The 122,189-nt window shown below is 32.9% G+C and overlaps 14 protein-coding genes across 19 annotated transcripts; 4 read left to right on the top strand and 10 right to left on the bottom strand.

The window, feature by feature from the left end:
- Positions 1–18,327: 18,327 nt before the first annotated feature.
- LOC123225630 (receptor-like protein EIX2) lies at positions 18,328–22,403 on the bottom strand. The gene is made up of 6 exons (XM_044649726.1): positions 22,263–22,403; positions 22,115–22,192; positions 20,899–21,071; positions 20,094–20,774; positions 19,196–19,284; positions 18,328–18,674 (listed from the first exon to the last, which is right to left on the bottom strand). Exons 1-6 carry the CDS (start codon positions 22,401–22,403, stop codon positions 18,328–18,330), a joined length of 1,509 nt encoding a protein of 502 aa, XP_044505661.1.
- Positions 22,404–27,798: 5,395 nt separating this feature from the next.
- On the top strand, positions 27,799–30,657 carry LOC123225628 (receptor-like protein EIX2). The gene has a single exon (XM_044649725.1). It carries the CDS (start codon positions 27,799–27,801, stop codon positions 30,655–30,657), a length of 2,859 nt encoding a protein of 952 aa, XP_044505660.1.
- Positions 30,658–41,018: 10,361 nt separating this feature from the next.
- Positions 41,019–41,682, bottom strand: LOC123225627 (receptor-like protein EIX2). Its single transcript, XM_044649724.1, has 2 exons — positions 41,490–41,682; positions 41,019–41,350 (listed from the first exon to the last, which is right to left on the bottom strand). Exons 1-2 carry the CDS (start codon positions 41,680–41,682, stop codon positions 41,019–41,021), a joined length of 525 nt encoding a protein of 174 aa, XP_044505659.1.
- A 4,358-nt stretch (positions 41,683–46,040) lies between these two features.
- On the bottom strand, positions 46,041–51,290 carry LOC123225410 (receptor-like protein EIX2). Of its 2 annotated transcripts, XM_044649349.1 has the most exons (3): positions 51,015–51,290; positions 46,731–49,582; positions 46,041–46,332 (listed from the first exon to the last, which is right to left on the bottom strand). In XM_044649349.1, the coding sequence occupies exons 1-2, from the start codon at positions 51,043–51,045 to the stop codon at positions 46,734–46,736; spliced, it is 2,880 nt and encodes a 959-aa protein (XP_044505284.1). In that variant the 5' UTR covers positions 51,046–51,290; the 3' UTR covers positions 46,041–46,332; positions 46,731–46,733. The 2 variants fall into 2 exon arrangements, with proteins under 2 accessions (XP_044505284.1, XP_044505283.1); XM_044649348.1 differs by lacking the exon at positions 46,041–46,332 and having other exon boundaries at positions 46,463–49,582.
- Positions 51,291–52,602: 1,312 nt separating this feature from the next.
- Positions 52,603–63,406, bottom strand: LOC123224697 (protein timeless homolog). 2 transcript variants are annotated; one of them, XM_044648388.1, is made up of 22 exons: positions 63,142–63,406; positions 62,910–63,062; positions 62,655–62,814; positions 62,171–62,480; positions 61,553–61,693; positions 61,278–61,470; positions 61,054–61,184; positions 60,546–60,758; positions 59,290–59,456; positions 58,885–58,963; positions 57,975–58,511; positions 57,526–57,887; positions 57,198–57,281; positions 57,005–57,109; positions 56,498–56,752; positions 56,244–56,312; positions 55,681–55,911; positions 54,977–55,090; positions 54,601–54,714; positions 53,941–54,051; positions 53,457–53,732; positions 52,603–53,051 (listed from the first exon to the last, which is right to left on the bottom strand). In XM_044648388.1, exons 1-21 carry the CDS (start codon positions 63,242–63,244, stop codon positions 53,474–53,476), a joined length of 3,891 nt encoding a protein of 1,296 aa, XP_044504323.1. In that variant the 5' UTR covers positions 63,245–63,406; the 3' UTR covers positions 52,603–53,051; positions 53,457–53,473. The 2 variants fall into 2 exon arrangements, with proteins under 2 accessions (XP_044504323.1, XP_044504324.1); XM_044648389.1 differs by having other exon boundaries at positions 55,681–55,908; positions 63,142–63,405.
- A 2,427-nt stretch (positions 63,407–65,833) lies between these two features.
- LOC123225940 (plastidial pyruvate kinase 2-like) lies at positions 65,834–72,067 on the top strand. 2 transcript variants are annotated; one of them, XM_044650316.1, is made up of 13 exons: positions 65,834–66,297; positions 66,919–67,206; positions 67,472–67,637; positions 68,076–68,210; positions 68,337–68,447; positions 68,556–68,644; positions 69,309–69,371; positions 69,486–69,661; positions 70,122–70,224; positions 70,348–70,496; positions 70,863–70,971; positions 71,479–71,598; positions 71,845–72,067. In XM_044650316.1, the coding sequence occupies exons 1-12, from the start codon at positions 66,064–66,066 to the stop codon at positions 71,584–71,586; spliced, it is 1,731 nt and encodes a 576-aa protein (XP_044506251.1). In that variant the 5' UTR covers positions 65,834–66,063; the 3' UTR covers positions 71,587–71,598; positions 71,845–72,067. The 2 variants fall into 2 exon arrangements, with proteins under 2 accessions (XP_044506251.1, XP_044506250.1); XM_044650315.1 differs by having other exon boundaries at positions 71,808–72,067.
- Positions 72,068–73,876: 1,809 nt separating this feature from the next.
- Positions 73,877–74,961, bottom strand: LOC123225365 (hevamine-A-like). The gene has a single exon (XM_044649298.1). It carries the CDS (start codon positions 74,868–74,870, stop codon positions 73,968–73,970), a length of 903 nt encoding a protein of 300 aa, XP_044505233.1. The 5' UTR covers positions 74,871–74,961; the 3' UTR covers positions 73,877–73,967.
- A 6,183-nt stretch (positions 74,962–81,144) lies between these two features.
- On the bottom strand, positions 81,145–82,243 carry LOC123225349 (hevamine-A-like). Its single transcript, XM_044649285.1, has one exon. It carries the CDS (start codon positions 82,154–82,156, stop codon positions 81,254–81,256), a length of 903 nt encoding a protein of 300 aa, XP_044505220.1. The 5' UTR covers positions 82,157–82,243; the 3' UTR covers positions 81,145–81,253.
- A 6,355-nt stretch (positions 82,244–88,598) lies between these two features.
- LOC123226490 (hevamine-A-like) lies at positions 88,599–89,703 on the bottom strand. Its single transcript, XM_044651017.1, has one exon. The coding sequence runs from the start codon at positions 89,608–89,610 to the stop codon at positions 88,708–88,710; it is 903 nt and encodes a 300-aa protein (XP_044506952.1). The 5' UTR covers positions 89,611–89,703; the 3' UTR covers positions 88,599–88,707.
- A 2,465-nt stretch (positions 89,704–92,168) lies between these two features.
- LOC123226489 lies at positions 92,169–95,816 on the bottom strand. Its single transcript, XM_044651016.1, has 2 exons — positions 95,301–95,816; positions 92,169–92,417 (listed from the first exon to the last, which is right to left on the bottom strand). The coding sequence occupies exons 1-2, from the start codon at positions 95,795–95,797 to the stop codon at positions 92,312–92,314; spliced, it is 603 nt and encodes a 200-aa protein (XP_044506951.1). The 5' UTR covers positions 95,798–95,816; the 3' UTR covers positions 92,169–92,311.
- Positions 95,817–97,128: 1,312 nt separating this feature from the next.
- On the bottom strand, positions 97,129–99,574 carry LOC123225037. Its single transcript, XM_044648883.1, has 5 exons — positions 99,290–99,574; positions 99,138–99,190; positions 98,542–98,706; positions 98,334–98,435; positions 97,129–97,593 (listed from the first exon to the last, which is right to left on the bottom strand). The coding sequence occupies exons 1-5, from the start codon at positions 99,504–99,506 to the stop codon at positions 97,459–97,461; spliced, it is 672 nt and encodes a 223-aa protein (XP_044504818.1). The 5' UTR covers positions 99,507–99,574; the 3' UTR covers positions 97,129–97,458.
- A 1,874-nt stretch (positions 99,575–101,448) lies between these two features.
- Positions 101,449–104,403, top strand: LOC123225840 (probable inactive receptor kinase At4g23740). Its single transcript, XM_044650140.1, has 3 exons — positions 101,449–101,802; positions 102,067–103,379; positions 103,469–104,403. The coding sequence occupies exons 2-3, from the start codon at positions 102,152–102,154 to the stop codon at positions 104,047–104,049; spliced, it is 1,809 nt and encodes a 602-aa protein (XP_044506075.1). The 5' UTR covers positions 101,449–101,802; positions 102,067–102,151; the 3' UTR covers positions 104,050–104,403.
- An 835-nt stretch (positions 104,404–105,238) lies between these two features.
- Positions 105,239–108,037, bottom strand: LOC123225841 (myosin heavy chain IB-like). Of its 2 annotated transcripts, none has more exons than XM_044650141.1 (4): positions 107,776–108,037; positions 106,829–107,144; positions 106,373–106,431; positions 105,239–106,255 (listed from the first exon to the last, which is right to left on the bottom strand). In XM_044650141.1, the coding sequence occupies exons 1-4, from the start codon at positions 107,933–107,935 to the stop codon at positions 106,224–106,226; spliced, it is 567 nt and encodes a 188-aa protein (XP_044506076.1). In that variant the 5' UTR covers positions 107,936–108,037; the 3' UTR covers positions 105,239–106,223. The 2 variants fall into 2 exon arrangements, 1 of the variants encoding a protein (XP_044506076.1); XR_006504213.1 differs by having other exon boundaries at positions 106,102–106,255; positions 106,819–107,144.
- Positions 108,038–110,099: 2,062 nt separating this feature from the next.
- Positions 110,100–113,646, top strand: LOC123225959 (ubiquitin-conjugating enzyme E2 10). 2 transcript variants are annotated; one of them, XM_044650347.1, is made up of 5 exons: positions 110,100–110,270; positions 110,377–110,455; positions 112,225–112,352; positions 113,049–113,153; positions 113,260–113,646. In XM_044650347.1, exons 2-5 carry the CDS (start codon positions 110,386–110,388, stop codon positions 113,401–113,403), a joined length of 447 nt encoding a protein of 148 aa, XP_044506282.1. In that variant the 5' UTR covers positions 110,100–110,270; positions 110,377–110,385; the 3' UTR covers positions 113,404–113,646. The 2 variants fall into 2 exon arrangements, with proteins under 2 accessions (XP_044506282.1, XP_044506283.1); XM_044650348.1 differs by having other exon boundaries at positions 110,121–110,270; positions 110,383–110,455.
- The last annotated feature ends 8,543 nt before the right edge of the window (positions 113,647–122,189 follow it).

Raw genomic sequence — 122,189 nt, 5'->3', positions numbered from 1 at the left:
TGAAATCAAAGGAAAATATAGGGTTTTAAAAAGAAATAATAAAACTTAATTGGGAGGGTAATATAAAATTTGAAAGGTATATTTATATTTTACATATACTAAACTAAAAGAAATTTGAAGTTAAAAGAGGTTAGCTAACCCCTCAGGTTCCTCATTTAGTATTGTTTCATAAGTTGGAAACTAAATACTTTATTGTTATTCTAAGAGTATATATGACAGGACCCATCTCGACCCACTAATTTTATAACCTCTGAGAATACCGTTATAGGCTTAGAAAGGTGAGACGCATCCTGTATTTCTGTTTGAAAAACCTTTATGCACCATAACCTAGCACATAATATAGTATCATCTATAGGCCTCCAGCCTTTATATGAGTACATGTTAAAAATACATTCTGATTAAAGTCAAGAAATCATAAAATAAACTTGTAATCAGGCCTCCGGCCTTATCATATACATAACAAAATAATTTGCATCTTTACTCATTTCAAAAAAATCATGAGAATATTGTAATTAGATCTCCGACCTTTCCACACTTTATAAGTTTATCAAAAAACAACAAAAAGTCTATATGGATATGTGCAAATGAGAACATCCACTAAAGGTGCTACACCGTGGCACAACCCAACAAAACACTATCCAACACGATCTAGAGGATGTCCTAAATGGAAATATTTATAAAGGTGAACTAAAGGCTCAGTGAGTAGGAAATTTAAATCCTTGAGAATATTAATGCATGTCAAACAATAATATTATGCCATAATATGAGCCACACTATATGCTAATCATGCTTAAACCACATGCTTCTCATGTACATTAACTTGAAACGTTCATCACACAATGCCATCACATAAGTTGATTTTCACAAGAATGAAATTAACAATGCTACCTTTTTCTCATAGGAACATATCAATCATTAATAAATTTCCACTTCCAACTCAATAGCAATACTATCTTTATCTTATAGGTTTCCTTTCATATCAAGATTCTAAGATAATTACCCATAGATATCACACCATTTCACTATAAAGATATACATCAAAATATTATATAAAAGGAAATCTGTCATACCCAAGGGGTGTCCCCACCTAGGCAGAGCAAGAGGAAAAACAACTGTCATACCCGATATAATCTCTCACGGGCAGAGCACTCAAATCTATCATACTTGGCAAGAAATAATGCACAAGCAGAGCTATAAATTTTGTCGTACCTGTATAAATATCACATAGGCAGAGCATCTAAATCTGTTGTATCTGACATAAATATTGCACAGGCAGAGCACTAATCGCATAATAGGTAATAACCAGAAACATCTAAATAATAAAATTTATTATCACCATATCAACTTTTAGGACAATACTCATCGGCAAATGTCACAACCACCATAAGCACATGTAAATCAAACATGAAGCTCAAGTAAACACTTCCAACTCACATAAGCTCAACTAAACACTTCCAACTCAACCACAATACAAAACATCCATTTAATCAAGTTCCAAGATTTCACTTTATCACCAACTGAGTTTTAAACATAACTTAATTAAGCATTCTGAATCTACATAATAATATAACTTTTACTCTATAACCACTTATAACCTAAATCCATAACATGCATAAAGGAAACTATATATATATTTTTGAGAGATTTCCACCAACCTATGACACTATTTTTTTCAAGGATTCACAATAAATAACATAAAATTTCACAAGATTATAAATGAAATTTATGCCCAAAAATTGTAAAGAAGGAAAAATCTATTCCCACTCACTGATTTGGGTTGTCTCTAAGCTGGTGTTGAAATCTCTTGCTAATTCTCCTTCTTCTTCACCTAATCAAACCAATTTGAAACAACATGGTTAGAATTTTGGAAATCCCTAAATTGAACAATAATATCAAACCCTAAAATTTTTTGAACAAAAATTGAATATCCCAACCCCTTTTCCTATCAAATTCTTTTCTCTTCCTTTCCCTTTTCCTTCTCTTTTCTTCTTTTTCTTCTTCTTTCTTTCTTTTCTCCTTCTCTTCTCTCCTCTCTTTTTCTTTTCCTTCTTCTCTTTATCGGCGACTCCGGAGCTTTTCGTTTGAAGAAAAAAAAGAAACTAAGCCTAATGGCTTAATTAATATCTGAAAAATTTCCCTTAAGCCCATACTTATAAAAAAATTTCACATAGCCCTCTTAAGTTTCACCTATAACCAAGATTTGGGTATTTCAATATATGAAACATATATTCTTAAAAATTTTGTAAGGTATAACATTATTTGAAAAACAATACACACTTTTGGCTACTATGACTATCCATGCACTTTTGGTTGGATATTACTCTAATACCATTGGTAGAACAATTCCTTTTGGACCTTGCTTTAATATCATAGGTTAGGACAATTCACCCTCTTTAGGATCCAACATCTTTGTTATCATCATTTCATCTATTTAAGCTATTGTGACCATTCACACACTTATGGTTGGGTCTTGCTTAATAGCATTGATTGGAAAATTTACCCTTTTTAAGATCCTTTCAGGGTGCCAATGAGCATTCTTATTGACATCTTTTCATCCTTTGGATACTATAACCATCCACACACAATATGGTTGGGTCTAATGACCATCGGTTGGACAACTCACCCACCTTGCTTTGATTCCATAGGTTGAAAAGTTGACCTCCTTTTAGGATCCAACATCCTTGTTGACATCCCTTCAAAATCTAACTCTGATGTCATCGGTTGGTCAATTCACACGTGTTCATTCTAGTGGAAAATAGTTTATTAGCCTAGAAATGTGTTGTGGTTGTAGTCTTTATGTATCAACTTTGCTTTGTTTTCACCTTTGCTTTTGTTACTTGGGCTTACGGTATTTCTCTTCAGATTCTTTCCTGACCAAATATATTTGAGGCAACATTTTCTAACTTGCAATGCTATACAGTTTGTTTCCTTCCATAATTGTCTTCAGTGATGGTTTTTGTGAATTTAGAATATTGTTTTTTTTATTTTTTTCAGAGAGCAAAATGGTACAATATATATAATTACAGGAAAGATGTAGAAGGAAATAAATCAAATCAAATCCCTAAACTACATATTCTATCCTAATATGGTTTGATAGTCTTCCTAATATAATAGAATACAACTAAACATTAACAAAATACAACTCAACATTCCCCCTTAAGCTGGAGCATATAAATCATATGCACCAAGCTTGTTATAAATGAAACTAATTCGAGAAAGTTGAAGAGATTTAGTAAGTATATCAGCTAGCTGATCATTTGAACTAACATAACTTGTAGAGATATAGCCTAATAGAATCTTTTCTCGAACAAAATGATAATCAATTTCTATACGTTTTATTCTTCATGAAACACAGGGTTCGAGGAAATGTGAAGAGCAACATGATTATCACAAAATAATAAAATCTGTGATATTTCTGTAAAATTTAATTCTTGAATCAACTCTTTCAACCAAATAAGCTTACAAATGACAAAGGCCATAGCATGATATTCTACTTATGCGCTAGATCTGACAGTAACATCTTGCTTTTTACTTTTTTATGATACTAGATTTCCTCCAACTAATACACAATACCCAGAAGTAGAACATCTGTCTGATGGAGAACCTGCCCAATCAACATCTGAATACCCAATAATCTAAGTATGTCATTTATTCTCGTATAACAATCCTTTTTCAGGTGCCCTCTTAATGTACCTCAAAATCCAAATAACTGTATCATAATGACTGTCACATGGGGACTGAAAGAATTGACTTACAACACTAATAACAAAAGAAATGTTTGGTCGTGTGATAGTGAGATAATTGATTTTCCCAACTAGTCTTCGATATCTCCTAGGATCTGCAAGTGCCTCCCCCTACCTAGGTAAGAGCTTAATATTAGGATCCATGGGAGAGTCTATAGGTTTGCAATCTGACATTCTTATTTCCTTCATAATATCCAATACATACTTCCTTTAAGAGATAACAATTTTATATTTAGATTGAGTGACTTATATACCAAGAAAGTATATGAGTGGACTCAAATCTTTGGTTTGAAAATGAATAAACATATGCTTCTTTAATTGCTTAATACCCTCATGATCACTTTTTGTAATAACAATATCATCAACATAGACCATTAGATAAATACATTGTATCTGTGGAGTATATTTATAGAACACCGAATGATCAGATTCATTTCGTAGCATGCCAAATTCTTGAATAACAGTACTAAACTGACCAAACCAAGTGCGAGGAGATTGTTTTAAGACATATAGAGAATGATAGACTTTACAAACCAATCCAGACTTCCCCTGAGGAACAAAACCAAGAGGTTGCTCCATATAAATCTCTTCTTGTAGTTCACCATGAAGAAAAGCATTCTTGATGTCTAACTGATACAAAGACTAATGGCGAATGACAACCATAGATAAAAATAGACGAACATAGGACATTTTAGCAATAAGAGAGAAAGTTTCATAATAATGAAGATCATGTCTAAATATATCCTTTAGCAACCAACTGCACTTTCAATCTATCAACCTAACCATCAGGACCAACTTTAATAGTATAGATCCACCGACATCTAACTGTTGAGTGACTAGGAGGCAATGAAATTAGTTTCCAAGTATTATTAGCATGTAGAGTAAACATCTCATCCACCATTGCTTGTTGCCATCCGGGATCAGATAATGTCTCATGAACAATAGTAGGGATAGATACAGAGGATAAAATGGATACAAAAGCATAGTATAGTGAAGATAAATGATGATAACTAAGAAAATTATAGATAGGATAAAAATTACGAGTTGAGCACATACCTTTACGAATAGCTATACGAAATTGATCATCAGGAGATAAGACCGCAGTGACAGAGGATTCTAAAGTAGGAAGAGGATGCACCAGGGTCTGGAGAGACTGACTCACCTAAAGGAAAAGCAAGGCCATCACCTACATAAGGATTAGTAGGGAACAGAAAGAATTTTTGTGATAAAAGACTTGTCTAGTTAAAAAGAAGATGAAAAATAAAGAAAAGACTCAAAAAAATGTAATGTCTGTAGAAAGGTAGTAGCGACGTGTGTCAAAAGAATAACATCGATAACCCTTTTGAAGACGCGACTATCTAAGAAAGACACATTTAACAGAATAAGCAAACAGTTTATCTCAACTAAGAGATAAATCATGAACAAAATAGTACATCTGAAGACATGTGGTTGAAGAGGAAACAACAACTGATCAGGATATAAAATATAGTGAGGTACCTGATCCTCACTATATATGAGTAAGGTATGGGTAGTTTCGATAAGATGTCGATTTTTATATTTAGCAATCTCATTTTGCTGCGAAGTGTAAGCACAGGAGGATTGATGTAAAATGCCCTTAGATGCCATAAATTTAGTAAATGGAGCAGAAAAGTATTCACTTGCATTATCATTACGTAATGTATGAATAGTAATAGAGAATTGTGTTTCAAGTTCAACATAAAAAGATTAAAAATAGAGAATAATTCAGATCTATTTTCTATTAAAAATAACCAAGTGCAATGCGAATAATCATTAATAAATGTAACAAAATATTAAAAACCCAAAACAGACACGACTCAACTAAGACCCTATAGATCGGAATGGACTAACTCAAAGAGTGATGTAGCATGTTTATTAACACATTTTGGAAATGATATACGAGTATGTTTTTCAAGCTGACAAGACTCGCAATTAAAGGACAATAAATGTGACAAACTAAGAACCATCTTTTGTAGTTTTGATAAACTAGGGTGTCTCAAATGATTGTGAAGGAGTGTCAGAGACTCAGTGATGGCACATGCTACAGAATCAGGTGGACTTGGTTAATAGAGGCCCTGTAACTCATGTCATGTGCTAATCATCTGGTTTGTATTACAGTCTTGTATAAGAACAGAGTTATTAGTAAAGGTAATTGTACAATTTGGGAATGAGTAAGTTTGCTAACAAAAATAAGATTAAATGGATAGTCAGAGAGATGAAAGATAGATTCCAAAGGCAAAAGTAGGAGAGGATGGGCACAACCTACTGCCTTTGTAGTAACAATAGATTTATTAACTAATATTACAATAGGTAATGAAGTAGACTTAGTAAAGTGAAAAAATAAACAAGGGTTACCAGAGATGTGATCAAAGGCACTGGAATCAATGACCCATGGCTCGGAAGAGGAAAAGTGAGTAAGACACATAGCTAAATTACCTGGATGAGCAATCGAAGCAACAGAAGATGAAGATTGTTTTACTATTTGATATCAGAGATAGTCTTCAAGATCAACATTTGTGAGAGTCAAAGACGGTAGAGACTGTACTTTAGAAGAGTTAATAGTATAATCAAATGTACTAGTTTGAACAATATTAGCAGTTCGAAGAGGATGACTATGAAGCTTATAACATTTGTCTCTGATATGACCTCATCTATTATAATAACTACACTTTGGTTGAGTTCCTAGACCACCACGCTCGTATAGTTATTGATTCTGGGAGACAAGGACAGATGAGTCAAAATTAGAGGTACCGGAAGATCTAATCATAACTCTTAGAGAAGACACATGGAGTAGACGAGTAAAGACTTCATCATGGGTGGGAACGACAATACTAGTAAGAATTTGATCTCAAACAATAGTAAGATCAAGATTAATGGCAGTCAATATGAGAACCATAAAGAATTTGTCTCATTGGGCTAAGTCTTCTATTGCAGTTTTACCAATAGGTAACAGCAGATTGAATTCAGTCTTCAGAGATGTCATTTGACCTAGAAATTTAGACATACTCATGTCTTGTTGTTTTAAGGTAACCAAAGTTGATATAACAGAGAACAACTATTGAATATCATTGGTGTATGAGAGTTTGACTTGAGTCCGTATGTCATTACATGTGTGATAAGCTTTAAAGATAGAATGAAGTTGAGGATCAATGGTATTTCATAACATACTACATAACAAAGCATCAATCCTAGTCCATATAATTTTATTAGATGTAATATCTTCAGCTCTCTTAGTGAGATGGTTTTCAAGACCTTATCTCATACACTATAATTCAACAGATGTAGCCCATCAAGTATAGTTATTACTCCCTATTAATTTTTCTGTAGTAATTACTGGAACAAAATTAAAAGGAAAGAGAGAACCTAGTTTGGAGCTTTCAATGGACATGTTGAATCACAAATCAAAGAACGAAAGAAGCTTTCTAGAGAATAGTAAAGATTTAGAGCAATTAAGGCTCACAAAACTGGTCAGTAGACTATTAAATAGTAAAAAATAGCTTTTGGATGTGTGAACATTGAAGGAACTTTTCAGTGATGTCACCAATGACGTGTTCAACAACCAATGGAAGTGGGTCTTCAATAGAAATTATCACCGACTTCTACTTAATCGATTGACAATAGCAGTGTAGTCCCACGTGCGTTGGAATAGTGGATTGGAGATCATGTTCCACGCAAAAAAATGGTTGATGCATGTAGCAAATTCTGGCATCCAATGATGGCAAGCTTACCACAAATTGACTCGTCGATGTTGTCTGAGTTCAAAGGAAGAGGCGGTGTCATCGTACAATCATTGAAACAGGAGATCGATTTTGAAAAATATCGAGAGAACAAGCCGGGCATGCAAGAGCATGGAGTGACAAACAGTGATGCTTCTTTGATAGATATGTCGATGAGTTCCCCTTGGTCACACTAGTATAAGCATAATCACTGGAAAATGACAGAGGCTCAATGATCGAAGAAACAGTTGAGAAAGGACTTAGATTCATCGAAAACTCAGTTGAGAATGCTAGAAAAACTTTTAAATGCTTAATCTAGGCTTTGATACCATGTGAATTTAAAATATTGTTTTCTTATTTTATTCAGAGAGTAAAATTGTACAATATATACAATTACAAGGAGGATGTAAAAGGAAATAAATCAAATCAAATCTCTAAACTACATATTCTATCCTAATATAGTTTGATAGTCTTCCTAATATAACATAATACATCTAAAGGCCTTAAGTAGTGATGCCTAACACTCGTTCAGTTTTCAACCCAGTTTCTTTTAAAGTTCTTTCCTTTTATCTAGTTAATGGGTTTTGTTTTCTCCGTTTTTACCAATAGGTGATAGTGCAGATGAGCCATGTTCATACCTCTTGCTAGTTTCAGCTTAAATGGTGTGTTTATATTTTAATCACAAATATTGTATGATGTTGAGTTGATTGTATTGTATGTTTGTAGAAAGAGATTATACATGCTAGGAGTTTGAATGTTCTATGTTATATAACTGCTTTCTTTCTTGTTCATCCAGGAATATCTTATTAATTCTAGTACAAGTTTTGTTAATTTGCATTTTGAGATTCTATAACTAATGAAATAAATAGATATAACAGCCCTACTAGACCCACTTTTTTGTCTTCTTTTATTGAGTGTTCAAATATTTGGAACTTCCTTTGAAGTCTCCTAGAAAGTTTAAAATTTTCGTGGAGAAAGGAATGATTGTGATTTTGAGTCCAAATTCAAGATAGTTTGAGTTTGGTGTGAATAAAAAATGATTCGGTTCGAATTGATGGCTTAAATAATGACTTAGATTTGTGTGACTTAATAACAAAAAGATGTTTTATACAATAATAAACACAGTGATGTCATTTTGATAATTGTTTGACATAATCTGAATCAAGTCACGAGTTGAGTTAGGGAATCGAATCATTCCCTAACTCATGAGTCGAGTCTAGGCTAGTTAAACTCCTTTTAGCTCGAATTCAGTTTGATATTAAAAAAGAGCCATAAAGATGTGTCAACTTAACTGGGAGAGCTTTAGAGCTCAATCTAAAGTTTTGAAGGTGTGTTTTGTGCTCACCTCGATTAAATATCTTTTAGGCCAATAATCTATCTCATATAGGCCTCACGAGCTATCTAAAACTTTGAGAAGATCATAATGGATTCAATCCAAATTGAGTTATTTGAAACTGAATCAAGTTTAGATTGAATCCATAATACTCAATTTCAGTTCAAACTCATTTGAATTGATGCACAATGTTGTTAAAAAGGCTGATGAGGGGTGAAAATCTAACTAACTCTAAAATGTTATATTTTGGTCATTTCTTTATAGAAGCAACTATCATTTTTAAACTTATTGAAGGGTGTATTGAAATTTTGAAATTTTCAAAGACACTCATGAACTTTTTTCAATTTTCAAAAAAATCCTCTAAAAGTTTTCATTATAACCTCTAATATTTTAAAAAATTATAGTTTGCCCCCAAACTTTTGAAAAGGAAAATAGAAAAATAAAAGAACAAGGAAGAAAAGAGAAAATAGATGGATAAAAGGAAAATGTGAAAATGAAAAAATTTATATAAAATGATCTTCTTATCTTTTCACTTAACAAAATTCACTAAATGAAGTGAATACCAGATAGAAATGTAAGTTTTTGAAACTTAAAGAGTGAAAATTTGTCATTTCAACGAACATTAAGAGGTCATTTGGTTCCAAGATTTAAAAATTACCTCAGTAATATATCTTTTATTACCTTATTTGATTTGTCAGTAATAAAATATTATGGTAATATTTATTACCAATGCTTACATGACAGGTAATATAAGTGATAATCTGATTACTACATTCACCTTAGGTAGTAAAAGATCACTAAGGTAATCTTAATTTTATTATAATTATAATATTATTTATTAATTTTTTGAGATAAAAATAAATTTATTTTTAATTAATATAACAAATAATATTAAAAATATTTAAAAATAATTATATTCAAAGACATTTAAGTAAAATAATTTACTAGTATTCTTTTATTACCTTTAACCAAATACAATAATTATTTATACTTACTAAATTTTATCAAACATAGTAATTATTTATATCCAATAATCTTCTAAGTAATCTATCTTTAAGGTAATCTCTCTATTTTGGTAATAAAATATTATCCAAACTAAACGCTTCCTAAGCAGGAAATAGTCTTTTGAACTATAAAATATTTAATTGTATTTTATCCGAAGTGTTTACAAATTATAGTATATTAAATTAAGGCTAAAGGACTTATTCCCACACAAAGTTTACTCTTTTCTCAAATTTCCATTTTTTATCTTTTGAAAATTCAAATACTTACCCATGGATTGTTAAAGTTACCAAATTGGTTAGTTTTAAATTTTTATCTCATTTTCCTCCTTAAACCCTAAAAACTAACAATTTCTCCCTTAGCCTAAGTTTTAAAATGTAACATTTTCCCCCTAGGGGTTATTTTTCATTCTCTAACTACTGCTCCCTCTTGACGCTTTCTCTTTCTCCGACGGTCTCTCTCTCCCTATCTTTTCCTCTAATTAGCCATCTAAGTGGGGAAGACAAAATATCGTCTTCCCAAATGAAGATGAGAGATCTCATCTTCGTCTAAAAAGATGATCATCTTCCCAAGAAAAATAGGGAGAGAGAGATTGTCAGAAGAAAATAAAATGTCGAGAGAGAGAGGTTGCCTAAGAATGAAAAATAAACCCTATTAGGGGAAATGTTACTTTTTAAAACTTGACATAAGGGAGAAATTGTTAGTTTTTAGGGTTTACAGAGAAAATAAAACAAAATTTTAGTTTATTTTAATATTATTAGTAAAATGATAAATTTATCCTTAAAACTAATTGACTTAACATCGTACAGATAAAGAGTGGGAACTTGAAAAAATAGTAAACTTTAGGTGGGAATAAGTCCTTTAGCCTTAATTTAAGCATAAAGCTTATAAGAATATTTTATTGAATCATACCAATTATGCTAATGTTTTGAAAAAGAAAACTAACCAATATGTAGGAGATTTTTGTACATGCAATAACCCAAATAATCACATTGAAACGTCCCCTAAAATCGTAACTAATTAAATGTATTAAAGAAGAAAGAAGAGATGCCATGTGCCTCCGATATGGGAGTCTTCAGTCAGGTCTTTAAAATGAAATTGTATTATTATCATATAAATAAATATACTGTTTAGCTTCACTTATTTTCTAAGAAGTCGTCTTATGCAATGCACGTAGACCATGATTCACGGTAAAAAAAAAAGACACCTATCTTTTTTACCAGAGTCTAAAACCTTTATGGATGGCTGGCTGGCATGATTTTTGTTACTTTTGGAACGATGAAAAAGGAAATAAGAGATGATTCATGTGGAAATAATGAATTTTTAATTAGTCTTTTTTTTTTTTTTTGGGGGGGGGGGGGGGTGGGTGGGCGCGCGCGTCAATATAGTCAGCGCAACACAGGAGCCACACAAACCACAAAAATGAGAGTTGTGCACCCACAGGCCATGCCTTCTTCCGACGGGCAGGGCCGTGTCGTGACGCAAATAATTTTTAAAAAATTTTTGGTATCATGATATTGTCAAATCATTTAACGGATCATGTATAAAAACATAATTTTTTTTCGTATTGTGTATTATTTATCTTATGTATTGTCAGATTTGTCTTTAAAATAAAATTTTTAATTATTACATCATTACCTTAAAAATGTATTATAAACATTTTGAAAATTTTGAAATCTATTAATTACATTTCTACTACAAAATCACTTCTCCATATCAATAAAATTAATTACTAATAAGGTTGATATATATCACACTTGTCTTATATTATACTAATTTTTTATATATCATAAGATTTATATAATTTCTTAATAATAATAAATTAAAAATAAAATAATATTTAATCACATGATGATATATCATCTATGTAACTAATTAAAAAAATTTTAAATATTCTTGTTAAAGAGTATAAACTTTCATTATTTTTTATTAAATTAATTCAACTAATTACTTTAATTCCAACCAATAACTACAATTTATGCATTAAACAGTGCTTACCATAATCATGAGACCTGTAAACAAATGCTAAAGGAAGCTAAGAGGTTGCATGATTGAGAGACGTGGTGGTAGAGAGAAGTCATGCCACATAAGCTTCGGTGGGCCGTGAAAATGGCATTCTTAGATGTTTCAAAACCCGATGCTAATAATTGATAAATGATTTATGTGATTAAATATTATTTTATTTTTAATTTAAAATTATTTAATCATATAATATCATATCATGTAATACTCATTTAAATACTCAAAATTTTGTATATATCGTTTTATTGAATAGGAAATCAATGGAAAAGGAGAATGGTAATTTGTTGTTTGTCCAAACTAGAGACAAAGAGAAAGTTAATTGAGTAGTCAGTTTCCTCAAATCTAGTTGTCGTGAGAACGTTGCTCGAATGTCAAAGAATAAACAAGATGATGCATTTTGAGTTGATTGTTGTAGGAGATGAAAGTCACCTACCCCCTTCCCCCCTTTTCACACTTCTGTTTTATTCTATCCACATAGTTTCGCTTTAACAAATTTAAGATATCAATAAAATTATATTTTAATATTTTTTATTATTATCAACTAAACATAATAATTATCTCTATATTTTAATTTTATTAAATATAATAATAATTTATTAAATATATTTTTGTGTCTTGTCATACCAAGCACACCATCTTGACTCAACAAAAGAATTGGATCAGAAAACATGAACCCAAACAAATCCTTTGGTAAATAATTTATTGTTAGCTAACATACATGATAACAATCCTCATGCACTCTCGCTTACTTGATACAAGGGCTGCAAATGATACAAGTCATTTGTGAGCTACAAGTAGTTCGTCTTGATTATTATCAAGTTGAGCTCAAATGGATCAATTATTATATCAAGTTTGTCATTTCTTGGCTTGATGTGCTCACAAGTTTGCACCTTAATAAAAGTGTAATATCTATAAACCCTTAAAACTTAAAATTTTAGATTAACTTTTATACTTTAGTATGATAAATTCTATCTAGTTCACTCAGCATATGAATGATGCATATACAACTCAACACTAAACTTTGAATATAAAAGAACAATTGATAAATATATAAATTATGAAGTTTAATTGTAATATCTTAAACTGAGTTAGAGTCAATAACTCTTATCACGACCTTCAGCTCAAGTCACAAACTCCCAAACTTGACGAGCTCAAGCTCAAGTTTTACATAAACTTAATCGAGTCAAGTTCGAGCTAATAATACTCAACTCAGCTCAATTTGATTGCAGACTTGCTTGACACATAGTTTTTTTTTCATTTTTTGTTCTTATTATTATTGGAGATTAAAATATTTTGAACTTCCCAATACACAAATTTCATAAAAAGGTGACAAAATTTTTTGTCCTAGATACTCAAAAATTCGTTCTAAAAAGTCAATCATGATAAAAGATCAAATCATAAAAAAATATGCATTACCAAAGAATAATACTCACGAAAAAGGAAATCATCCTTAATAACCAATCATTAAGGGCGAAATGATGTTTTATCATAAAAGAATACACATTTTGGGATAAAAATTTTTTGTTCATAAATGAATTAAATTTCATCCCAAATAACTCTATTTCGTCCCATAAAACACACATTTAGAGACAAAATTTTTTATCTTTGATTGTACAATGAATTGAATACAAATTTGTTCATCCTTGAATGTATAATGACTTGGGACAAAATTTTTCATCTATGATTAGATAATGAATTAGAAACAATTTTTTTTGTCCTTGAATATGCAATGACTTAGAGACAAAATTTGTCATCTTTAATTTTATATTGAATTGGGGAAAAATTTTTTCATTCTTGAATGTGTAATAAATTAAAGACAAAAGTTTTTGTCTTTGATTGTATGTTGAATTTCAGACAAAATTTGTTGTTTTTGATTATACGTTGAATTTAAGACAAAATTTTTTATCCTAAATTGTGTAAGAAATTAAGGATAATTTTTTTGTTCTCAATTGTATAATGAATTAATGACAAATTTTGTCCTTGATAAATGCTCAATTAGGGTACAATTTTTTATGTTTTTGATTGTGCTATAAATTAAAGACAAAAAAATTTCAGTTTTGATTGTATTATAAATTAAGGACAAAAATTTCTATTCTTATCTGTACAGTGAATTTGATACGAAAATTTAATCATAAATTAAAATTAATAGTTATATTAATCTTCGAAATCCAACCACACATATAAAACATTTTTTCAACTAAATAAACATCTTTTCATCAATTCAACACGATTTAAACACATCAAATTCAAGATATAAACAACATCTGTTCTTATGATATAACTTTACATGAACCCAAAAAAAAGGCAAAAATCGCAGTATTTCAACTACGCCTTAGTTACTTTGTATCTAGTAACAGTAAATCATGCTGCAAAATCCCCGCCTAGCCACCCTCACACTCACTTTTTTTCTTTGTTCTTGTTCTATCTGTTTTCCTATCTCCCCCTCTATGTTCCAAATCGAGGATGAAAGTGTCACGTCAAACATGAGTAATCAATCGGAATATTTTACTCTCCCTGACGGTAAACAATCATGTTTCAAAAATATGTCTGTGAACAGGGGCATCAAATGTTTTAACTACTTCCATCCATGGTTTGTCAAGGATTAAAAGAGTGCCTTTTGAAGGGTGGTGGATAAAGAAAACAAGATCTGAAAGCAAAAAATTCAAAATTCTTTCTACCGTGAAGTTTAGCCTCGGTTTGACAGTCTCTAAATTTCCGTTTCAGTTTTCCACTAATGGGAGAATTAGCTAATTTTCTAAAAGCAGACCCCGGACAATTTACCAGGTTATTGTCATCATCTTGAATATCGGGTGTCCCAACGTCGATCAATCACATTGCCCTGCACCATAAACAACATTTTAAAATATTAGAAGACTGTTAATAACAGAACCACAGAATGTTGGAAAATTGGCTAAATATTATACCAAACCCCACAGGCCTCTTAGCCTGACAGCACACCCTTGCATTTTGCATGGAGATGACTAAGACCAAGGTTCAAAACCAAGACCCTAATGGATCAACCAAAGGTGTATAGTAAACAACCAAAAGATTGGGTAAATATCATACAGAAAGCAAACATAACTAAGGAACAACTGCATAAATGATAATCTCAATTCCATAACACATTCTTCTGCTAAACCCAACATTGCATATCGACTAATAAATAGACCTGAGAACACCTAACTACCAATATAAAGCGGACCTTTCCTTAAGACTTCAGGGGACACATGTCTTAATTTATGAAACATCATTCTAACCTCACTAAAATGAAAAAAGAGGGAGTAGCACCTGGCACCGTAAATGATAACAGAGGATGAACTAGGGGAGGGTGGGAAAGAGAGCCCAATAACCTCCCCAGGGCATTCTCAATATCTCTTTGGCAGGACACAAGCACATATATTTTTTGCTGTAAAATTAAGTGAAGAAAACTATCAGGCATGTCCAACAATATAAATAACATCACAATAAAGACCTAATACTAGTTCAAAATTTTTCTCTTCATTATAGAAGTCATCTATGCCAATTATCAATCATAAACGATCAAGCTGAAGTGACCCAACATTTCATTAAACATTCCTGGTTACAAGAATATGTTTTTTAATCAGAAACATTTAGTTGTAACTTTCTTTCATGTCTCAGAATAAGCACAAAGATATATTTTTGTAATTAGGCTAGACGTCTACGCAGGATATCACTACTACAATGGTACATCAAATCACTATAAAAGTTGAAAGGAACACAACGTAAGTAAAAACACTCTTGAAGAAACCTTTGTGTCTTGAGATTGAATATATACACATCCCCAAAACAGTCAACAGCAGCTAGCCAGTGCCCATCATAACTAGAAAACATCTTTTTTATAGGAGGCTCCTTTGGTCGTACTGTATCATCATTCTGATTGGATAGCAGGCATGACCCTTACCTCTCAACACATTAAAAAACCGAACCATCAGTCGAATTATCTAATTATCTGTTATATATACACATAAGGAGATCTAAGTTACACATATTTAGAACTAGTGAGTATGCATTTTATAATCAACTCAAAGAGACGGACAGCTTTGTAACCAAATGTCTTTCACCTGTCAATAAGTGATGATGGTCCCATTTATAGCATTAACAGCATCTGTATCATCAAGATGAACAGATTTTATAGTAAAATCATGACATGTGAACAACAGTTAAGAAATCTTCAATTAATTCTTGCGGAAGACGCTGTAAACAATTTATCTTTTAACCTTGAAGATGAAACAGAAATTTATGTGTACAATCAGTTAATAAGAACTTAAACATTCAAGTTAACACACACACACACACACACAAAAGCTTACAAGTTTGTACCTCGAATTTAGAAACAACTGAAGATTATTTAGAAATAAAAACGATTCAAAATTTTCACATATAAGTGGAAAAACACGAAGTTTATAAAAGTAAAGAGAACTTTATTGAAAGAAATTAAACAGAAGAAAATAGAATTTCGAAACAGATTTTTAAATATTCATTATTTCTCCTAAAATTCTATTCTAGGACAAATTGACAAAATTTTAATTTTGTCCCAAAAAGTGAATCCTAATTTGGCTCTCTTAAAATAACCATTCCAAGACAGAAATTTTAATTTTGTCCCTACAACTAACATTCTAGGATGGAATTAAAATTTCATCCCTGAAAGTGACATTCTAGGACAAAAATCAGATTTCATCTCCTAAAATAATCATTTCAGGATGAAATTTTAATTTTGTCTTTAAAATTATCATTCTAGCTAAAAAGGTATCTTAAGTTTTAGGGAACAAAATTAAAATTTCGTTTCTTAAAATAATCATTCTATCATGAAATTAAAATTTTGACTCGAAAATTATCATTTAAGAACAAAATTAAAACTTTCTTTAAAAATGAATCCTAACTTTTAAAGGATAAAATTAAAATTTCATCTCTAAAAATAATATTAAAAGTAATATTCTAGGACAAAAATCAAAATTTGTCTTTAAAAATGAATCCTAAGTTTTAGGGGGATAAAATTAAAATTTCGTCAATTAAAAGAATCACTCTAGGACAAAATAAAAACTTCATCTCTAAAAGTAACATTATGTGACAAAATTAAAATTGCATTTCTAAAATTATTATTCAGAGATGAAATTATAGTTGTCTCTAAAAATGAATCCTAACTTTTAAGGGACGAAATTAAAATTTCGTCCTTAAAAGTAATAATATGGGATGAAAGTCAAATTTCATCCCTAAAAATGAATCCTAAGTTTGGGTGAAGAAATTAAAATCTTGTTTCTTAAAATATTCATTCTAGGACGAAATTATAATTTTGTTTATAAAAGTAATATTTTGTGACGAAATTAAAATCATCCTTAACTTATATATTTGTTGTAGTTTCTAGCAGTTCAAAATTCCCGCGAAGAAAGGAATAATTGTCACTTGATATTTTAATTGATTTGTGGAAAGAGCACAAGAGTTTCAAACACTTCAAAGAGAGATTTGAAATTGGGTCATTTATTCTGTCACTTGATAGTCATCATTTTCATGAATTATTAATTATGTCACCATTCATTGTTAATTGATTTGTGGAAAGAGCACAAGAGTTTCAAACACTTCAAAGAGAGATTTGAAATTGGGTCATTTATTCTGTCACTTGATAGTCATCATTTTCATGAATTATTAATTATGTCACCATTCATTGTTAATTCATATCCATGTTCACTGCATTTCTTTTTATGCGAGCAGAGGTTTCTTTAGTCAAATTCACAAAAACAGTATCAAAGGGGGGAGGAGCTATCATGTTACGATTAGATGTACGAATTGTACACAATGACTAGCCAAGTTATCTATACACAGGTCAACACAAATTTCCACATTAAAAAGAATCAAGCCGTTCATTCTTTAGCTGTTAATTCTATTTATTTCATCAAGTAATAGAATCTCAGACTGCAAATTAACAAAACTTGACCTGGAATTAATTAGATATTCCTTGATGAACAAGAAATAAAGCATTTATATAAAATTAAACATTCAAACGCCCAGCATGTATCTGCTCCTACAGATACAAACCTGCTCAGCATCATATAGTCTGTGATTATATATAAACACAACTTTAAGCTGAAACCAGCAAAAGGTATGAACGTGGCCCATCTGCACCATCACCTTCTGGAAAAATCGGAGAAAACAAGACCCATTAGCAAAATAAAAAGAAACATGAAGGTGAAAACACAGCAAAGCTGATACCTAATTAAAGACCGCAACGACAACACAATTCCAGGCTAATAAAATATTTTCCACCAGAATGAGAGTGGGTGAATTGTCCAACCAATGGTATCAGAATTTATTTGATGGTCCTCTTAAGGTTGATGTTAAAAACATTCTCCAAAGCAAAAACAGAAAATCGACTTCCATGAATTCCATGACAAATCAACAAGTTTAAAAGCAAATTACAGATAAAAGTTACCGAATAATAACTTGCACACCTTGCAACTATTAAACCAAGTATTATCATTTAGTTATCGAAACTTAGCTTCAGTTTGGCAAAATTTATTGCTGCTGTCACGTAGATCCTGTCTTTCATATCACCCAAGAACTTCAAATAGGCATGTCTGCATGACTGACTATGCACTAGACTGCCACAAACTCCCCAGAACCCTACAATGAAACCAAGGCTTAAACTTACATAGAACCCAAAGCTTATAAACTCGTCTTCCGGAATTTCGCCTGTTGTAGTAGATGGAGCTTGGGCTGGTTCTTCTCCTGGACATTTTTTTGGGAGTGGGAGGCCACACTGTCCAGGATTCCCTTCATAGATGGAGGCATTGAAACTCTGAAGTTGAGTGCCAGTTGGAATTTTCCCTGAAAAATTATTGTATGACAAATCCATAACACCGAGGCCACTTATTTAAGAAAGGCTTGATGGAATTTCACCAGAAAATCGATTTCTCGATAGATCAAGGAAATTAAATGATTTTAATTGACCAATTTTGGGACTAATTAGTCCACTGAAATCGTTCCTGGAAAGATTCAAGGCAATCAATCCTATTAGATTCATAATCTCGTCAGGAATTGCTCCACTCATTTTATTGCAGGAAAGGTCAAGGCTCTTGACCAACCCCAGAGTATATTTGTACTCATTTTTTATTCCTTTCCATGTCAACCATTGGTTGATATACTTATGTACACCTCCATAATAGTGCGTATCATATTCATAGGTTATGGCAACGTGGGAACTCCTTGCCTCAAACAATGCCGTGAAATTGTTGAAAAAGTTGGGTATACTTCGGAAATATTGTTCAAGGAAATGTCTAGGATTTGAATATTTGCTAAATGGCACAACTGCAAAGGTATTTTCCCATTGAATCTGTTAGATCCCAGACTGAGAACTAGCAAGATTAGAAGACTCTCCCCTATCCATTCGGGCATCTTTCCAGATAATGCTTTGTCCTGAAGATCTAAAGTTCTCAACCTGCTCAATCTCAATGTTAGAAGATTATGCAGGGAGCACATCGAAGGTGGAATTTTTCTAGAGAGACTATTATTTGCAAAATTAAGAACAAGCAACTTCCCAAATTTTGCCCAACAATTCGGAAGCATTCTTGATAGTTGGTTAGTAGAGAGGTCAAGCTAGGTCAAATATTCTACCTCAGCAGAACATGTGAAAGAAACTGGTCCTGAAAACTTATTTCCAGAAAGATTAATGTAAGATGCAAGCCATGGAAGCGACAAAATTGGTCCCTTAAGATGAATTGAGCTCATATCTATCTAGGCATCCGTCATCGTCCACATTAAAGACAAATCTGGAAGATCATCTCTTGAAATGGTTGTATGAGATGTTGAAATAGTATATGCTATCCAACATATTCGAAGTCCAATCAGGTATTGTATCTGAGATGCCAGCACTGGAGATATCAAGTAGATAAACAAGACCACCAGAGGCTTCCAAATTTCTGATCCATTTTGGAAAATGAGGCCCCATTTTGCAGGAGGAAAGAGATATAAAAGAAATTAGTTGAAAGGGAGGAACCCAATCATCGCTCAATTCCAAAACAAGAGAATTATTAGTTAAGTCTAAATTCATTAATTTGGAGAAATTTCGGAAAAATTCTTCATAAATGACACCTTTCAAGGAGTTGTCACCAATATCTATAGATTCAAGATTGAACATCTGTCCGATGCTTTTGGAAATGGTTCCGTTTAACCAATTTTGTCCAAGTCCTAATTCTATTAAGGATGAAAATCTTGTAAAATCAGACGCTGATCAGGTTGTTTTGTTACCCCATAAATACAAAGACTCCAGCGTCTTCTCTGTGCATCCACCAGATAGATTTTGAAAGAAACCCAGAGTGTTGTCCTCTCAAATTATTGGAAGACAAGTCTACTGCAAGCAAGCAACTCATATTTCCGATTGACTTTGGAAACCCACCATCTAGTTCATTGGACTTAAGAAAGAGACCAGTAAGAGAAACCATGTAATGTCCCAATGCTTCTGGAATCTCACCTTGTAAAAGATTAAAATTGAGATTAAATTCGTGAAGATTGCTACTGACATTGAACAACCATGGATAAATTGAATTAGTTACATGGTTTCCAGTTAGATCAAGGGTCAGAAATGATGCAGTAGCATTGACTTTCAGGGGATTCCAAGACATAATCTGTGGAAGATTACACAAAACTAGGCGAAGTTCATTGAGCAATGGGAGCTTGTTAATGACTTGAAACCGATCATTTTCTCCAGGAAGAACGCAGCCACTTAAGTCAAGATATCTTAAAGAAGAAAGATGAGAACTCCATTCAATGTTCCCAATGTTATATAAACCGTTATTACCACTGAGATCAAGAAGTTGCAGTCTGGAAAGGTTTCCATGCCGGTCGGGAATTGGTCCTTCAAAACCAGCGTGGAAGAGACTAAGGGTCTCCAAGTTTTTGACAGAATCATGGAACTCAGGAATTGGGCACCTACTAAAATTATTGTAAAAGGTCTAAAAAGCGGAAATGATCCACTTTATGAAGTAAAGAAGCATTAACGGTACCTATCAATGGTTCTCCACTAAGTATGCGAAAGTTGAGCTGGAGTACATACACATGGCCTGTCTGAAGACATAGGACTCGTGTCCATTCACAGCAATCTATTCTATCTTTACTTCCCCAAGAAGAGAGAGTGCCAAATCTATCTATCAGGCCTCGTCTGAATACGAGTAGTGCTTCTTTTTCCTCTTCTCTGCAAAGTATAGCGTCAGAATCCGCAGCTCTTTGCTGGAAAAGGAACAGAATCAAGGCAGCTCGAAGTAGATGTTGAAGGAGCCTTCTACCTGACATAGCCATCAATATTGTCGAACAACACTGCCTATCAATCAGCTATTATCTTTGAAAATTTGCTGAGAAGTTCAGAACCCATACATACTCCCTTGATGTCAAATATATTGAATCATATCGAACGTGTTAATGTTTTGGGAAAAATTCCTAACCAATATATAAGAGATTTTCAAAGATGCAATAACACAAATAATCACACTGAACCGTCCAACAAAACCATAACGCATGGAATTTATTGAAATATCCTTATTGATCACATTTAAACTATTTAATTGTCTAATTTTATTAAATCAAATTATAATTACATTAATCTGCTTTAGTAAATTTACTAACAACCTAGTTTCTGACTATTGTCAACCTTCTTCTCCCCTCATTGGCAAGCGCATAAAGAGACCGATATTGGGGTCTCTTAGTCGCATGACGAAGAGACATGACAAAGAGATCTCAATCTCTTTATCATGCCATCACGCGATGAAGAGATCTCAGTCTCTTCAAGACAAACACAAAATTCTTTATTGAGACAAAGTTCTCATATTATTAGAGTATGAAATTAATTAATTGATTAAATTATTTTTTAATTATTATTTTATTGATAATATATTTTTTTTTAAATATTTTTTATATAACTTATTATCTTAATTTAAAATGATGACATTTTTATCTAAAAAATTAATAAACACAAAATTATAATAAAATTATGATTAACTTACTAATATTTTAATAATTAATATGAAAATAATATCTATAATATCACACTTGTTAATAGAATATTATCAAAAAATTTTATTTTTTAACAAAACAAACAAAATAATGTTAATAATAAAAAATAAACTAACGGAATAATCAAAGATTAAACCAAACCAAACGCCATTTTAGACTAATGTCTTAACAAAGAGACTTCTTATAGTGAATTTTAGGTTAAAGTTTCAAACTGTTACAATTTAGGTTAGAGAATCGATTAGATATTTAAGAACTTTGATTACCTGTGAGATCTGGCTGACCAATGGAACAGGTGCAGGGAGATGAACAGGTAACAATTCAGCTTGACCTGTGAGATCTGGCTGACCAATGGAACAGGTGTAGGGAGATGAACAGGTAACAATTCAGCTTGACCCGTGAGATCTGGCTGACCAATGGAAATGTAAGGCAGCCCAAAGTGACATCAAACTTCCACTTTCCATTAAGGCTAAATCTGAACCAATCAGGTGGAAGGGGATGAAACCTTGAGAGACAAGGGCGAAGGATTACAATCCCAATGAGAGCTTCAACCATATCAATCAAGAGGCTGTACAAGGCTTGCCCTCTTTATGTGAGGGACTTCTTTCCAAAACACCCTGAAGTGTGAGCAATAAGTGCAATTACCCAATATTCTACTAACCAGAGTCAGGCAATCCAGAGGAGCAAAAGCTGTGACACCACAAAATCTAACATTGCTATTTTTTTCCTGAATTTCTCGAAAATTAAGTTCAAAGTTCTACAACATGGTTAAGCCTGTTATGGTTCATTCAAACACTAAAGACATGATTTCATCAGGTATATTATCAAAATTTGAACATGAAGGATGAAGACTTTATAAAATATTTGGCAAAGAAAGACTACACCCTAAAAGAGACCATTAGATCCCTTTAAACAACAATACCCTTCAGATTAATTTTCATGAAAACTCATTCAACGAAAAAGAAATAAAAAAGAAGAAGAAGAAAAACCAATAGCACCATGTTACAGCTAGCAACACTACCATAATCATTGCGATTTAGAAATTTTTTGATACCCTGTACATCTGTAAAATTCAATTAAACATAATTAATTAACCTATCTCCAGCATTATCAACAGCAATTAACAAAATAATAACTCCTACATCATGTTTATGTGTTTCCACTTTCTTGTGGTTGTGATTCCCCTTAATGCTCTAATTTCTACATCATGTTCATGAGGAAACTCATCTGGGTTCATTCAAATATAAATTCGTAGCTAAAAAATAACTACCATTAGGTTATTTGTTAAATCTCCAAAAGAAATATTAAATCTTTATGTATCATAAGTTTTTTTTTTTTTTTTACGGGTTTAGATCACAATTAATATAACAATAATGGTGTATACCTTAATGCTATCATATAATGATGGGTTTTAAGTGAAACGAGCCACATAAGATGTCATGATAATCAACAACACTCATTTAAAATGGTGGTATAGGGCTGACTCAAAGTTCCATCCACCAGAAAGACTTGTTTAATGTTATCAAAATTTTCAAGTTAAACATTAAATATTTTTTGTTACCATTAAAATGCAACATAAATATTTTCATTATAAAATAAAACTTATTTATGATTGTTTTTTTTATGCATTTAATAAAATTATAACATTTTCAAATGTGGGTGATAATGACCACCATAAATAGGTGGGATAATGCACCAGAAGCAAAATCATCTCTATTCTTTCGTTTCGTAGTGAATAGACGATAGTGAGTGAAAGTCAACAGCAGCCGCAAGTGAAACTGTTGCTGTCTTTTCTCAAAACTGTTGAATGACCGAAGTCAGCTTACCGAATTCTTCCTCCAACTATTTTCAACAAGCTCGGACTCGGAAGAAACCAAAAACCACGAGTCTCGTTTTCTACATGAAATTCATAATTTTTTCAGGTTTACATCTATTTTTTAAGGTCTGCTCGGGGATAAAAGACTGTGCGTATTAGAATCATAAGACTTGCAAACAAATGTGAGAGGAGAGGAAGCACCCGTGCACACCCATGCGCATCCACACGCACACACCCACATGTACTCTTGCACACCCACATGCACCCACTTACATTTTACCATTTTTTACACTTATGTTCATCTTTTCATTCTAATCTATATTAGAGTTAAAATTGATTAATTTTTGAATAAATTTTTAATTCTTCGAATCATAATTTATCAAACATGATATGTTCAAAGGTTGTTAAAAAAATTATACCAAATTGACATAATTAACCGAGAGGGTAACGTAATTAGCTAAGAAAAGTATTATTGAAAACAAAAGTAACATCATTATAAATTTGTCTAAAAAAGTTTACACAAAAAAATTAGTACCTATGTTAATTAATATTCTCGAATCTATATCTCAATATGATATATTTTATTAGGTTTACTCGGCTTTACAAATTTGCATATACAGCCCTCTGCTAAACTTTGAATATAAAAGAATCTTACAGAATTTAATTATAACATCTTAAATATTTTAATTGATATGTGGAAAGGGCACAAGAGTTTCAAACACGTCAAGGAGAGAATCCATAATTACCAATTTCATCAATCATTAATTATGTCACTATTTATTGTTAATTCGTATCCAAAGTCACTGCATTTTCTTTTGTACAGTAAAACTGTACTTCAGAAAAGAGGTCACTAAGCTTTTCTTTAGTCAAAAGTTTAGGCGGCTTGACTAAGAACGGGAGGTGTCTCTTTGCCTTTTGTATAAGGCCAAAACAGTGATCCCCACCCAAGGTATACTGCAATTTAAAATCACACATGCCAAATTTCAAAATCTAAAATCTCGCTTATAAAACAATTTTTATTAAAATATTTAGGTAAAATTAATAATAAAATCATAATTTTAACAATAGTATTAAAAATATATATAATTCATTATATTTTTTTTCTGAGTTTTAAAAATTAACAATTTTACTATTTTCTAAACTTTTACAATTTTAAAAAGTCATATTCTCCCCTTTCCCAATCTAGAGTTTCCCTCTTTTTTCCATTTTACCATCTCCCAAAAACTTTTAAAAACTTTAGTTTCACCCCCTCTTGAACTTTAGTGTCTAGCGTCTTCTCTGTCCATCTCCAATGTCTTCCTTTGCCTAAGCCAAGTCAATGTCAACCTTGTCTCGCCTAAGCATCCTCCGGTAATGTTGACAAGTGGAAACTATGATGTGATGAAGAGAAGGGGATCTCTTTCCCTCTTCGTCACACAAAGAGTTGGTCAATCAAATGAAGGAGAAAGGAGAAAGTCATCGGAGAGGGGAGAAAAAAAATCTATGTGGGGAGAAATAGTCACTAAAAATGGATTTTGATACTATAGTCGACACCAAAGGGGTTAATAGATCTCGGGCTCAATTATAAAATAATGAAAAATCGAGAGATTGAGAGTGAGTATGAGTGTATATGAAATTCGGAAAGGGAGGGGTGTTTACTAACCCTTCGACGTCAATTATAGTATTAAAATCCGCTTTTAATACAAGTGGATGCATATTAGATGATAAGTGATCCAATTTATACTCAAACATGATTGAGGCAATCATGCGTATGAAAGATTAGGTCAACGAAGATTTCAAATTATAAAATTTGCCCACAAAAGATATTTTCAAATAATTTAAGAATTTGAACATTGAGAATGAATAGATAGATAATATATATACCATATTTATATTTATAATTGTATATTATATAAATTAATTTATTTTTAATATGTATAATATTTTTTATTAGATATCTATAGTATTTATCCACCATAAATGAAAAATTATTAATAAAATAATAAAAATACTATTTTTTGTTTTAATAATTAAAAAATAATTTATCTTTAAATTTTTTATTAAAAAATGAAAATTTTGTTTAAAAAACCTAGTCTCGCCTGCAACCTGCAAATATGCAGGCTTAGACCCAACATAGCCCCTATACCCGATAGGCTGTGCTGAAACCGATTCGATATGGCCCACTAACGTCTCTAATTATGATGATAATTTAGAATATTATTTCAAAGACCTGACCGAAGACTCCTTTAATGGAAAACGCAAGCCGATTACAATTTAAATTTCAATAAAATTATGTTCAGCGTTTAGGTTTTATAATGTAGTACATATTAGACTTCCATGAATACTGCCATTTCTTAGAAAAATAAGTCTTTGACGACCTGACCGAAGACTCTTATAATGGAAACGCATGACAATTAAAATTAAGATTAACGTTAGGTTAAATGACCTTTCCTACCCAAAACTTTGACGAAATCACAATTTTTTGCACTTTAAATTTGAAAAGTTAATTTTTTCACCCATCTATCAAATTTAGTTGGCCAAAACATATTTCCCACCCAAGGTTTAGTGAAAGGACAAATTTTCACTATTAACTTTAAAAAACTCAAATATCTACCCATTATTAGAGTGAAAAGTAAAAATATTATTTAGTAAAAAATAAAAAAATACAAATTTTCATATTTTTTCTTCAAGTTTAAAAACTAATAATTTCCCCCCGAGGGTTTACATTTTTTCCATTGTTGCCCCTCCAATGACTCGAGCTAGTGAACCTTCATACCGGTGCTCTTCCCAACTCCCCAAGGACAATGATTCATCAATCCATGATTCATTGGCACAGCTTTGTATGACATGTAGATCTATACATCGCATAAATTGCATCGACCGATTTGTGTATCAGCCTACACACTGATCGGTCGGACAAACAATACCCAATCAATCTTGCGTTGATCAATGCAGAGATAGACTAACGTGATCTATGTGATGCATAGATCTATGTGTCACATAGAGTTGTGCTGATGAATCGTTAATCAACCTCCGGTTGGTAGATGATTCATCATCCTCTGGGTGTTGGCAAGAGTACTGATATGAAGGTTAGTTAGCTTCAACTACTGGAGAAGCAGCAAGGTAAAAATGCAAACCCTAAAGGGGAAATGATTACTTTTCAAACTTTGAGTACTGCGAAAATTATTAGATTTTTAAACCTAGAGAAAAAATATGATAAATTTTTAGTTTTTTAAATATTTTTTGTTAAATAACATTTTTATTCTAATTCCTAACAATAAATTCTAACAGAAAGGTGGGTGTTTAGGTTTTTAAAAGTTAACGAGTAAGGTGAAAATTTGGAATTTCAACAAACCTTGGGTGGGAATAAGTCTTTTCGCCAATTTAGTTTTAACAATCAAATTATAGTTTTTTTCACTTTGTATGATATATAATAAAGTTAATACCGCCTGTATTTTTAGTAGTAGTATAAACAAATGTCAGTTCATGTTTTTTCCTTCCAATCTTTTTTTTTTTTTTTTTTTTGCCCTTTTCCTTCTTTCTCATGTCTTGTCAATTTAAAAACACATTGAGGGGATCCAACGGATTTAGACAAGGTTGGTGCTCATGCCAAAGACGGGCATCTCAAAGTTGGTGAAAATAGAATATTCAACCAACGGAGCTTGTTAGCAACAAATCTGAGCAAGGGTAGTAACTAAAGGTGATGATGCCAGGAAGTTGTACACGGATGAAAACACGGTGGCAACAAGAGGGCCCAATTGCACAATCATAGAAAATTGAAAGATCGGTTAGTGGTGACACAAAAGTGGCAACAGCAGAAGAGGAATAGTACTGCTAACAACTTCGTAGAATTTTAAGTTTTTATAATTTTTAACCATAGTAGATACAAAATTATAATAAACGCGGCAGACTGTCATTTAGCTTTGCTAAAGACAAATGATATCGTCTTTTCACTGAGTTTATAAAGTAAAATTAATAGATTTCATTGACAAATTACACAAATAACTGGAAAATTGTTGTTTCCTAGAAAATAGGTGGAAAATAGACAATCAGACTTTAGATTATTATACATGAAGCAGCATCCACGGGTCTGAGCTAATTTTTCAGAGATAACTACTCATTGATAAGCAGTGTTGTTTCTACTTGATCATTATGATGGCTTTGTCAGGTAGAAGGCTCCTTCAACATCTACTTCAAGCACTTTTGATTCTGTACCTTTTCCAGGAAAAAGTTGCGGATTCCGACGTTATTCGTTGCAAAGAAGAGGAAAAAGAAGTGCTACTCGAATTTAGAGGAGGCCTGATAGATAGTTTTGGCACTTTCTCTTCTTGGGGAAGTAAAGATAAAAAAGATTGCTGTGAATGGGAAGGAGTCCTGTGTCTTCAAACCGGCCATGTGTACGGACTCAAGCTTGCTGAAAAGCAATTGAAAGGTACCATTAATGCTTCTTTACTACATAAAATGCATCATTTCCGCTTTCTAGACCTCAGTTACAATAATTTTAGTGGAAGCCCAATTCCTGAGTTCCTTGATTCTGTCAAAAGCTTGAAGACCCTTCGTCTCTCTTATGCTGGTTTTAAAGGACCAATTCCCCACCGGCTTGGAAACCTTTCCAGGCTGCAACTTCTTGATCTCAGTGGCAATGATGGTTTATATAATATTGGAAACATTGAGTGGCTTTCTCATCTTTCTTCTTTAAGATATCTTGACCTAAGTGGCTGCGATCTTTCTGGAGCAGATTATTGGTTTCAAGTCATTAACAAGCTCCCACTTCTCAGTGAACTTCGGCTAGCTTGGTGTCATCTTCCACAGATTACGTCTGGGACTCCCCTGAATGTCAATGCTACTGCATCTCTTCTGAACCTCCATCTTGCTGGGAACAACGTAACTAATTCAATATATCCATGGTTGTTCAATGTCAGTGGAAATCTTAATGAACTTAATCTCAGTTATAACCTTTTACAAGGTCAGATTCCTGAAGGTTTGGGACATTATATGGTTTCTCTTACCCGTCTCTTTCTCGACTCCAACGAACTAGAAGGTGGGATTCCAAAGTCCATCGGAAATATGAGTTGCTTGCTTGCACTAGACTTGTCTTACAATAATCTTATAGGACAACTCTCTGGGTTTATTCAAAATCTATCTGGTGGATGCACACAGAAGAAGCTGGAATCTTTGTATTTATCAGGTAACAAAATCACTGGATCAGTGCCTGATTTTACAAGATTTTCATCCTTAAAAAAATTAGGACTTGGACAAAATCTGTTAAACGGAACCGTTTCCAAAAGCATCGGACAAATGTTCAATCTCGAAATTATAGATCTTGGTGACAACTCCTTGAAAGGCATCATTTCTGAAGAATTTTTCTTAAACCTTTCCAAATTAGAGATTTTGGACTTATCTCATAATTCTCTTGTTTTGGAATTGAGCGATGATTGGGTTCCTCCTTTTCAAGAAATTCACTCTCTATCTCTTGCCTCCTGCAACATGGGGCCTCATTTTCCAAAATGGATCAGAAATTTAAAAGAGTCTGGTGTGTTTTTACTTCGACTTGATATCTCCAATGCTGGCATCTCAGATACAATACCTGATTGGATTTGGCCTATGTTCAATTACTTAGGCTATTTCAACATCTCATACAATCATCTCAAGGGAAACCTCCCAGACTTTTCTTTACTATATCCAGTTCCACATCCAGATCAAGCTCTCCATATATATATGAGCTCAATCGATGTTGAGGGACCCATTTTGTCACTTCCACCGCGTGCAGCTTGCATTAATCTTTCTGGAAATAAGTTTTCAGGACCAACTTCTTTCATATGTTCTGCTTCTGCTAAATATCTGAAATATCTTGACCTCTCTAATAACCTACTATCAGGAATGCTTCCGGATTGCTGGGCAAAATTTGAAAAGTTGCTGGTTCTTAATTTGGGAAATAATGGCCTTTCCGGAAAAATTCCTCCGTCGCTGGGCTCGCTGCATAATATTCTTACATTGAAATTGAGCAGTAATAACTTCTCTGGGGAGGTACCAAATTTCAGCAACTTCACCGGGTTGAGAATTTTGGATCTTCAGGCCAATGCATTATCTGGAAAGCTACCTGAATGGATAGGGGAGAGTCTTCCAAGTTTACTAGTTCTTAGCTTGGGATCTAACAGATTCAATGGGAATATACCTTTGCAGTTGTGCCATTTAGCAAATATTCAACTCCTAGACCTTTCCTTGAATGATATCTCCGGAAGTATACCCAAGTGTTTCAACAATTTCACGGCTTTGTCTGAAACAACAAGCTCCCGTGTTGCCATAACCTATGTATACGAGTCGCCTTTTGAGAGAGGAGCACATAAGTATATCGACAGCAACTGGTTGACATGGAAAGGAACTAAATATGAGTACAGCTATACTCTGGGGTTAGTCAAGATCCTTGACCTTTCCTGCAATAAAATGATTGGAGCAATTCCGGAAGAGATTATGAATCTGGTCGGATTGATTGCCTTGAATCTTTCCAGAAACAATTTTAGTGGACCAATCAGTCCCAAGATTGGTCAGTTGAAATCTTTGGATTTCCTCGATCTCTCGAGAAATAGATTTTCTGGTGAAATTCCGTCAAGCCTTTCTCTAATAAATGACCTCGGTGTTATGGATTTGTCATACAACAATTTCTCAGGGAAAATTCCAACAGGCACTCAACTTCAGAGTTTCAATGCCACAGTGTATGAAGGGAATCCTGGATTGTGTGGCCTCCCACTCCCAAAAGAATGTCCTGGAGAAGAACCAGCGCAAGCTCCATCTACTATGAAAGGCAAAATTCCGGAGGATGAGTTTTTAAGCCTTGGGTTCTATGTAAGTTTGAGCCTTGGTTTCATTGTAGGGTTTTGGGGAGTTTGTGGCACTCTAGTGCTGAGTCGGTCATGGAGACGTGCCTATTTCAAGTTCTTGGGTGATATGAAAGATAGGATCTACGTGACGGCAGTAATAAATCTTGCCAAACTGAAGCAAAGGTTCAATAACTAAATGGTAATACTTGGTTTAATGGTTGCTATGTGTGCAAGTTATTATGTTTTAATTTTATCTTTAATTTCCTGTAAACTTGTTGGTTTGTCAAGGAATTCTTGGATGGAAGTCAATTTTTGTCTTTGCTTTAGAGAGTGTTTTTAACATCAATTTTAAGAGCACTTTCAAATATCCATGTTAAACATCTTTGGTATTATATCTGCTTGTCATAGTCAGTCACGAAACTATAAATAAAACGTAGAGGTGTCAATATTAAATAAAAGAAAAATATAAGGGTTTATAAAGAAATAATAAAACTTAATTGGGAGGTTAATATAAATTTTGAAAGGTATGTTTATATTTTACATATACTAAACTAAAAAAATTTTGAAGTTAAAGCGGTTAGTTAACCCCTCGAGTTGATCACTCAATTTTGTTTCATAAGTTGAAAACTAAATACTGAGTTACTTTTTAGCAATTCTAAGAGTATATATGAAATATATGTTCTCGAGAAATTTTGTAGGGTACAATATAATTTGAAAAGCAGTACTCACTTTTGGTTACTATGACTATCCACACTTTTGGTTGGATTTTGCTCTAATACCATCTGTAGAACAATTCCTTCTGCACCTTACTTTGATACCACAATTTAGGACTTAGGACCTTGCTTTAATGCCATAGGTTAGGACAATTCACCCTCTTTAGGATCCAACATCTTTGTTACCATCCCTCCATCTGTTTAAACTATTGTGACCATTCACACACTTATGGCTAGGTCTTGCCTGATAACAATGATTGGACAATTTACCCCCTTAAGGATCCCTTCAGGGTGCCAATGAACATGCTTGTTGACATCCTTTCATCCCTTTGGATACTATAACCATCCACACATAGTCTGTTTGGGTCTAATAACCAACGATTGGACAACTCACCCACCTTGCTTTGATACCATAGGTTGGAAAATTGACCTCCCTTTAGGATCTATCATCCTCGTTGACATCCCTTCAAAATCTAACTCTGATGCCATCGGTTGGACAATTCACACATGCTCATTCTAGTGGAAAATACTTTACTAGCTTAGAAATGTGTTGTGGTCGCAGTCTTTAGGTATCAGCTTTGCTGTGTTTTCACCTTTGCTTTTGTTATTTGGGCTTACTGTATTTCTCTTCATATTCTTTCCTGACCAAATATATTTGAGGCAACCTTTTCTAATTGGCAATGCTATACAATTTGTTTCCTTTCATAATTGTCTTCAGTGATGGTTTTATGGTCTTAAGTAGTGATGCCAAACACTTGTTCAGTTTTCGACCCCGTTTCTTTTAAAGTTCTTTCTTTTTATCTGACTAATGGGTTTTGTTTTCTCCATTTTTACCAGTAGGAGATGGTGCAGATGAGCCATGTTCATACCTCTTGCTGGTTTCAGCTTAAATGGTGTGTTTATATTTTAATCACAGATATTGTATGATGCTGAGCGGATTGTATTGTATGTTTGTAGAAGGAGATTATATATGTTGGGAGTTTGAATGTTCTATGTTATATAACTGCTTTCTTTCTTGTTCATCGAGGAATATCTTATTAATTCTAGTACAAGTGTTGTTAATTTTCATTCTAAGATTCTATTACCTGATGAAATAATTAGAACTTAACAGCCCTGCTAGACCCACTTGTTTGTCTTCTTTTATTGGGTGTTCAAATATTTGGAACTTCCTTTAAAGTCTCCCAGAAAGTTTAAAATTTCCATGGAGAAAGGAATGATTGTGATTTTGAGTTCAAACTAAGGATAGTCTGAGTTTAGTATGAATAAAAAATAATTTAATTTGAGTTGATGACTCAAATAATGACTTAGATTCGTGATTCAATGATAAAAAGATGTTTTATTCAATAATGAACACAACAATGTCATTTTAATAATTATTTGATATAATCTGAGTCAATTCACGAGTCAAGTTCTAATCGAATTGAATCATTCTCCAACTCATGAGTCTAGACTAGTCAAACTCCTTTTAACTCGAATTCGGTTTTGTTTTAAAAATGAGTCTTAGAAAACATGTTAACTCAATTAGGAGAGCTTCATAGTTCAATCTAAAGTACTAAAGGTGTGTTTTGTGCTCACCTCGATCAAATATCTTTTGAGCCAATGATTTGTCTTAGATTTCCTTAAATATCTCCATTGAGAAGATGAGGGTAGATTCAATTCAAATTGAGTCATCTAAAGCTGAATCAAGTTTAGATTGAATCCACTCAATTTCAGTTAAAACTCATTTGAGTTGATGCACAATGTCGTTGAAAGGATAATAGGGGTGAAAACTAACTAAGTTTACAAACGCAACTATCATTTTTAAACTTATCGAAGGGTATATTGTTTTTGAAATTTTCAAAGACACCCATTGACTTTTTTGGATTTTCAAAAAAAAAATCTCTAAAAGTTTTCATTAACACCTCTAATATTTTAAAAAATTATAGTTTGCCCCTAAACTTTTGAAATGGAAAATAAAAAAATAAAAAAACAAGGAAGAAAAGAGAAAACATAATGGATAAAAGGAAAAAGTGAAAATAGAAAAATGTATGTGAAATGATTTTTTTTTTATACTTTCACTTAATGAAATTCACTAATTAAAGTAAATGATAGATAGAAATTTGAGTTTTTTAAACTTAAAGGGTAAAAATTTTTCTTTTTTGCAAACATTAAGTGGGAAATAGTCCTTTGACCTATAAAATATGTAATTATATTTTTTTCGAAGTGTTTACAAATTATAGTATATTAAATTAGGGACAAAGGACTTATTCCCAACCAAAGTTTATTCTTTTCTCAAGTTTCTACTTTTTTTTCTTTCAAAAACTCAAATACTTACTCATGAGTTGTTAAAATTAATCAATTCTGTTAGTTTTAAAATTTTATCTCATTTTCCTCTTTAAACCTTAAAAACTAACAATTTCACCTTTAGGCTAACTTTTAAAATGTAACATTTTCCCCTTATGGGTTATTTTTCATTCTCTGACAACCTCTCTCTCTCAACGCTTTCTCTTCCTCTGATAGTCTCTCTCTCCCCGTCTCTTTCTCTGGTCAATTGTCCAAGTAGGGAAGACGAAGCATTGACTTCCCAAGAGAGATGGGGAGAGAAAGAGACCGCCAAAGAAGAGAAAGTATTGGAAGAGAGAGATCACTAGAGAATAAAAAATAAAGGCTAGGAGGGAAAATGTTATTTTTTAAAACTTACCCTAGGGGAGAAATTGTTAGTTTTTAATGTTTAAGAGAAAAATAAGATAAAATTTTAGTTTAATTAACGGTCTATGGATGAAGGGTGAGAACTTGGGAAACAAGTAAACTTTAAGTGGGAATAAGTCCTTTGGCCTTAAATTAAATATAAAAGTTTATAAGAATATCTTATTGAATCATACCAATTATGTTAATGTTTTGAAAAGGAGACTTAATCAATATATAAGAGATTTTTGAACATACAATAACCCAAATAATCACATTGAACCGTCCACTATAATCATAAAAAATAAAATGTATTAAACAAGAAACAAGAGATGCCATGTGCTTCCGATATGGGAGTCTTTGGTCAGGTCTTCAAAATGAAATTGTATTATTATCATATAAATAAATATATTGTTTAGCTTCACTTATTTTCTAAGAAATCGTCTTATGCAATGCACGTAGACCATGATTGACGGTAAAAAATAAAAGAGATTCCTATCTTTTTCACCAGAGTCTAAAACCTTTACGAATGGCTGGCATGACTTTTGCTACTTTTGGAAAGATGAAAAAGAAAATAAGAGATGATTCATTTAGAAACAATGAATCGATCCACTTAAGTCAAAATATCTTAAGAAGAATAATATATTTATTTTGTAATTTTTAATTAGTCTAGTTAAGCCAAATCCTAAAGCCCTCAATATAGTCTGCGCAACACAGCCGCCACACGCAAACCACAAAATTGTGAGTTGTGCCCCCACAGACCATGCCTTCTTCCGACGGGCAGGGCCGTGTCGTGACACAAATAATTTTTTTAAAATGTTTGGCATCATGAAATAGTCAAATCATTTATAAAAAGCATAATTTTTTCGTATTGTTTATTGCTTATCCTGTGTATGGTAAGATTTGTCTTTAAAATAAAATTTTTTAATTATTACACCGTTATCTTAAAAATATATCACAAATATTCTCAAAATTTTAATATCTATTAATTACATCTCTATCACAACATCACTTCTCTATATTAATAAAATTAATTACTGATACAGGTTTTTATATATTATATCGTACAATACATGTTTTATATCATGCTAATTTTTAATATCTCATAAGATACATATAATTTTTAATAATAATAAATGATTTTAAATTAAAAATAAAATAACATACAGTAACATAATGACACATCATTTGTATAAGCAATTATATATTCAAAAATTTATACATATAGTATTACTAATTAAAAAAACAAAACTTTTAGATATTCTTGTCGAAAAAATTAAACTTTCATTATTTTTTATTAAATTAATTAAACTAATTACTTTAATTCCAACAAATAACTACAATTTATGCATTAAACTTGCGTATTATAATCATGAGACCTGAAAACAAATGTGAAAGGAAACATAAGAGCTTACATGATTGAGAAACGTTGGTAGAGAGAAGTTGTGCCACATAAGCATCGGTTGGCCGTGAAAATGCCGTTCTTAGCGGCTTCAAAGCCCAATGCTGATAATTGGTAGACAGCAAGCATCGGATTGCTTGATATGTTTTTATGTGATTGCATATTATTTTATTTTTAATTCAAAATCATTCAAATATATGATGATACAATATTTTGTACTCAATTGGACATTATTTTACTAAATAAGAAATCAATGGAGAAGGAGAATGGTAAGTTGTCTTTTGACCGTACTGGAGACAAAGAGAAAGTTAATCGAGTTGTGAGTTTCCTCAAATCTAGCTGCCACAAGAAGCTCACTCAAATGTCAAGAAATAAATGAAACGATGGCATTTTGAGTTGAATGTTGTAGGAGACAAAAGGTGATGGAGTAAGACAGGAGGAGATGAAAGTCGGCAAAGTTTTCCAATGCAATCACTAGATTTTTTTTAAATGCAGTTCTATCTTTTTCATTTATGGAGGTTCCCTACGCTTTATCACACCCAACCTTCTTCACACTTCTATTTTATTAACTAAGATATCAATAAAATCATAATTCAATACTCTTTTATTACTATCAATCAAATATAATAATTATATCGATATTTTAATTTTATTAAATACAATAATAATTTATTTAATCTATTTTTATATCCTACCATACCACACACACCATCTTGACTCGATGAAAAAATTGAATTTGAAAACATGAACCCAAACAATCCTTAGGTAAATAATTCATCGTTAGCTAACATACATAATAACAATCCTCACACACTCACTTACCTGATACTGGGCTGCAAACAATACGTGTCGTTTGTGAGCTACAAGTAGTTCGTCTTGATTATTATCTAGTCGAGCTCAAGTGGCTCTATTATTATATTAAGCTTGTCATTTCTTGGCTTGATGAGCTCACAAGTTTGCATCTCAATTCAAGTGTAATATTAATAAGCTCTTAAAATTTAAAATTTTACATTAACCTGTATATCTGAGTATTACAAATTTTATCTAGCTCTCTCCACATTAAATTTTGCACATACAACTCAACACTAAACTTTAAATATAAAAAAGTAATTAATAAGTATATAAGTGACGAGGTTTAATTGCAATATCTTGAGTTGAGTTAGATTCATCAACTTCTATCATAACCTTGAGCTCAAGCCACAAACTCCCAAACTGTTGAGCTTAAGCACGCATTTTACATAAACTTAATCAAGTCAAACTCAAGCCAATAAAACTTAGCTCAACTCAGCTTGATTGCAGGCTTGCTTGACACACCGGCTTTTTTTTTTTTTTGGTCTCTTTATTATTGAAGATTAAAATATTTTGAACTTCCAGAAGTTCAAAATTCCCGTGGAGAAAGGAATAACTGTCACTTGATATTTTGATTGATTTGTGGAAAGAGCACAACAGTTTCAAACACTTCAAAGAGAGATTTGAAATTGGATCATTTATTCTATAGTCACCATTTTCATGAATTATTAATTACGTCACTATTCATTGTTAATTCATATCCAAGTTCACTGCATTTCCTGTTATGCAGTCAAGTTTTTCTTTAGTCAAACTCACAAAAGCAATATCAAAGAGGGGAGTAGCCATCATGTAAGGACTAGCCAAGTTATCTACAGGCAGATCAACACAATTTTCCACATTGAAAAGACACATTTTATCTTGAAATAATGAAAAGAATGAAATTTGACAGATTGAACTGTTTATATATTGAAAAGACACATTTTAACAATATAATTCCTATAGTCCCACGTCTACTTAGATGAATTTCAACCACTCTTCTTCTCATTATAAATGAGTTTAATCTTTTCATTTATAATTACATTTCAACTTATTTTCATGTTTTCCTTTTATTAAAAAAAACAAATATTTAATAAGTTTAAAATTAATATTGAGTATTGAGCCAGCTCAAGTTTGGTTCTTTGTATTGAGCTCAAGTGTAACTTTGTCAAAACTCATTGAGCTTGACTCCCTTAAACCTAACTAAACTTGAGTAAATCCAAGCATAAGTTTGAGTCAGCTCAAATCCACCCTACTATGGAGAGGTGTTACATGTGGTCATGAACACCGAAGGGTTTGTAAGCTTGATCTAATGTAATATTAAATTAGATACATTTATATAATAGTATATCAAATCTAGATGTTCAAGGAAATCTAAGAATGAGGTGTTTATAGGACGATAGGAAATGATATTAATGTAATATTAAATTAGACACACTTAGATCATAGTACATCAAATCTAAATATCTAAGGTACTTTGAAGATTATATTATCCCGTTACAATATTAGACAATTAAGCTATCTCATGATGATAGGATATAAAGATAGAATATGATTCCATAATAATTAGATATGAAAATGAAACATTACAAAAATTTTGAAAACGGTTAAAACTACCAAGTCTTAATAGATAGAAAGACTTGTATCCACACTTGACGTAGACTTTTTCTTAGGGCTATGTCAAGAATCGTATCAAGGTTATGGAGGATCGGCATGGGATTCATCAACTCCAATCTTAGCATTAACAGAGTATATTCTGGAGAACGATGTGTATGCATATGCTTTACACAGTGGTATTGGAACAATTCTATGCAATGACAACTACCCTAGCCTCCCAACAAGGATTGAATGCCACTGATGTCATAAATTTGATCCGAGAGTTGTTGAGAGAGTAGGGCAGCACTGCAGTCAATGTTAGTGAGTCAGTAGAGGCAGCACCGACACAAATTTCAAAAGAAGGGAGGGTTAATCTGCGTATAAATATTTAATCTTTATCTTCCTAATAATAAGTTGATATAGTTTTACTAAGCCTCAAACCACTTTTTTTCCGCAATAAATGACAATTCATTCTTTCTAAATAAATCATCTCTTCTTTCCTTTTTCCACATCTTGCCAAAAGGAACAAAAATTAGGCCTGCCAGCCCAAAATGCTTCTGTCTATAGTCAGAAAACTAATATTCTTTTGAATAATCTTTTAAGGCATAATTTGAATAATGCACTGTGAATCATGCTCAAAGTGCATAATAAGTGAAGTTAAAGGATAGATTAATATGATATTATGAATGAACAGTTACAGAGGGACCGTTTCTTTTTTGTAGGTTGTCCGGCCTGTTGCGCTTTCCTTGTGCCTGTTTCGCTTTAGGGGGCTGGTTCACAGGGACAACATTTGTAACTTTATGGAATACTAATGGATTAGCCAGTTCCTATTTGGATTGGAAGGCTGCAAATTCGTAACCGCTGCAGTTTCGACTCCCGTTAATAGTTTTTCGTTATTGTTACTATGAGTAATTGAAGCAAAAGGAGATCATACCCGTTGGTGTCAATTACGCGGTTCTTAGACATTTGTAGCTCTACACAGTGCTTTCGGACTTATAGCTTTTATCTTACGTCAACTTGAACTTGCTCGATCTAGCCTACTGGGGCCTTACCATGCAATAGCATTTTTAGGTACAATCGCCATCTCTCATATATTGGATAGGTCTCCTATTCGAAACCTTAACATAAATGGTTATTCAGGGAGGTTTGAGGAAGGAGAAGATACTCCTTGATGAACAAGAAAGAAAGCAGTTATATAACATAAAACATTCAAACTCCCAGCATGTATCTTCTCCATCTACAAACATACACTACAATCTGCTCAGCATCATACAGTATCTGTGATTAAAATATAAACACACCATTTAAGCTGAAACCAGCAAGAGGTATGATCATGGCTCATCTGCACCATCACCTACTAGTAAAATCGGAGAAAGCAAAACCCATTAGCCAGATAAAAAGAAACAGGGTCAAAAACTAAACAAGTGCTTGGCATGGCTACTTAAGACCATAAAACCTTCACTGAGGACAATTCTGGAAGGAAACAGATTGTATAGCATTGCAAGTTAGAAAAGGTGGTCTAAAAAATATTTGTTCAGGAAAAAATCTAAAGAGAATTACTGTAAGCCCAAACAACAAACACAAAGGTGAAAACACAGCAAAGCTGATATAACTAGCATGGAAACGAAGATGCGGAAACGGAAATATTAAAATACTTTAATAAAAAAATATAAGAAACAGAAACATAAAAAACATGTAAATATAAAAAATATAAAAGTTTTATTTTAAATACCAAAGTTTTATTTTAAAAGTACAACTTTTAGGAGGCGTTTGGTTTGGGTAATATTTTATTACCAAAATAAAAAGATTACCTTGAAGATATATTACTTAGAAGACGACTGGGTATAAATGATTACTATGTTTGAAAAAATTTGGTAGATATAAATAATTATTGTGTTTGGTTAAAGGTAATAAAATATTATTAGTAAATTATTTTACTTAAATGCCCCTTGAATATAATTATTTTTAAATATTTTTTATATTATTTATCATATTAATTAAAAATAAATTTATTTTTATCTCAAAAAATTAATAAATAATAATATAATTATAATAAACTCAAGATTACCTCAGTAATATTTAAATACCTAAGGTGAATGTGATAATCAGATTACCACCTATATTACCTGTCACGTCAGCATTGATAATAGAAGATTACTGTAATCTTTTATTACTGACAAACCAAACAAGAGAATAAAAAATAGATTACCAAGGTAATCTTAAAAACCGTCAATCAAACACCCCCTTAGTATTTCTTTAAAAGTGTACAAAATTTATTTCATAGTATAAAAACAATTAACTTTTATTTTTTTTTTTCCTTTTATTTAGTGTGTAAACTTCTTATTTTTTGAATTATTTAAAAGTGTGCATAAAAAAAATGCAAATTAAACTTTTACTGCAGTAAATTTGTAAATATGAACTGGTTCGGCCTATCTAATCTAAATTCTCCATATAAAATGTAAACTAAAGATTAATGAAATTGTTTCTATCGCTGTAAGCCTTAAAGCCGGCAAATATAAATTATAACTCAAGCCTTTGATCAGAACAAAAAAAGAAAACTCCCAAAACCCAACAGTCAATAACCATGTTATGTACTTCACTCTCTGTAATTTATTTTTTTTCTTAAAACACAGGTGGAGGGATTTAGTGGATGCAACATATTAATAGGACACATGATCACTTACTGTAAAGGTCTTTAATGTTTCTCAGACTTCGAATAGATTTTTGCAGACAACGAATAAATAATGAGGGAATCAACAATGAGAAGAATGGCTAAATAGATAGTAGGAAGGGAACTGATACTGGGAAGAAAGACGGAACAGATAGTTGGAGGGAGGCAACAGATAGCGGGAAGAAGGAAAACAGAGGAGAGATGAGTTTCCCCGGAGAGAAGAAGAAGTTCAGATGTCGGAATATTGAGAAGACAAAAATAGAATAAGAGGTTGGGTTAGAAATGTTTACAAATGTGGAAATGAAACAGATTTATACAAATTGAAATGCATTTTGAATCTTCCTAAAATTTTTGAAACGACTGAGAAACGTTTTGTACCAGCTTCGGGGCATTTTGGAAACGCAGAAATGCACCCCTTAGAGAGTTTTTGTGCTTCATACTTAATTAAAGACTGCAACCACAAAACAATTCCAGGCTAATAAAATATTTTCCACTAGAATGAGCGCGGGTGCATTAGAATTTATTTGAAAGCGATCTTAAAATTGATGTTAAAATCATTCTCCAAAGCAAAAACTGAAAATTGACTTCCATGGATTGCATGACAAATCAACAAGTTTAAAATTACAGATAAAAGTTAACGAATAATAACTTGCACACCTTTCAACTATTAAACCAAGTATTACCATTTAGTTATTGAACCTTTGCTTCAGTTTGGCCAAATTTATTGCTGCTGTCACGTTGATCCTATCTTTCATATCACCCAAGAACTTGAAATAGGCATGTCTCCATGACTGACTCAGCACTAGACTGCCACAAACTCCCCAGAAATCTACAATGAAACCAAGGCTCAAACTTACATGGAACCCAAGGTTTATAAACTCATCTTCTGGAATTTTGCCTTTCATAGTAGATGGAGCTTGTGCTGGTTCTTCTCCAGGACAATTTTTTGGGAGCGGGAGGCCACACAGTCCAGGATTCCCTTCATACACGGAGGCATTGAAACTCTGAAGTTGAATGCCTGTTGGAATTTTCCCCGAAAAATTGTTGTATGACAAATCCATTACACTGAGGCCACTTGATAGTGAAAGGCTTGATTGAATTTCACCAAAAAATCGATTTCTCGATAGATCGAGAAAAATCCAATGATTTTAACTGACCAATCTTGGGAGTGATTGGTCCACTGAAATTGTTTCTGGAAAGATTCAAGGCAATCAATCCTACTAGATTCATAATCTCTTCAGGAATTGCTCCAGTCATATAATTGCAGGAAAGGTCAAGGCTCTTGACTAACCCCAGAGTATATTTGTACTCATATTTACTTCCTTTCCATGTCAACCATTCGCTGTCCATGTACTTATATAACCCTCCATAATAGTACGTATCATATTCATAGGTTATGGCAACATGGGAACTACTTGCCTCAGACAAGGTTGTCAAATTGTTATAACACTTGGGTATACTTCCGGAAATTTTGTTCAAGGAAATGTCTAGGATTTAAATTTTTGCTAAATGGCAAAACTGCAAAGGTATGTTCCCACTGAATCTGTTAGATCCCAGACTGAGAACTAGCAAGCTTGGAAGACTCTACCCTATCTGACAGGACCCATCTTGACCTGCTAAACTCGTAATATCCGAACACTCTTATAAGACTTAGGAGGCTGAGACGTATCCTGTAAAGCTGCTCAAATATTCTAACAAACACACACACACATATATAAATACATCTTAATTTCCATTCAAACATGAGAATAAGTTTTTGTTAGGCCTCTAGCCATTAAATTTTTGCATAAGTTCACAAGATCCACATACCCAACAAATACGACACCTACGGAAGATGTTCTATTGTGGCACAACCTTGAGCGGATTCACAGCTTAGCATGACCCTAGAGATGTCCTGAAGGGGAAATTTCTATAAGGGTGAGCTAAAAGCTCAGTGAGTGAACAATTATAAAACAATTCTAAAATAACTGAATACATATATATAAAGGAACATATAACAATTTCATAATATATTAGCCAACCAAGATGTTAGATTTCTAAGAAGTATTTGAATCATCACCACTAAAATAAAATCATTTATTGTTGATAATTAAGTTTTATTAGGAAACACCGTCTTTGAATTACTGCTGGAGTTCTTGTCAAAAATTTCAAATAACATTTTCCCAAATAAAATTTTCAAGCTACAATTACAACTAAACCAAATTGTAGCCACTTCTAGATTTTTCTTTTCTTCTTTTGCCTTTGGCAACATATTCATGACACAAGATTTGTCAATGGTTCTATACATATTAAAATTTCGTGAAAACGTCACACTAATGATAAAAATGCTTGAGGAAGGTCATATTTAAATAGAAAAATTATTAGTAACAACTCATATTTATTTCTTTCTTAATATGAACCTCTCCCTAAAACAATAACTTGAGCTATACACCATCACTTATATTTTCAAGAAGAAATTTGTCATGCCTGGTGAGTATCCCCTACACAGGTAGAGCGAGGAAAACTGTCATACCCGACATCTTGTAATCTTGCTCGGGCAAAGCACTAAAATCTATCATGTATGACATAAATACACAGACAAAACAACTAAAATCTGTCATGCCTGACATAAAACACTGTACAGACAGAGCAATTGAAATCTGTCATATCTGACATAAAACATTACACAGACAGAGCAATTGGAATCTGTCATACCTGACATAAAACACTGCACAGGCAGAGCAACTTCTCACATGATATGCATTTGCCGAGAATATTTGAGGGATACCATCTTTTAATGTCATCTTCATTACACAATACTCACTAATAGATTTAAAATAATCATTATCAAGTAGTCACGTTTTCACCATACTAAATAAACTACATTAACTCTACATCCAGCTACAACACTAATTTGATAACATTCAACAATATAACCATTCCATCACTGAGTTAGGCCAACCACCTAATCACATTCATTATTGAATTAAGATTCTTCAGCTCTACAGCTACGCATAATATTAATAATAATTTATTCAGCAATTCAATCATCTATGAAATTGAGTAATACAACCTTCAGTTGTACAGCCTCACACAAAATATCAAACCAAAATAATATTAGCAAATTTCAGTTTCTCATAAAACAAAACTAAATATCTAACTCTACAACCACAAGCAATATCAATAAACAATTTATTCAGAAATTTCAATCCTTCATAGAACTGAATCATAAAACCTTTAACTATAAAATCTAATAATATATATATTCAAATAACATTTAGCAATTTCAATCGTATAAAACTGGACTAAACCTCTTTTAACTCTACAACTATACATGACACCAAATCAATCAACTCTTAACGATTTCCTTCACCCGTCAAACTGAACTAAATACTTTCTAGCTTTATAGCTACACAAAATATTAATACATTAAATATCCATATTTCAGTTAAGTCATAACTAAATTAAACAGCTTTGGCTCTCCAACCACACATACAACATTAATTAAATTAACCTTCAGAATTTATAATAATACACAACATTGGATTAAGTGGCCTTTCACTCTATGGTTACCCACAATCAAAATCAACAATATGCATAATTATTCTATTCTTTATAAGAGATTCCATGAAATCAATAATATCATTTATCAGAGATTTAAAATAAAAATATAAAATTTGCATAAAATAAAATTTCAATTCAAAGTTTGTTTTCCACTCACAGATTTGAGTAGACCCAAAGCTGGTGTTGAAATTCTCTACGAATCCCTCCTTATTTCTTACCTTTTCGCATTAATTTGAAGCAACATGTTAGAATTTTGAAAATCCCCAATTTAAACAGTAATTTAAAAACCGTGGGTATATTGAATCAGTAACATGGTTTCCAGTAAGATAAAGGTTCAGAACAGATGCAGTAGCATTGACTTTGAGGGGATTCCAAGATGTAATCTGTGGAAGATTACACCAAGCTAGCTGAAGTTCGTTGAGCAATGGGAGCTTGTTAATGACTTGAAACAAATCATTTGCTCCACGAAGATCACAGCCACCTAAGTCAAGATATCTTAAAGGAGAAAGATGGGAAAGCCACTCAATGTTTCCAATGTTATATAAACCATTATTACCACTGAGATCAAGAAGTTGCAGCCTGGAAAGGTGTCCAAGCCGGTGGGGAATTGGTCCTTCGAAACCAGCGTGGGAGAGACTATAGGGTCTCGAAGTTTTTGACAGAATCAAGGAACTCAGGAATTGGGCACCCACTAAAATTATTGACACATCGCCCGTTTGAAGAAGTCGACTCCTCTCCATTCACGGCAATCTTTTTCATCTACGCTTCCCCAAGAAGAGAGAAGGCCGAATCTATCTATCAGGCCCTTTTTAAATTCGAGCAGCGCTTCTCTTTCCTCTTCTCTGCGACGCATAACGTTAGAATCCGCAACTCTTTGTTGGAAAAGGAACAAAATCAAAGCAGCTTGAAGTAGTGTTGAAGGAGCCTTCTACCTGGCATAGCCATCATAATGGTCAAGTAGAAACAACGCTGCCTATCTGTGAGCTATTATCTCTGAAATTTAGCTCAGAAGTTCAGAACTCATGCATACTCCATTAATATAATATATTGAGTTAATGTTTCGGAGAAGAGACCTAACCTTGAGAATACATTGGGTTGGAACCACCCACATTGAGTAGAACAAATTTTGGGTCAAATCTCTTATTGATTTTGATTTTGATATATCATCAGAAAAGGCTTAAACTCATATTCTCTTAGATATAGAACCACATTTTTGCCACCCTGTCTTGGGGTTTAGAATACATAGTATTGATCCTAATCTAAATTGTAATTGCCATGCATTGTCCGCGATTGGAGTCTTCGGTCAGGTGACTCGGGTCTTCAAAATGATACTCTATTATTGTCCTTATATATTATTAAAATATTGTTTAACTTCATTTATTTTCAAAGAAATCGTCTCGTGCAATTCACGTAAACCATGATTCACGGCTAAAATATCTTAAAGACTGAAACCTTTGAGGCTGGCAGGCATGATTTTCGCTCCTTCTGGAAAGAAAGATGTTAATAATATATAAATAACGTTCATCTTCTACCTGATCAAAAATTCAATTTTCTAACATATTCTCATTGATTAGAATATATAAATAACGTTCATCGTGCGGGCATGTCTCCGGTGTCTCTTTCTTACCTCTCTGACCATCTTTGGCTGGAGACAAAGACAAATTTGTCTTCATCTCAGATGAAAACCGTTCATTTTTGTCTGAGTCGTCTTCGTCTCTAATCGAAGAGAGAAGCAAGAGAGACCATAGGAGAGATAAGAGGGGAGAGAGGACGGCCTATGGTCGCAGAAGAGGAAATCAGCGTCGGAGGAAGAGAAACAAACCCTAAAGGGGTTTTTGTCACTTTCAAACTTTGGGTTGGGGGAAAATGTAAGTTTTTAAATATGGAAGAGAAAAATATGATAAATTTTTTTTAATAAATGACGGTTTTACACCTAATCCTAACTGAGATTTTTAACAAAAATTTGGTTATGAGTGGGTGTTTGTGTTTTTGAAAATTACAGGGTGGGAGTTTGGGATTTCAGTATACCTTGGGTGGGATTAGGTATTTTGGCCTAAAAAGTTATATAAAATGGTTTAGGCAAATAAAAAAATAAGTAACAGAATTTCAAACTGGCAATTAACAAAACTTGTACCGGAATTGATTAGATACTCCTTGATGAACAAGAAAGAAAGCAGTTATGTAGCATTAAACATTCAAACGCCCAGCATGTAACTGCTCTTTCTACAAACATACAATGCAATCCTCCCAGCATCATACAATATCTGTGTTTAAATATTACACACAATTTATGCTGAAACCAGCAAAAGGTATTAACATGGCACATCTGCACCATCACCAACTGGTAAAATCGGAGAAAACAAGACCCATTAGCCGGATAAAAAGAAACGGGGTCGAAAACTGAACAAGTGTTTGGCATCACTACTTAGGACCATAAAACCTTCACTGAAGGCAATTCTGTAAGGAAGCAAATTTCATAGCATGGCAAGTTAGAAAAGGTCACCCCAAATATATTTGTTCAGGAAAAAATCTAAAGAGAATTACTGTAAGCCCGAATAACAAAAACAAAAGTGAAAACACAGCAAAGTTGATACCTCAAGACTGCAACCACAATACAATTCCAGGCTAATAAAATATTTTCCACCAGAATGAGCATCGGTGAATTGTCCAGGCGATGGTGTCAGAATTTATTTGAAAGTGCTCTTAACATTGATGTTAAAAACATTCTCCAAAGCAAAAACAGAAAATTGACTTCCACGAATTCCGTGACAAATCAACAAGTTTAAAAGCAAATTACAGATAAAAGTCAACGAATAATAACTTGCACACCTTTCAACTATTAGTCCAAGTATTACCATTTAGTTATTGAACCTTTGCTTCAGTTTGGCCAAATTTATTGCTGCTGTCACGTACATCCTATCTTTCATATCACCCAAGAACTTGAAATAGGCACGTCTCCATGACTGACAAAGCACTAGACTGCCACAGACTCCCCAGAACCCTGCAATGAAACCAAGGCTTAAACTTACATAAAACCCAAGCCTTATAAACTCATCTTCTGGAATTTTGCCTTTCTTAGTAGATGGAGCTTGGGCTGGTTCTTCTCCAGGACATTCTTTTGGGAGTGGGAGGCCACACAATCCAGGATTCCCTTCATACACTGAGGCATTGAAACTCTGAAGTTGAGTGCCCGTTGGAATTTTCCCTGAAAAATTATTGTATGACAAATCCATTACACCGAGGCCACTTATTTGAGAAAGGCTTGATGGAATTTCACCAAAAAATTGATTTCTCGATAGATCAAGGAAATCCAATGATTTTAACTGACCAATCTTGGGACTAATTGGTCCACTGAAATTGTTCCTAGAAAGATTCAAGGCAATCAATCCCACTAGTTTCATAATCTCTTCGGGAACTGCTCCACTCATTTTATTGGAGGAAAGGTCAAGGCTCTTAACTAACCCCAGAGTATATGTGTACTCATATTTACTTCCTTTCCATGTCAACCATAAGCTGTCGATATATTTATGAACACCTCCATACCAGTAGTTATCATATTCATAAGTTATGGCAACATGGGAACTCCTTTCCTCAGACAAAGTTGTGAAATTGTTGAAACAATTGGGTATACTTCCGGAAATATTGTTCAAGGAAATGTCTAAAATTTGAATATTTGCTAAATGGCACAACTGCAAAGGTATATTCCCATTGAGTCTGTTAGATCCCAGACTAAGAATTAGCAAACTTGGAAGACTCTCCCCTATCCATCCAGGTATCTTTCCGGACAATACATTACCCTGAAGATCTAAAATTCTCAACCTGGTGAAGTTGCTGAAAGTTGGTATGTCTCCAGAGAAATTATTATTGCTCAATCGTAATGTTAGAAGATCATGCAGCAAGCCCATCGACGGTGGAATTTTTCCAGAGAGGCCATTATGTGCCATGTTGAGAACAAGCAACCTTTCGAATTTTGCCCAACAATGCGGAAGCACTCCTGATAGTTGGTTATTAGAGAGGTCAAGATAGGTCAAATTTTCTACGTCAGCAGAACATATGAAAGAGACTGGTCCTGAAAAATTATTTCCCGAAAGATTAATGTAAGATGCACCCGATGGAAGTGACAAAAGTGGTCCGCCAAGACGGTTTGAGCTCATATCTATCTGGGCATACGGCAATTTATCAAGTAAAGAAAAATCTGGAAGATTTCCCTTGAAATGGTTGTTTGAGATGTTGAAATAGCCTATGGTTTCGAATATATCCCAAATCCAATCAGGAATTGTATCTGAGATACCAGTATTGGAGATATCAAGTAGAGCAACAAACTGACCAGAGACTTCCAAATTTCTGATCCATTTTGGAAATTGAGGCCCCATTTTGCAAGAGGCGAGAGATAGAGAAAGAATTAATTTAAAAGGAGGAACCCAGTCATCGCTCAGTTCCAAAACAAGAGAGTTATGAGATAAGTCTAAATTATCTAATTTGGAGAGATTTAAGAAAAAATCTTCAGAAATGACACCATTCAAGGAGTTGTCACCAAGATCTAAGGATTCAAGATTGACCATCTGTCCGATGCTTTTGGAAATGGTTCCGTTTAACCCATTTTGTCCAAGTCCTAGTTCTTTTAAAGATGAAAATCTTGTAAAATCAGGCACTGATCCAGTGATTTTGTTACCCCATAAATACAAAAACTCCAGCTTCTTCTCTGTGCATCCACCAGATATATTTTGAAAGAATCCAGAGAGTTGTCCGATCATATTATTGGAAGACAAGTCTATGGCATGCAAGCAACTCGTATTTCCAATAGACTTTGGAAACCCACCTTCTAGTTCATTGGACTTAAGAAAGAGACCAGTAAGAGAAACCATGTAATGTCCCAATTCTTCAGGAATCTCACCTTTTAAAAGGTTAAAATTGAGATTAAATTCGTGAAGATTCCTACTGACATTGAACAACCATGGATAAATTGAATTAGTTACATGGTTTCCAGTTAGATCAAGGGTCAAAAATGATGCCGTAGCATTGACTTTCAGGGGATTCCAAGACGTAATCAGTGGAAGATTACACCAAACTAGCCGAAGTTCATTCAGCAATGGGAGCTTGTTAATGACCTGAAACCAATCATTTGCTCCTGGCAGATCGCAGCCACTTAAGTCAAGATATCTTAAAGAAGAAAGATGAGAAATCCATTCAATGTTCCCAATGTTATATAAACCATTATTACCACTGAGATCAAGAAGTTGCAGCCTGGAAAGGTTTCCAAGCCGGTGGGGAATTGGTCCTTCAAAACCAGCGTGGGAGAGACTGAGGGTCTCCAAGTTTTTGACAGAATCAAGGAACTCAGGAATTGGGCACCCACTAAAATTATTGTAACTGAGGTCTAAAAAGCGGAAATGATGCACTTTATGAAGTAAAGAAGCATTAATGGTACCTATCAATGGCGCTCCACCAAGTATGCGAAAGTTGAGCTGGAGTCCATACACATGGCCTGTTTGAAGACATAGGACTCCTGTCCATTCACAGCAATCTATTTTATCTTTACTTCCCCAAGAAGAGAGAGTGCCAAATCTATCAATCAGGCCTCGTCTGAATACGAGTAGCGCTTCTTTTTCCTCTTCTCCGCAACGAATAACGTCAGAATCGGCAGCTCTTTGCTGGAAAAGGAACAGAATCAGAACAGCTTGAAGTAGATGTTGAAGGAGCCTTCTACCTGACACAGCCATCATAATTACCATGTAGAAACAACACTGCCTATCAATGAACTATTGTCTTTGTTTTAAAAATAGCTCAGAGCCCATGCATTCCCTTGTTCGATAAAACTACAAATTGTGTGTATCAATGTATTATTATAAAATTGAGTGATTTTATTTTTAAAATAAAATAACATATAATCACATTATAATATATTATTTAAATATTCAATTAAATATTTAAAATTATATGTAAATACATATCATATGATAATGACACATTACTTAGATATTAAATATATATATATATATATATATATATATATATATATATATATATATATAAGAGTAATGTTATGTGTATTTATTTTTTGTATACATAAATACGTATATATGTGATATATCGTTATATAATTGAATGTTATTTTATCTTTAATTTAAAATTAATTAATCATTTGATGATATATATTAAATATATATGTACTCAAAATGAATAGGCATAATTTTGTTGATATATTAATATATTGTTTGGCTTCACTTGTTTTCAAACAAATCGTCTAATTAGCATGATTCACGGTAAAAATAAAATGAAGTCGTATCTGCTTTAGGGCCGGCAGGCATGATTTTCGCTCCTTTTGGAAAGATGAAAAAGGAAAGAAGAATGAATGATTCACTCAAGTCAATTATCTTAAAGAATAATACATTTAAAAGGACTAGAGTTTTGTCAACTCATTAATTTCAACTGCAACACAAAACAAAACAAATAATTTTAAATGTGTTTACCATGGAAGTTTAACCAACCCATTTTTTCAGAAAAAAAAAACTGTAAGTTAAAAGTTTTGTTCCTTCAACCATTTTAATGAAATAACACAAAGGAAAATGATAGTTCATTCTTTTTTATCTCTAGACATGGCAATGAGTAATACCGATCCGTTAAGTCCTGCGACACAGCCTAAAACCATCAAGTAGTGTCTTGATGGACCTTTAACATGCTAACTTGAGTGCTTTGATGGGTCAATCAACAAAATTATATATATTTTATATTTTTCTAATTTTTTTATTATACCTGTATGGCTCATAAACCTAGCACGACCAACAATTTTGTGAATTGTGTCCTCGCAAGCCATGCCAATATCAAGGGGTCTGGCTCAAATACAGGCCAACCCAACCCATCCTACCATGTCTACTTATCTCCCATGCATGATAAGTAAAAGTAGACATAGTCATAGGTCATGTTAGGTCAAATTCAATGAGGTTCATTGAACCCACAAGTCATACTATGCTAAGATCCGCCAACAGACTATGCCAACCCACAACATGGCAAAGTCCTAAGCACAACCTGAGGGGGCCATATTTTACATATACATGTTGTCGGAGAACCAAATTAGAATTCAAAAAGAATAACAGAAGTGAAATAAATTTAAGTCTGATTATTATCCCAAGATTTCTTACCATTAGTGAGACCCGGAAACACAAGAAGCATTGTCCATCAAGAGCTCGATCGGTAGCGACTGCAACTCTCAACGTGCTGTTTAAAAGACCTCTATTTCCTTCTGATTTTGTTTTGTGTTTTTGTTGCATTTCTTGTTGCCAACCCATTTCCACTCAGTACAAGTATTTCCTTACCAAAACACATATATTTGCGGTCAGAAGGTGAGTGATTATCATTTACGAGACGGATTACACAACAATTTGTTTTATGAAAACGTTTTGAATGTTTCAAGATAGATCAGCCATGTGAAATTTCAGTGAACCAGGACGAGTAGACAAGCCGTTTCAATAGCCATTCTTCCATCTTTTCTCAGCCTTTTTGCTATTTTATTTTTTTTAATATAATTAAATAATATTTATACTCTTATAATTAATAAATTTTTTTATCTCTTTTTAAAATAATTAAATAATATTTATATTCCTATAATTAATAAATTTTTGTATCGATAATAATTCATAAATGGACTCCAAAACTAACGGGTATGATTTTGCCAATGAATTAAACTTAGGAGAAAGAGGGATTAAAACATTAGAACTTCTTAAAAAATAGTCCTGAGTTCGAACTTTTATCATGATGTGAAACCACCTAATAAATTATCTATCAAAAAAGAACTAAACTTTGGATGGGATTGTCTGTTGACCTTAACTGATCAGACTTGGCACAACCACAAAATTGTGGGTCGTGCCCATTTCCAGCAGGCCGACCACGTCGTAGGCCAGCTTAACACCTTTGACATGTCAAATCACAAGTTGAGATTGCAAATTAATAAAACTTTTACTGGAATCCATTAGACATTCCTTTATGCACAAGAAAGAAAACACTTGTATAACATTAAACTTTCAACCGCCCTCATGTATCCGCTTCCTGTACAAACATACAATACCTGTGTATACATAAAAGCACAACATTTAAGCTTTCCCAAAATATAATGCAAGCTGAAACCAGCAAAAGAAATGATCATGGCTCCTCTGCACCATCACCTACTGATCAAATAGGAGAAACAGGACATTAGTCAAGTTTTAAAAACTTTAAAAAAATGCAGTTGAAAACTGAACAAATGTTTGGCATTGTGATATTCAAATCATGTATCAAATCATAAATAGAAAACTTAACTTTTTACCGTATATTGTATATTATATGTGTTATTCGTATAAATAAAATTACTGATATTCAAATAGATATGTATTGTATCATATGATATATTCATCATATCATACTAATTTTCAATATACCCTAAGACATAATTTTTCACTTATTATATCATCGCCTCCAGCTCAACTCAACTGTATCTATACAAAGCTCAAGCTCAATGAGTTGCAATGTTGTAAACTCAAGCTAAGTTCGGGACAAATACGACTTACTCAAGCTACACTTGAAAATATAGTCAAACCTCATAACTTAAATAATTATCATCTGATACGTACCTGAGCAATGCTTCAGAACCAAAACAACTCCAGGCAGAACCTCTCCCAATAACTCAATCACCAATCTGATGGCAATGCAGAAGTAAAGTAATTTTCAGCCAAAAACAGAACATGTGTTTGTAAATTGAGCAGAAAATTCGTATTGTATTGATTGATTCATCAATTTAATTACAATATTCTTTCATCAATACAATGACTATTTCCCAACTAATACAATTGATAATTACAGAAGTACAGAACTGGAACAGGTTCCCACAATAACACAAGCACAAATACAGTCAGACTGGGTTTCCAAAATTCACAAAAAGACACAAAATGCAGTAAACCAGCATCCCCCTTGCTCAGCTTCCGAGAGGCTGGCACTCTCCCTCCAGCATTCCTAATTTTTCTTCCCTCCCCTCTGCACTCCCACCTGCTCCGTTTTTCTCCCTTTCTTCAACTAATCTTTTCTTCTTTTCCTCTAATGTTGTGTCACGTATCCCTTTCTCCTGTTGCTGACTTGTTAGTAGAGTTGAGGCCATCCTGTCTTCCTGTTTGCTGGCAACTGCCCTCCTCTCTTTATTTTCTCTTTTCCTAAACATTAGTCCTAACATCATCTCTCATATTCAAAGTTCAAAAGAGTAAGATATTAAGAGTGTAAATGCAATATATTAAATTTTTGGAGGTAATCAATATTATACTCAAACCGAGCTAGATGTCACCAAGCCAAACAATAACAAGTTTGAGCTCAACTCAACAATTATCAAGCCAAGCCCGTACTTGCAACCCTAGGAGAGACTAATATTTCAAATTTCAGGATTTAACTTCATCAGATGCAAATCCATCAGGACTTTTGAGGACCAAATAATTCAAAGGTTGCAATTGCCAGAAACTGACCAGAGTGAGAGTGAGTAAAGAAAATATTTATTGGAAGGTAACAGCTACTTAAGATTTGCCAAATCAAATTCGATATTTAAAAGCATTCTGACAGAGAAAAACCTGATCATGTCTCCATCTTAGTCATCATCCTCAAGATCAATTACCATCCTCAGCTTCCTTCTACTTACAGCATTACTCTGCATTTCACTGGCAGCAACATCATCGTCTGAATCTGCCAACTCATCATCAGCATTACTTACAGTGACAGGTGAAAAACTTGAAATATGAGAGCCATTCGTTTCAGAAACTGAAGTCCCTTCCTGGTTGGCATGCTTAATAGAGATATCTTGATTGGTTTCCACAAAATCTATTTCACCAGACTGATTACAACCATCCCTACGAAAGAGAGAATCAAGGTCAACGTCAACCTAATAATATCACCCACACAAATATTGAAGATCTCATGTGAAGTTATTTGTTTTTCTTCAAACAACTATTGCTTTATTCAGACCAAGAAATATGAAAAGAATAATAATTTTTAGATTAGGGAAATTGCTTTTCCTGTTTCTTAGTTTACAAGCTAGATCAAATTTGGATCACATACCTTCTTGTGTCACCTTTTCTACCACTATTTCTGACATCTTCATTTGTCCTCTCGGTCTGTGTTGTTTCCAGCCTGTCATCCTTTGGCTTTGAATGGAGCTTCCTAGATTTCCTGTGTCCAACAAGCTACCACAATGATGATCTAATGGAAAAATTCATAACGTACCAATAATGATGTAATAATGTTCAAATGTGGAAACTACAGGTAACTCTGGTTCTGCATATTAGTAGCAGCAACATAGCAGAAGAAATATTTATGAATTTACTAAAAATTCAACATAATCCACTGCCGTACCATGCATCTTAAGAAGAATTGCAATTTCGGACTAGCACAATTCATTATCATCGGCAATACAAACAAACTGTAACCTAGAATACAATGATTTAAAAAAAAAAAAAATCTGCTTATGTCCATTGAAAATAGTACATAAATCAATTAAAAAATGAACTAAGAGAAGTAGTAACCGCAGTTAATTTTGCTTGATGTTGAGTCATGTTTATCAACAAAACAGTAAATAATTATATACCAATTAATGGCTAAAGTTTTGTGGAAATAGACAACAAAACAAAACAGAAAAAAGATAACAGAATACTTACATATATAGCTCCACTAATTTAATAATAGTTTTAGTGAGAGAGAGAGAAAGAGAGAACAACTAACTTGAAAACAAAGCCTAAGGTTTCATCATCAGAATCATCTGACAAAATTCCTTGCATGTCTTTTTCTTGTGATCCCTCACCAAACAACCTGCTACCGCCATCATTGCTTTTGCGCCTAAAATTTAAAAGATTATTTATATAATGAGTTTCAGGCATCCTATGGTTTGCAACATTAGAAACTCTACCACCATGTGAAAGCAAATTTCATACATAAACTAAAAATGCCTTAGATACTTGAAAATATGAACAAACATGTAAAAAGCATTACTTGCATTATGGATTTTAGATTACATATGAAAAATTAACACAATAGTTACATATATAACTCCATTAGTCAAAAAATAGATGGAGTAAAACAGAGAGAGAGAACAACTTACTTGAATACAGAGCTTAAGGTTTCATCATCAGAAGCATCTGATGGTTTTCCTTGCACATCTTTTCCTTGCGGTCCCTTACCAAACAACCTGCTGCCACCATCATTGCTTTTGTGCCTAAAAGTACAAAGATTAACTGGATAAATGAACCAAGTCTCCTATGCTTTGCAATATCAGAAACACTACCATTACTTGGAAGTAAATTTCATACAATTGATAAAATATGTTTTAAATACCTGCAAATATAAATAAATAAATAAACACTTGTATGAATTTTACTAAACATATGCCTACTAAATTTCAAAAATTCTACCAGGCCATACACCTCATTTTAAACACAATGCCAGATCAAAAACGGATATTGAATTGAGGTAGAGGCAACTAGGAGACAAGAAACTAATGAAGTTTCAGGCTAAAAAAAGACCTGAATCCAAATGGATCAAATGGAAAGAAGCTCGAAGCCAATCTACAATATGATGAGGCTCGGACAGGACCAGGTAAGAACACATGAAAGTGGTCACTAGTAAGTCTACCATTTATGTCAAAATTCCACACTTGTGTATCAGCATCTACCAATTACCTAAAAGCAAATGCTTGCTTGAATCTATGACTATGGAAAACCAATGCAAAAGAACAAATGGTTACTAAAGATCAAAAGTGAATAGTCAAAAACACCTTGATATTCAGAAATATGAAATTCTAACTACCTATTTTTCAGTGATAGCAATGTTTCTTCATCAGAATCGTGTGCTTCAACTAAAGAAGAGTCATTAAGTTCTTCATCTCTCAAGTGCATTTGAGCTTCAGACCTCTTCTGTTGAGGAGGAAGCAAACCAAGTTGCTTGAGTTTACGGGAGACCTGTGCAGTGGTGAACCTTTTCTCACCATCCAATGCATTTGCAATCATGTAGCTACACCTCTTATGATCTTTATATCTGCTGAATGAAAGGGCCCAAATTAATTATTTCTTTCAACATATAAAGAAGTTAACCTCCAAGCTGACAGTGATTCTTTTGAGGTATGTTGACATAAACAAGGATGGTCGTAGCGCCACCCTACCTAATTGTTTAATGATTACCCTTTAAGCTGTTTATAAAATGTAAATAAGTGAATAAACACACTCAATTCCAAAATTGTACTTCTGAAGAAATTAGTTTATGTGGATGCTAACTAGTTAAGTCAGTCAGATCTCAAACAGTTGTACACAAGATTTTGGGACTCAAGCAGGGATAGGACTGGTATGAGTAAAAGATATTTAGTTTATCCTCACCGTTCAAATAAAACTTTAATCATAGCCTCTTGATCACTGTTGAAGGCACGTATTCTTTTTCTGTTGCTCCTGTCACAAAAATTAAAGCATTAATTAAATGCAAATCCATTATTCAAGATTTCACTATGAAACATGTACTTCCAAATTCAGAGCTTCAGTTCAAGTGTCTAATTGTTGCACCGAGAGAGCAGTCTCAAGGCAACTCATAAAAGAGTACATAAACTGTAACATCAACAAATTAGAAAAGCACTTACAAAGATTGCCTCGTAAGACTTCCTTCTAATTCATTTGAGTTGTGAACATCATTTTCAGTTTCAATAGCATTTTGCCCTTCTTGAGGTTCATCAGGACCAGCAGCAAAAGGTTCACCAGTATGGCGCACCCTTTTCTTTGATGGAACTTTGAAGCCTAGTTGCTTAAGCTTGTTGGAAATTTGAGCAGCTGAAACTTTACCATCAGCATTTAGGGATTCCGCAATAAGATGACTACAGTTCTGATCATCTTTAAATCTACAACCATAATTATCAAAACCAATGAAAACAGGTGATTGTGAAATTACTAAACTAATATTAAAGTAAGAATATGACACCATATAAGCATATCTTAACCTTCAGGATGAGATAAAGAACAATTACAGTCAGCTCATTAATGTAAAATATGACCACTTGTGCTTTTTTAAATATACTAGTTTATATACTACTGAGATCATTTTTGGGAAAATGCTTTGCTATAGTAAAAGATAGACAGCAAGCAAGACCTACTTTTCATAGAGTTCTGTGAATTTCGTGTCCCACTCATCACTGAGAGAAAGACTTCTCTTTTTTTTAGAAACCTTTCCCGACTGCTCTTGCATGAAAATTTCAGAACTGCACAAGCCAAATACAAAGAGATTTCAAAATTGAAGTACCCTACATGAGAGTATTAATATATCAAGGATTGTCATAAATATCATACTTTTCAGAATTTCCTTTCTTGTCAACCTCACTGACTATAAAAGAAGCCATGCCTTCCTCGCCTTCAACAAAATTCCCTCCGTTTCTGCACAAAAAATGGTATTATTATTATGTATTGTTCTGAGATTATTAAAAGTATTAATATCTATTTATGCACCAAGAAACAAAATTCATGAAATAGGCAGGAGGATAATCATCTTCAACAGAGTGCCTACTAATCTGATGCTCATCCAACTCAATGTTTGGAAGCTTTCATTATTGAACCAAATAGTTAATACATAAACTAAAAAAGATTGTTAGCATTATAAGCCCAGTGTTACTTCTGATACCCTAGTTCATGGGAAATCACAACATCAGCTTCATCATCACCCAATGCATCTGCTATGCTTCTGCGAACCATTCCATTAGCCTGTGTTGAACCGTTATATCCAACTTCTAAGCCATTTTGCCATTTTCCAATTTTCTTCTTTATATTGCCAAGCTCATCCAATAAATAATCGGCATCAATGCAATGGCAGTCTTTGCGAGTCTTCCAGAAAAGAATTTCCACAAACAAAAGGGGCTGCTTTTTCATTCGTTTAAGCATTTTTCGGATCAATCTGGTCAAAAAATCAACAATATTTGCATGATCTTTGTCTGGGGATGCCCTCTGCTCAGCCAAGATGTCATAGAATATAGTGAGGAATGATAACTGCAATAGTTTGTCCAAAAAAACATATGTGAGAGTTACATTCATGTGACTGTTAATAGCCTTAAAGATAGAACTCCAAATATTAACCTGATAAAGCATTGGAGAGAGTGCCAAATCATCGGTGATGCGCCGCATCATGCAGATTATGTAATGGTTTGTACGGTTGGAATTGCTCTTATAAAACTTTAGCAGCCAGCAAAGTTTTTGAATGATGTTGCAATTTACAAATGCTGAAAGGAAAGTAGAAATCTTAAAATCAACTTCATTAGTTTCTACTGGCTGCTCACCATCAGAAGAATCACCAGTGCTGCAACAAAGGTAATCATCAGTGTGATCAGACCCTCTGTTATTTTTCTGCAACAGACCAACTTCAGGATTCTGAATGTCTGACATCAACATTTCAGGCCGATCAATCTTAGCAGGGAAGCGCATGTCTTCTTTTGCAGCAGAAGTTGCATTTGTTGAGTTTTCCTTCTCTGACATGCAACAATCTGCCAGAGTTTCACCATTTGAGATGCAGTCCTCATTCTGAATGGTACCATGATCTTCAGTTGATTTATTTCCAGATTCCTTATTGCCCTTGGCAATCTCCTTTTTTCTCCCTTTCCTTGATTTTCTAGAGACCTAAATCATAAAACAATTTGTTGTTGCATAATTGCAGCAGAAAAGAAAGGTATGTTGCACTACATACCAAAATCAAATAAAAAATTATGAAAATACTCAAAAAAGGAGGGCAACACAAATAAAAAGGTCAGAAGATTCAACTGGCAAAAAAAATTGCAAAATATACATATACAGAGGGCTTCACACAGCAAAACATTCAGAACTTTAGACTATCAATTGATCAAAAACCTCTTTTTTTAGCTATGTAGGAGCCATATGTCAGGTATTACCATATCATATAATTATTAAGACGTTGGATGAGATGATACCCAACCTAAGATAACCTCGGTTAACCAGTTTTCCATCCTAATCACTCTGCAAATAGGAAACATACCCTTAACACACCACGTGATTGAAGATTCTCCATGAGCCGTACAAGTACATATATCATTTCTACTAAATCTGCAAGATCACTGAAAGAAGAATAACAGAAATAGTGTCAAAAGCATTATATTTGATTTTGAAAAAGTTCCCATACATGTGTCTCCAAGTATATGGTTTTTTGCACACAACACAGTTGTACTTGCACACCATTACAAGAGATTTTTAATAAGTGCCTAACTGAAATGTTTAGAATCAATATCAAAAAGGAAAATAGAAAAGAAAACAGGGTGGAAGATTTGTTCAACATAATCATGTATCCCATTCTAATTTTGTAATACCGATTCACATTAAATAATAATTTCATATTAAAAGACAAAAAGTCAGCAAAAAGACTTTCAAGGCTCAAAGGGAAAACCTTTTGGGTTGTTTGTGAATGTCAAACACCCTGATTAGGTTCAAGAGAAAATGAGTCATCCCTTGGTCAGTCTGATCATAAAATAACTTGTAAAGAAGGATGCGGGCTGTTTGTGCCTCCTTAGAATCTTTTGGCAATGCCTTAAGCACCAAATCTAACATGTTAATCTACATGAAACAGAGCGCCAAAAGTGCAACTTGTGTAAGAATTTGACAGTTAATATAGAAGTCAATCAACATGAGCAAAATAAATTCATGTTAAGCAAGTAACATTGCAATTGAAACTTCAAGTTACAGATTTGAGAATCCACTAGCAAATCCACCTAATTTTCAAAAGGATTGTGTTCTGGTGACCGTGAAAAGTGCCTAATTGCGTAAAATCTCTTCAATGTTAAACTTGATGTCTTTCTTCCACAGACACACAAATTGAAACAAAGAAATATTTACATTGAACATTCTGCATCCACAAGCACAAACAACAAACTGTATTTAGATTTAAAAAAGCATTATAAGGTGAACAATGTTATCTACAGAAGAATGATTGATGCTCCAACTACACAAGGTTTTTCCCGAAACCTGCTAGGCTAGTTAAAAGGAAGATGTGCATTCATAGCAAGGCTTTCTGTTTGTAAGTAATACACTTTCCACGTATTAATAGCTTGACTAAACAATTACATAAATGCAATCATGATTCATCTAATATACATTAAAGATGAGGTAACAATGATAACTACCATATGCCTGCTCAAGAATTTACTTTCTAGAAATTTCATGCATCGAGTGATGAATGGTAGACCAGAAAACTATAGAACAATGAAACTTCAACAAATCATTTCTTAATAAATGAGATATAAGCAAAGAACATCATTATTTTATCCAGAACAGTGAAACTTCTCTTACACAAGCTCTGAGTGTATTCCAAAATCTGTGGAAATGTTTCAAAAATAGAGGAAATAAACAATAAAATTTTCATTCTATACAAAATCCTTTGTTAAACCAACAACTATCAATAGGAAAAAACCATACAAAAGAATTCAAACAGTTAAAATGAAAGGTTTATTTCAAGAAACAGTTAAATTGGAATGGGAAAATCATGGAAGAATTTTATATACTTTTATCATACATCCAGAGTCAAAGTTAAGGTATCTATGGGAGCCTAAGTGACATCAAGAATTATTTTGTAAAAGTAAAGCATGGACAAGGAACTGAGAGATGCAAAGATTAATAACATTTAGTCAACCAAGAAGTACATATTACCATGCTTTTCATAAGAGAACCCGCAGCAGATAGAAACTTATAGTTTTTTGTCTCTTTCAAGGCATCAAATGCATTACGCCATCTTGAAATGACCAACTGAAACATAGATTCGTCCATTGAAGATGCAATAGGTCCACAGATGTTGTCTCTGAACATAGTGCTCTTGGAACATTCTGTAGCAGAAGCTTCAAATGTGTCTCTTCCTACATTGAGCTGTTTAAAAGAAAAATTCACACCAACAATGTTGAATGAACACTAACCATAATTACAAATCCCACAAAACTTTTCGAAGATGGTTAGTCAGATAAAGAAAAAAATGTGAGCAGATCAAGTGATCAAGGTAACAGATTCATTTTCAACTTTCACTAATATTCAAATGTAAGTCAACATCATATTGATAAAGTTTAACCAAAAAAATTGTTGTGAGCTTGCAACTCCTAAAGGACAGTGAATCAGCCTCAGCTTAGAAGACTCAAAAACTAGAATTATGAGCACACTTCTCCCTCACCTTAGAAAACTCAATCCTGTGATATTGAAATGAAGTTACAAACTGAGCAACTTGGAAGAAAATAATGATGTCACTGTTCTGTATTGATTGATGCTCCTTTTCAATGTCCTCACAGATTGACTGCATTAAAACTGATGCACATTTGGTTTAGATCTAAATATTAGCAATAGCACTATGGAGAAGAAAAGAGTGTAAAAATGTAACAAAGAGATTCACATATATACCATTGTAACTCCCCAATAGAAACTGGTCCACAAGATCATGGAGCAACCTTAAAATATTATCCTTCGTTGAAGGTAAGGTTCCATGGTCCCACACAGTCTTATTACTTGCACCCTTACAACCTTTATGAGGTTTAAACACAGGGTTCTGAGAAGCAGAAGTGGGGTTCCCTTTGATCACAGATTTAGAACCATCCTTTTAACAGAAAAATTGCTAATGTTAGTAAATCCTGTACAGAATTATTCATGAACATTGCTTAATAAGTGAAATTTCATACCATGGTAAGCCTTGTAAACATTCCACTAAATTGTGAATGGCGAACCATTTTCTGGTGTAGTCTTGAAAGTCTTCTTTTCTCTTCTTCCTCTGCTATTAGTGATTTGAGACTTTCAAGAGGATCCTTTGTGACTCCACCCATCTATCACATACAAAATCATTAGAACCAAATATTAGATATACTAAACCAATCAATTAACTACATCAATGGTCGTGTGGATGGACAGAAGCTTCATAGTTAATCCACTACAAAAAGTTATTAAAAAATTCTCAATCTATTCATAGCTAATTTAACTGTCTAACAGAACTGCTCTGGGAGTACTTTTCTTATTTTCAATTCTCAAAAAGAAAATTAGAGAACTTAAAAATAGCTGTTTTACCAAAACTTGTTCCAAAATTTTAATCCATTCAACAAATTTGTGAAGGGAAATTGAAGACATTGTTTTCAAGTTTTCAATATATTAACAGTTGCATGTTAGAAAAATAATGAAAACATTTTCACTGATCTAATCTTTTTCAAATATTTGATGAAAAGCATTTTGTTATTTTAATTTTCAAAATTCAGTCTAACCTTCCCTCTTTGCCAAAAAGTTAAAGGGAGAGATAAAATAATCCACACCTTCTGATGAGCACAGGCGACTGATTCAGGATCTTGACCCATAAATATGTAATAAAAAATCTCCACTAAAAGCAAGTTATCCTGTTGAAGATAGCCATTAGAACCACCAACGTGTGGAGTTATCATGAGAATTATGTCCATCACATTCCCATTGAACAAAAGTTCCAGAAATCCATCTCTCAATGATATGAATCGACTAGTAGAACTCCCAGCCTTCTGCTGCAAGGGAATATCTTGGACAGCAAGAACATTGCGGAACAAAGTCAAAACTAATTGTACCAATTTCCAGTCATCCTCAGTGAATGCTTCACTGTAGACATTTATAACTATCCATTAACTATAATAATCACAATAAAAACAAAAAATCAACATAATTCACCAAAATTCAACAAACAAACAAGGGCATGATTAGCATTATTTGCTATTTAACAATAAACTTGGTAATAAGCTGTCAATTCTGTTACTAATCTAATTCTAAGCTTACCGTTCCAAATTTTCTAGTGGACCCTCGAGAAGTGACACAATCACCGGAACTGTGTCACTGCATGTAATTGCAGACTTCAAACCCCATAGATACTCTATCTGTTGAGGAATATCATTGGATGAAGGCTCAACGGGCATTGTTAAAAACACCAAAACCTTCACTGCAAAATTAAAACAACGAAAATTTTCATCACAAGTTCATCCGAAAATATTAAACATAAATAAATATACAAACAAAAAAATTAACTGTAATCACCTGCATTTAAGACCAAGCCCCGATCGTCTTGGCAGTGTTCAATAATTGGTATCAAATCTTTAGTCGCAATGTTCCATTTACATACTTGTTTAAACACTTCTCGCGTTTGTGGATCGTCACGCCGCAAGAATCTCAGCAAATCCTTTAAATTATCTAAAACGAGGAAAATCAAATTACTCTAAATATAAACTGATAATCGTATTTTCAATTTTCTGCTTTTGACGAAACTCACCTAAACAGTACTCGCCCTTATAGTAGCTAATCCGATTGCCTTTTTCGTCCTCTTCCACCATACCGAGACCGGCGCAGATCGCAGATAAGCCTTCCATGTCCATCTTTATTTTTGAACAACCGTGAAGGTTCTGGAAGAAGTGAGAACCGACTGGCTTAGATACTTGGAGAGGTGGAGAGAACAGATCTGATCTGAGGTGAGACCGTAACGAAAATAGAGGTAGGTCTTTTGTGGCGCCAATGTAATGACGATGCGAATTTTCCCGCGCTTTGAATTGCACATCGAGAAGAAATTCGATGCGGCAACAGTAGGTTAGTAACGTACAGTACTTACAGTCTGTTGACGTGGCAAAATATCACTTGCCACCCGTCTACCGTTAACAAATTATGTTTGATTTCCATAAAAATGGTTATTTTATTTGATATTAAAATTATCATTAATGTTTAGTATAAGGAAAATTATAAAAAATACCCAAAAAATCTCTCTATTAAGCAAAATTGCCCAAATTCGTTATTTTTACGCAAAAATACTCAAATTTTCTATTCCTAACAAAATTGCCCATAACTTTTTTTAACATATCAAAATTACCCTTCTCCTCATATATATAAACCCTTTCACTCTCACTCTCACTCTGATTACATATATTTCTTATATCACTTAAATACTTACTTTTACTCTCATTTTTATTTAATATTAATTACTACAGGTTTGTTCGGAAAGAAGAAATTCGTATTTCTAAATTCGAATCGAAAAAATCAATTTGTAAAAACTATATTAAAAATAACATGTTATGAATAAATAGATATATTGAAATATCTTAGAATGTCAATAATCAAAAAATTACTCGAAAATCTAAAAAACATATCTAAATTTCAAAAACTACACGTTCAAATAGCTTATGAACAAGAAAACCGAAAAATCGATCAAAAATTTTGTAATTACATCATAAAACGTGTCTAAAAAAGCACATCATAATTACAAATATCAAATGTGAAATTACATATGAAAAAAGTCTAGTCCGATCACAAACAAACTCAAAATCATAAAAACCGAAAATCCTAAATTTGATAAAATAAAAAAACTGCATAATACACATTAAAACAGTTTTATTTTGGCCTCCAAATTCAGTGCAATCGGCAAAGGTGGTTGTTGTTATAGAGCTCGAAACGAGTTTCGTGTTGATATAGTACAGGTCTCGTAACTCCTCCCAGATCAAAAGTTATGGTTGTTCAAAATCTATCTCATATAAACCCTATAGTTTTAAAAAAGTTATTTTCCACCCAACCCACGGTTTTCACGGCTTGCCCACGGTTCAGTGTAAAATTTTCATGGACCCCCATAGATCTCCCCTTGTTCCCCTTCCCCCTAAAATTTTGCAAACGTTAAATTTCCTCTCATCCCACGACACCGTCGACAGATCTAATCTATTTTCCAATCAAAAATCGTCATTTCAGTCTTTAATTTCAACACAAATCAAATCTACACATCCAATAACACAAAACCCATCAAGCAATTCAAGCAAAACAACCAAAAATCAAAATATTTCAAGCATTGTTTAAAATCGAAACTCTAAAGCTTTAAACCATAAGTTCTCACTCAAATCTCAATAATATGAACAATAATTTGATTCAAACAAGAGGACGGAAAATATACTAGCATTATTTGCCATTTTCGATTCCGAAAAACATGAAAATCGTCAAAAATTTGGGTGATTGTGGGATAGGAGAAAATTTTGAATTTTCCGCTATTTTTAAACAGTGAAATGGCCAAAGATTACCGTGGAACCGGGGAAATTTGTTGTGTTTATATATAAGCAGTTTCGACATTTTACAAAAATTAGGTATTTTTGCTTTAATTTGAATTTTTTGGATAATTTCGCTTAAACCACCTTAATTTTGACTATTTATTATAATTTCCGTTAGTATAATATTAAATTATTAATATATTTTTATTAATTTATATATTTAAAATTTAAAATTTTAAAATAACATTAAAAATTTTAACTATGTTTTGTTATTATTTTTAGTACAATTGTTATTTTGAAATTATTAAAAGGTATAGGTAAAATTTTAAAATGCTCATAATTTTTAAAAATTTTTGAAACGTTTTAAAAATTTTATTAACAATCTTAAAATTTAGAAAATGTCAAATACCTATTTCCCACCAGGTCTTGGTAAAAACCTTTTTTTTTACTTATTAATTATTAAAAATTTAAAAATTTATCTATTTATTAAAATTTATTATTATTATTAAAAATAAAATTATTATTTAATAAAAATATTTAAAAAATTAAAAATTTATTATATTTTTCTCTTAAATTTAAAAATTTAACAAATAATTTCCATCTAAAATTTGAAAAATAAACTTTTTTTTTTTAAATTGTTTTAGCCATTAATAGTAATGACAACAATTACAGTGGGGGAAATTTGCTTTACAAACTGAACACCCATAAAATTTGAGCTCAAATTTAAATTTGTTTGACAAACTCATTTCAAATTTATTTGAGTCATAATTAAATAAATCCGATTTGAATTTAACCATACTTTAATTGGAATTGATTTGTTTGGATTTATACAGTGATTCAAGCCCAAACCGGTTCAGTGTTATAAACGACGCCGCATGATCTTTTCGACGTCGACTTTACCTTGCACGTCATGGGAAAAGTTCACTGACAAACGCCGAAACCTCCAACCGTTTTTGGAATATCAAAATAATATTTAATTCTTTTCGATACCAACTAGGCGCCGCTACCGCGCTCGGCACTTCCTCTTTACATTTGCCAAATTTAGTGGCGATTTCTCCAAACACTCAAATTCATCAAAACGGCACTCGTCGTTTCTCTTATAAATCCTCGGAACTCGTCGTTCCATCTTCTACACATTATCTCTCTAAAATCTACTTTCGTTTCGTTCATCTGTAGCAATGGCTCAGGTCGTTGCCACGCGTTCGATTCAGAGTTCCTTCTTGCGCCCCAACTCTGGATCCGTACAAGAGGGAGCTGACAAATTGAGGCCTCAAGGCTTTGCCTTCAAAGTGCTGGTGCGTGAGGAGAAGATCAGACATGCATTTGTTCGTAGAATTTCTAGGATTACTGCCAAGAGATCCACACGTACTGATTCTCAAGTGATTCCTGTGTCACTGGAGGATGTTCCTAAGGTTTGTTTGTCCTATTTATGCTTTATTATAATTATTATTGCATATTCTGTTTGGTTTTGGATAAATTGTGGGAAAATACAAGTAATAATTTTCTTTTTGAACTATTTGATTTATTTATATTATTTCTGAAGTGGATAAAATGGCTTTTGTGAATATTTGCCTAAAAGAGAAATCGTAAGCTATGTACATTTGTAGTCTGTTTTCACTAAAATGGAGGAAACAAAAGTTACATGCTTTACTGGGAAAGTGCAAGAAAGGTAAAAATTATGAGGAGTAAGATAATTTTTGTGTCAAATCATATTTTATTGCAACTAAACTTTGTAATTTACTAATATCATATGGTGTGAACTAAAATAAAGTTACCAAAGCCTGATTTTAGTAATGATACTGGATTTTATAATTTACAATGCTTTAGTATTCTCTTCATTTTAAATCTGTGATATAAAGTTGATAAGTTCATCTTACATGGAAAAAGTTACTTGATCTAGCTAGAAGAATTGATGCTTTGTGCTATGTGTGTAATTTGATTAATGAATCATAGTGTTTCATTTGTAATGCAAATTATGTTGGCATTGGAAGCATTAACGGATTCGAAAGCTTTGTTATTGTGGTTATGGTTAGAGGGAGGAGTACTCTCAGCATTTGGATGGTCTTCAGCAATTAGGTGACACATCAGTAGGCATGTGGACCAAGCCAGTGGTCAGACGGAAGACAAAGATTGTTTGCACAATCGGTCCTTCAACTAACACAAAAGAAATGATATGGAGGTTGGCTGAGGCTGGAATGAATGTTGCTCGTTTGAATATGTCACATGGAGACCATGCATCTCATCAGGAAGTTATTGATTTGGTCAAAGAATATAATGCACAATCCAAAGACAATGTCATTTCGATTATGCTTGACACCAAGGCAGGTTTCCATTCATTTTGTTTTCTTTTGTTGCTTTTTTGTAGTGTTATTCCAGGTTCATGTGAATTTTGTTTTATTGAGGTTATATGCAATAGTTGAATATTGTTTTTGTATATATATCAGTAACCTTTTTAATTAGTGAAATATTGTCGTTAGCCTCCATCCATCTTATAGCATGACTATTAATATGGAACATGTAGATACGTTCATTGTCATTCATTATTGGTGTAAATAGTATTCTTATTATTTATTTAATTGTTATCAGGGCCCTGAGGTTAGGAGTGGGGATTTACCACAACCAATCAACTTAACAGCTGGGCAGGAATTTACTTTTACAATTCGCAGAGGGGTTGGCACAGCTGATTGTGTCAGTGTTAACTATGATGATTTTGTTAATGATGTAGAAGTGGGTGACATGCTTCTTGTTGATGGTACGTTTACTGGATGTATTTCTTCATATTAACTTTTTACTGGATGTATCTCTTCATATTAACCTTTTACTGGATGTATTTCTTCATATTAACCTTTTTTAACGGTATTATCTTATTTTTGGTTGCTTTTCAATTCTTATTGAGTTTAAAAGGTATCAAGTGAAAAAATCCAGTATTTGTGCTTGTGTATGACTTATATTTATCTTGTATATCTGTTCTTAAGGCTGTTGAGTTATTTAATTTTTGTTTATGTTACAGAGATGGGCTAAAGTTGTTTCTAAATTTAAATTCAAAACCTGTGTTTTTGTTTTTTTTTTTAAATTTTTCCTCAGTTCTTGGATAACATTTTTTGGTGAGATCATGGATACACAACAAACTGTCTGGATGACTTGACATATTTATTAACTTGGTCTGTGTACTCCACTATCTGTGATTTAGGTGGTATGATGTCATTGATGGTGAAAGCAAAGACAGAAGATTCGGTAAAATGTGAAGTAGTTGATGGAGGAGAGCTTAAGTCTAGGCGGCATCTGAATGTTCGTGGAAAAAGTGCAACACTGCCTTCCATAACTGGTTAGACCTTGAATTGTTATATATTTCTGTAATAGTATGCTTTATTCCTCACCCACTTTCTTTCTGAGTTGATAAAGTGGTATTTTATTCTTCAAATGGGCATAAATGATTTCACTTGTTCTGCAGATAAGGACTGGGATGATATCAAATTTGGAGTTGACAACAAAGTTGATTTCTATGCTGTTTCCTTTGTCAAAGATGCCGAAGTGGTTCATGAACTGAAGAATTATCTGAGAAGTAAACTCTTGATTAAGGATCTTATTTGGAGGATATAAACGTGAATTACATGCTTAATTGTCTGGTTTAGATTTATCATATGTAACTTTGTTTCTTCTGAAACTGCAGGCCGTGATGCAGATATACACGTAATTGTAAAGATTGAAAGTGCAGACTCCATTCCAAATTTGCATTCAATTATCACAGCATCTGATGGGGTGGCCACTTCTTTGCATTTTGCCTTTGACTTTAAAACATATAGACTGCAGTTGTTCTGATTGTTTGGAATTTTAGTGAGCTCAGTTTACTAGTATTTTTTTGATTTTAAATTTATTTAATTTTGACTCTTATTTTCTCTTCCTATCTTATTAAAAAGATTTTTGCCTCCTGCTCTGCTTTTTTCTACAACAAAAATCTTTTGCAATCTTCTGCTGAAGCGGATTTTCTTTTAATCTAAAGTTTTAATAATGTTTTCACGGTTATATTTTGATTTGTTGATGTCAAAGCATTTGAAATTCCAAGTCAAAATATACGGGCAAAGATTTGGAGTGAGGGTGGAGTCATGCATTTCTGTGGAGTTGCTATTGGCTTCCCCGAGATCTTAAGAATTGATCTCAGCTATGCACATATTTGCATTTCTAAAGAACTAAAATAAATCTGAAATTTATTATTATCTGAATATGTTTCATGTGCCTATTTTAGCCCACTGAGACGAAATCCTGCCCCTACCATGCCAATGAGACTTCTAATTCAGATAATTTGAACCATCTTGCTAATTCCTTTTTTGGCTGCTGAGGATTTTCGATAAAAGTCTAAGAAGATGTCAGTATCTTCACTAATTTGCATAATTTACTGAGAGAATACTTGCCCTTCATATTTTAGGCAATGGTTGCAAGAGGAGATCTTGGTGCAGAACTTCCTATTGAGGAGGTTCCACTTCTGCAGGTAGTATTCTTTCATAATATCATAGTGATGTGATGACATTCCATGTCAGTCATTTGTGTACCTAAAAAATATGGGATTTATTTTCAGAGATTTTAAACTAACAATATAATGCAGGAAGAGATAATAAGGACATGTCGTAGCATGGGGAAGGCTGTTATTGTGGCAACCAATATGTTGGAAAGTATGATTGTTCATCCAACTCCAACTAGAGCAGAAGTATCAGACATTGCCATTGCTGTTCGAGAGGGTGCTGATGCTGTCATGCTTTCTGGTGAAACTGCTCATGGGAAGTAAGTTTTTTTATTTTATTTTTTATTTAGAAAAAAGTTTTGTGGACTGTTAATTAGCGTTACTGGAGGACCTTTTTGCTGAAATTCATGCTAATTGAGAATCATATTTGAAGGGAGCTGCCACAATCAAGCAATGTAATTGATTAATTCTTAATATGAAAATTTTCCCCTTGCCTCTCAATGGGTTAAGAAACAGTTGAAACTCTCAGTTTCTATGTGAAGATCTAATATTCTATGAATGCCATTATATGGTTTTGAAAATGAATCTGACCTCCAATCTTCTTATTTTCTCTGAAAATGTTTGCATATAAAAAATTTGGTTTGCTGTTATTGGAGTTGTGAAGCTTTAGTGGTATCTGCGATCCTTAATTTTTTTAATCTTTTCTTGATGTGGCTTCTGTATATTTAAAATAATTCTTTAGTTTTAGAAAGGTTAATGAAGTAATTTTCTTCTGTGCAGGTTTCCATTGAAAGCCGTGAAAGTTATGCATACTGTTTCTTTACGGACTGAAGCAACCATAACAAGTGGTTATATGCCACCAAATCTTGGTCAAGCATTTAAGGTCACTTTAACATAATTGATTTTTGAACCTGTATAGTTTTTTGTTTATGTTTTCCTTTATTTTTCCTTTCCATTTTGATTGTCAACCCTGATACCTAGTGGAAGCTTCTTGTTTTTTTCATAGAACCACATGAGTGAGATGTTTGCATACCATGCAACAATGATGTCTAACACACTCGGAACCTCAATTGTTGTCTTCACTAAAACTGGTTTTATGGCTATATTATTGAGCCATTATCGACCCTCCGGCACTATATTTGCCTTCACAAATGAGTAAGTATGATTTGTTCCTGACTTCCAAATTTGTTATTATGTTATGCATATGTTGTTTCTGAGGATTGAGGTTTTCGAGTGGTGAAGCTTACATGCTGTAGGCACTGGTTGTGCACATGTAATGGACTCTTTTGCTTTATTTATACTGGGATTTCTAGCAATTTGGTCATCACCTTATTCTTTTATGAATCATAATACCTGATAGTACATAGAAACTAATTGCTAACTTTTGCTGATTAGTATCATTAAACCCAAGAATTTATGTACAGTGTTATCGCCCAATGTTTCAATCAAAATGGTAGCATTAGTAGACCTTTTGCACGAATTTGACATTTCATTCTTATTATGAGTTTGATGGCCATACAGGAAGAGGATACAACAGAGGTTGTCGATGTATCAAGGAGTATGCCCCATATACTTGGAGTTCTCTGATGATGCTGAAGAAACCTTCTCAAATGCCTTAAGTTTACTTGTGGTAAGTTTCATTGTCCACTCATTGAATTCCTCTGAATTAGAGTTTGATTGAGATACATTTATTAGCTCATCATTTGGTTCATAATTTAACTGGAACTAGCTCAGGGTGATTATTTGGAGGAATCAAGGAGCATAATTTTCATAATAAATTAACAATGAAAAGAGTGAGGTTGAGGTTCAGCTGGCCTCGAGCTCATGAGAGAAATGACAGACTCAAGTTTAGCTCAAAAAATTGTTAAGTCCCATAATTTCAAAAAATTAAATTTAAGTCTCATAACTTATATATATTTATTAATTATTCCAGTATCAAAGTAAAAAATCGAGGGTAAGATTTAAAAATTTTTAGAGATTTTTTATATTTTACTTGAGCCATGAGCTTGTGAGCTAACTGAGCCAGTCAACTTAAGGCAAGAGCTCAGTTCGAGAGCCGAATTTGAACAGTTTGAACTCAAGCTCGGCTCATATTCTTGTTTGTTGTCAGCATGTTTGATATGTCTTTCTAATGTAGAATCAAGGAATGGTAAAGAAAGGAGAGGAGGTAGCACTTGTTCAGAGTGGCAGACAACCGATCTGGCGGTTCCAATCGACTCACAATATTCAGGTCCGCAAAGTCTAGACTCGAAGAAAGGTAGGCGGCTTGTAATTTGAACATAAAAGAGTAATCTTATCAGCTCTCAGGATGGCCTTGTGGAATAGATGTGATTTTAGATTGTCTATGTTTGAAATCTACCCATACTTTTTCTGTTTTAACACGTTCATATCGCAGTTATTTGTTGTTCTTTTCTCGTTTATGAAGATTTGGAAAATATTTATTTCCTGGTTTGTTTTACTTTACAGACATTCATGAAGTACAGCTCTTAATGGTCCTTTGCAGTGCAAAATTGTCTGTGGATTTGGGGTGGATTCGAGCCAAGAGCCGAGCCAGCTCTGTTAATCCTTAGTCAAATCTCTATCCCTTAACCCGTAAAAATCTTATAAGATGAGAGATAGGGTTACAAGAAATTACATTAGTTTTCCCCTGTAGATTAGGAAAAGATTCTCATAGATGTTGAATAATTAAACTATCAAGCGAAGCTTTTCTTGATATCTTTGGATGAGCACATTTCTATCTCTAGTCTAATTTGATCTGCAGGAATGGATTTACTTACCTTAGAATTAGAAAGTAATCTCTTCAACATAAGAGTAGGAGTAGATTCAAATCGAATTAAATTCAAACAATAATTAATTCAAATTTATAACAATCAATTTGAGATTGAATTCAATTTTCTTAATTGGTGAATAATAACATTAAAAAAAAATTGGAAAAAATAAAAGAAGATTCATTGGCAATAAAGTCAATTTGATATTAATCTCGAACTCGATTTAATTTCAAAAACCTAAAATTTTTTTAGGTTAAAGGCATCCTTCCCTACACACAATAAATTATTTACAGGCCGGCGTAGTCCATATCTAGTATAATTGGGCAGTTTGTAGCCACCAATATTGAACCATGACCAGATCAACATTAATCAATAATGACTTAGGCCATTAGTGGACATTATTTACGGATAACACTTGTGCTTGAGCAATAAGCATCGTTGATTACCTACCTTTACCCGAAGCAAAGTCTTCCAAAGTCAACATCTCATTAATATATGCACTCAATGTTTTAAAACCCAAACCAGTCAGTCCGTCCGAGAACGGTGATAAATTTATTAATTATAATTAAAACTTGTTTAATCATTGAATCATATTAATTTAGTATTAAACACTTGAATTAAATAAATTATATCAAGTTATTGGTTAATTATTATATTAGACTAATTTGACTTATGGGTTAATTATTAAATTAGATCTATTTGATCGTAATGTTGATATCATCTATCCAAATGTCATATAAATTGAATTGTTGTCTTAATCTTAATTATTCCAAAAGATATGTTTAGTGTAAACCTAAGCTCCTATCTATTAACTTTTTAAAATTCAAATATTCACGTGTCTATTAAATTTTATTATTACTATTGAAAATAAAATCGTTATTTAAAGGTTTGATTTAAAGAAAATAAATTATCTTTTTTTTTTTTAATTTTAGTTTTAAAAATTCATGATTCTTCCTTAACCATATATTTTCTAAATTTAAAAAAGAACTTTTTTCCCTCAAGCCTAGAGTTTGCAACCTCCATATTTTTTTCCACTCATAGTTGTCCCCCAACCTGTTAAAAAATGTTAGTTGCAATCTCCTTTTATTTTCACTTTTTTGCATATTTTAGCAAATTTCTCCTACAGACCCTCTATCAAAGACCATACCTCCCTTCCTCTCTGATGTCAACACATTTCTTTCTTAGTCGACTTTTTCATCAAAAACAAAGACACATCTTTATTTCTAGAGAAAAACTCTCTAGTTATTCGAAGATCAATGTCAAGAGAAGCTAACGGGAGACGAAATTTAAAGCCTCCAAAATCTAAAGCCGATTCATGGAGGGGAAGCTAACAAAAGACAAAATTTAGAGTTGATTTGTTAAGATTCGATTGATTCTATCGATTCTTTTATCATCAAGAGTGACATAGAAAACTAGAGAACGGTCGCTGATCAACTAACATTTGGCTAGAGTGGATTTTATCACTAGAAAATGGGTTGGTTGTTGAGTTTAAGGTTTAGGGGATGGGGGGGTGAATGGTAACTTTTTAAAATTTAGGTTTTGAGAAATGTTATTTTTTAAAATTAAGGAGTGAAAACAAGATAAAATATTAGTTTGTTAAATTTTTTTAATAAATAATTATTTTAACAATAAAATTTAATAAATAAATAAGTATTTAAACCTCGGTGGAATAAGTCTTTTGGCCTCTTAATCATATCATACCGACAGTATCATCAACTCGTAAATACATCGTTCGCACTAATCATGGAATTATAATAAGAGTAATAGTGAAAGAACTTTATTCATTTTATTAATTGACTTGAAAGATATGGATAACACTTAGCAAAATCAAAGAAAATAATGCCAACTTTGCTTCAATTCAAACACTAGCTTTAATGGAGGCGCTATACCCAGTTTGATCATCATAGAACTTTGACCAGAACATGACACCTCCATAATTCGTCGACTTCTTAATCTCAGGAAGTATTTGAGAAGTCAAAACATCCGGTGGAATATACCCACTTCCAGCCGCAGCCGGTGCTGCCGGCAGCCCCAGAAACAGCTTCCCACTTTTCAAAGACGGAGCCCAATTGTTGTTCCAAGAGCTCAAAAGATTTGCAGTGTTTCCTGAAGTGTATTGGCATGGTGGGTTGTTGTAAAACTGAACCCAAACATAGTCAAAAATCCCTGTGTCAATTGCAGTCCCTAGTAATCTGTCAGGAAATGGACACTGTGGAGCTGCTGATAAGTAGACTTTTTTTTCAGGCTTACTGTAATCTGACAAGAACTTCGCAAGATCATCCCAGTACTCAGTTGAACCACTCTCGATGTCAAAATCAATTCCATCCAAAACAGCAGCACCCAGAGGCCTGGAACTTGAGCTTCCACCCAGAAAATTATTCCACAAATAATCTGCAACGTTTTTGGCATCGGCTGTAGAAATGAGAGTGTAATTACCGACTCCCCCACCAAGAGAAAGCAACACCTTGATGCCTTGGCTCTGGCAGTATTTTATCTCAGTGCTGACACTTTGGCACCTGCCGGAACTAGGATCACAATGGCCGGCAAGGTTGAGTTCCGGGGTCTGCCCACCGCCGAACTTGTAGAGAAATGCCACGTTAACGTAGGCATATCTTTTGGTGGCGCAGGTTGAGGTAAGGTTGCCCTCGTTGCCGTTTTGACCCCAGTAGATGGCTATACCACCGCCATGAGAGGCGGCAATGAACTGTGAAAGGACTAGCAGGGAGAGAAATATTTGCGTGGCTTTAGATTTTGTAGCCATTTTCTTTTAAACTATGCCAATATCTGTGAAGCAGTTGCTGCTTTATATAGAGCTTAACGAGCTGGAGCTGACGAAGAATTATTCTGTGTGTGTATATCTGTATGTATATATCTCTTTGAATCTGACTTGAGAAGCATCTTAGACCGCTGACAAAATCATTCTAGCTCCTCTTATTTATTTCTCTTAATATTAAAGTTTTTTATTTTCACAAACCGGGTCAAGAGGCCGGTTCAGGTCAACACCAGTTTCCCGATTGAATTGGTAGTTATACGTAAATAATAAGTAATATTACGTATAAATATTTTTGAATACATAATTATATATATATAGTTATTATATCATATTTTTAATTTAATATTATATAATAATATATCAAATAAAATTTTAAATATATATATAAATAAATTTATTAATAAATATATAATTGAAGAAACCGAACACAAAAACAAGTTTAGTCTAATAGTATATTGAATGTCTTTTCAATTACATGGATTCAAATTAGAATCCCAACAATATCAAAATTTTATGGTAACATTAGGCTGATGTCTTTGTAATTGTTTGACCCGGTAAATTGAATCCAATCCAATTCGGGTGTAAATCAATCCAATCGAACGACTTAAAGCGATTTAACACCGACCCGGATGGGGCTGGCTTCTTCCAACTTGCAGGCCCTGTTCAGACTAACTGTAGTGTCACATTCAATATTTAATTATTATTGTGGGTCTACCGACCCATTAAGTCGTGTACTGTGCGTGTGGTAGCGAGCGACAAAAGTTGACTTCCTCTTATGGAGTCTCGATGCTTGAGCATTTAGATCCACAAGACTAGTATTATCAAATTAGCAATAAAATTGTAAATATTTTATTTAAATATTTAATTAGATATTAAATAATATATTATTATATAATTAAATAATTTTAAATTAAAAATAAAATATTAATAAATTATATCTAATTAAATATTTAAAATTATTTATAAATAATATTATTATTAGTACTAATTATTTTCTTTTGTCTGATATTTTTTTAGATTTTTACACGTGTGAAATTTATCAATTTGACCACCATTGCTAGTTTGATAAAATATCAAAATGTCAACCTGGGGAAAAATGCCTATTCACATATAAGGTGGAAAATAATGGTCAAAGATGACTATTTATTACTGTGGCAACTAAAAAATACGATTTATTATCATGGCAATAATATTATTCATTTTATTAATAATATTATTTATCACATCAATTATTATTCGACAACATTTTCAACCATTTCAAATTCAATTTAAATTGAATATAACAAATTTGAATCGATTTATATTTAAGTTCAATTCAATTTGAATCTAACTATACGTAAAAGGCAGTGTTTGGTTAAAAAGTTAACAACATCTGCCCAGATACAAGATAACCTCTCTATCAAATGTACGTTAAAAAGAAACTTTATAAAACCATAGCCACAGAAAAGTTATGGATCAGTTTAGGGTAGAAATAAATGGTCATAAATGATGACCCCACGCCCAAAACAACAAGAAAGACGTAAAGAATGAATAAATAAGAATGACGTAAAAATTCTACGCACAGGTTACATGTGTTGTCCTTGTGCTGTCCCACAAGGCCAAACTCTCGTACCCACAATCTACTATCAACTAACATATCAAGTTCAAAATCATTCTCTGGATATTGCTATCCCTGATCACACTCATGATGCAATCGATTTGATTTTGGTTTTCATTATTATCTGGATTTTGTTTTAAAGCTCAATCTTTGAGAGAGGAAAAACCAAGAGGTAGACTTAGAGGATCAACGAAAAGAATGAATTAAAAAATAAAACCGATATTAAAAGGAAATGAAAATAACAATTTCTTTATCAAAAAAAATTACTAGAAAAAAGATCGAGGTCTAAAGTTTGTGTTTTGGGGGTTATAGTTTTTTCACCCTTCTGTTATTTTATTTTTACTCTTTTTAAAAAATATTTCTTTGACCCTTGTACAACATAAAAACAAAATCACCTTTATATATGTATGTATCAATTTGAACCCTAATCGTAAAAGACAAAAAGAAAATGACAAAACCACCCTCAAACATTTTACTGGTCCAACCATCAATATGGCCGGTTAGACCACCCAAATCAGAGCCTTGAGCGGGTCAAAGCCTAGGTCGCCCATTGAAACATTGTTAGAAAAAAAAACCAGAACACAAGTTCGTTCTATTACTGACCTTTGATGTTCTTCCTGGTAACAAAAGCAATTAAAACTCAAGTGCAGCTTAACAAATATTTCATTGATTATATCACTGAACACAGCATTGTAATTGAATTTCTTTCCGCTTCTGGAAATCCTTTTGGGAAGTTATCTTTACAAATATTGCTAAAATAGACCTAGCAGATGCTGGATTGCCTTGCCTATGGTCCTCCAAGCATGGCATTCCCAATATCTTCTCTACTCAATGCATAGCTGAATCTTCTCTCCACATCTTTTTCCAGATTCCCAGGTCCAGTCTTCAACTACCTGCATCACGGGAAACAATTTCTCAGTGTTAACAGTCATAACAGTCAATTCAAATGTAGCAACAAATGTTGAACTGGTATCATTTTTCATAAAGTAAGATTACGCACATTAACAATCACTTAATCACATAGTGACACATAATCATTAGTTTCTAATTAGTATTCACTATTAGTGCACATAGTTTTATTGCTTTTTGTAATACTGTATGCAAAATGTGAACATTGTAGGAAGCTGACATTAGTAAAACTAAATTCAAACATATTCTAGTTATGCAATCTCTAGCTCGACCTGCCTGCATACAAACGGATTTCATAAGCCCTAAGCAACTTTGTTTTGGATTGAAACTTGATGTGGATTGAGTTTTCAGATTACGACCATCATTTCTTATGTCTATAACAACGGAACAATGTACTCAAGTGTGACAAACTAAGACTAGAGGTGTTGATCATGCCTAAAGAACATCTCCGCATAATTGGTCTTGTAATCCTAAAATTAATAAGAAACCCCAATTCAATTGTGGTCGTAGGCATTATTAGCCGAACCACGTAAATTTGTCTTGTTCTGTGTGATTCATTTTGACTTCTACTTTCTTTACGCTGGATTCATTTTCTAATAGGAGGCAGATAGAAAACCTGATGAATAGACAAATATGAGGAGAAGGCTACTCAACTGTAAGAAAAACTGTTTAGACTTGGGAGAATAAAAGCATGCGTCACCATTCCAATGCAAACTCCAAACTCAGCAATGGATACTCACTCATCATCTAAGTTTTGTTCACTCATGGCTAATCCATTTGAGCAACCTTGCTGCAATTTTGTATGATTGAATAATCTCTATAGTAAGAAGTTGGCATTTGATAGGATCCTAGTCCATTTTTAAAATAAAATCTAAATAGGATAAGGACAAGTGTCTCTATTCCAATAGTCTTTGTTATAATCTAAAGGACAAGGTATGAGATTTAGATACCACAATGAAAAATATGAATTTTTAGTGTAAGGTTTATATGGGTTTAGACAATTTAATCTTAATAACTAGTTTTTGAGTAGTAGTTCTCTCAATATTTATATTAGTCTCTAGCAGGTATCTATACAATATTGCCCATTTCACTCTTTATCAGAAAAAAAAAACTAGAAATTATTTTATTCTAAAGCTTTTGAGTGTACTTTCAACAAATTACAAAGAATAGCTTATCAATCACTTAGCCAATTGTTAATCATCAACAATTATGTTGAAAAGGCATCAAGACCGTAAATTTTTTCTAGGGCGCAAAACCCAGCAACTTTATAAGCTTCAACTACAAAATGTGGCTCCAAAAGGAAAAAAAAAAAAACATTGTGGAAAGAGGCAGAAGTTGACTACCATATGAACCATCGCTTGAGCCTAGGTCAAGCACAATCATGAAGACAGGATTAGGTTGATTTTATATATGATCACCCAGCCAATGGTTTTTGGGTCAAGAATAAACATTATTCAAAGTGCCAACCAACATGAATTTGGCTTGCAGATGGATCTATAAATGGTGAGACACAGGCCTCTGAGAATCCATAGAAATATGACTCATAGCTAGTGTTAATGTAACACTCCTAAGCAAATCCCACAGTAACATCAAGAAAGGGATATTGGGTATGTATAGGCATCTCAAAATGCTTGGGAATGATAAGAAAATACTGGTTAAATAATCTATGATCTCCTAAACTATCAAAACACGTTTTGGCTTACAAAGCATTAAAACAAAACCGTCCATGGTATTTAAGTTCCCTCTAAGCCAATCACTTGATGGCCCTTGACCACACGCACTGAAATCTCATCTATAGAAGATTCAGTTACCAATACCAAACTAATGACACTTTAGCACATTATTGCATGTTGGCCACTTTTATCATAGACAGGTTAAGGTATAATTTTCCAGCAGGAAAAAATTCTTGAACATGGAGAATAGTAGCCATGCTAAGGTTGAAAGAGATTAAATAGTTTCTCTGATCAACCAAAGAGTTAGGCTTTATTTGTTTTCTCGAATTGATACCTCCCATTTTCTGTTCACTAGAACAAACTTCTTTTATATCCCAAACATTATTCAAAACTCAGAATTACAACCCAGAGAAAACTATCTATTATGAAACCCAATAAAACAAATACTCAACACAAGAACCCAAGTATTTACGCGAAAACCCAATATTGGAAAAACCACGGGTAGACAATGGCAAAATTTTTCGCTACAAACGAAGAAGAGGCTCTTTCATTCTCCACATTGCATCACACTCATTCCCTCTGCATATACTGAAATACAACTTATATACACAAACCCTAGTTGACAGATACTTGACATAAATACTCAGCAAGTCACATGTCCACAATAGGTCTCATATATTCTGCCCACAAGTCATACTTGCTTTAACACAGGTCATTAATATTTTACCCGCCTGCTGCATTTACTTAAGTTCAATGAGAAGTATGTTTGGTAAGTCATGGGGTTCATGCAACAGGGGGTGAAAACCCTTGCACCTGCATATGAGATTAGTGGTGGATACGAGATTAGGACTATCTGCCACCACAAATCTCCTTGAAAATCCACATCCCAAACTTGTACTCCTTGAATTTCGATAACCCCCTTTCAAAATTCAATTCACCACTATACAACACTATAACTACCCAATTCAATTGTTTCTAAGTTTATTTGTCTTCATGAAACAAGTAAACACCTTTAGTAAATCATTCATTTCCAAGAAACTTCTCAGAACCAAAAGTCTTTGAAACATGACAATCGAAATATCAAAACTTCATCACCAGCCAAAGAAAAAATCTCAAATACAAAATCATTAAATAAATGCTGAAAACATCAAGAAAACACTTACATTTAGAGATTTGATTCAAAGAAAATAAGTTATCTCTTTTTTTCACTTTAATTTTAAAAATTCACAATTTTTCCTTAACCACATATTTTTTAAGTTTAAAAACTGGCTTTTTTTCTCCAAGCCTAGGTTAGCAACCTCCTTATTTTTTCCCATTCATAGTCGCCCCCCAACCTTTTAAAAAATGTCAATTGCAATCTTCTTTTATTTTCACCTTTTTGCACATTTTGGCGAACTTCTCCAACAAACTCCTCTACCAAAGACCATACCTCCCTTCCCCTCCGATGTTAGTGCATTTCTTTCCCGGCCAACTTCTTCATCAAAGATAAAGACGTACCTTTATCTCTAGACAAAGACATGTCTTTGTCTCTAGTTGTTCAAAGATCAACGTCAAGAGAAGCTAACAGGAGGCGAAATTTGAAGCCTCCAAAATCTAAAGCCGATTCATGGAGGGGAAGTTGACAGAAGACGAAATTTAGAGTTGATTCATAGAGTAGATTTGCTAAGATTCGATTGATTCCATTGGTTCTTCTATCATCAAGAGTGACATAGAAAGCTAGAGAATGGTCGCTGATCAACTAGCATTTGGCTAAAGTGGATTTTATCATTAGAAAATGGGTTGGTTGTTGAGTTTAAGGTTTCGGGGGGAAAATGGTAACTTTCTAAATTTAGGTTTTGGGAAACTGTTATTTTTTAAAATTAAATAGTAAAAATGAGATAAAATATTAGTTTATTAAATTTTTTAATAAATAATAATTTTAATAATAAAATTTAATAGGTAAATAAATATTTAAATTTTTAAATAGGTATTTAAACCTTGGGGGAATAAGTCTTTTGGCCTCTCAATTATATCATACCGAGAGTATCATCAACTCGTAAATACATTGTTCGCACTAATCATGGAATTATAATAAGAGTAACAATGAAAGAACTTTATTCATTTTATTAATTGACTTGAAAGATATGGATAACACTTTGCAAAATCAAAGAAAATAGTACCAACTTTGCTTCAAACTAATTTGCCGCTTCAATTCAAACACTAGCTTTAATGGAGGCGCTATACCCAGTTTGATCATCATAGAACTTTGACCAGAGCATGACACCTCCATAATTCGTCGACTTCTTAATCTCAGGAAGTATTTGAGAAGTCAAGACATCCGGTGGAATATACCCACTTCCAGCCGCAGCCGGTGCTGCCGGCAGCCCCAGAAACAGCTTCCCACTTTTCAAAGACGGAGCCCAATTGTTGTTCCAAGAGCTCAAAAGATTTGCAGTGTTTCCTGAAGTGTATTGGCAAGGTGGGTTGTTGTAAAACTGAACCCAAACATAGTCAAAAATCCCTGTGTCAATTGCAGTCCCTAGTAATCTGTCAGGAAATGGACACTGTGGAGCTGCTGATAAGTAGACTTTTTTTTCAGGCTTACTGTAATCTGACAAGAACTTCGCAAGATCATCCCAGTACTCAGTTGAACCACTCTCGATGTCAAAATCAATTCCATCCAAAACAGCAGCACCCAGAGGCCTGGAACTTGAGCTTCCACCCAGAAAATTATTCCACAAATAATCTGCAACGTTTTTGGCATCGGCTGTAGAAATGAGAGTGTAATTACCGACTCCCCCACCAAGAGAAAGCAACACCTTGATGCCTTGGCTCTGGCAGTATTTTATCTCAGTGCTGACACTTTGGCACCTGCCGGAACTAGGATCACAATGGCCGGCAAGGTTGAGTTCCGGGGTCTGCCCACCGCCGAACTTGTAGAGAAATGCCACGTTAACGTAGGCATATCTTTTGGTGGCGCAGGTTGAGGTAAGGTTGCCCTCGTTGCCGTTTTGACCCCAGTAGATGGCTATACCACCGCCATGAGAGGCGGCAATGAACTGTGAAAGGACTAGCAGGGAGAGAAATATTTGCGTGGCTTTAGATTTTGTAGCCATTTTCTTTTAAACTATGCCAATATCTGTGAAGCAGTTGCTGCTTTATATAGAGCTTAACGAGCTGGAGCTGACGAAGAATTATTCTGTGTGTGTATATCTGTATGTATATATCTCTTTGAATCTGACTTGAGAAGCATCTTAGACCGCTGACAATATCATTCTAGCTCCTCTTATTTATTTCTCTTAATATTTAAGTTTTTTATTTTCACAAACCGGGTCAAGAGGCTGGTTCAGGTCAACACCAGTTTCCCGATTGAATTGGTAGTTATACGTAAATAATAAGTAATATTACGTATAAATATTTTTGAATACATAATTATATATATAGTTATTATATCATATTTTTAATTTAAAATTATATAATAATATATCAAATATATTTTTAAATATATATATAAATAAATTTATTAATAAATATATAATTGAAGAAACCGAACACAAAAACAAGTTTAGTCTGATAGTATATTGAATGTCTTTTCAATTACATGGATTCAAATTAGAATCCCAACAATGTCAAAATTTTATGGTAAAATTAGGTTGATGTCTTTGTAATTGTTTGACCCGGTACATTGGATCCAATCCAATTCGGGTGTAAATCAATCCAATCGAATGACTTAAAGCGATTTAACACCGACCCGGATGGGGCTGGCTTCCAACTTGCAGGTCCTGTTCAGACTAACTGTAGTGTCACGTTCAATATTTAATTATTAGTGTGGCTCGACCGACCCATTAAGTCGTGTATTGTGCGTGTGGTAGCAAGCGACAAAAGTTGACTTGCTCTCTTTCAAGTCTTGAAGCTTAAAGCATTTAAATCCATAAGGCTAGTATTATCGAATTAACAATAAAATTGTATATATTTTATTTGAGTATTTAATTAAATATTAAATAATATATTATTATATAATTAAATAATTTTAAATTAAAAATAAATTATATCTAATTAAATATTTAAAATTATTTATAAGTAATATCGTTATTGGTACTAATTATTCTTTTTTTGTCTAATATTTTTTTAGGTTTTTGCACATGTGAAATTTCTCAATTTGACTATTGTTGCTAGTTTGATAAAATATCAAAATGTCAACGTGGGAAAAAATGCCTATTCACATATAAGGTGAAAAATAATGGTCAAAGATGTCTATTTATTACTGTGGCAACTAAAAAAATACTATTTATTATCATGACAATAATATTATTCATTTTATTAATAATATTATTTATCACATCAATTATTATTCGACAATATTTCCAATCATTTCAAATTCAATTTAAATTGAATATAATAAATTTGAATTGAATTTGAATCAATTTATGTTTAAGTTTAATTCAGTTTAAACCTAACTATACGTACAAGGAAGTGTTTGGTCAACTTTACTGCAAGTGCTTGTCTCGCATCATAAAATGATTGCTTTCAATCTTGAACTTCACAAGTGAAAGAGAGGAGATTAATTTCAAGGGGAGCTCAAATTGTTGAATGTGTCTAGAGAGTTAAAAGTTGCAGGTTTTGACAATTTAGTGAACATGGTAGGTGCAGTCACATGAGGTAGCTGTGCAAGTCAACAACATCTACCCAGACACAAGATAACCTCTCTATCAAATGTACGTTAAAAAGAAACTTTATAAAATCATGGCCACAGAAAAGTTGTGGATCAGTTTAGGGTAGAAATGAATGGTCATAAATGTGACCCCATGCCCAAAACAACAAGAAAGACGTAAAGAATGAATAAATAAGAATGACGTAAAAATTTTACGCACAGGTTACATGTGCTGTCCCACAAGGCCAAACTCTCGTACCCACAATCTACTATCAACTAATATATCAAGTTCAGAATCATTCTCTAGATATTGTTATCCTTGATCACACTCATGACGCAATCGATTTGATTTTGGTTTTCATTATTATCTGGATTTTGTTTTAAAGCTCAGTCTTTGAGAGAGGAAAAACTAAGAGGTGGACTTAGAGGATCAACGAAAAAAATGAATTAAAAGATAAAATCGATATTAAAAGGAAATAAAAATAATAATTTTTTATCAAAAAAAAATTACTAAAAAAGAGATAGATGTCTAAAGTTTGTGTTATGGGGGTTATAGTTTTTTCACCCTTCTGTTTTTCTTTTACTTTTTTAAAAAATATCACTTTGACCCTCGTACAAAATAAAAACAAAATCACCCTTATATATGTATATATCAATTTGAATCCTAATAGTAAAAAACAAAAAGAAAATGACAAAACCACCCTCAAACATTTTACTGGTCCAACCATCAATCTGGCCGGTTAGACCACCCAAATCAGAGCCTTGAGCGGGTCAAAGCCTAGGTCGGCCATTGAAACATTGTTAGAAAAAAAAACCAGAACACAAGTTCGTTCTATTACTGACCTTTGATGTTCTTCCTGGTAACAAAAGCAATTAAAACTCAAGTGCAGCTTAACAAATATTTCATTGATTATATCACTGAACACAGCATTTGTAATTGAATTTCTTTCCGCTTCTGGAAATCCTTTTGGGAAGTTATCTTTACAAATATTGCTAAAATAGACCTAGCAGATGCTAGATTGCCTTGCCTACGGTCCTCCAAGCATGGCATTCTCAATATCTTCTCTACTCAATGCATAGCTGAATCTTCTCTCCACATCTTTTTCCAGATTCCCAGGTCCAGTCTTCAAATACCTGCATCACGGGAAACAATTTCTCAGTGTTAACAGTCATAACAGTCAATTCAAATGTAGCAACAAATGTTGAACTGGTATCATTTTTCATAAAGTAAGATTACGCACATTAACAATCACTTAATTACATAGTGACACATAATCATTAGTTTCTAATTAGTATTCACTATTAGTGCACATAGCTTTATTGCTTTTTGTAATACTGTATGCAAAATGTGAACATTGTAGGAAGCTGACATTAGTAAAACTAAATTCAAACATATTCTAGTTATGCAATCTCTAGCTCGACCTGCCTGCATACAAACGGATTTCATAAGCCCTAAGCAACTTTGTTTTGGATTGAAACTTGATGTGGATTGAGTTTTCAGATTACGACCATCATTTCTTATGTCTATAACAACGGAACAATGTACTCAAGTGTGACAAACTAAGACTAGAGGTGTTGATCATGCCTAAAGAACATCTCCGCATAATTGGTCTTGTAATCCTAAAATTAATAAGAAACCCCAATTCAATTGTGGTCGTAGGCATTATTAGCCGAACCACGTAAATTTGTCTTGTTCTGTGTGATTCATTTTGACTTCTACTTTCTTTACGCTGGATTCATTTTCTAATAGGAGGCAGATAGAAAACCTGATGAATAGACAAATATGAGGAGAAGGCTACTCAACTGTAAGAAAAACTGTTTAGACTTGGGAGAATAAAAGCATGCGTCACCATTCCAATGCAAACTCCAAACTCAGCAATGGATACTCACTCATCATCTAAGTTTTGTTCACTCATGGCTAATCCATTTGAGCAACCTTGCTGCAATTTTGTATGATTGAATAATCTCTATAGTAAGAAGTTGGCATTTGATAGGATCCTAGTCCATTTTTAAAATAAAATCTAAATAGGATAAGGACAAGTGTCTCTATTCCAATAGTCTTTGTTATAATCTAAAGGACAAGGTATGAGATTTAGATACCACAATGAAAAGTATGAATTTTTAGTGTAAGGTTTATATGGGTTTAGACAATTTAATCTTAATAACTAGTTTTTGAGTAGTAGTTCTCTCAATATTCATATTAATCTCTAGCAGGTATCTATACAATATTGCCCATTTCACTCTTTATCAGAAAAAAAAAAACTAGAAATTAACTTATTCTAAAGCTTTTGAGTGTACTTTCAACAAATTACAAAGAATAGCTTATCAATCACTTAGCCAATTGTTAATCATCAACAATTATGTTGAAAAGGCATCAAGACCGTAAATTTTTTCTAGGGCGCGAAACCCAGCAACTTTATAAGCTTCAACTACAAAATGTGGCTCCAAAAGAAAAAAAAAAAAAACATTGTGGAAAGAGGCAGAAGTTGACTACAATATGAACCATCACTTGAGTCTAGATCAAGCACAATCATGAAGACAGGATTAGGTTGATTTTATATATAATCACCCAGCCAATGGTTTTTGGGTCAAGAATAAACATGATTCAAAGTGCCAACCGACATGAATTTGGCTTGCAGATGGATCTATAAATGGTGAGATACAGGCCTCTGAGAATCCATAGAAATATGACTCATAGCTAGTGTTGATGTAACACTCCTAAGCAAATCACACAGTAACATCAAAAAGGGGATATTGAGTATGTATAGACATCTCAAAATGCTTGGGAATGATAAGAAAATACTGGTTAAATAATCTATGATCTCCGAAACTATCAAAACACGTTTTGGCTTACAAAACATTAAAACAAAACCGTCCATGGTATTTAAGTTCCCTCAAAGCCAATCACTTGATGGCCCTTGACTACACGCACTGAAATCTCATCTATAGAAGATTCAGTTACCAATACCAAACGAATGACACTTTAGCACATTATTGCATGTTGGCCACTTTTATCATAGACAGGTTAAGGTATAATTTTCCAGCAGGAAAAAATTCTTGAACATGGAGAATCGTAGCCATGCTAAGGTTGAAAGAGATTAAATAGTTTCTCTGATCAACCAAAGAGTTAGGCTTTATTTGTTTTCTCGAATTGATACCTCCCATTTTCTGTTCACTAGAACAAACTTCTTTTATATCCCAAACATTATTCAAAACTCAGAATTACAACCCAGAGAAAACTATCTATTATGAAACCCAATAAAACAAATACTCAACACAAGAACCCAAGTATTTACGCGAAAACCCAATATTGGAAAAACCACGGGCAGACAATGGCAAAATTTTTCGCTACAAACGAAGAAGAGGCTCTTTCATTCTCCAAATTGCATCACACTCATTCTCTCTACATATAATGAAATACAACTTATATACACAAACCCTAGTTGACAGATACTTGACATAAATACTCAGCAAGTCACATGTCCACAATAGGTCTCATATATTCTGCCCACAAGTCATACTTGCTTTAACACAGGTCATTAATATTTTACCCGCCTGCTGCATTTACTTAAGTTCAATGAGAAGTATGTTTGCTAAGTCATGGGGTTCATGCAACAGGGGGTGAAAACCCTTGCACCTGCATATGAGATTAGTGGTGGATACGAGATTAGGACTATCTGCCACCACAAATCTCCTTGAAAATCCACATCCCAAACTTGTACTCCTTGAATTTCGATAACCCCCTTTCAAAATTCAATTCACCAATATACAACACTATAACTACCCAATTCAATTGTTTCTAAGTTTATTTGTCTTCATGAAACAAGTAAACACCTTTAGTAAATCATTCATTTCCAAGAAACTTCTCAGAACCAAAAGTCTTTGAAACATGACAATCGAAATATCAAAACTTCATCACCAGCCAAAGAAAAAATCCCAAATACAAAATCATTAAATAAATGCTGAAAACATCAAGAAAACACTTACATTTAGAGATTTGATTCAAAGAAAATAAGTTATCTCTTTTTTTCACTTTAATTTTAAAAATTCACAATTTTTCCTTAACCACATATTTTTTAAGTTTAAAAACTGGCTTTTTTTCTCCAAGCCTAGGTTAGCAACCTCCTTATTTTTTCCCATTCATAGTCGCCCCCCAACCTTTTAAAAAATGTCAATTGCAATCTTCTTTTATTTTCACCTTTTTGCACATTTTGGCGAACTTCTCCAACAAACTCCTCTACCAAAGACCATACCTCCCTTCCCCTCCGATGTTAGTGCATTTCTTTCCCGGCCAACTTCTTCATCAAAGATAAAGACGTACCTTTATCTCTAGACAAAGACATGTCTTTGTCTCTAGTTGTTCGAAGATCAACGTCAAGAGAAGCTAACAGGAGGCGAAATTTGAAGCCTCCAAAATCTAAAGCCGATTCATGGAGGGGAAGTTGACAGAAGACGAAATTTAGAGTTGATTCATAGAGTAGATTTGCTAAGATTCGATTGATTCCATTGGTTCTTCTATCATCAAGAGTGACATAGAAAGCTAGAGAATGGTCGCTGATCAACTAGTATTTGGCTAAAGTGGATTTTATCATTAGAAAATGGGTTGGTTGTTGAGTTTAAGGTTTCGGGGGGAAAATGGTAACTTTCTAAATTTAGGTTTTGGGAAACTGTTATTTTTTAAAATTAAATAGTAAAAATGAGATAAAATATTAGTTTATTAAATTTTTTAATAAATAATAATTTTAATAATAAAATTTAATAGGTAAATAAATATTTAACTTTTTAAATAGGTATTTAAACCTGGGGGGAATAAGTCTTTTGGCCTCTCAATTATATCATACCGACAGTAGCATCAACTCGTAAATACATTGTTCGCACTAATCATGGAATTATAATAAGAGTAACAATGAAAGAACTTTATTCATTTTATTAATTGACTTGAAAGATATGGATAACACTTTGCAAAATCAAAGAAAATAGTACCAACTTTGCTTCAAACTAATTTGCCGCTTCAATTCAAACACTAGCTTTAATGGAGGCGCTATACCCAGTTTGATCATCATAGAACTTTGACCAGAGCATGACACCTCCATAATTCGTCGACTTCTTAATCTCAGGAAGTATTTGAGAAGTCAAGACATCCGGTGGAATATACCCACTTCCAGCCGCAGCCGGTGCTGCCGGCAGCCCCAGAAACAGCTTCCCACTTTTCAAAGACGGAGCCCAATTGTTGTTCCAAGAGCTCAAAAGATTTGCAGTGTTTCCTGAAGTGTATTGGCAAGGTGGGTTGTTGTAAAACTGAACCCAAACATAGTCAAAAATCCCTGTGTCAATTGCAGTCCCTAGTAATCTGTCAGGAAATGGACACTGTGGAGCTGCTGATAAGTAGACTTTTTTTTCAGGCTTACTGTAATCTGACAAGAAATTAGCAAGATCATCCCAGTACTCAGTTGAACCACTCTCGATGTCAAAATCAATTCCATCCAAAACAGCATCACCCAGCGGCCTGGAACTTGAGCTTCCACCCAGAAAATTATTCCACAAATAATCTGCAACGTTTTTGGCATCGGCTGTAGAAGTGAGAGTGTAATTACCGACTCCCCCACCAAGAGAAAGCAACACCTTGATGCCTTGGCTCTGGCAGTATTTTATCCCAGTGCTGACACTTTTGCACCCGCCGGAACTAGGATTACAATGGCCGGCAAGGTTGAGTTCCGGAGTCTGCCCACCGCCGAACTTGTAGAGAAATGCCACGTTAACGTAGGCATATCTTTTGGTGGCGCAGGTTGAGGTAAGGTTGCCCTCGTTGCCGTTTTGACCCCAGTAGATGGCTATGCCACCGCCATGAGAGGCGGCAAGGAACTGTGAAAGGACTAGCAGGGAGAGAAATATTTGCGTGGCTTTAGATTTTGTAGCCATTTTCTTTTAAACTATGCCAATATCTGTGAAGCAGTTGCTGCTTTATATAGAGCTTAACGAGCTGGAGCTGACGAAGAATTATTCTGTGTGTGTATATACGTTTGTATATGTCTCTTTGAATCTGACTTGAGAAGGATCTTAGACTTAGACCGCTGACAATATCATTCTTGCTCCTCTTATTTATTTCTCTTAATATTTAAGTTTTTTATTTTCACAAACCGGGTCAAGAGGCTGGTTCAGGTCAACACCAGTTTCCCGATTGAATTGGTAGTTATACGTAAATAATAAGTAATATTACGTATAAATATTTTTGAATACATAATTATATATATAGTTAATATATCATATTTTTTATTTTTTATTTAAAATTATATAATAATATATGAAATATATTTTTTTAAAAAAATATATAATTTTATTAATAAATAAATAATCAAAGAAATCGAACACAAAAACAAGTTTAGACTGATAGTATATTGAATGTCTTTTCAATTACATGGATTCAAATTAGAATCCCAACAATGTCAAAATTTTATGGTAAAATTAGGTTGATATCTTTGTAATTGTTTGACCCGGTACATTGGATCCAATCCAATTCGGGTGTAAATCAATCCAATCGAATGACTTAAAGCGATTTAACACCGACCCGGATGGGGCCGGCTTCCAACTTGCAGGCGCTGTTCAGACTAACTGTAGTGTCACGTTCAATATTTAATTATTATTGTGGCTCTACCGACCCATTAAGTCGTGTATTGTGCGTGTGATAGCAAGCGACAAAAGTTGACTTCCTCTCATGGAGTCTTGATGCTTATGCATTTAGATCCACAAGACTAGTATTATCAAATTAACAATAAAATTATAAATATTTTATTTAAGTATTTAATTAGATATTAAATAATATATTATTATAAATTAAATAATTTTAAATTAAAAATAAATTATTAATAAATTATATTTAATTAAATATTCAAAACTATTTATAAATAACATCATTATTGATACTAATTGTTCTTTTTATATCTAATTTTTTTTAGGTTTTTGCACATGTGAAATTTCTCAATTTGACTATTGTTGCTAGATTGATAAAATATCAAAATGTCAACGTGGGGAAAAAAGCCTATTTGCATACAAGGTGGAAAATAATGGTCAAAGTTGCCTATTTATTACTGTGGCAACTAAAAAATACATATAAAAAGGTAGATTCAAACTGAATTAGTTTGATTTAAATTAGTGTTCGACTCAATTTGAGTCTAATTCGAACTGAAATTTTAATCAATAACTTAGCTTAAATTCTCTTTCAATGATACTTATTATCATGACAATAATATTATTTATTTTATCAATAATACTATTTATCACATCAATTACTATTCGGCAACATCTCCAACGAATTCAAATTTGATTTGAATTCAGTTTAAACTGAATATAATGAATTTGAATCGAATTTGGATCAATCTATGTTCAAATTCGATTCAGTTTGAATCCAACTATCTATAAGAGGTGGTGTTTGGTCACTCTTATCACAACTGCTTGTCTCGCATCATAAAATGATTGCTTTCAATCTTGACCTTCACAAGTGAAAGAGAGGAGATTAATTTCAGGGGGAGCTCAAATTGTTGAATGTGTCTAGAGAGTTAAAAGTTGCAGGTTTTGACAATTTAGTGAACATGGTAGGTGCAGTCACATGAGGTGGCTGTGCAAGTCAACAACATATGTCCAGACACAAGATAACCTCTCTATCAAATGTACGTTAAAAAGAAACTTTATAAAACCATGGCCACAGAAAAGTTGTGGATCAGTTTAAGGTAGAAATTAATGGTCATAAATGATGACCCCATGCCCAAAACAACAAGAAAGACGTAAAGAATGAATAAATAAGAATGACGTAAAAATTCTACGCACATGTTATATGTGCTGTCCCTGTGCTGTCCCACAAGGCCAAACTCTCGTACCCACAATCTACTATCAACTAACATATCAAGTTCAAAATCATTCTCTGGATATTGCTATCCCTGATCACACTTATGATACAATCGATTTGATTTTGGTTTTCATTATTATCTGGATTTTGTTTTAAAGCTTAGTCTTTGAGAGAGGAAAAACCAAGAGAGGATTGAATTAAAAGATAAGATCGATATTAAAAAAGATGAAAATGACAATTTCTTTATCCAAAAAAATTATTAGAGAAAAAATCGATGTCTAAAGTTTGTGTTATGAGGGTTATAGTTTTTTCACCCTTCTGTTTTTTTTTTTTACTCTTTTTAAAAATGGCACTTTGACCCTCGTACAAAATAAAAACAAAATCACCCTTATATATGTATATATCAATTTGAACCCTAATCGTAAAAAACAAAAAGAAAATGACAAAACCACCCTCAAACATTTTACTGATCCAACCATCAATCTGGCCGGTTAGACCACCCAAATCAGAGCCTTGAGCGGGTCAAAGCCTAGGTCGGCCATTGAAACATTGTTAAAAAAAAAAAACCAAAACACAAGTTCGTTCTATTACTGACCTTTGATGTTCTTCCTGGTAACAAAAGCAATTAAAACTCAAGTGCAGCTTAACAAATATTTCATTGATTATATCACCGAACACAGCATTTGTAATTGAATTTCTTTCCGCTTCTGGAAATCCTTTTGGGAAGTTATCTTTACAAATATTGCTAAAATAGACCTAGCAGATGCTGGATTGCCTTGCCTATGGTCCTCCAAGTATGGCATTCTCAATATCTTCTCTACTCAATGCATAGCTGAATCTTCTCTCCACATCTTTTTCCAGATTCCCAGGTCCAATCTTCAAATACCTGCATCACAGGAAACAATTTCTCAGTGTTAACAGTCATAACAGTCAATTCAAATGTAGCAACAAATGTTGAACTGGTATCATTTTTTGTAAAGTAAGATTACGCACATTAACAATCACCCAATTGCATAGTGACATATAATCATTAGTTTCTAATTAGTATTCACTGTTAGTGCACATAGCTTTATTAATTTTTGTAATACTGTATGCGAAATGTGAACATTGTAGGAAGCTGACATTAGTAAAACTAAATTCAAACATATTCTAGTTATGCAATCTCTAGCTCGGCCTGCCTGCATACAAATGGATTTCATAAGCCCTAAGCAACTTTGTTTTGGATTGAAACTTGATGTGGATTGAGTTTTCAGATTACCACCATCATTTCTTATGTCTATAACAACAGAACAATGTACTCAAGTATGACAAACTAAGACTAGAGGTGTTGATCATGCCTAAAGAACATCTTCGCATAATTGGTCTTGTAATCTTAAAATTAATAAGAAACCCCAATTCAACTGTGGTCGTAGGCATTATTAGTCAAACCATGTAAATTTGTCTTGTTCTGTGTGATTTATTTTAACTTCTAGTTTCTTTGCGCTTGATTTGTTTTCTAATAGGAAGCAGATAGAAAACCTAATGAATAGACAAATATGAGGAGAAGGCTGCTCAACTGTAAGAAAAACTGTTTAGACTTGGGAGAATAAAAGCATGCATCAGCATTCCAATGCAAACTTCAAGCTCTGCAAAGGATACTCACTCATCATCTAAGTTTTGTTCACTCATGGCTAATCCATTTCAACAACCTTGTTGCAATTTTGTATGATTGAATAATCTCTATAGTAAGAAGTTGGTATCTGTTAGGATCCTAGTCCATTTTTAAAATAAAATCTAAATGGGATAAGGACAAGTGTCTCTCTATTCTAACAGTCTTTGTTACAATCCAAATGGCAAGGTATGAGACTTGAATCCCATATCGAAAAGCATGAACTTATGGTACAGGGTTTATATGGGTTTAGACACTTCAATCTTAACAACTAGTTTTTGAATTGTGATTCTCTCAAGGTTCGTATTAATCTCTAGCAAGTATCTACACAATAATGCCCGTTTCATTCTTTATAAAAAAAGAAATTATTTTATTCTAAAGCTTCCGAGTGTACTTTCAACATCTTACAAAGAATAGCTTATCAATCATTTATTCAATTGCTAATCATCAACTATTATGTTGAAAAGCCATCAAGACAGTAAATTTTTTCAAGGGCGCAAAACCCAGCAACTTTATAAGCTTCAACTACAAAATGTGGCTCCAAAAGGAAAAAAAAAAAAAACATTGTGGAAAGAGGCAGAAGTTGACTACAATATGAACCATCACTTGAGTCTAGATCAAGCACAATCATGAAGACAGGATTGGTTGATTTTATATACAACCACCCAGCCAATGGTTTTTCGGTCAAGAATAAACATGATTCAAAGTGCTAACTGACATGAATTTGGCTTGTAGATGGATCTATAATGGTGAGATAGAGACCTCTGTGAATCCATAGAAATATGACTCATGGCTAGTGTTAATGTAACACTCCTAAGCAAATCCCACATTGACAAATCAAGAAAGGGATATTGGGTATGTATAGGTATCTGAAAATGCTTGGGAATAATAAGAAAATACTGGTTAAATAATCTATGATCTCCTAAACCATCAAAACATGGTTTGGCTTACAAAGCATTAAAACAAAACCGTCCATGGTATTTAAGTTCCTTCAAAGCCAATCACTTGATGGCCCTTGACTACATGCACTGAAATCTCATCTATAGAAGATTCAGTTACCAATACCAAACTAATGACACTTTAGCACATTATTGCATGTTGGCCACTTTTATCATAGACAGGTTAAGGTATAATTTTCCAGCAGAAAAAAATTCTTGAACATGGAGAATGGTAGCCATGCTAAGGTTGAAAGAGATTAAATAGTTTCTCTGATCAACCAAAGAGTTAGGCTTTATTTGTTTTCTCGAATTGATACCTCCCATTTTCTGTTCACTAGAACAAACTTCTTTTATATCCCAAACATTATTCAAAACTCAGAATTACAACCCAGAGAAAACTATCTATTATGAAACCCAATAAAACAAATACTCAACACAAGAACCCAAGTATTTACGCAAAAACCCAATATTGGAAAAACCACGGGTAGACAATGGCAAAATTTTTCGCTATAAATGAAGAAGAGGTTCTTTCGTTCTCCACATTGCATCACACTCATTCTCTCTACATATACTCTAATACAACTTATATACACAAACCCTAGTTGACAGATACTTGACATAAATACTCAGCAAGTCACATGTCAACAATAGGTCTCATATATTCTGCCCACAAGTTATACTTGCTTTAACACAGGTCATTAATATTTTACCCGCCTGCTGCATTTACTTAAGTTCAATGAGAAGTATGTTTGCTAAGTCATGGGGTTCATGCAACAGGGGGTGAAAACCCTTGCACCTGCATATGAGATATTAGACCTATCTGCCACTACAAATCTCCTTGAAAATCCACATCCCAAACTTGCACTTCTTGAATTTCGATAACCCCCTTTCAAAATTCAATATACCACTATACAACACTATAACTATCCAATTAAATTGTTTCTATGTTTATTTGTCTTCATTTAACTAGTAGAAACCTTTAGTAAATCATTCATTTCCAAGAAACTTCTCAGCACCAAAAATCATTGAAACATGACAATCGAAATACCAAAACTTCATCACCAGCCAAAGAAAAAAATCCCAAATACAAAATCACTAAATAAATGCTGAAAACATCAAGAAAACACTTAAACAGTCAAGTTTGACACAAATTGTCAATTAACAAAAAACGAAATTTTCATACCTTATGCAGAGATCAGTGACATCAAGCGACAACTGAGCATGCCAATCAGTTTTTTCAATCAACCAGACAGCCCGGTCATCTTTACTCTGATAAAATCCCAAATTTCTAAGCCAAGCTTCAATGCAAGGCAAGCTGTGAGAGTACAAAGGCTTGGACTTATCTGGGAGTCTCTTGAGCCACTCATCTTCTGTAGAGGACAGCTCTTCCTCTGCTTCAAACGGCTTAGACAAAACCAAAGTCAGAGCTTTTCTTGGAGGGTGAGAAATTGGGTGAAAACATAGAGGGGTTTTGGAGAAAAGAGGAGGGCTTAAAGTGGAAAAAGAAGAAAACTTTGGAGTAGGTGAGAGTTTTGAAGAAGATAAGCAAACTGCAGGGTTTGAAAATTTAGAGGAAGAAGAAAAAGAAGAAATTTTAGACATGAGGAACAGAAATTTGTAAGTGTAGGTGAACTGTCCTGAGTTTTGAACCGACCAAAACTGCCTTTTCGTTATCCTCATTCATTGTTTAAGAGTTAGAAAAATGAAAATTCATAATTTCTTTTTAATAAAAATGGTTTCTAAGAATTTTTTTTTTCATATTGAATATATTTTTAATAAGAATATGTATTTTATAGGAAAATGAGTTCAAAAGTCATTTTAGGTTTTTTTTTTTTTTGGGGGGGGGGGGGGGGGGGGGTTGGGTTGTGTTTGGGGTGGGTTTGGTGTGTGTGTGGTTGTGTTGTGTTGTTGTTGCTGTTTTAATCCAATACATTTTTGTGTTTAATTAGTTATATATAAGCTAATACTATTACCTAAGCCGAGCGCAAATATGGTCTGACTCATTTTTTGCTTATTTTCAATGAGCCCAAGCTTGGACTCAGGCTCGGGGAGCTTGCTAAACACCTGTTCGTGTTTGGCTTGTTTTATAATTTTAATATTCGGGATTGTCTCACACTTAACTTAGGTTTGTGTATTCTGGCTCAGGTTTGCTTTGATCAACTTTGAGCTCACATTTTAGGCTCAACAACTCAGCTTCAAACTCATGTCCAATTTTGGATTGTTCATAATATTATTTATGAAAAATATATACTGTATATATACAAATAAGAATCCCAAATTTAAAAGTTAATAAACATATGTAAAGAATATTATTCATCCAAAATATATACCCATCCCATTATCATCATTTATCATAAAGTTCATATTTCTCTTCCATAATTGATTTCAAAGACATAAAGGTTTTTGTTGCGTATTAATTTATAATCACATTTTTTTCCATATTGCAGTTGACACATGGGAGGAACCTTGACAAATTATGCATTCAAAGTCTGAAACAAAGCTCATTTTGAACCCAAACAAGCTCACTTCAAATTTAACTCTAATCTAATTACACAATTTGTATATCTCTTCATAACTTAGTAGATATCTTACGTTATCAAATCAAGTGATATAAGATCTTCTTATATACTCAACAAATTTTTCGTATTGTATAAATATGAAATTTGGTCATAATGTTACTTTATTTTGATCTTTATACGTTCACTAAGTGAGTGTAAATCCATTTAATTATAAAAAATGAGAGATATTAATATGTATAAATAATTAACATGTCAAATGATCTAATAAGTCAATACATATCTGACATCTCTCAAATATAAATTCATCCAATTAAAAATTTTAAAGAATAATATTATATATATATATATATATATATATATATATATATATATATATATATATATATATATATATACAAATTCGAAAAAAAGTAATCTTCATATGGTATGTGAACCAAGCCCTCCTAAAATCATTAAAATAATTTGAGTAAATTACATTTTCTCAACCAAGGGTGAAATAACTTGCTTATGCTTTTACATAATACTTTGCATACATGGCACCAGATATGGTTAACCATCTTTACACAATCAGAATAAAGCCCGCACTCATGAAGCAAACTCCCTAACTTTTACATACTACCCAACACATTCCAAGTTAAAACTATATTTATTTTTAATGAGTATTAATTTAGATACTAATGATAATACATTATCATGTGATTATGTAATTTTTAATTGAAAATATGGTTACATCCAATCACATAATTACACGCCATCATAGATACCCAAATTGATACTTCTTGTAAACACACATATCATCACTCTTTGCACCACCAAGTACTCTCATGATGAATTGTTAAGGAAATGTGCCAATGCCTTGTCTGTGTCATTATCATACATGAGTAGTACTTCAGCAACATTGCTAGATGAAAATCCCATTTCTCTAAGGAGAGTGTAACCCTTGGCAAAGTCCCGAACCTGCAGGGAGAAAAAATCTCAAGCATTAGCTGCCATATAGCTATCAAAATCCATAATTCTCCGTAGCACAATATTGTCTCAGTGGTAGATTAATACTACAATATAACTCATCTAGTAATATTATATATATAAGCAGTGAGTACAAACGAGTGTAAACAAATTTATATGTCATCACATAATTGAATGATTTAATTGTCTATTTTTATCTTTAATTTAAAATCAATTAGTTAAACAATTTTACAAGAAGTATTGTAGGTAACTCATCCATCCAAGATCAAGAAAGGGCCGTCTAATTGGCCTTTTCATTGAAAAAAAAGCACTCAAAGTTCAAACTTGTTTAAGCTAGGTTGCTAGCAAGATGTACAATAGCATCAAAAAGGTGAACAAGATATACAAATCGAATTGGAGCTCCAACTCAATATCAACTTGTTCAAGTCAAACCATAAATTCAAATTGAATTAATTCAAATCAAATCAATCCCTCAATAAAGCATCAAGAATGATGCAGTCACTCCGATTGCCAAAATTTTTCCTTTCCCATTATTACAATCAAAATTAATTTTGTAGATTAGAAAAGCAAAGTAAAAGATCAAGTCACATAATGATCATAGCATTTCCAATTCAAGAGTTGAGACATATCTTATGTAAATAATTATGAGATCAAAATATTCAAGCCTGCATGACATAGAGATTACACTTGAAGTTAACAATAATATGCACTCAACAAGCTCACTAAAATACCTTGGTGGGGTTGTCTCCATAGTTTGCAACAGCAATGGGAACAGCATCACGGTTGAGTCCTGATGCAATGTATTTGCTCACCACAGGATCAGCCACCGAACCCTGCATTAACAATAATGTCCATCTTAAAACCTAAAGCTGAGTTTTAAAAAAATAATAATAAAATATTATTTTGCTGAAAACCAATCAACCTGCCCAAAAAACTTACCAATGACGAAGTAGATTCAGTGGTTTTCGATGGAACATTTTCCATCCCAAGCCTGCTCCAGTTCTGGCTACCCTTCTCAGCTTCAGCCAAAACCCTTCTTTCAAAGTCAAAATCAAACTGAAAATTGCTCCGGGGAATATCTCCTATTTGTGGAGACAATTGAGGCTTCAAAATGACCATGTACAAATAAAACCAACTAGATTAATCAACACCAATGTTTTGAAAACCAGATTGGATTAACCAATTTAACTGGTTCCATCAGGAACACCAGTTCCATCAAATTAAGTTATAAAACTTTAAACTTTGAATAATTCTCTTATATAATTGTATTTTTTTTTTTTAATTTTGTGGATAAAAAAAATGTTCTCAAGCTAAAATTTATGAATAATAGGCAAAATTGTTTTTAATATTTTTTAACATTATTTTTAAAATGTATTTAAGCACCAGTTAGCCTGTCCGACCGTCGGTTGATGCGAAATCCTTTACCGGATCAATCTCCGGTTCGAGTCTAAAACATTCATTAACACAGAATCGAAGAAAAAGGCGTGTTTCAAAAAAAGAAAAATCAATTATTAAATACAAAAAAAAAAAAGTACCGGAGCAGCGATTCGATACTCAGGTTTTAAAGAAACCCTAATTCCCAATCCTGCTGCAACATGTCACAATTACATCAATCAGAAACTAAATTACAGATTCGAAATCAAAAGTTAATCATATACATCAGATTGAGATTGAAATTGATACTTACAAGAAGAGGAGGAGGAAGGAGAGGAGGTCTGGTTATAAGAGGAAGAGCCAGAAACGGGAGGGACCATGGGGTGAGCACCGTGTTGACCGATCTTCGGATATAAAGACGATGGCTGGTGATACATCGGATGGCTGGACGGCGAGGCTGATGACGTGGCAGGAGGAGGGCCGTACATCGGATATCCTGAACTCGCTCTGGTTCGGTAATCGTAGTCCATCGCCGATTCTTGTGCGTGTGACGAGGTGACAGAAAGACTTTCTTAAGAACTTATTGGGCATGTCATCAAATTAAGCGCATTTATATCTTAGAGGAATTAATATAAATAATTATTTTTTAGGGGTGTAAAAGAATTAGTAAAAACTTTAGAGGTTATTATTGATATAATATAAAAAAGTACTCTTTATTCAGAATTTTTTTTATCAACATAGATTTTAAAGTTACTATAAAATGTAATATATAAAAATATAATTATTTTAATATATAAGAGTTCAAAATTTTCAAAAATTAAAAAACTTTTAAGATTTTATAGTAAAAATAGGAAGTGAAATATTAAAAAATTTCCTCTTTATCTAAGATGAAAATGGTAGAGAGATAATCAAGAGAGACCGAGAGGGAGAAAAAAATCAAGAAAGAGAAAACGTTGACGGCTAAAGAAGAAAATGTTATCAGAGTTGTCATGGAAACCCTAGGGGGAGAAATGATGATTTTTCAAACCTTAGATGGGGGTAAATAGGATTAGATTCGAGTTGAGCTGAGCTCAAGCTTGATTCGATTTACATATAGCTGAACTCGAATTCGAGCTTAAGAGAACCAAACTCGAACTCTGTTCAAATTTGGCCTGACTTATTTTTTGTTATTAAAACGACGTCGTTTTAATACATATTGATCAAAATGATATCATTTTGTATTAAAATTTTTAATTAGAAAATTTTACGAGTTGCTCAAGCTCGAGTTCAAGCTTGTATAGGGCTGGCTCGTTTCGGGTTTGTTTAAGCTGAGTTTAAGCTCAAGCTTGAACGAGCTCAATTTGAATCCAACCCTAAGGGTCAGAAAAAAATTGTTAATTTTTAAACATGAAAGAAACATGATTAAATTTTTAAGTTTTTAAAATATTTTTACTAAATAACGATTTCATCCAGATACTAACTTTAAAAATTAATAGATTGATAAGTATTTATGTTTTTCAAAGTTAATAAATAAAAACTTAAAAAAATACTAATTTTCGTGTGAGAATAAGTCTTTTGGTAAAATGAAAAACTGTCTTTTTCATTAGATTAATATATAATCTGATTATGAAACACTGCTATTCAGATTAGGCACTATGAAATAACAACAGGGACACTTATTTAAAACGTTTAAAGCTTATGATAAATTTTTTTTTTTTAAACTTAAGGGTAAAATTTAATTTGTCACAATGTGTATGAACATAAAAGAAGATCACATGACATGGTCAAAGAAGACTCAAGACCCTTATTTTGTTTCACCAGGATGACAAAAGTTGTACATGTTTTTAACATAATCTCATAAAAAAATATAAAATATTATAAAGCATATGTTACATTATAAAAAAATATATATTAAAAATAATTTTTAAAATTCATAACCCGAATTTGAATCTCATTCGAATCAGTACTTTATTTGATTATCTAATTTTTCATTAATAATAAAACAATTAAGTTAATTATTTTATTTGGTTCCTATTAATACAAAATCACGTTTAGAATTTTGAATATTTAATTTTTGAAGATTATATTATATACATTAATAATAAATTATTTTATTTTTAATTTAAATTATTTAATTTTATGATAATATAATATAAATTCGAATTTAATAATTTAATATAATATTATAAATTTAAATCAAATTTAAATCATTTTTAATTTAACTCGGTATAAATCCATCAGTAACTTAAGTAATTAAAGTATTAATTATTTTTAAATATCATGTATAACAAGTCAATTATGCATATGAAATATTTATCTTATATGAGATCAATAACGAGGATGATTAGAAATAATATTTGATCTTGAAGCTCGAAACAAGGCAACAATGGCGGAAACACAAGAAACAAAAACACAGAGAGAACAGAAGTAATAAAAAAGAAGATTTAAACTCTGACGAAGTTAAACTGTGTGTCCCACGTTTGGTCGCAGTTATTATTTTAAAAATACAAATAGTTTCCGAAACTGCAACCCTCGATAACTGCTGCCTCTCTTTTCTTTGTCTCCACATGCAGCTTCCTGTTCCTGCGCTATCATATTATTTATATATGTGTAGTCTTATCAATGATTATCAAAGTGGTTTCTTGCATGTGATGCTGCCATTTCAAGCAACAACAGCTTCATTTACGCTTCCTTTCTTTCTTCTTTCTTCGACCCTTTTTCTGTTTACCATTTTACTGACTCAACGTTCTTGAAGATGGCTGAAGCTTCAATGTATTTCTGAATCTGTAAAGCTTTCTGGGTAGTGAGCGTTTTGATGTGATCTGGATTCTGGACTCAAGCAAGCAAGTAAGAAGTTTATTCTTTTTTTGTTTTGTGTTAATGATGGAATGTATGGAGGTTAAATTCTAGATTCCTTTTCTGATTGCATATTTTTTCTCGGCAACCAAACAAAGTAGGTGAAAGAAAGTCAATAAACAACTGAACCTAACTTAGCCACTGTTGTCGATGAAACGTGTATGACTTGAATAGCTTTAGTTTGTAATCAGAAATCAGACTTCTTGTGTTTATTTTCTTGACTCTGATTCATCTTGTTTACCCATTTTCATGTAGATGTGACCCAGATTTGCAGAAACAAACTCACTCTTCACCTTCAATACAGTTTAACTAGTTAGCTGCACACTTGTTGACTGAGAAAATGAGTGAAAAGATGAACCTCTTGTGTGTTTTCTCTGCAATTTTCTTGTTGGGAACATGTTTCTTGCCTGTTATAGCTGACCCAGTTGAAGATAAACGAGCGTTACTGGAATTTCTTGGTAACATTTGTCATCCAGGCTCTCTCAATTGGCATGAAAATAGCTCAATGTGCAGTTTATGGACTGGAGTGACATGCAGTAAAGATAGGTCCAGAGTAATAGCCCTCTGGTTGCCTGGATTTGCATTGCAAGGTCCAATTCCACCCAACACAATTAGCAGATTATCTGCATTACAAAATCTGAGTTTGAGATCCAATAGTATCTCAGGTTCATTTCCTTCTGATTTCTCAAAACTGCATAGTTTGTCCACCCTTAACCTTCAATTCAACAGCTTTTCTGGTCCATTGCCGTCAGATTTCTCAGTTTGGAAGAGTCTTGCAGTTATTGATCTTTCAAACAATTATTTCAATGGGCATATCCCCTCTTCACTATCATATTTGACTCACCTGACATCTCTGAATCTCGCTAACAACTCCCTTTCGGGTGACATTCCTGATCTCAACATTCCCAGTTTGCAATTGCTAAATTTATCCAACAATCACCTCACTGGAAGCTTGCCTCACTCTCTTCAAAAATTCCCAAGTGGAGCATTTGCTGGTAACAATGTTTCCTCAGAAACAGCCCTTCCTCCAGCTCTTCCAATTCAACCACCAACAAAGACAAAAAGCAAAAAACTGAATGAACATGTGTTGTTAGCGTTGATTATAGGGGGTTGTGTCCTGGGGTTTGGGCTAGTTGCTCTTTTAATTTTCTATTTCTGTTCTCACAACGAAGGTCAAGATGGGTTGCCAATGAAATCACAAAAGAAAGAGAAGTCAATGGAGGCAGGGGCCTCTGAGGGTCAAGATAAGAACAACAGTCTTGTGTTCTTTGAGGGTTGTAATCTTGTGTTTGACTTGGAGGATCTGCTGAGGGCCTCTGCTGAGGTGCTTGGGAAGGGCACATTTGGGATAACCTATAAAGCAGCACTAGAGGATTCAACCATGGTGGTGGTGAAGAGGCTGAAGGAAGTGAATGTGGGCAAAAGAGAGTTTGAACAACAAATGGAGGTGGTGGGAAATCTAAAGCATGAAAATGTAACTTCATTAAGAGCATATTACTATTCCAAGGATGAGAAGCTTATGGTTTATGATTATTATAGTCAAGGAAGTGTCTCAACAATGTTACATGGTATGCTAAAAACTGCAGTTATTTTGTCTAATCTCTTGTATCAATTCATTCAAAGATGCTGTTTTATATTTTTGCATTGTGGTTTGCAGGTAGAAGAGGGGAGGGACGGACATCTTTAGATTGGGAGACAAGATTGAGAATTGCAATAGGTGCAGCAAGAGGCATAGCTCATGTTCATACACAAAATGGTGGGAAATTTGTCCATGGAGACATAAAAACCTCAAATATTTTCCTCAACCCTCAAGGGTATGGTTGTGTTTCTGATATTGGTATGGCAACACTGATGAATCCAATACCACCACCACTTATGCGAGCTGCAGGGTACCGTGCCCCAGAAGTAACAGACAGTCAAAAAGCAACCCAGGCGTCTGATGTATACAGTTTTGGAGTCTTGCTGCTTGAGCTTCTCACAGGAAAGTCACCTATACATGCCACAAGTGGTGATGAGGTTATTCATTTGGTAAGGTGGGTGAATTCTGTGGTTAGAGAAGAGTGGACTGCTGAAGTGTTTGATGTGGCACTTTTGAGGTTCCCAAACATAGAAGAGGAAATGGTGGAGATGTTGCAAATAGGAATGGCTTGTGTTGTGAGAATGCCAGAGCAGAGGCCAAAAATGTCAGAGGTAGTCAAAATGGTGGAGGAAATCGGGCAAGTGAGTACCGAAAACTAGCCACCATCAACAAGTCAAAAATCTCAAGTTCAAGTCCAACAATACCACAACCAACTACTGAACTTGGTTCTTTTTTGGTTTTTCGTCAGCCAATAGCTATTAGTGATCATGATAGAAAGTTGGGTGCTAAGATTAGTTCAGCTACCTGATTCTGGTAAGGTCAAAAGCAAGTTAGGTTTTTGTCAATTTGCTAAGATTAGTTCAGTCAGCTACCTGATTCTGGTAAGGTCAAAGGCAAGTTAGGTTTTTGTCAATTTGCATTATCTAAGTAATGATTCACGAGCTGTTGTTATGCATGTGGAATCAAATGGCATCGCTTAATAATAAAATCAGTTTAATCTCTTTCTTTCTATAGAGAATTGAGTAATAGGTGAATTCTTTTACTTTTAAGCTTAGCATAAAACTATATTGATAGAACAGTTTATTAGATGATGGGATTGTCTTTTTTTTTTTTTTTTTTCCATATTTTAAAATTATTCAATCATATGTTATAACGTCAATTTATATAAATAATTAATAAAAAAAATTTATATATATAATATTATTCGTAAGTTTATCTCTCTACAGGAGATTTTTAATATGTTAAAACTAAACTAATCAATAGCTTCAAACCCATGTTTTCATACTTGTGAAAGGGTTAGTTTAGGTCAATTGATAATTGAATCGATTGATTGGAGTATTACTTAAATAAATATTAAAAATAATATTTAAAACAATTTTATTTATTTAATCACTAAATATTAAATTAAATTACAATATTGGCTTTACTCCAATGGTAATGCGAGTTTACTATATTTTGAGTTTCAGTTCCAAGTTTCCAACATTTCAAAATTTTGAAAAAAAAAAAACATCTTTCTTTCCCTTCAAATATTTAAATAAAAAAAAAAAATTATATAACTAAATTACATTTAGTTTGGTGGTCCATGCCTTACACCCCATGTGCTGATTTGGACCAATTCAATTGCGATTCATCTCGATTCAAAATTCAAACCAAATTATAACTTAATCAGAATAAACTATCTCATAGTTTTCAATTGAACCGGTTAAACCAATCAATCTAATTTGGTTTTCAAAACATTGCTTCAAACTACATCACATACTAACAAAAAGTAGATTTTTATAAGGCTGGACCTAAAGCATGTCATATGCCACTCCCCACTCTTAAAGTAATTTAAATAAGAAATAGAAATGCAACTGAAAAGATACATATTATATATCAATATGATACATTAAAGAGGCCCCTCCACCCCAAACATCATTCTTGCTTAAGTTTCATTTTGATTCTGCTTTGCTTCCTACATGAGATATAGAAACAATGCCATCCATCATGAAGAATAAAGAATCAAGAAACAAATATGGTATCATCATCATCATCCATTCGTCCTTGACAAGCTTTATTGGGAATGGAATGCTGAAAACACAAGGAAAAGATCAAGAATAACCTAGTGGACATTTTTTTTATTTTATAAAGGGCATACAGGATTTGATTCTCAGCAAAAGTCCCACCTAGAGCCAGCAATGACTGTTCCAGGATGGATGTTTTCAATTAGGAGATTAGACACCAATGATGGCAATACACAACTGACCCATCCTTGCTTGGTGGCAATTGTCTGTTTCATGGTCTTTGGAGTTTTTTTTTTTTTTTTTTTGGAAATTTCAGTTCCTGATAATCTCAAGCAATCAGTCTAAGGCACACTATATGTTATTATGGATTTATAGCCACTCTCCTCAAAAATTTTCTTACACACTGAACTTCATTATAAAGGCCAAAGAGGAATCTTTTTCCATTCAACTTTATTACTATTTTTTCCTATTCCTCAAGGGTAAAAGGGACTTGGTAAAATTGAATAAATAAGCTGAAAAATGAAATTTTGAAACAAGAGGCATGTTTTCTCTGACAAATAATTTATTATTATATTGCTCTGCAAATATCATATTTCAGATCTCCAGATGGAACTGGTTGGAAGTTGGAAAACAAAATTGTATGGACATTTTTTTGCAAAAAGAATTATAAATTACACTATTTCAAATATCAAAACAATAAGCTACATATTTTTCAAGGGAAGGTTGACCTTAATGCTGAAAGGAGGAAAGTATGTATATAGCTTTACAATGGAGATTTCCGAATCCCCACAAAAGTCTACAAACATATTAAAACAATTATAAGGTGCAACTTATCTTGTCAGAATTCTTGTCTTAACACCACCTGCAACACACAAAAAGAATATGAATTAGAAGCATATAAAACCAGCACAGGTCATAGCCAAATCTTTAAATGAGCTATAACTGATGAGAACAACTCTAATAGTTCAGGAACAAAGACCTTCCACTTCCTCAAATTGAACTTCCTTCACCAAATCAGAAGTTGCATTATACTCAAACCTTGAAAAAATATGGGAAAAGGCATAATTAGTCAAAAAGAACAATAAATCAAACATAGAATCAAAACAAATAGAAAGATTCGTACATTCACTGTAATTTTAACAGTGCCATGATGACAACTATATCAGTTTCATTATCCTAGAATTGGCATTGGTGTTTACAAGTACATAAAAGCTCCAGCAATAAAACAACTATTCAAATCATCATAAAACCAGAAAATTTCTCACAGATTCTAAAGTTTCAATGAGGCAAGCCCACATGCTAGTGAGACAAGCCTTGACCACTTTATGCAAGCACAATTACAGAGTGCTCAAGTCCACTATAAAGCCTAGGAATTGAGCATGCACTTAAGTGTATAACGATGAACAGAGGTAGCAGAAGCATTACTTAGGTTTACCTATTGGAGAAAACCACCTCAAGCTGCACTGACTCACTCTTAAGAGCTTCAACTAACATAGTAACAATTTCAGTTTTCCGAGTACTAGCCATGAGTAGGTCGTATTCATATGGAATGATAACTGCAAAAAAGTTATCACTTAGTTCACTCAAAGATAACTTCTCAACAGCTGCCAGAGCTATGCGGCGTTTAACTGCAGCAGTATCAGGGTCAACAAGGTAAATAGCAAAATTAGTAATCAAAAGAATGCGATGTTTCGTCTTCCCAGAACCAGTGAACTTCAAAACTTTATCAGCAAAAAGAACTTGCTTGTCACCTGCAAAAATCAAATATGAAGTCCATTTAGTAAATAAACAAGAATTTAAAATATATGTATCAAAACTTTCAAATGAGTACCAGTTCCAATCAGAAACTCCCTCCATCAATGAAGGGAAAACTAACCAACAAAATGAACCTCTGTCCCTTATGCATGGGCTTGACAATGTGCATATTTGTTTCGATCTTTGACTAAGTTGTTGTGCTTGAAAGAAATGTGGTTAACCCAACAATTTTACTTGTTCATTTGCTCGTTTTCTCACCCAAACCAAGATGATATATACAGCATACAATTTAGGTCTGGAACGCAAAACATTATACAAAAATTTATAGCATAGAAATAATGGACGCAGCTCTTCATAATCTTGATTCATTCTAGTTTTAATCTTTTCCCATCTATATGTGAAAATGATCCCAAAAAAGCCAGGTTGAAAACGATCTACAATTTTGTTATATTACCTTCTGTTAAGCTAGGACATTTCAAGTAATAATTCAATCGAATTTACCAATGCGTTGCTAATAAAAATAATCAACAATTGAATTACCAAATCTTGGAACCCTAAAATTAAACAAATCATAACATAGCAATTAATTAGGCAAATTAAACACTTAATCAACACAAATTTTATTACCTTGCTTTTCCATTATCTTCATTAAGTACGGATGAGAAGGCACGTCGATGTAGTCGCCTTTCTTCTCCGATGGTTTTGTTTTCATCGAACTATCATCTCCATCGTCAACGGCGTCGTTTTTCGGATGCTGTGATTCATCAATTTGGACTCGCCGGTTCATTCTCGGCCTTTCCCTTTCGGCTGCTGGCAGGCGAGCCTCTTGGCTGGATCGTCAAATTTGGTTTTGGGAAATGACAGATATGACACGTCAGTAAAAAAAGGGGATTTTATCTTCTGTGGCAGGTCTTATGGTGCAGCAATCTGAATCGGCTAAAAGTGGGACAGTCAAGAGATCAGTTGGAAAATCGACCGGTCCTACTGTTTTGGTTACCACTAAAAACAAAGTGTTTAAATAAATATTAAAATAATATTTTAAAAAAATATAATTTTATTAATTATAAAATTTTGTAAAATAATATGTTAATGTCAATGTTTTGACAAGATTGATTCAATTTGATCGGTCCAATTTAGATGAATCTGGTTTGATAATTTAAATAAATTTAAATCAATAAACAATTTAAAATTATTTAACTTTTAATTATATAATTTTTATCGTTTAACTTTGAAATATATAATAGTAATATTTTTATTTTTTTTTATTTCATCGAGATAAAGTGGTCATTTAATTTTTTTTACATAAGTAGATTTGATATATTAAAATTTTGCATATGTTTTATGTAATTTACTCCATCTATTCAACAATTTGATTGTGTAAATGAAAAGTTATTATAAAGGATCTGAAAACTTTTATAAGAGCTCTTTTGTATTAATTATGATATTAAGATCTCATAAATACTTAATAATATAATAGAGATATAAATTCTTAAGTGGTTGATTGAACCACTTTAAAAATATTTATTATTTTCTTCATGGTCTATGTGCAATGTGCATAATCTTATATATTCCTCATTAGGCCAAAAGACTTCTCACCCAAGGTTCAGTAAAAATCAAACTCCTATCTGTTAAATTTTAAAAACTTAAAATCTCATCCATCACCTAATTGTTATTAGAATTTTTTGTTTAGATCAAAAATAAAATCATCATTTTATAAAAAATGTTAAACAAATTATAACTTTATCTCATTCTCCCCACCTCCTGGTTTTGAAAAGTAATATTTCACTACAACTTAAAACTTTCCAAGTTTTAAAATATGTTCCCCTCCCCCCCCCCCCAAATCCCTAGGGTTTTTGTTTTTTATTTCTGACCTTTATATTTGGTTATGAGAATTGTCAAACAGAAGAAAAAAAATGGTGACCATCTCCTAGTAGAGGAGATTCACCGTGGATGAAGAGATGTTATCGTCTCTTCCTGGACATCAACGAAGAGATGATGACGTCTCTTCGTCGATGGAAACAAAGAGACGATGACATCTCTTGGTTAACAGAGATGATGACGTCTCTTCATCCATTGATGACTAATTTCTTTTGTTGGGAGATGATTATTGTCTCTTCCTCTTCTGTTCGATAGTTTTTACTATTGGATATGCTCATTGAAGATGGAAGATATAAATCTTAAAGATTTAAGAGAAGAAAAACCATTATTTAAAACTGGAAAAGTTTTATATCGAGGTGAAATTATTATTTTGTAAAACCTGAGAAAAAAAATAAGATAAAGTTATAATTTTTTAATATTTTTAATAAAATAACGATTTTATCCTTTACTCCGACAAAAATTAAGTAATGAATAAAACTTTAAGTCTTAAAAAACTAATAAAGGGAAATTTGAATTTTCACTAAATTATAGATGAGAATAATTCTTTTGGCCTTCTCACTAATATAATTTTTCACATCGGCGCATCTTATCAATTCTTCTTGATTGTAATATTTTTTTAATTAATTAATGCCAAAATTGACTCAGAAGTCTGACCATAAGTTTAGATTGGGTGAGTTGAAAATTTTGATATTGATAATTTCAATTATTAATTAAGGTTAATTAATTTATATTATCTAAAATGAATAATTAAGATTCTTTTGTTGACCCAATAAAAGAATAATAATAATTAAAATATAATTAGGAATCTCTTTGAAAAAGAGAAAAACTCATAAATTACACAATTATTCTCACAGAAAAAAGGAAAGCGACACCGTTCCGCAGAATATTCAATTCCACCAAGGCAAAACGATACCGGCGGCCACTTTCGGCGAAATTTTGGTCAAACGTAAAGGAGGCGCCACTGTGGGCCCACCATAAGGAGAGAATAATCCAATCAGAAGGTTGAAAATCAAAATCACAAAAGGCCAGCCAAATCAGACCCACACACATTAAATTTTTTTTTTAATCAAAATCATCACCGCACCGAATCAATATCATCTTCCATTTTCTACTTTCCTTGCATTTCCCTTTGTTCTCTCGTTTTTATTTTTTCCCTTCTTCTTCGTGTAATCGATCGAATCGATCTCCTCTCTCACAAAATCTTACAAAGCGTATAAGAATCAGGAGGATCCGGTGTCTCTCAGGTACGGTTACGATCTATTGCTTGTTGTTTTTGTTATCTGATTATTATTTTAATGTGTATTTGTTGTGACGATGACGATCTGAGGAGATCTATTGGATGAATCATAGGTTCAGACGATGGCTTCGAAGCGGATCTTGAAAGAGCTCAAGGATTTGCAGAAGGATCCGCCTACCTCATGCAGTGCTGGTAGATAATATCTGTTTGACTTTGATGCATCTTCTGTTTTCTCGCTCATTTTTTACTCGTATTTGATGATCGAATGATGTTGAGATTGTTTAGGTTTCCGTTTTTTTCTATTTGAGTAATCCCTATATTTGTTTGTTTATTCATTTATTTCTTCGCTGTGTGTTTGCTGTGATGTACTTTATAACCGATATCTGTAGACATATCCGGTATTACTGGAAGCAAAATCAAGCAACTTATGTTTTTTTCTTTTTGAGATTGAAGGTTTTTGTTTTCACCCGTGAATAGAGACGAACAGTACATACTGGCTCCTAGTATTAACGTGGTATTGGACTTTTCTAATGTGCAATGTTTCTTGAGTTGTTACGGTTTTGCGTTCAATGTTTATCATCATTTAGCTTAAGGTGATTTTAGGGGGATAATTATAAATAACCTTTTCTATTAGAGATGAAGACATTAGTTTGAGGAGAGTAAGGAAATCTAACCATTGCTAGTTGCACAAATGCTAAGTCTTCAGGTATAGGTATATTGAATTGGTAACATGCTTTATGCGTTTTATGTCACATGTACTAATGATGATTAGCTATGTGAGGCTCAATCTTTGGAGTGTTTTTGAGTGATTAGGTGAGATGCTGTTCAATGGGGTTGCATGTTATTCAGGAAGGTATGATTTGTTGGACGTATGGCTTACCTTTTTTCTCTCATTGGCAGCATAAATTTCTGCTGTACGAAATCACTCTATAATTTTGTTGCTTACAGAAATCCCATGTAGAATTAGATATGGTTTCCTAACTTATCATGGAATTGGTGGACCATGATGTGATTGTATAATTTCTCTGTTTCTTTTACTCCTCTTGTACCAATGCTTAGAACGCAGCCATCGGGTGTAAATAACTAGATTTTTTTGTTTTGAAACAGTAAGGTGTAAGTAGTTGTTAGATGTCATACTATAAATATGATATCTAACAACCACTTACACCTTACTGTTTCAAAACAAAAAATCTAGTTATTTACACCTGATGGCTGCATACTATAAATATCCAGTCAAGAGCCTTTATTCTATGCGTCAAACTTTGTAGTTGTCTCACAGATGAATGCAAACTTGTGTTCTACACTTGTATGGAATTAAGATGACTGGCAGTGAGTTAGATGCACTCGTTTGGAGTTGGGTGAACAGTTAATATGATGTAAATATAGTTTGTGTTGCCTGGATTAAACCTTCTTATTATTATTATTTTGTAATTTGAGGTCTATTTAAAATGTATTTGATTATATTATCATGTTTTCATGATTACTTGTACTTAGTTTTCAAATGAAGCATTCTCAAATACGATACTACTTTTTTTGTCCGTTTGGTCTTTCTTCTTTGTGGGTGGGGGGAACAATTAGGCTTTTAGTGTTGTGACTTTCATGTACTTATGAGACCAAATCATCAATCTTTTTCAACATTTTGCTGGCAAGGTAAATCAAAATTTAATGCAACATGTTTGTGCTGCTAAGAATTTTTTTAGAAAATTATTCTCTATCTTCTCTAAATAGTTGGAATCCTTAGCTTGTCATTGCATCTTCTCCTATATTTTTTGTCTTTGTTCTTCTTTTGCGTTATCAATGCATGCATTTTGTATGATTTATTTTATTTATGCGATGAATACTTGTGCAAAGTTTTGCATCCTGCTTACATCTCTTCCATAAATGCTTTTTACACTATTATCCTTTGAAAAATTTTCTTTTCTAGATATTTTGTTCTCTTATCAAATTCATGTGTGTTGCAGGTCCTGTTGCTGAAGACATGTTTCATTGGCAAGCAACAATTATGGGTCCTCCAGATAGTCCTTATGCAGGGGGTGTTTTCCTAGTTACTATCCATTTCCCTCCAGATTATCCATTTAAGCCTCCCAAGGTATCCATTATCCTGCTTACATTCATTATGATGTTGCTTATATGGTCTAATATCCTGAATCATATTCTGTTTTTAGTTACTCAGGTCACCTTCTTAGTTTTTTGATGACTAGTGATGATATTTTTCAGTCTAATTTGACTTCTACTGTGATCACTGAATTCTATTTTACATATTCTCAGATGTTCTCAAGAGTTTGAGAAAACAGTATGCTTATTATGTTTGGCTTGTATCTTCTACACCTTGGTGCATGCATCTGTAAATCTTTGGATAGTTATTTATGTTTTTACTGATATTCATTTTAAGCTGAATCATTACTTCACTTTTGATTGGTGGGTTGTTTCAAATTGATAGAATCGTGATCATGTAGTCTCATCTTTGGGATTATTTGGATTTTATGTTTCTTCAGTTCTCTCTCTTTTAAGTTCCTGATATGTTTTATATTCCTAACAGTACTTGCTGTCAACCAATGTGAATGGCGTGCCAGATTCTCTTGGAAATTTAAGATGATAAATTATAGTTTTGTGAAAGGGACTCTGGTGCAATTAAATATATCTCTGAGCCGTTTTCTGTTGGGTTAATTTACTAGAAATCATACAGGGATTTTTGGCACTTTTAGTTTGCAGTTGAGAATGTGTACGAAAAGCCTAAGAAGCAGTTTTACCTCTGTGTCTCATTATGTGTGGAGTGATCTTGCAGGTTGCATTCAGGACAAAGGTTTTCCATCCAAATATAAATAGCAACGGCAGCATTTGTCTGGACATCTTGAAAGAGCAATGGAGCCCTGCTTTAACCATTTCCAAGGTGCTTGTTAATTTGTTTTAGAACTGTCATATATTTGGGTTAATGTTCCTTCTAGGATTTCTAGTTATTTTTATATTTTTTAAAATGTTGGTTGTTTGCTAAATAGGTTTTACTATCGATCTGCTCATTATTGACGGATCCAAATCCTGACGATCCATTGGTGCCAGAGATTGCTCATATGTACAAGACAGACAGGAACAAGTACGAGACAACTGCAAGGAGCTGGACCCAGAAATATGCCATGGGCTGAAAGGTGTGTGAGGGAGGGGTGCGCCTTTTCTTTTTATATATGTATATTTTTTGTCTTTCAGTTTCTGTATGAATGAACGTTGTGTGTCTCTGTCTGTGTTAAATCCAATCCTAAAAATGGACTAAAAGAAGAGCTCCAAATCTCTTCTTGCGTCTGGTTAGGAAGGAAAAACTCATGTTGATTTCTGTTTTTGTATGGATAATGTGACCCTTGTCAATGAAATGATGGACTCTGATTGTCAAACTGGTTTTCTCGTTATGGTTTAGGTTTTTTTCTTTATAGTTTTTTCTGAAAATTCACTGCTCAATGTACCGATTTCAAAATTCATGCAAAATATTGTATGTATTTAGGGTTGGATTCATTTTGAGCCAAGTCTGAATAAAACCTAATTAACGATAGACTCAAATATTAAAGAAGTCGGTTAATGATCAATGCAAGATTGATTGACTACTTTGAGATTTGAATTTGATCATATAAAATAATTGAATCTTAGAGTTATGTCATCTGCATTAAACTTGAATATTTGGAATGATCTGAACTTGGCTTATTCATGAAAGCAGGTATTATTTTTGTGTTCGATATTTTCTTATTAGTGTTTGCAATTTCTTAACCGTTCACCCATGAAGTTGCATAAAGATATATTCCCAACTATTGATGAAATTAATAAATTAATTTCATGGTCAAATTACATAATATATATGTGTTATAAAGTTAATATTATTTATTTCTGCCATATAAACTAATTATTTTCTTCACTGACTAAAAATATTAATTGCTCAACTCCTCATATTAAATCGAAAAAAATCAACTTTAACCAACACTATTTCATATGATTGGAACAATGTTCTAGGTTTGACCTTGATCAAATGACACTTATATGATCTAATTAGAATAGCACTCGAGCGGCTGTGATCCGAATCATCTATCCAAATCTGAACATTTAGGATAATACAATTCAAGTTAAACCGAATCATTTTTTAGCATGATTTCGATAAAATGACACTATGTTGTCTGATTTGTCTAGATTTATATTGGCAGGGTTATCACTATGCGCTCTATGATCTGCCTAATTTGCATCATGTTTGCAAAAAACGAGTGTCACTAGTGAGTAGGGGTGAATTCGGGTCAAGTGAGTCTGCACACCTTTTAGTTTGAATAGAAAATGGTTTGATTCAAGTTTGTCAAACTAAAATTAAGTTTGGTTTGAATGAAAAATGACTCAGTTTTGTTCTATTCAAGTTTGATTCAATTTCGTAATTCGAATTAATAGTTCAAATTGACAGTTTGAATGTATGGCTTGGATTCATGGTTCGAATTCGTAGTTTATTGACAAAACATTATAGTTTTAGTCAAATAATATTCAAAATTTTTGATTCGAGTCACAAATTCGAATTGTCTATTCAAACTATTGAATTTGAATTGATTCGAGCTATGAATTCGAATTATTGATTCAAACTGGATTCGAGTCAAACCGAGTCAAATAACTCTTAGCTTGAGTTCAGCTTAAATTAAAAACGAGACAAATCTTTCAATTCGAGTTCACTCCAAATTTGAATATAATGAGTTTGAGTCTAATTAAATTGAATTGAATCGAATCAATTTTTGATATCAAACTGTCAGATCTAGACTTTGACCTTTTCTAATTTTTAATTTTTAATTTTATAATTATCAATTATAAAATTAATTTAATGTAAGATTTAATTTGTATTAACTCAAATTTGAATGAATCATTTAAAGAAAAAGAGTTTAATTCTTAACTAGAACTCACCGTATTTAATTTGAATTCAATTTGGCATTCGTCTACTCCTAAATAACGACGTTAACATCTTCACTTCCACAAAATCTTAATAACAATTATAAATAATATTCCATTATCTAAAATATTCCAATACCCTATCGCTTCCCCATCAGGGAACTTAGGAAGTCATGCCTTAGATAGAAAATTAAAAAAAATTAAGTTAAGTTTCAATTAAATTTTATTATATGTCTTAATACATGACGACGACCCATGTCTTTAATAAAATTATTAAACTTAACATTACACGTGTCAAATCCTAATGTGACCAAAATCTGAGTTCCAAAATTATAATAATTCCGGTAAATAGGTCGTGCCCACCAGTGGAATTCGAGCATGGTCCCTGAAATTCAGGCTTAATTAATTTTTTAATTGCAACATAATCCTAATTGTCTTGTCTAACATTCATGTACGACAGAACCTGTCGATTTTTGAGGATAAAATTGACAGAAGAAACCAAACTAGTTAGTGACTTCCACAATCCCACTCGCAACTTGTCAACGTGGCAACATGCGGAAGTTGCCACGTGGAACTCCACTTCCATGCTTAGTTGGACTAGTTCGATATTTATTTCTTGAGGTTGATTTCAAAGTTCTATTATATAATGACATCTAAGAGGTGAAGTCCACTTACACTTAATAGGTGAAGTTTATTATTTAAAAATAATATTTTAAATAATTTTATTTAATTAATTACTACACTTGACTATACTACGACTCAATGAAGGGATTAGTCCAATTTAATTGATAATTAAATTGTTTGATCAAATGATCGAATTAATTAATTATTTAAAATTAATATTTAAAATAAATTTGTTTAATTAATCACTACACTTAATTGGACGCCAACTCAATGAAGGGATAAACCCAATTCAATTAACAATCAAACTGTTTCATCGATGATCTAATTGGTTAATTATTTAAAAATAATATTCATAACAATTTTGTTTAATTAATATATATATATATATATATATATATATTATATGAATTATTTAAAAATAAATTTAAAATAAATTAGTTTGATGATATATATATATTACCCATTAATACACAAGATGTTGGGTTTTAGTCCCAATAATGAAATTTTTAAATTGATTTTTTTATTGACTAGGTTTTTATCTTTTCCAACTATTCGAATTATTCAGTTCAATATAGTTTAATTTAGTCTAATATTATCTAACTTCAAAAACTGTTTTTGAGCCAACCGTAACCAATTTTTCTAACGGATGATGGTTGAACAAATCGATTTAATCCAATTGTTAAAACAATGTATAAAACGACATTTTTAATATTAGAAACCCTAAATTTTAAACTCTAAATTGTTTTATATAATTTATCTTTATATTGTGCAAATTATTTGATCTTAATTTCTAGTTGACCACCAAATATCCAAAGCAATCATCCTCCTGAATTTAAGGTTTTTCACATAACAACATACAAAGCCAAGCCAGTCATTCAAACCAAACCCATAAATAATAAGAACAATTCCCCAAGACAATAAAACATGTTCTTCTACAAAATCTCCATAATTGTGCTGCTTTTACAATAATTTTGGAACTTTTAATTTTTAAACATTAATAAATACAACCTCCTTTTAATAGTAGATTCGAATTAAATCAAATCCAAAAAGATGTTAGCTCAATCTTTATACGAATTGATAAAATTCAGTTCGAGTTTGTGATAAAGTCATTAAAGGATTCATTGAAAAGTGTTAGAGAATAAGAAAAATAGTTGTCAAAGATGATGAAACAAAATAATTGTAAGAGAAAAGTTAAAGAAGAAGAAAAGCCATCAGAAAAAAAAAAGTTATCGAAAAAGATAATTTTGTTTTTGGGTTTATAATAGTTTACTAAATTCAAACTAACTTGATTCGAATTTAAATTATGACTATTCTAACTCGATTAGAACTTTTATTATGACTATTCTAGATCAAATTTCGCTTGTTCCAAATTGGGATTAAGTTGGTTTGATTTAAATCCACCCTATCCACATCCTAGTTGTCCATACTTACCCAAAAATCTATCTACAACTTTTGTTTCTTTTATTTAAATTGCATAGAAAATTGATACTTCATTCCGGGCCATGTCATTCCCACAGGGTGATGTACACATGTCATCATTCTCTACAGAGACAGAGGCCTTAAATGGAACCGGTCACCGGTCTTTCAATAGTGTTACTGTCAGTAGATTCTACTTAAACGACATCGGTCACCAGTCTTTCAATTAGTTATTGATATTGCATTTTCTAACATTATTATTCACTAACTTGAATTGAATTGGTTGTTTTGAATTTGAGTGAAGTTTGAGTAAGCTTTTGTTTGAGTTTAACTCAATTCAAATTCATCCCTACTTCCAATTCAATTTTGTGTTGAGTTTAGATTCAGTTTGGGTTGAACTTGAACAAAGTTTAACTCGAGAGTGCTGAGAATAAGTTTAAACTTTGACTCAAACGCAATTTAACTTTGCATTTGATTCAAGTAAACCTGAATTCAAATATTCGAATTAATTAAAACTCAACTCGATATCCAAACTCAAATACAATCTCAAAAAACATAAATTTCAATCTTCAAATTAGTCCACTTTTATCCCATGTTCAAAAATTTCCTGAGCAGTTACAATAATAATAAACCCTAAGGGTTAGTTTGAGTGATTAAACGAAATAACTCTTTAGTGAAAGACCAAGGTTCGAGTAATATGATATATCAAGTGAAAAATCTTGGACTAATGTCCTCATATATCCGATATAATAATTATGAGTAATAATTATATTTTGATTTTATCAGTCTAGTAAAATCGGATAGCTCCATCCAGTAAAAAAAGGGAAAAAACTATAATAATACCTACAGAGAAAAAAAAAAAAATCAAAGATGGACCAACATCTCTTGTTTCAAAGTAAAGCCTGTAAGGCTGTGACCGTGAGTAGGCATTGAAGATTCAATTTATATTCATAAAAATTCGAGCTTAATTGGTTTTTGTATTTAATAAAGCTTCAATTGCTGCGTATGGTAAGGGGGTTGGCCCTTCTTTTTAGATGGGATCCTGTCTTCCTTTTTTCTTTTATTTATATTTCATGGGGATTAATTCATTTGCTGTCATTTCAACGTTTGTGTTATAAAATTGGCCAAAGGGCTATGTCCCACCCAAAGTATGCATTTCTCTCAAATTCCCCCCATTAATTTTAAATATACTATTTAGGCACCCACAAGCTATTAAATTTAACGAAACCCTAACCTTTAAAAAATTTATCTCATTTTTCTCTCTAAAATTTTAAAAACTAATAATTTTTTCTAACCTAAGTTTTAAAAAATAGTGTTTTCCCTTTGGGCATTTCAAATTTTCAAAGTTAGTTTTCTGACATCGTTTCTTTCTTTTCGGTGACCTCCAGTCGACTTCTCTTCCTCTCTGATGTGGTCTCCTTTCGACGATTATGTTAGGCACTGTCATCAACTCGTCTTCGTTGAGACGAAGACGAGTTGTCTTCTATGATGAAGACTCTTCGTCGACAAGGAGTCTTCATCATCGACAAAGAGTCTTCGTCGACGAGGAGTCTTCATTGACGACAGTTCTCAAGATAACCGCTGGAAGGAGGCTACATCGGAGAGGAATAGGAGTCGCCTGGAGGTCATCGAAGAGGAAGAAACAACGTCGAAAAACTAACTCAAAAAATTGAAAACCCTAAGGGGGAAAATGCAATTTTTTTAAACTTTGGTTGGAGAAAATTATTAGTTTTTAGGGTTTAAGAGGGAAAATAAAATCAAATTTAAGTTTATTTTTTTAATAATATAGACAAAATGACGATTTTACTTTTGAAACTACTAATTTTAATCAGTCACGGGTGAATAAATGGTATTTTCAAAGTTAATAGGAGAAAACTTGAGAAAAATGCATACTTTGAGTGGGAAATAGTCCTTTGGCCTATAAAATTTTGAGTCGGATAAATGCATAGTATAACAAGAGTCAAATTCAAATATAGAAATATTTGAATTTAATTTGATTTATATACGATGATAATACCATTAATGCTGCAAAATGGCTATCTAACAGAAGCAAAAGGGAGAATTTATGGCCGGTTTACACTGTAACAACCAAGACCATCAATGGGGATTAACGATTTACATATGATGATTAAGTATTGATTAATGAAGATGATTAGGGAGTTATCAGTGAAGATTCCAATAAGGATCTTGGACTTGAAAATCGATGCCATCCAATCTGCCTATCTCATTGACTTGCAGGAGCAACAGCAACATTTATATAAAAAGACAACACAAGAAGATATGTCACTGTTACTGTTTCACTTTTCAAAACTTTTGTACATGATAAGGTCACCAGGGATTTGTCGGCTTTCGTTGGTGAATCATGTTGAGCTGTCTTTTGTTCATGGGTTCACTTGGCTTTATGTATTTACATCACACTCCAAGTGGGGTGGATTTGTATCTATGTGAGCTCAAATAAAGGCTGGTTTGAATTTAAAGTCAATTCATTCGGATTAATAAATAATAATATCGAAAAATGAAAAAAGTCATTGAAGAATAAGGAGAAAAATTGTCAAACAAGAAGAAAAAATTTGCCAATAAATAGTATTTTATTCATGTATTCATAAAGATAGATTCAAGTCTTAGTGAGTTCAAAAAGAATCAATTCAATTTTGAACTTAACTCACTCAAATTGGTGAACAATAACACTAAAGAAGGAGAAGAGTATGTTGATGATAAATAAGAACAAGAAAAATTGTTCGAGAAGAAGACAAAAGATTACCAGTGAGATAGGATTAGATTCAAGTCAAAGTAAGTTTAAACATGGGATGACTCAAGCTTAACTTGAATTCATAATGACAAACTTGAGCTTGGTTGAATTGATTAAAGATTTTTTCAAATGTTATCGGTGAGAGAGATAGTATTATTGGTTGGATGTACAATATCCTCAGAGGAGGATTTAAGTTGATTTGAAACTTTAACTTGAATTTGTTTTCAATCCAACCCTCAAGTGAGGTGCATGAGCTTCAGTGCAATAACACTGATAAAGTGTCAATCTTGAGCTTGATGAACTGATTCTTCTCCAACTAGAGATCAGTTTGTTTAAGTCAAGGCAAAGCTGAGTTGGCTTGAATCTATCCTTATCCCAAAACTTGTTCAATTTATCTTAGTTTCATGTTTATCTTTGCTAACAATAAAAATATGGAGTACCTAATTGGATAACTAGATTATGTAATTGGGTGATTCGAATCAAAAGTAAAGAAATTCTTAATTATATGACGACACATCTAGATATCAATTAGGGTCTCAAAACTAGATATACATATCATTGCTATCTTGCTAATCAAAATATGATTATAATAATATGTTATCACTAAACCGTATATGGGATCTTCAAGCTCTACTGCCCCGCCCGTTTTCTTCAATTTTCATCCTTAAAACTTGAATTTCATTTGAGAAAGCTGCAAATTGAAAAGCACTATCAACAATTTTAAAATCTCTCCATACTTTCTACATTTTCAGCAACTAATTCCCATAATATTTTGACATTAAACAATCTTAATTGCTAACCCACTTGCTCTATATTAAAATTGGATCTTGGGTAACAATATATATATATATATATATATATATATATATATATATATATATATATATATATATATATATATATATATATATATATATATATGATGTCAACTATTATATTATTGATTATCAGTAGAAAATTGAGCAAAATAGCAATATAAAAATACAATTTATTATTCATTTGCCTATGATCTTGTATTTATAAGACGAGGCTAACATAATTGTGTAATAACTTAAGATACAACCAAATGTATAGTATGTTAATGAACCAAGATATCTAATGAGAGTTATAAGGAAACTCATTGATTGTGTGATCTTGTAGAAAGATGAGATAATTTGTAATTACAATTATTATTTTGTAAAAAACATGAGACAGAAAGAGATATTATGAAAACAGTTGAAGTTTTCAAAATTTACTATTCTCATGACTTTCAAAGAGAAGAGTATCTTCCTGTATCCTAAATGATTGTGCGTGTATCTATTTATTGTTTGTATAACTTGTCGCTTTGTCATGCAATGACTATACGCTTCTCTAGTGCAACTCCTATAAAATTTGTGATTGCCATTTGGTGAAAAACATGCAATGGAAATGGACAACATAGAAACAACTAAAATTATCAAATATACTATTTTTGCTATTTTTAGATAGAAGAGTCTTCCAACATTCTAAATAATTATGCATGTAACACTAAAAAAAAATGGCTTTAACGAGAGGGAAATTTATTTTATTTCCATCATTAGTATTTTTAACGGCGAAAACTATAACAACAATAGATAATAAAATGTTATTAAAACCTTTTAATGACAAAAAATAAACTCTTAATAATGCTTTATTCATCGTTAAAATCATAAATTTCTTAAGTCTTAAAAAAAGTATAAATAATCGGTCGCTAAAATTATGAAAAAAATATTTATAACGATGAAAAATGACCTCTTTGTCATTGTTTCTCTCACTAAAACTAGTATTTTTTATAGTATAACTTGTTTATCTAGTTGTTGATCGTATAACTTGTTGCTTGCTATGCAATGGCTATACTCTTGGTATAACTCTTATATATTTCGTTAACGGTAAGTCTTATCGCACAACAATTTTAAATGACAATTTGGTCTTTTGTTGAGTCATGGTTCTAAGTTCCTTGAGATCCATTCTTATAGTGTTCGATTTTGTTGGTTACATTCGCATTCAAAAGAAGGTAATTGCTATAGAGCTAGTTGCCTGCCTAGTCTAACAAAATTAAGTATTGTATTTGTAGGAGGGGTAAGATGGAGTGTTCAGGCCGCCTGTTCCAAATCGGCTAATAACACATGTTCAAGAATATTAAATTGCATATTTATAAATGAATTATTAAAGCAATGGCCATAGATTCTTGAGAATTTCTTAGGCGTCAGTGTCTTATTGGGCGCTGCCCAGGTTAATTTCAATCAC

This window comes from Mangifera indica, chromosome 9, assembly GCF_011075055.1.
Source record: "Mangifera indica cultivar Alphonso chromosome 9, CATAS_Mindica_2.1, whole genome shotgun sequence".
In the NCBI taxonomy this organism is placed as follows: domain Eukaryota; kingdom Viridiplantae; phylum Streptophyta; class Magnoliopsida; order Sapindales; family Anacardiaceae; genus Mangifera; species Mangifera indica.
The sequence above is the reverse complement of the archived record's forward strand: the minus strand, read 5'-3'. Positions and strand labels throughout refer to the sequence as shown.

What these genes read in the sequence shown, in the direction of transcription:
- LOC123225628 (XM_044649725.1), top strand. Translation starts at nt 27,799, where the DNA reads ATGGCTTTGTCAGGTAGAAGGCTCCTTCAACATCTACTTCAAGCACTT.
- LOC123225940 (XM_044650316.1), top strand. Translation starts at nt 66,064, where the DNA reads ATGGCTCAGGTCGTTGCCACGCGTTCGATTCAGAGTTCCTTCTTGCGC. An exon ending in TTATCACAGCATCTGATGGG is followed by an intron (nt 68,645 to 69,308) that starts GTGGCCACTTCT and finishes TTCATATTTTAG; the next exon opens with GCAATGGTTGCAAGAGGAGA. An exon ending in ATATTTGCCTTCACAAATGA is followed by an intron (nt 70,497 to 70,862) that starts GTAAGTATGATT and finishes ATGGCCATACAG; the next exon opens with GAAGAGGATACAACAGAGGT.
- LOC123225627 (XM_044649724.1), bottom strand. Translation starts at nt 41,682, where the DNA reads ATGGACAGCGAATGGTTGACATGGAAAGGAAGTAAATATGAGTACAAA. An exon ending in ACCAATCACTCCCAAGATTG is followed by an intron (nt 41,351 to 41,489) that starts GTCAGTTAAAAT and finishes AAATTCCAACAG; the next exon opens with GCATTCAACTTCAGAGTTTC.
- LOC123225037 (XM_044648883.1), bottom strand. Translation starts at nt 99,506, where the DNA reads ATGGACTACGATTACCGAACCAGAGCGAGTTCAGGATATCCGATGTAC. An exon ending in CTGAATCTACTTCGTCATTG is followed by an intron (nt 98,436 to 98,541) that starts GTAAGTTTTTTG and finishes TTGTTAATGCAG; the next exon opens with GGTTCGGTGGCTGATCCTGT. An exon ending in ATGGAGACAACCCCACCAAG is followed by an intron (nt 97,594 to 98,333) that starts GTATTTTAGTGA and finishes TTCTCCCTGCAG; the next exon opens with GTTCGGGACTTTGCCAAGGG.
- LOC123225959 (XM_044650347.1), top strand. Translation starts at nt 110,386, where the DNA reads ATGGCTTCGAAGCGGATCTTGAAAGAGCTCAAGGATTTGCAGAAGGAT. An exon ending in GCCTACCTCATGCAGTGCTG is followed by an intron (nt 110,456 to 112,224) that starts GTAGATAATATC and finishes TGTGTGTTGCAG; the next exon opens with GTCCTGTTGCTGAAGACATG. An exon ending in ATCCATTTAAGCCTCCCAAG is followed by an intron (nt 112,353 to 113,048) that starts GTATCCATTATC and finishes GTGATCTTGCAG; the next exon opens with GTTGCATTCAGGACAAAGGT.
- LOC123226490 (XM_044651017.1), bottom strand. Translation starts at nt 89,610, where the DNA reads ATGGCTACAAAATCTAAAGCCACGCAAATATTTCTCTCCCTGCTAGTC.
- LOC123225630 (XM_044649726.1), bottom strand. Translation starts at nt 22,403, where the DNA reads ATGGTTGAAGCTCTCATTGGGATTGTAATCCTTCGCCCTTGTCTCTCA. An exon ending in GCTGCCTTACATTTCCATTG is followed by an intron (nt 22,193 to 22,262) that starts GTCAGCCAGATC and finishes TCCATTGGTCAG; the next exon opens with CCAGATCTCACAGGTCAAGC. An exon ending in GGAGTCTTTGTATTTATGGG is followed by an intron (nt 19,285 to 20,093) that starts GTAACAAAACAA and finishes GAGATTGAGCAG; the next exon opens with GTTGAGAACTTTAGATCTTC.
- LOC123225840 (XM_044650140.1), top strand. Translation starts at nt 102,152, where the DNA reads ATGAGTGAAAAGATGAACCTCTTGTGTGTTTTCTCTGCAATTTTCTTG. An exon ending in TGTCTCAACAATGTTACATG is followed by an intron (nt 103,380 to 103,468) that starts GTATGCTAAAAA and finishes TGTGGTTTGCAG; the next exon opens with GTAGAAGAGGGGAGGGACGG.
- LOC123225841 (XM_044650141.1), bottom strand. Translation starts at nt 107,935, where the DNA reads ATGAACCGGCGAGTCCAAATTGATGAATCACAGCATCCGAAAAACGAC. An exon ending in GAAGATAATGGAAAAGCAAG is followed by an intron (nt 107,145 to 107,775) that starts GTAATAAAATTT and finishes TGATTTTTGCAG; the next exon opens with GTGACAAGCAAGTTCTTTTT. An exon ending in GAGGTGGTTTTCTCCAATAG is followed by an intron (nt 106,432 to 106,828) that starts GTAAACCTAAGT and finishes TATTTTTTCAAG; the next exon opens with GTTTGAGTATAATGCAACTT.
- LOC123225349 (XM_044649285.1), bottom strand. Translation starts at nt 82,156, where the DNA reads ATGGCTACAAAATCTAAAGCCACGCAAATATTTCTCTCCCTGCTAGTC.
- LOC123225410 (XM_044649349.1), bottom strand. Translation starts at nt 51,045, where the DNA reads ATGCTTCTTGTGTTTCCGGGTCTCACTAATG. An exon ending in GTTTCCGGGTCTCACTAATG is followed by an intron (nt 49,583 to 51,014) that starts GTAAGAAATCTT and finishes TGGCTGTGTCAG; the next exon opens with GTAGAAGGCTCCTTCAACAT.
- LOC123225365 (XM_044649298.1), bottom strand. Translation starts at nt 74,870, where the DNA reads ATGGCTACAAAATCTAAAGCCACGCAAATATTTCTCTCCCTGCTAGTC.
- LOC123226489 (XM_044651016.1), bottom strand. Translation starts at nt 95,797, where the DNA reads ATGAGGATAACGAAAAGGCAGTTTTGGTCGGTTCAAAACTCAGGACAG. An exon ending in GTCACTGATCTCTGCATAAG is followed by an intron (nt 92,418 to 95,300) that starts GTATGAAAATTT and finishes CCTGTGATGCAG; the next exon opens with GTATTTGAAGATTGGACCTG.
- LOC123224697 (XM_044648388.1), bottom strand. Translation starts at nt 63,244, where the DNA reads ATGGACATGGAAGGCTTATCTGCGATCTGCGCCGGTCTCGGTATGGTG. An exon ending in AATCACGTGGTGTGTTAAGG is followed by an intron (nt 58,512 to 58,884) that starts GTATGTTTCCTA and finishes TTTATGATTTAG; the next exon opens with GTCTCTAGAAAATCAAGGAA. An exon ending in ACCTTAAGCTCTGTATTCAA is followed by an intron (nt 54,715 to 54,976) that starts GTAAGTTGTTCT and finishes TTTAAATTTTAG; the next exon opens with GCGCAAAAGCAATGATGGCG.